Below are 121896 nucleotides of genomic sequence, written 5' to 3' on the forward strand. Positions count from 1 at the left end.
GAGCCCCGGGGTCCGGGCTCACCCCCCCCTTGTCCTCAGGCTTTCCAGAGGGAGCTGCGCTCGAAGCGGCCGGTGTACGAGGCCACGCTGCGCAGCGGGAGGGCCCTGCGGGAGAGAGCCCGGCTCCCCGAGGACCTGCAGCCGCTGGAGGAGCTGCTGGGGGAGCTGAAAGAGCGCTGGGACGTGCTGTGCAGCCGGGCTGCCGAGAGGTCAGGGCACCTGCCCCGTGCCGGAGGGTGGGGTGGGGTGGGATTGGGGTTGGGATGGGATTGGGGGTGGGATTGGGGATGGGATGGGATGGGATGGGATGGGATGGGATGGTGTAATAAGTGGCTCAGTCTTCAAAATAGGACTATAATCAAAGTTTACAATTTATTAAAGGAATAGAGGTAAGCAAACAGTGCTGGGTGCACTGGGAGTCTCTGCTCCACCAGGACGCACACCAGTTACATCAAGCAGCTGATTTTTGTGCTCCTAGGCTGATACATATTCATTACTACTTCAAAAAAAACAGGGTCATTATAATTAGTTTCTGGAATCCAAACCCTCCTACTGGAGCATGCGTATCAGTCTCCGGTGGTCCCTCTGGGGGTCTCTCGTGCTGAAGGCTCATAGTCTTCCTCCCTCTTGCCCTTCTCTTTTGTCCAATTTGGCTGTATGTCAGAGACTTGTGCAACATCCCCTGCTAGCTTTGTCTTTTAGTTGTTCTTCAGCTCTCCCCATCTCCTTCATCTCCTGGCCAGATAGCAGAGACTTGCATCGTGTCCCATGCAATAGTCGTAATAGTTAGCAGTTATTCTGAAACCCCCCAGATATCAGAGACTTCAAGGAAAAACCTACAAATACATTTCCCTTCAAGCTCTCTATTGACACGAATTGCTAAAGCATTCCTTTGCAAGATACAAAAATTATATACATTAACCACTCTGTTTTTCTTAGACTTGTGGTTATACAATCCCAGGCACTCAGGGCTGTGGTTGCTCCCCTGCAGGCAGCACAAGCTGGAGGAGGACCTGCTCTTCTCAGGCAAGTTCACGGACGCGCTGCAGGCTCTCATGGACTGGTTGTACCGCGCTGAGCCGCAGCTCAGTGAGGACGTGCCCGTCGGAGGGGACCGGGACCTGGTCAGTGACCTGATGGACAAGCATAAGGTGGGTGTCCTGGGCCGTGCAGGGGGCTGCCTGCTGCGTCCTGGCCCCGTGGGACCCCTGGGGAGGGACAGCCCCAGGGCAGCCCTGGGCTCAGCACCAGCCCTGCCCGCAGCCCTCCATCACGCCGAGCAGTGCTGGGGTGCCCCACGTGCCCCACGCACCCCACGTACCGTGCACCTGGGGCACTTGCACAGCCACTGGGACCCCCGTCAGCTCCCACTCCCTCCTGCTCTCTCCCCCTCAGGTCTTCCAGAAGGAGCTGGGCAAGCGAGCCAGCTGCATCAAGATGCTGAAGCGCTCGGTGCGGGACCTGACCCGCGGCAGCAGCAGCGTGGACTCCCAGTGGCTGCAGAAGCAGATGGAGGAGCTGAGCACGCGGTGGGACCTGGTCTGCAAGCTCTCCGTCTCCAAGCAGGCCCGGCTGGAGGCTGCGCTCCGGCAGGTGCGGGCGGTGACCGGGGGGCTGCGAGGTTCGGGGCTGCAGCTGGAGCCCCCCATGGGAAGGCTGCACACGTCTGTGCATTGCGGGGTGCTGCATGGGGTGCACAGCTGTGGGTGGCCGTGCTTTGTGGGGTGCTGTGGGGCTGTGGGTGGCCGTGCATTGCAGGGTGCTGTGTGGGGTGCTGGGCTGTGGGTGGCTGTGTCGCAAGGTGCTGCAGCAGGGTGCCAGGTTGGGTGCTGCAGGCACCTGCTGGAGGTGCACGTGTACGGAGGGCGCCTGTGCACGAGGCAGGGTGCTGCACGGGGTGTCCTTCTCAGAGGGGATGTACCAATGGGGGTCAGGGAAAGTTGTGTCCCGAGGAGTGTTTGGGGTGAAGATCTTCCCCGCTGTCCTGCTGTGGGGTCTCAGCGGGGCTGGGGCTGCACAGAAGCGGCTGTGCCGGGTGCCTCGTGGGCAGCTGGCCAGGGGCGGGGGGCTGCAGGGTGGGCACCGAGCAGGTCCCGGGCTGTCGTGGCAGGCAGAGGAGTTTCACACCCTGGTGCAGTCCTTCCTGGGGCGCCTGTCCGAGTCAGAGAAAACCCTCAAGTACGGCGTCTTCCCCGAGGAGGAGGCGGCTGTGCAGGAGTGCCAGAACCAGCTGCAGGTCAGTGCCAGCCCCCACCGCCAGGCACATCTCCGCTCTTGCTCCAGGATGTCCCATTGCTTGTCCCATTGGGGGTCTGGGGCCCCAAGCACCCCAAGGCATGGAGATTTGGGGCCCCAAGCACCCTACACCCTTTCCCTGCCTGGATGCCTGGCTGGATGGGAGCTGGTCCCAGCATCTCTGGGGTCTGCAGCGGGATGCGGGGGGCTGGGACCCCGCAGTACCACACTCTGTGTGCCCTCCCAGGAGCTGATGAAGTCCCTGCAGTGCCAGCAGCTGGAGCTGGAGTGCATCACCTCGCTGGGGGAGGAGATCCTCTCCACCAGCCACCCAGACTCCATCATCACCATCAAATCCTGGGTCACCGTCGCCAAGAGCCGCTTCCAGGAGGTGAGCTGCGTGCCCCGGCTCCGTCCGTCCCACCAGGGAGCAGCCACACAGCCCCACACAGCCCCCTACAGCCCCACACAGCCCCACACAGCCCCACACAGCCCCCCACCCCGGGGCCATGCAGGGGAGCACCCACGGTCTCTCCAACCCCATCGGGCCGGTGGCTCATTCCATGCGCATGAGAAAGCTTCCCCTGGTCCCTGGGGAGCAGAGGCTCGGGGATCCCCACCCAGATCCCGCTCCCCCAGGGGCTCCCTGCTCTGTGGATTTGCAGAGAAGAGCGTTCCCAGTGCTCCCCATGTTCCCAGTGCTCCCCGTTTCCAGTGCTCCCCGCTCCCATTCCTCCCGGTTCCCATTCCTCCCTGAACGGGTCTGTCTGGTTTGGCCGATCCCCGCACAAAGCCCTCAGTGAGCAGGGATCCGTGCATCTGATCTGAAGGTGCCCCAGGGTGTGGAGCAGCACGTCCCGTCCCGACACCTGCGGGGCTGCCCTCACCCGCAGCCCCGCTCACCCCAGATAGCGAGGATGCTGCAGGGGCAGTGAGCACGTCGGCAGCAGCACGGCCCTGGGTACAGGCACGTTTGGCCACCACCCGCAGGGATGTGCTGAGCAGTGGTGCTCAAAGCACTGGTGGCAACCCCAGGAGCTGCAAGGTCCCTGGCACATGAGGGGCAGAGCTGTCAGCACTGACCCAGCTGGCCCCACGGGCAGGGATAGGTCCCGGAGCATCCACATTCTTGCCCCATGCTCCCGCCCCGTGGCACGTAGGGTCCTGGAGCACTCGTGTCCCTGCCCAGTGCTCCTATCCTGTGGTCACTGGGGCAGCTGGACAGGGTTTTGTGCTCCTGCCCCACGGCAGGGCTGGGCCGTGGCTCCCCAGATGCAGACTTCACCCCCCCGCAGCAGTGAGCAGCTGGGGCTGCCGGCACAGTGCCACCACCGCGTGTCCGGCACCGCGCCACCGCCAGCCCTGGTGGCTCAGCCCCTGCCCCTTGCCGTAGGTGCTGAGCTGGGCGCAGCAGCAGGGTGAGAGGCTGCAGGCCCAGCGGGCCAGCCTGGCGGCCGAGCGGGAGGAGATGGCCCAGCTCGTCGACTGGATCACGGCCGCCGAGGAGGCGCTGAGCCTGCGGGACCAGGAGCCGCTGCCGGAGGAGGCTGAGCAGCTGGAGGAGCTCAATGCCCAGCACGCGGTGAGGGCCCTGCAGACAGCTCCCTGCCATGCCGGGGGCTCACCGTCCTCCCTGTACCCTCCTGGCACCGGTGGGAGTGCTCAGCCCCACTGAGGACCTTTGGGTGCATTTGTGGCTGCAGCTGGCACATGCACAATGCTGCGGCGCTCTGGGTGCATGCCTGAGCTGCTGCTTCCACTGAGAAGGATGCTGATGCAGGACTGTCCTGGGGCTGTTTGGTGGGTGGCCACGCTCTTGGCTTCAGCCCCGTGCTCCAGCTGTGCTGGCGGGTGGGGGGCACGCCTGGGGGACCCTCTGGCACGGCAGGTGGGCGCTCAGTGCCGGCCTCCTGTGGCAGGTGTTCATGGAAGAGCTGAACCGCAAGCAGCCTGACGTGGAGAAGGTCACCAAGAGCTGCAAGCAGAAGCTGGCCACTGAGCTGGGGCCACCAGCCGCCCGCAGACTGGCCACACGTAAGAGCCCCTTTGCCCCCACGCTGCGCCCCGGACCCCCGGCCGTGCCCTCACCCCTGCCTGTGCTGGCTGCAGGGCGCCGCAGCGTGGGGAAGGCGCAGGGCGCTCCGACGGTGCCACTTGGGGGGCTGGAGCCCCAGACGCCCCTCATGGCCCAGCTCCTGCACCGCTGGCAGCAGCTCTGGCTCCTGGCTCTGGACAGGCAGTACCGGCTGGAGACGGCCCTGCAGCGCCTGCGGGAGGTAGGGGCAGTGCTGCAGCCCTGGCTCGTGCCAGCAGCTCCCTCCCTGTGCACAGATGGGGATGGCCCCGGGGTCAGTGGAACAGCACAGGCAGAGCCAGGAGCCTTCCCTGACCCTGTCCCCACATGTCCCCATGGATAGGGGGTGACCCCAAGGGACCGGAGCCGGCCTCACTGGAGCCTGCAGCTCCCCAGTGCAACCCCGAGCTGGGGGTCCTGGGTCCCCTGCGCCCATCTTTAATGGGTCAGGGCTGGGAGCAAGCTGTTGGCACAGCATCAGGGCTGAGCCCCAGCGCGGGTGCTGAGGTGGGGACTGAGCGGCTTTCCTGCGGCCGTGCTAATTCCTCTGTGCCTCTCCGAGCTGGAGGAGTTCGCTCACTTCGACTTTGGGGTCTGGAGGAAGCGTTACATGCAGTGGATCAGCCAGATGAAGTCCCGGGTCCTGGATGTTTTCCGTGGCATCGACAGGGACCAGGATGGGCGCATCAGCCAGCGGGAGTTCATCGAGAGTGTCCTCTCCTCCAGTGAGTGTGCCCAGGACCCGTGGTGGGCTGGGACTGGCTCATGGGGCTGTGCCCCCTGGGATGGGGCAGTTTGGGAGTGGTGGGGGCAGGAGCTGACAGCCGGCCCCCCCCCGGGAGGAGGACCCAGGCTCAGTGCCAGCGCTGGCTGCGCTTGGTACCGGGGTGCGCAGGGCACAGCGGGGCTGAGGGTCCCCGTCCCTCCCCAGAGTTCCCCACCAACGTCCTGGAGATGAACGCCGTGGCGAGCATCTTTGACATGAACGGGGACGGCTTCATCGACTACTACGAATTTGTCAGCACCCTGCACCCCAACCGGGACCCGCTGCGCCGGACTGCGGATGCCGACCAGATCCAGGACGAGGTACGGCCAGGGGGCCGCGGTGGCACGAGGCTGGTGCCCGGCCATGGGCCTGACCCACGCGGGCTGTCTTCCAGGTGAACAGGCAGGTGGCCCAGTGCAACTGTGCCAAGCGCTTCCAGGTGGAGCAGATCAGCGCCAACAGGTACCGGGTAGGTGCCAGCCCCCCCCTGCTGCCCCCCGCTGCTGTCACCCCCCGGCCGGGGGTCCTGGGCTTGCTCTGACACCCACGCACAGCCTGCACCGTGCTGAGGTCCCCCAGCTCCACGGCCCCTGCTGTCAGAGCCTTTGCAGTGGCGCAGAGAGGGCACGGGAGAGCCCCCCATGTCCCATGGGATCCCTGTCCCCAGGGGGACGTGGGACACGGGTGGCTGCCCCCTTTCCCACGTGCCTATGGCAGCAGCACCCATTCTGCGCCCCAGCAAGGAGCTCCTTCCCCTGCCTGTCTGCGGGGAAAACCCAGCATCTGTGCTGATGGAGGGGGGACCTGGTGGGCTGGTGCCAGGCACCGCTGGGTGCTGGGTCCTGCCCTAGTGCCCAGCCCCCGGCCCAGCCAAACCCCTCCAGAGCTCGCCGTGCCCTCACACTTCTCTCCCCACAGTTTGGGGAGTCGCAGCAGCTGCGGATGGTGCGGATCCTGCGCAGCACCCTGATGGTGCGGGTTGGCGGGGGCTGGATTGCGCTGGATGAGTTCCTGGTGAAGAACGACCCCTGCAGAGGTGGGCACGGCCGTCCCCGCGCCCAGCCGGCGCCCCGCGGGTCTGTGCTGTGTGCTCTGGGGTCTCACCGCCTCTGCTGTCCCTCCCCAGTGAAGGGCAGGACCAACCTGAAGATCAACGAGAAGTACCTGTCCCCAGATGCCTTCGGGGCCACCGCGGCCAAGTGCGCGGGGAACCAGTCGGCCCCCTCCTCCAAAGTGCTGTCCCCCAGCCGCTCCAACTCCAGCCTCAGCCTCTACAGCAGCGCCTCAGCCCCCAGCAGCCCGCTGGCCAGGAAGGTAAGGGCTGGGGAGCCCCGAGCCCCCGTCCTAGCAGCGCTGACCCCCCCAACACTACTGCAGCCCCTGTGTCTCTTCCCTCCCCAGTCGGTGCTGCGGAGGACGCGCTCTGGGGACCGGTGCCCCCGCTCCCGGGGCTCCCTGCTGCCCGATGGGGCCGAGCTGCAGTTCACCGCGGCCGAGGAGAGCCCGGACGTGGCACCCCCAGGTGAGGGCTGTGCCAACGTGGGGTGGGGGGCTGTGGGGCTGCTGTGGGCTGGGCAGGCCTGGGGGAGCAGGGGGGTGAAGCGTGGGGAGCAGGAGCCGTCCGGGAGGTGGGGGTCAGGGTGGGGTCTGTCCCCCAGCCCCAGGAGCGAGGCAGCCGCTCCAGCCCTGCCCCTTCCTTTCAGAGCCGCCCGAGGGGTCCCCCCCAGAGCGCTGCAGCCCCTGCCGCTGAGCCCCCCCAGCCACCCGCCCTGCGCCCAGCACCCTTGGCCGGCCCCACTCAGGACTCTTCTCCCCGGAGGCCGCCCGCCACGGGGCTGAGGACGGCGAAGCTGCAGCCGTGCGCCCCACGGGTCTCCGGGCCGAGGGTGGCCGCCCTGCGCGCTCCGGTACCGCGCTGCGGCCCTGCGAGAGGGTGCCCACCGGCAAGGGCTGAGCTGTCTGTCCATCACTGACCCCAGCATATATGCAAGCGTCCCCCGACACACACCAAACCACCCCCAGGCTCTGGCTGGCACATCCCCCAGCCCCACCACCCCACCCGGCAAGGCGGGTGCCACAGTTGGAGCACCCGGGGCAGCTGCGGGCGGCCTGGATCATCGCGGTGCTGGGCTCCCCCAGGGCCCCGGTGGCCCCTGTGCCCTGGGGATGGCCCCCGCCTGTCTCCCCCAGGCTCCTGTTCTCTTAAGGCAGCTGCTGAGGCCCCGGGCATTTGGCACCACCCGGCAGGGAGCCTGCCCTCGCCGCCTGCCCGTGCCTGGTGAGAGGTGGGAGGTGGCAGGGTGCCGCAGCCGGGCGCCGGGGCCCCTCACCGGGTGCAGAGCCCCATTTCTGGTGCTAACCCTCACCCCGTGGGCCTGTGGTGTGTGCGCACCAGGCCCTGGCCACAGCTGTCCCCCGCCCCGGCAGGGCTGGGGCTGCCACCGGCGGGGGTCCCCGTGCCCCCATCCCGCCCGCAGCACCCCTCGGGTGGCGGGTCCCTGCCCTGCTGACGCATGTTCACCGCCACCCCGCTAACCGGACAGCAGTAGAGCTGAATGTAACCCTGGCCGGGGCACGGCCCTGCCAGCCACAATAAAGAGTAGATTTCTTTTTCTATAAGCACCCGGGGCTTGCTGCAGTCTGTCTGTCCGCTCACCCTGCTGCCTGTCCCTGCGCAGCAGCGCGGGGGGCAGTGCTCCCAGCCCCGTGCCACCGGCGGAGACGCGCAGCGCTGGGGCCGAGGCTGACAAGCCCGGGCTGCCACCGCGGGTGCCAGCAGGCGCCGTGCCACGTTACCTCCTTTCTGAGGAAAGCGTTGCTGGGGTTCCTGCTGTGCCCAGCACCTCTGCCCAGGGAGGGGGGCCAGGCCTGTGCTGTGCCCCACGCCCATGGCAGGCATCGCCGGGACATGCAGCATCGCCGTCCCCGTGTGCCCGCTGCCCTCCTCTGGCCCCACAGCCTCCAGACGCGAGGTCCCAGGCCAGCACGGCCCCGCAGTGGTGTTACTGGTCCGGCAGTGCCAGGGGAAGCTGGGATGGGGATTTGTCCTGCTTTAAACCAGGTTAAACCACAACAGGATGCATGGCTGCAGGACAGCCTGGGCCTGGGTCCTGAGGCACTGCTCACGGTGGAGATGTGGCTGTGACCCCGCAGGGACACCCTGTGTGGGGACTGTCCCCTGGTGTCACAGCGGCAGAGCCCTTCCCTGGCACCTCTCTGTGTTGGGAAATGAGTCCAAGACCCCCGTGACCCAAGGCAGCCACAGCCCTCTGCTGATCTTCCAGTGGGGTCTGGGATTTGCCTGTCCGCCTCCTCCCTTACCCTCATCCTGTTGGCTCTCATGGGATTCAGGGATTTAGTCCCACTTCTACACCACTGTCCCCTAAAACTGCCTCTGCACTCATTTTTCCTGAACAAAATACTTCTGCGTTGGACACCGCCAAAGGGGGACAGGTCTGGAAATGCACCAGTGCCCGTGCCCCATCCAGCCCACACGAAAGGGCCCCTGCAGCCCCCTGCCCATCACCGAGCCCCCCTGCGCCCCGCAGAGCAGAGCATCCACCAACGCACCCACATTGCTCCGCGCAGTGCTGCCGGCGTGGGCTGGGGCGGCCGACACGGATTGCACTGCACATTCCTCTGCCTGTGGAAATGGCATCCACCCCTCCCAGGCGGGGAACACACCCCGCACCACCGGCACCACCAGCCTGTGTCAGCCGCATCCAGGGCCCCAGGCACCGACTCTGGCTGGGACGCAAAGACAACAGGCGTGGGGCAGCGGGGGGAGCGCGTGTGGCCCCGCATTGCTCGTAGGGCTGGGCAGGCACCGGCACCCACAGAGGCCTGAGGAGCACAGGGACCCCCTGCTGCTGCGCCATCCTCGTGGCAGCACGGTGCCAAGGAGCTGACTGTCTCCTGCTGCCTGTCCTGCTGTGGGGGGAGCGTCACAGGGCTGCAAGCACATTGCCTTGCTTTGCTGCACGAGTGGTTCGTGGGGGCAGTGAGCCAGCGGGCAGCTGCCAAGTGCAGGGACACAGTGCTGGAGGCTCAGCCCCGGATGGGCAGCACGGCCGGGCACAGGCAGCTAAACCCCCGCATCCGAGCTGTCCCAGTGGAGCCCTCCGGCTGTGTGGGGCCCTGCTTGCGTGGTGGAACAGCCCTACCACCAGTGGGTCCCCACGGAGGGCCACGGGGATGCTGCCCTGCTCCCCAACCGCCCCGGTGCCTGCCCTGGCTGTGGGAACCCCAGGAGCAGGGGCCAGCCCCGTGTGCCTGCCCCGTGCACCCTGCACAGCCCCGGATGGAGCCACCTCACATCCCTGGGCCCCATCCTGATCCTGCAAAGCCAATGGCCAGGCACAGGGACAGAATGCCCCTGGGGCTGGAGGTAGTGGCATGCTGGGGACAGCAGCTGACAGGACAGCTTTTGGTGGCTTTGGTACTGCCGGGGTCAATGTCTGCATGCCAGCCCTGCTCCTGAGCTGGGGCCAGTGCATGTGCAAGCCCGCGTGTGCGCCACTTTCATGGGCACGTGTGTGTGATCCCCCCACTCTCACCTACCTGCACAAGGCAGTTTTCGTGTGTGTGAGTGCAGGTACCTGGCAGCAGAGCCACAGCAGATACCTCCTGGTGCTGAGCTCAGCGTCTGGCCTGAGCCCCGCCGCGTCCCAGCTGGGCACGGGCCAGCTCCTGCACACCTCGCCCCATCCCAGCCCGTCCCAGCTGCACTGCCCGTGCTGGTGTGCCCTTGTGGGGCCACGCTCCCTGCAGCTGGCCAGCACAGCCTGGCTGCCTCAGGAGAGGTGGCCCCGTGGGGCACACAGCGTGGTGCTGGCTGAGCACCTCCAGTGCTGCTCCCTTGCTGCAGCGCCCTCCCCGCGGTGCCCACCAGCCTGCCGTGGTGGTCTCCTTCAGCTATCCCCACCAGCTGAGGGGGTCCTGGCCACCCTGGGATCATTCCTGCACCGCTGAGCATCCGCATCCCCATGTGCACGCCTGTGGGCTGCCCATGAGCTTCCCGTTGCCCCCAGCAAGCCTCTCTCTGCAGCCCGTCTGGCTCAGCAGCCCGGGGAGCAGGGGATTCACTGCGGCTCCTGGGAGCGAACAGAATCCTCCAGACTGAGCCACAGCCGCCCATGGGCCGGGAGAGGTGCCCTGGCTGGTTTGAGCCCTTTTCTTTGTTAGCAGCTAAGATGTTTTGGTTAAGCCACAGACGGTTAGTTCAAATGCATACGCATGAATTGCAACCACACATTACTGCTAATTACCGTAACCAGATGCTTTCCCCTGTGTTTGGGCAGCGTGCCCAAAAAAGCAAAAGCAAAACATTGTCGGCAGGCGTAGCAGCAGAACAACCTAGCACAGCCCAGCACAGTTCCTCTTCAGGAAAGCAAGGGGATGATCCCCGGCAGCTGCCTGGCCCCTGGCAAGATGTGTCTTGCTGTCCTGGCCCCTGTGAACCGTTCCTGGCCCTGTTGCAGCCACGGGGCCATCCTTGCTCGCAGCTGAGGGCAGCACAGCCTTGGGGAGGCCGTGGATGGGTCCAGGACCCCACTAGAGGCCAGCGGGTCAGCCTCGCCTGCGGGAAGCTCTGCGGTGACGGCACCACTCCAACATGTTGGTGCTGATCCCTCTGCAGAGCCAAGCACTCATCACTGTTTGCCTTTGGATTAAGGCTCCCCGGCTCCTCCTGGGAGTGAAACCTCTGCAACAGTCACTGGCAATGCCCATGTGGCCATTGGAAACCCACACTGGTTTTCGGCACACAGCCTCCTCCCAGCGTACCACCGTAACAGGGAGCTGGCTGCTGGCCCTGCCAGGGGGAAACTGCATCCACTGCTGGTGCTGCCCCATTTGGACATCACCCTCAGCTGTGGGGCATCGCCTGCTGACGGCACCTGGGCCAGCCCCTCTCTTGGTGCCACAGTTCTGCTGCCCGGGGTGGGCCCGAGGGTGTTTGCAGTCCCGGAGCACTGGGCTCTGCACTGCTCAGGCAGCGGGCACGGAGCGGGTCCCTGCGTGGGCACACGGCTACACCGAGCATGGGGCTGTCTCCGCGTGGGGTGCAGCGCTGCTGCCACGGGGACCCACAGCAGGAGCCATCCCCATGTGCCTGCTGGACCACGCTGTGCCAGGAGCTCGCCCATCCAGCCCCGCGCCTGGATACCGGCAGCTCTCCAGACAACACACTCCTACACACCATAAACACCTTGCCCAAGCAGCACGTATCCGTCCTCCCCGGCACGGCGCAGGGCTGGCACCAGGACGGGGCTGCAGCATGACCCCGCAGCGCCCAGATCCCCAGAGGCCCCCCTACCCGTGCCTGGTGCCTGATTATTTTTGGGGCCCACCAAGCACCCGTGGCCCCGGTGATAGGAGCAGGGGAGCCCAGGGTGGAGATGGGGAGCAGGGTGTGGGGCTGGGAGCGGGGTCCGGGGAAAGGCGTGGGGCTGGTGACGGAGGCAGAGGAGGGGTGCGCAGGTGACTCAGGCAGCAGTAGGGTGGCTTGGGCATGTTTGGGGCAGTGCGGGCTCCACCTGCACATCCATGTCGGAAAACAGGATGAGGGCAAAGTTGGGGGGGCAGGAATGGGGGTCCCCCACTCCCTCCTCAGCTGCCTTGGTGCCAGCTGGGAGCTGGGGTCTGTCAGCCCTGCAGCTGCAGCCCAGGGTGTGGACGCATCGCAGTGGCCAACTGGGCAGGGGATGGACACACGGCAGGGGACGGACACACAGCATGCACGGGGTGATGGGGACAGCAGGGGCTGCCATAGGAGGGGAGCTGGGTGAGAGCTGCCACCCAGATGAGGTGCTGGGGCATTTTAGCATTCAGTGGGCGAGCTGCTGGGGTCAGGGGTGGTTATGGGGCTGCTGCGAGATGGGGAAAAGGAGGAGAGGCTGCTGGAGATGAGAGCAGCGCAGGCACAAAGGCCCTGTTGTCTCTCCCCATTTCTCCCTCCTCTTCCACAGAGGGCACTGCCCGAGCAGGTGGTTGCCTGTGGGACAGGACCACCGATGGGCATCGTGGCCAGCTGGGGACCCACATGCCCCTTGCCCTGCTCAGAGCATGGCCCACTCCTGCCCAAAGGGCACAGGGCAGGCTGCGGTGATGGGGCACAGGGACGCAGCCCAGCGGGGCCATGTGCAGCCAGACCACGGCAAGGGGGGCGTTGGGCATAGATGAAGCCGTGGGGAGGGCTGATCCATGAGCTTATGGCACAGGGCTGGGCTGGTGTGTCATCCCCAGGGGCGGGGAAGGGAAAGGTTTTAAGCGCGCTCCAGTCCCCGGCAGGAAGCAGCGGTGAAAGCAGCGGGACTGCGGGCACCTGCCGGGCGGACCCGTCCTGCGACCACCGTGGGCAGGTAGGAGAGGTCCGGAGCAGAGGGGCCCAGCTGGGTGCTGTGGGGCTGCGCCAGGAGCTGCGGCAGCCGGAGGCACTCGCGCAGGTCTCAGGCATGCGAGGAATGCGGCACTGCCTGCACTTGCACTGGGCAGCGGCCAGGTGACAGTGGGCATAGGGCAACAGCCGCACGGCGCTACGGCACGGCACCGCCAGCCCCCGAGCACAGCGGGAGGATGCTGACCCCTGCCCCTGGCATGCCCAGGAGTGGGTCAGGGTCAGGAACCTCCTGGGACGATGGCTCCTGGTTAAAGCTCCCGCTGCCCTGGGGCTCCAGCAGGCACGGCGAGGCTCGTAGGGGCGGCAGGTGCTGAGGATGGGGCAGGCGTTGGGGCGGTGCGTGGCAGGCATCGTGACACGGTGCCTGGTGAGGTGGGGGGGTAAGTGGGGCTGGGGCACCGCCCCACGTGGGCATGGTGTGACCCTGGGGGCTTGCTGCGGTGGAACCTGCTCCGGGCACCTGCACTAATGGTCACTGGCACCGCCAGGGACCACGTCCCCCGAGTCCCTCTCCAGATGGGCACTGCCCCAAAAGGGGTTCTGGGCTGCCCCCAGTCCTATTCAAAGCAAGGATCCCCCAAGCTCCCCTTCCTGTTCCTATTGCCCCTCTGTCGCTGCCCCAGCAAACTCCTCTGTTGCTCTCCCTCCCCCTGAAATGCCCCCAGTGTAAGCCCCTTCCACCCAGGGCCACCCCACAGCTCTCCCCACCGCCCTGCCGGGCTCCCACCCACAGCCCTGCTCCCTCCCCTCTGCTCTGGGGCCTCCCCCGGCAGGCACACCTCCTCCCCGAAACCAAGCCCCCCACCCTGCAAGTAAAACCAGTCCCTTCTCCCCATCTCTCCCTCTCCAGCTGGCGCCAGCCCTGTTTGTGCGGATGTGCAGGGGGCGTCCGTGGAGCACCCGGGCAGGCGTAGCTGGAATGCGCTGGGTGTGAGGCAAAGCCTCCCTGCCGTGACTCACGCTGGCGAGGGGGTTGTGCCGAGCGGCTCCAGGGGCACAAAGGGGATGCGCAGACCTGAGGTACCATCTAAGGCCATGGCTTGCGCCAGAGCCAGCGCGTTTCCTGACGCAGCCAGAAAGGTGCGGAGCGGCGAGTACCGCTGCCAGGGAGGCTGCCCACGCCAGGAGAGACTGTGGCCTCAGGGAGGGCTGCGGATGCCAGCGCCTGAAACGCAGCCAGGAATCGACCTGGCTTTGTAGGCAGAGCCAGTTACTAAAAGTTTCCATGGGGCTGACGCTTTCTGATTACTGGGAGAAGCGTCCTGCCTCCACCTGCACACCCGCTGCCTCCTCCCCGTGCTGCTCTGGGGACAGCCCCGAGGAGCAGCAGCCCCAGCTCTGCCCCAGGGGGTTTCTGCCCCAGCCCCTGACCCTGCTGGGAGCTGCCCTGCGGTGGGTGGCAGTGCCCAAATCCCCTCTGCACTCTGGTGCCGGTGTCTGCCTCTGACCAGAGACCTGCAGGGATCTGCGTGGGGCTCTGCGGACGCCGCAGCCGCACCAGCACTGCCCACCCCTGAGTGTGCGTGGCTGAGCTGAGTGCCTCCCCGTCTCCTGGCATCGCTGCCAGGAAAGGGCTGTGGGCCTGGAGAAGCTCTCACAACCCTGCACGGTTCCAGGAGTGTGCAGGCAAAGCAGGTGGTGAGGTGCTGCCAGCCCCTTTGCATTTTGAGTGTGCCCCTGGCACAGCGCACCAGCACGTAGGAACCCAGGGGACAGAGCAGAGGGCCCAGAGTGCAGGACAGAGCGACTGCCCCTCTCCCACCAAGCAGCAGCCCCCTCACCGTGCAGAGCCCCCCACGTCCCTGCTCCCCTGGCCCTGTCTGGCCCAGGACAGCCCTTCCCAGGGGCAGGAGCACCGACGGCCCGTCCCTCCTGCTGTCCCCACCTCTCAGCGCCACAGCTGGATGCAATCCCAAACCTGCAAACAGGCGGCACTGCCTGGGCAGATCCGAGCCCGTGCAGCAGTGCCTGCGATGACATCTCGGGCGGACGGAGCCTGCTGGGACCTTTCCTTTGGGGACGGAGCCTGGAGCACGGCCAGGAGCGAGGCAAAGGTGCTGGGGGAGCGGGAGGAGCTGGAGGGGGCACAGGGGCACAGAGCCGGGAGCGCAGAGCCTGTTGGAAGGGCACGGCACCCTGCTCTGCGCTCTTGCTGTGTTTACTCTGGTGGATGTGGGTCTGTGAGCTGAGGGCAGGATCCACTCCGTGGTGCTGAGATGCAGCCGGTCCTCACTGTCCCCGCTTGGTGCGACCGCTGCAGTGGGTGCACAGGGCACGGCTCCCCAGGGGCTGGCATGCCTTCCTCCCCACTGCTGCCTGCAAGGGTGCTGGGCCCCAGGGCACGGCTCCAGGAGCTGCCGTTCCCGTTCCCATTCCCTCTCCAGCTGTGTCCTCGCAGCCCAGAGCAGTGCAGCCCGCCAGCTCGGGCCAGAGGCTGTTGTCTGCCTGCTGCAGCGCTTTGTGCTCGGTCCCTCGCCGTGCCTCACCACAGCTCCCAGACCCCTGCAAAACCCCAGCCTAGCAAGAAATGATAGAATCATAGAATTATAGCATGGTTCGGGTTGGAAGGGACTTTAAAGGTCCTCTAGTTCCACCCCCCTGCCATGGGCAGGGACACCTCCCACGGGACCAGGTTGCTCAAAGCCCCATCCAGCCTGGCCTTGAGCACTTCCAGGGACATCCACAGCTTCTCCGGGCAACCGGTTCCACTGCCTCACCACCCTCTGAGTAAACAATTTCCTCCTAATGTCTAATCTAAAGTTCCTCTCTTTCAGTTTAAAACTGTTCCCCCTCATCCTGTCACTATCTGCCCGTGTGAAAGGTTGCTCTCCACACGCCCTCCAGCCCTCTGTTTTGCACAGCCTCCCGCTCCCTGCTGGCACGTTATTTGACTGTGTAATGGCTATATTGTGGTCAATCCCAGCGTGCCCAGCAGCTTTTCAAGTGTGCACGCAGGCTTGCAGGTTAATGTGCTCCCAGTGTGGCCTGCAGCACCCACCAGCTTCTCCTTGTGCTGCTTCCCTTCGCCCCGCTCACTCCTGCCCCCTCTGCCCACACCGTCTGTCCCCAGGCAGGGCAGACAGCCCACCCCACAGCACCAAAGGACCCCCGGGGTTCTGCTGGGGCTGCTCCAGCCCCTGCTGACCAGGCTGACCACCGGCCCCTGGCAGAGGCTGCAGCCGTTCGTGCTGCCTCAGGGCTTGCGTGTCCCATTGCCGCGTCCAGCAGCACCCCAATGAGCGCAGGTTCTCCTTGGGGCTCTTGCCCTGGCCTGGTGCTTCACCCCACACCAGCTGCCCTCCTGGCCTTTGAAGTGCCACACGAAACAGCTGCAAGCCCTGCTCAGACTGGTGACCAAATGCACATTACAGCTCGTGGGGGCTTTTCTCCTCTCAGGAGCTGGACCTGCCTCAGCCCAGTGCCCCACAGGCCCCACAGGTGGAGCCCCAGTCTCTCTTGCACATCAAGATGTCCCAGTGCATCCAGTATGGACCCGTGGTGTGCTTGTCTCTGGCAGGACTGGCTCTGCATGCCAGGGACAGGGACAAGCACGCTGCCTCAAATGTTCTCCACTTTTGGCTGTTACTTCCCACTGCCTGTGTGATATTTCTTTTCCCTTTTTCCCCAATTTAGCACACAAAGCATAAAAGAGTTGATTTCTTAGTGAGCTTCCCCATTCTCTCTCCCATCTCTGCAGAAAGCTGTGGAAGGAGCGCGCAGAGGAAGGATGGCGAGCAAGCCAGCAGTGAATGGCCACGCTGCCCCCATCTCTCACCAGGAAGATGTGCCAGGAACAAACCACTGCTGCCAGGGCACACTGCCTTGCAAACAGAAAGCAGCTGGTGGGGATGTGGCAGCAATGGATGCTGCTAGTGAGCCTTCAGAGGTACCTGGCAGCATTGCCGGAGTGTATGTAGAGGCTTTGAAGAAGATAATGAGCTTTTATGATGCCACCAGAGAGCATCTTCTGAGCTTGGATCCGGCGCTCTTTCTTCTGGAGGCCCAGGCAGCCATGGGCTTCATTGCTGACCCGGTGAAGAACAGGCATGTCTCCGTAGCAGAAGCTGTGCACCTGGGGTTGGTGGGGCTGGAGCTGAAGGAGAAGCTGCTCTCTGCAGAGAAAGCTGCCACTGGCTTTGTGGATCCCTACACAGAAGAGAAAATCTCCCTCTACCAGGCAATCCAGAAGGACCTGGTTGGGAGAGAGCAAGGAGCCCGGCTGCTAGAGGCCCAGATGGCAACCGGAGGCGTCATTGACCCAGCCACAGGCTGCCGGCTCCCAGCAGATGTTGCCTGTGAGAGGGGATATTTAGATGAAGAGATGAGGCAGCTCTTCTCTGACCCCAGCAACGAGGACAGCAAAGGGTTCCTCGACCCCAGTACTATGGAGAGGGTCACCTACGTGGAGCTTATAAAGAGGTGTGTTGCTGATCCAGCCTCAGGCTTCCTCCTCTTGCCCCTACAGATCACATTCGCAGGGCTAGGAGGAAGGGTGAGCAGCAGGGATCTGCTGGAGGCTGGCATCATCAGCTCTGACACGTTCAGAGGTCTTGAGGAGGGAAGAGTTTCTGCCCAGGAGGTAGCAGAGAGTGACTCTGTCCAGCAGTTCCTGCGTGGGACAAGGAGCATCGCTGGTGTTGTCCTGCCTTCCAGTGAGCGGAAAAGCCTTTACCAGGCCCTGAGAGAGCATCTCCTCCTGCCTGGCACTGCTCTAACACTCCTGCAAGTCCAGGCCTCCACTGGCAGCCTGACAGACCCCGTAAAGAACAAAACCTTCTCTGTTGATGAGGCTGTCAGGACTGGCCTCATCGGCCCAGAGCTTCATGAGAAACTGTCTTCAGCTGAGAGGACCATCACTGGGTACAGGGACCCCTACACTGGGGAAATGCTCTCCCTGTTCCAAGCCATCAGGAAGGCCTTCATCCCCAGGGACCACGGCATTTGCCTTCTGGAGGCTCAGATGGCTACAGGGGGCATCATTGCTCCGGGCCGGCACTTCCGTGTCCCCACAGAGACAGCTTGCAAGTGGGGATACTTGGATGAGACCACAAGACAGCTCCTCTCCAGTCCTGCTGATGAACTGAAAGGGTTCTTTGACCCCAACTCCAAGGAGAAGCTGACCTATGCAGACCTGCTAAAGCGATGTGTCACTGATCCCAACACAGGGCTCCTCCTGCTGCCACTTAGTGGAGACAGTGGAGAAGGACCCAAGGGAACCCCCGTCTTCTTTGACCACAAGACCCAAACGGCTCTGGAAAACACAAAGGTACCCATTACTTTAGGTAAATTCAAAGGAAAATCAGTGTCTCTCTGGAAACTCCTCTTCTCAGACTACATCCAGAGTGAGCAAAGAGCTGCTCTCACCCAGCAGTATCTTGCAGGGACGCTCTCTATGCAACAGTTGGCCAAGGCAGTCAGTGTCACCATTGAAGAAATGGCTTCCACTGCCAATGTCACCTTTGAAGGACTGAGGGGTCGCGTGACAGCTGACCAGCTCCTGAGCTCTGAAATCATCAACAAAGATTTGTTTAAGAAACTGAAGGAAGGAGAAACGTCAGCCAAAGAAGTTGTCAGCATGGACACCGTCAAGAAGTACCTGCAAGGGACGGGTAGCATTGCTGGGTTGCTGCTTCCTGACTCCCAGGAGAAGATGAGCATCTACCAGGCAAAGAGGAAAGGATTTTTACGGCCAGGAACATCACTGATCCTCCTGGAGGCACAGGCTGCCACCGGATTTATCATTGACCCAGCTGCCAACAAAAGCTATTCTGTAGATGAGGCTTTACAAGCAAATGTCATTGGTCCAGATGTTTATGACAAGCTACTGACTGCAGAGAAATCAGTCACTGGCTACAGAGATCCTTACTCAGGGACCAAGATCTCCCTCTTCCAGGCCATGAAGAAGGAGCTCATCGTCAAGGAGCACGCTATCCGCCTGCTCGAGGCACAGATTGCCACTGGAGGCATCATCGACCCTGTCAATAGCCACCGCATCCCCGTGGAGGTGGCCTACAAGCGGGGCTACTTCGACAAGAAGATGAATGTAATCCTTTCTGACCCCAGCGATGACACCAAGGGCTTCTTTGACCCCAACACGCACGAGAACCTCACCTACCTGCAGCTGAAAGAGAAGTGCATCACAGAGCCATCCACCGGGCTCTGCCTCCTTCCTCTGAACAGCAGGAAACGCCAGTTCATCGACGATGCCACCAGACAGCTGTTCAGGAACTCCTGGATGCCTGTCAGGTTTGGGCGCTTACGTGGGGAGAAGGTCTCTGTGTGGGACCTGCTGAACTCCGAGTACTTCAGCGAGGGGAGGCGCCGAGAGATCTTCAACCACTACCGGCTGAGGAAGCTCACCCTGGAGCAAATCCGGATCATGCTAGAGGAGGAAATCAAAAAATGGGCCCCCATCAAGTTCCCAGCCATGAGAGGCAGCATCAGCGCTTATCACCTGATGGAAACGGGCATCATTGACAGGGCCCTGTTTGAGAAGGTGTTGGAGGGATCCGTCACACCAGAGGAAGTCCTGCGCATGGACTCTGTCAGAAGATACCTCTATGGCTCTGGCAGCATCGGCGGGATTGTACTCCAGCCATCAAACCAGAGGATAAGCATTTATGAGGCCATGAAACAGAACATCATGGTACCTGGAGTAGCCCTACCACTCCTAGAGGCCCAGGCTGCCACAGGCTTTATCATTGACCCAGTGAACAACCAGAAACTCTGCGTGGATGACGCCGTCAAGGAAGGAGTCATTGGGCCAGAAGTCCATGAGAAGCTGCAGCAAGCAGAAGGGGCTGTGTCAGGCTATAAGGATCCTTTCACAGGCAAGAAGATACCTCTCTTCCAGGCTATGAAGAAGGGCCTGATCACTGACAAACAGGCCATGCAGCTGATGGAGGTGCAGATGGCTACAGGAGGCATCATTGACCCAACATGTGGCCACCATCTCCCCATAGAAGCTGCCCAAAAGAGAGGGTGCCTGGATGAGGACACAAGCAAGGCCCTTTCTAAGCCCAGTGACAACAACAGAGCCTTCTGTGTCCCAGACAGCAAAGAGACCGTGACCTACGCTGAGCTCATTGAGCGCTGCCAGAAGGACGAGATCTCTGGCTTCCACTTGCTGCCTCTACCACAGACAGCAGTTCCTGTCTACACAGATGAACAAATCCAACAGCTTTTCAAGGAAACTATGGTGAAGGAAAAAGGGGTCTCCCTCTGGGAGCTAATCCACTCTGGGTATTTCACTGACGAGCAGAGGAGTGACTTTGTGGAGAGGTTCCGTGCTAAGGAACTGTCACTGCAGCAGTTGGTAGCTCTTGTGCTCAGACTGGTAAGGGAGATGGAGATGAAAGCCTGCACCCACATCACCTTCCAGGGCTTGCAGGGAAGTGTCCCCGCAGTCTGGTTGCTGGAGGCTGGCATCATTACTGAGAAGATGTTTGAAGAACTAGCTCAGGGCATAAGAACTCCCGAGGAAGTGGCTGAAATGGAGAGTGTGAAGAGGTACTTGCAGGGCACAGGCAGCATAGCCGGGGTAATCATACAGGCATCCAAAAAGAAGATGAGTTTTTACAATGCCATGAAAAACAATCTCCTCCTCCCTGGGGCTGCTCTGAAGCTGCTGGAAGCTCAGGCAGCCACAGGGTACCTAACTGACCCAGCAACAAACCAGAGACTCAGCGTGAGGGATGCTGTGAGAGCAGCTGTTGTTGGTGAGGAGCTCACTGAGAAGCTTCTCCTAGCTGAGAGGGCAGTGACTGGCTACACAGACCCCTACACAGGGAGCTCCATCTCCCTGTGCCAGGCGGTCAGGAAAGAGCTCGTTCCTCTGGGTGAAGCCATTCCGTTGCTAGAGGCCCAGCTGGCCACAGGAGGAGTCATCGATCCTATTCACCATCATCACCTTCCACTCCAGGCTGCATACAGGTATGGCTTCTATGATGAAGACTTAAACCAAAACCTCACTCAGCTGAATGACAGCACCAAAATCTTTTTTGATCCAAATACAAAGGAGAACGTGACCTACCAGCAGCTGAAGGACAGGTGCATTTATGAGGCTGAGACAGGCCTCTGGTTCCTTCCCCTGTCGGAAAATGCAATGTTCTATGTGGATGAACAAACCATGGAGATGCTGAAATCTGTGACTGTCTGTGTCAACATAGGACGGTTCAAAGGACAGACAGTGTCAGTCTGGGACCTTCTCAACTCTGAATACATCTCAGACAGCAAAAGAAGAGAGCTGGTGCAAAAGTACAAAGATGAAAATACCGAAGTGCTGCATGAAATCATAATGATTGTCATGAAAATCATCAAAGAAACTGAGTTGCAGGGAAAGAAGTTTGCATTCAAAGGTCTGCGGAAAAGAGTGTCTGCCAGTGATCTCTTCCAATCTCAACTGATAGACAAAAAAACCCTTGATGAGCTCAACCAGGGGAAGAAAACAGTTAAAGAAGTCACTGAAATGGACTCTGTCCGCAGATACTTGGAGGGCAGCAATTTCATAGCAGGGGTCCTTATACAGCCAAGCAATGAGAAGATGAGCATCTACCAGGCCATGAGGAAGGGCATTCTGAGGCCGGGGACAGCACTGGTGTTGCTGGAGGCACAGGCTGCTACTGGCTACATCATTGACCCAGAGAAAAACAAGAAATTTTCAGTGGAGGAAGCATTTAAGGCAGGTCTAATTGGGTGTGAGATTTTTGAAAAGCTACTCTGTGCAGAAAGAGCTGTGACAGGCTACATTGACCCCTACACAAAAGCACCAATGTCCCTCTTTGAAGCCATGAACCAAGGACTAATAGTGAAGAGCCACGGCATCCGCCTGCTCGAGGCCCAGATCGCCACCGGCGGCATCATTGACCCCGTGCACAGCCACCGCCTCCCCGTGGAAGTGGCCTACAAGCGCGGCTACTTCGATGAGGAGATGAACCGGATCCTCTCCGACCCCAGCGATGACACCAAGGGCTTCTTCGACCCCAACACGCATGAGAACCTCACCTACATGCAGCTCCTGGAGAGATGTGTCCAAGATTCAGAGACTGGGTTGTACATGCTACAAGTTGTCCAAGAAGGGGGAAGGTACTTCTACATAGATGAATTGACAAAACAGGTTTTGCACTCAAAGCCCATTAAAGTGACAGTTGGAAAATTCAAGGACCAAACAGTTTCTGTCTGGGAAATTCTCTGTTCCCATTACATCTCTGAGCAGAAAAGGAAAGAACTAGTGAAGCAATATAAATGTAAAACACTAACTCTGGAAAACCTTATAGCTTTCATCCTCAAAACAATTGAGGATACGGAGCAAAAAGCAGAAGCCCTCAAGGTCAAAGGACTCCGAGGTGAGGTGTCAGTGTCAGAATTGTTTAACTCCGAGATAATTGACAAGAAGACACTGGATCAGCTGCAGGACGGAAGTCTCTCACTTCATAGCCTCATAAAGAAGGACACGGTAAAAAGGTACCTGGATGGCACCGGATGCATTGCAGGAGTTCTACTTCCATCAAGGAAAGAGACAATGAGTATCTACCAGGCCCTGAAGAGGGGCCTGCTCTCAGAGCAATGTGCACTGGGGCTGCTGGAGGCGCAGGCTGCCACCGGCTTCATTGTTGATCCACTGACAAATAAGAAGCTCTCCGTGGACGAGGCCGTCTTGGCAAAGTTGGTGGGCAGCGAGTTGCACGAGAAGCTCCTGTCAGCAGAGAAAGCCGTGACAGGATATGCAGATCCCCAGACAGGCACTAAAATATCCCTCTTCCAGGCCATAATGAGTAAGATAATAATCAAGGAGCACGGCATCCGCCTGCTTGAGGCCCAGATTGCCACTGGTGGCATCATCGACCCTGTGCACAGCCACCGCATCCCTGTGAATGTGGCATACCGGAGGGGCTACTTGGATGGTGATATGTTTCTCCTACTTTCTGATCCAGATCATGGCTGCAAAGGTTTCATAGATCCAAATACTCATGAGAAAATAAGTTACAGTCAGCTCCTGCAAAGATGTTCCAAAGACAGAGATACTGGACTGTACCTGCTGCAGGTCATGGAGAAGGAAGATGACTATTTCTACATTGATGAGCAAACAAAACAAGCCCTAATATCAACAAAGGTACAAGTGTCTGTTGGAAAATACAAAGGGAATGAATTATCACTCTGGGAACTTCTCTGTTCTGAGTATATCACAGAAGAGAAAAGAAAAGAACTGGTGAAAAAATATAAAGAGGAATCCCACCACATTATACAAAGAATCATTGAAACAATACTAAATATCATTAAAGAAAAAGAGGAGGACAGAAGTGATGTTTGGTTCCAAGGAATAAGACAACAAATTACAGCATCGGAACTTCTCAGTGCAGAGATAATCACAGAAGAAACTATGCAGAAACTCCAGGAAGGAAAAGAAACAGCACAAGAAATAGCGCAAATGGATAATGTGAGAAGATACCTTGAGGGAACTGGAAGCATTGCTGGTGTGCTTGTGCCGTCCAAGGCCAACCCGGCCAAGATGGAGAAGATGAGCATCTACCAGGCCATGTGGAAGGGCATCCTGAGGCCAGGGACAGCACTAGTGCTGCTAGAGGCACAGGCTGCCACAGGCTTCATCATAGACCCAGTCAAGAATAAAAAGATATCTGTGGATGAAGCTGTCACATCAGGACTGGTGGGCAGTGAATTACAGAAGAAACTTCTTTGTGCAGAAAAAGCTGTGACTGGCTACACACACCCCTGCACAGGACAGAAGATGTCACTCTTCCAGGCCATGAAGAAGGAGCTCATCGTCAAGGAGCACGGCATCCGCCTGCTCGAGGCCCAGATCGCCACCGGCGGCATCATCGACCCCGTGCACAGCCACCGCCTCCCTGTCGAAGCTGCCTACAAGCGCGGCTACTTTGACCAGGAGATGAACCAGATCCTCTCCGACCCCAGCGACGACACCAAGGGCTTCTTCGACCCCAACACGCACGAGAACCTCACCTACATGCAGCTCCTGCGCCGCTGCGTGCCCGACCCGGACACGGGGCTGCTCATGCTGCAGCTGATGGACAAGGGCTCGGTGCTCTACCAGCTGAGCGAGGACGCCCGCAAAGCCCTGCAGGCTGCCCGCACCACCGTCAGCGTGGGGCTCTTCCAGGGCCAGAGCGTCACCGTCTGGGAGCTCCTCTTCTCTCGCTACATCCCCGAGCACCGGCGCCAGGACCTCCTGCGCAAGTACAAGGCGGGGACGCTGGCCATCTCCGAGATGATCACCCTCCTCACCGCCATCATCACCGGGGCCGAGGGCCAGGGCCACGGCGCCGCCCTGGCCCGCAAGCCGACGCAGCGGGAGGCCCCGGCGCCAGCTGAGAACGGCGAGGCCGCGGGCTCCCGGCGGGAGCGCGAGCGCGAGCGGGAGCTGGAGCTGGAGCGGGAGCTGGAGCTGGAGCGGGCCCTGACGTCCCACAGCGTCGAGGTCTCGGCGGGCGGCTTCCACGGCAGGAAGGTCTCCCTGTGGGAGCTCCTCTTCTCCAAGTACGTCTGCGAGGCGAAGAGGCAGGAGCTGCTGGGGAAGGTGCGCGACGGCAGCCTGGCGCTGGACGAGCTGGCGAGGCTCCTCAGCGGCCTCATCCAGGAGGCGGTGGAGCAGAGCAGCAAGGTGAAATTCACGGGCCTCAGGCGGCAGGTGACCGCCTCGGACCTGCTGGACTCGGGCATCATCGACAAGGACACGCTGGCCGACCTGGTGCAGGGCTCCAAGACGGTGCAGCAGGTGACGGAAATGGCCTCCGTCAAGCGCTACCTGGACGGCACGGGCTGCATCGCCGGCGTGCTGGTGCCGTCCAAGGCCGACCCGGCCAAGATGGAGAAGATGAGCATCTACCAGGCCATGTGGAAGGGCATCCTGAGGCAGGGCACGGCCCTGGTGCTGCTGGAGGCGCAGGCTGCCACCGGCTTCCTCGTCGACCCGCTCAGCAACCAGAAGCTCTCCGTGGACGAGGCCGTGTCGTCCGGGCTGGTGGGCAGCGAGCTGCACGAGAAGCTGCTGTCGGCCGAGAGGGCCGTGACGGGCTACACCGACCCCTACAGCGGCGACCAGATCTCCCTCTTCCAGGCCATGAAGAAGGAGCTCATCGTCAAGGAGCACGGCATCCGCCTGCTCGAGGCCCAGATCGCCACCGGCGGCATCATCGACCCCGTGCACAGCCACCGCCTCCCCGTCGAAGCTGCCTACAAGCGCGGCTACTTTGACCAGGAGATGAACCAGATCCTCTCCGACCCCAGCGACGACACCAAGGGCTTCTTCGACCCCAACACGCACGAGAACCTCACCTACATGCAGCTCCTGCGCCGCTGCGTGCCCGACCCGGACACGGGGCTGCTCATGCTGCAGCTGATGGACAAGGGCTCGGTGCTCTACCAGCTGAGCGAGGACGCCCGCAAAGCCCTGCAGGCTGCCCGCACCACCGTCAGCGTGGGGCTCTTCCAGGGCCAGAGCGTCACCGTCTGGGAGCTCCTCTTCTCTCGCTACATCCCCGAGCACCGGCGCCAGGACCTCCTGCGCAAGTACAAGGCGGGGACGCTGGCCATCTCCGAGATGATCACCCTCCTCACCGCCATCATCACCGGGGCCGAGGGCCAGGGCCACGGCGCCGCCCTGGCCCGCAAGCCGACGCAGCGGGAGGCCCCGGCGCCAGCTGAGAACGGCGAGGCCGCGGGCTCCCGGCGGGAGCGCGAGCGCGAGCGGGAGCTGGAGCTGGAGCGGGAGCTGGAGCTGGAGCGGGCCCTGACGTCCCACAGCGTCGAGGTCTCGGCGGGCGGCTTCCACGGCAGGAAGGTCTCCCTGTGGGAGCTCCTCTTCTCCAAGTACGTCTGCGAGGCGAAGAGGCAGGAGCTGCTGGGGAAGGTGCGCGACGGCAGCCTGGCGCTGGACGAGCTGGCGAGGCTCCTCAGCGGCCTCATCCAGGAGGCGGTGGAGCAGAGCAGCAAGGTGAAATTCACGGGCCTCAGGCGGCAGGTGACCGCCTCGGACCTGCTGGACTCGGGCATCATCGACAAGGACACGCTGGCCGACCTGGTGCAGGGCTCCAAGACGGTGCAGCAGGTGACGGAAATGGCCTCCGTCAAGCGCTACCTGGACGGCACGGGCTGCATCGCCGGCGTGCTGGTGCCGTCCAAGGCCGACCCGGCCAAGATGGAGAAGATGAGCATCTACCAGGCCATGTGGAAGGGCATCCTGAGGCAGGGCACGGCCCTGGTGCTGCTGGAGGCGCAGGCTGCCACCGGCTTCCTCGTCGACCCGCTCAGCAACCAGAAGCTCTCCGTGGACGAGGCCGTGTCGTCCGGGCTGGTGGGCAGCGAGCTGCACGAGAAGCTGCTGTCGGCCGAGAGGGCCGTGACGGGCTACACCGACCCCTACAGCGGCGACCAGATCTCCCTCTTCCAGGCCATGAAGAAGGAGCTCATCGTCAAGGAGCACGGCATCCGCCTGCTCGAGGCCCAGATCGCCACCGGCGGCATCATCGACCCCGTGCACAGCCACCGCCTCCCCGTCGAAGCTGCCTACAAGCGCGGCTACTTTGACCAGGAGATGAACCAGATCCTCTCCGACCCCAGCGACGACACCAAGGGCTTCTTCGACCCCAACACGCACGAGAACCTCACCTACATGCAGCTCCTGCGCCGCTGCGTGCCCGACCCGGACACGGGGCTGCTCATGCTGCAGCTGATGGACAAGGGCTCGGTGCTCTACCAGCTGAGCGAGGACGCCCGCAAAGCCCTGCAGGCTGCCCGCACCACCGTCAGCGTGGGGCTCTTCCAGGGCCAGAGCGTCACCGTCTGGGAGCTCCTCTTCTCTCGCTACATCCCCGAGCACCGGCGCCAGGACCTCCTGCGCAAGTACAAGGCGGGGACGCTGGCCATCTCCGAGATGATCACCCTCCTCACCGCCATCATCACCGGGGCCGAGGGCCAGGGCCACGGCGCCGCCCTGGCCCGCAAGCCGACGCAGCGGGAGGCCCCGGCGCCGGCTGAGAACGGCGAGGCCGCGGGCTCCCGGCGGGAGCGCGAGCGCGAGCGGGAGCTGGAGCTGGAGCGGGCCCTGACGTCCCACAGCGTCGAGGTCTCGGCGGGCGGCTTCCACGGCAGGAAGGTCTCCCTGTGGGAGCTCCTCTTCTCCAAGTACGTCTGCGAGGCGAAGAGGCAGGAGCTGCTGGGGAAGGTGCGCGACGGCAGCCTGGCGCTGGACGAGCTGGCGAGGCTCCTCAGCGTCCTCATCCAGGAGGCGGTGGAGCAGAGCAGCAAGGTGAAATTCACGGGCCTCAGGCGGCAGGTGACCGCCTCGGACCTGCTGGACTCGGGCATCATCGACAAGGACACGCTGGCCGACCTGGTGCAGGGCTCCAAGACGGTGCAGCAGGTGACGGAAATGGCCTCCGTCAAGCGCTACCTGGACGGCACGGGCTGCATCGCCGGCGTGCTGGTGCCGTCCAAGGCCGACCCGGCCAAGATGGAGAAGATGAGCATCTACCAGGCCATGTGGAAGGGCATCCTGAGGCAGGGCACGGCCCTGGTGCTGCTGGAGGCGCAGGCTGCCACCGGCTTCCTCGTCGACCCGCTCAGCAACCAGAAGCTCTCCGTGGACGAGGCCGTGTCGTCCGGGCTGGTGGGCAGCGAGCTGCACGAGAAGCTGCTGTCGGCCGAGAGGGCCGTGACGGGCTACACCGACCCCTACAGCGGCGACCAGATCTCCCTCTTCCAGGCCATGAAGAAGGAGCTCATCGTCAAGGAGCACGGCATCCGCCTGCTCGAGGCCCAGATCGCCACCGGCGGCATCATCGACCCCGTGCACAGCCACCGCCTCCCCGTCGAAGCTGCCTACAAGCGCGGCTACTTTGACCAGGAGATGAACCAGATCCTCTCCGACCCCAGCGACGACACCAAGGGCTTCTTCGACCCCAACACGCACGAGAACCTCACCTACATGCAGCTCCTGCGCCGCTGCGTGCCCGACCCGGACACGGGGCTGCTCATGCTGCAGCTGATGGACAAGGGCTCGGTGCTCTACCAGCTGAGCGAGGACGCCCGCAAAGCCCTGCAGGCTGCCCGCACCACCGTCAGCGTGGGGCTCTTCCAGGGCCAGAGCGTCACCGTCTGGGAGCTCCTCTTCTCTCGCTACATCCCCGAGCACCGGCGCCAGGACCTCCTGCGCAAGTACAAGGCGGGGACGCTGGCCATCTCCGAGATGATCACCCTCCTCACCGCCATCATCACCGGGGCCGAGGGCCAGGGCCACGGCGCCGCCCTGGCCCGCAAGCCGACGCAGCGGGAGGCCCCGGCGCCGGCTGAGAACGGCGAGGCCGCGGGCTCCCGGCGGGAGCGCGAGCGCGAGCGGGAGCTGGAGCTGGAGCGGGCCCTGACGTCCCACAGCGTCGAGGTCTCGGCGGGCGGCTTCCACGGCAGGAAGGTCTCCCTGTGGGAGCTCCTCTTCTCCAAGTACGTCTGCGAGGCGAAGAGGCAGGAGCTGCTGGGGAAGGTGCGCGATGGCAGCCTGGCGCTGGACGAGCTGGCGAGGCTCCTCAGCGTCCTCATCCAGGAGGCGGTGGAGCAGAGCAGCAAGGTGAAATTCACGGGCCTCAGGCGGCAGGTGACCGCCTCGGACCTGCTGGACTCGGGCATCATCGACAAGGACACGCTGGCCGACCTGGTGCAGGGCTCCAAGACGGTGCAGCAGGTGACGGAAATGGCCTCCGTCAAGCGCTACCTGGACGGCACGGGCTGCATCGCCGGCGTGCTGGTGCCGTCCAAGGCCGACCCGGCCAAGATGGAGAAGATGAGCATCTACCAGGCCATGTGGAAGGGCATCCTGAGGCAGGGCACGGCCCTGGTGCTGCTGGAGGCGCAGGCTGCCACCGGCTTCCTCGTCGACCCGCTCAGCAACCAGAAGCTCTCCGTGGACGAGGCCGTGTCGTCCGGGCTGGTGGGCAGCGAGCTGCACGAGAAGCTGCTGTCGGCCGAGAGGGCCGTGACGGGCTACACCGACCCCTACAGCGGCGACCAGATCTCCCTCTTCCAGGCCATGAAGAAGGAGCTCATCGTCAAGGAGCACGGCATCCGCCTGCTCGAGGCCCAGATCGCCACCGGCGGCATCATCGACCCCGTGCACAGCCACCGCCTCCCCGTCGAAGCTGCCTACAAGCGCGGCTACTTTGACCAGGAGATGAACCAGATCCTCTCCGACCCCAGCGACGACACCAAGGGCTTCTTCGACCCCAACACGCACGAGAACCTCACCTACATGCAGCTCCTGCGCCGCTGCGTGCCCGACCCGGACACGGGGCTGCTCATGCTGCAGCTGATGGACAAGGGCTCGGTGCTCTACCAGCTGAGCGAGGACGCCCGCAAAGCCCTGCAGGCTGCCCGCACCACCGTCAGCGTGGGGCTCTTCCAGGGCCAGAGCGTCACCGTCTGGGAGCTCCTCTTCTCTCGCTACATCCCCGAGCACCGGCGCCAGGACCTCCTGCGCAAGTACAAGGCGGGGACGCTGGCCATCTCCGAGATGATCACCCTCCTCACCGCCATCATCACCGGGGCCGAGGGCCAGGGCCACGGCGCCGCCCTGGCCCGCAAGCCGACGCAGCGGGAGGCCCCGGCGCCGGCTGAGAACGGCGAGGCCGCGGGCTCCCGGCGGGAGCGCGAGCGCGAGCGCGAGCGCGAGCGGGAGCTGGAGCTGGAGCGGGCCCTGACGTCCCACAGCGTCGAGGTCTCGGCGGGCGGCTTCCACGGCAGGAAGGTCTCCCTGTGGGAGCTCCTCTTCTCCAAGTACGTCTGCGAGGCGAAGAGGCAGGAGCTGCTGGGGAAGGTGCGCGACGGCAGCCTGGCGCTGGACGAGCTGGCGAGGCTCCTCAGCGGCCTCATCCAGGAGGCGGTGGAGCAGAGCAGCAAGGTGAAATTCACGGGCCTCAGGCGGCAGGTGACCGCCTCGGACCTGCTGGACTCGGGCATCATCGACAAGGACACGCTGGCCGACCTGGTGCAGGGCTCCAAGACGGTGCAGCAGGTGACGGAAATGGCCTCCGTCAAGCGCTACCTGGACGGCACGGGCTGCATCGCCGGCGTGCTGGTGCCGTCCAAGGCCGACCCGGCCAAGATGGAGAAGATGAGCATCTACCAGGCCATGTGGAAGGGCATCCTGAGGCAGGGCACGGCCCTGGTGCTGCTGGAGGCGCAGGCTGCCACCGGCTTCCTCGTCGACCCGCTCAGCAACCAGAAGCTCTCCGTGGACGAGGCCGTGTCGTCCGGGCTGGTGGGCAGCGAGCTGCACGAGAAGCTGCTGTCGGCCGAGAGGGCCGTGACGGGCTACACCGACCCCTACAGCGGCGACCAGATCTCCCTCTTCCAGGCCATGAAGAAGGAGCTCATCGTCAAGGAGCACGGCATCCGCCTGCTCGAGGCCCAGATCGCCACCGGCGGCATCATCGACCCCGTGCACAGCCACCGCCTCCCCGTCGAAGCTGCCTACAAGCGCGGCTACTTTGACCAGGAGATGAACCAGATCCTCTCCGACCCCAGCGACGACACCAAGGGCTTCTTCGACCCCAACACGCACGAGAACCTCACCTACATGCAGCTCCTGCGCCGCTGCGTGCCCGACCCGGACACGGGGCTGCTCATGCTGCAGCTGATGGACAAGGGCTCGGTGCTCTACCAGCTGAGCGAGGACGCCCGCAAAGCCCTGCAGGCTGCCCGCACCACCGTCAGCGTGGGGCTCTTCCAGGGCCAGAGCGTCACCGTCTGGGAGCTCCTCTTCTCTCGCTACATCCCCGAGCACCGGCGCCAGGACCTCCTGCGCAAGTACAAGGCGGGGACGCTGGCCATCTCCGAGATGATCACCCTCCTCACCGCCATCATCACCGGGGCCGAGGGCCAGGGCCACGGCGCCGCCCTGGCCCGCAAGCCGACGCAGCGGGAGGCCCCGGCGCCGGCTGAGAACGGCGAGGCCGCGGGCTCCCGGCGGGAGCGCGAGCGCGAGCGCGAGCGGGAGCTGGAGCTGGAGCGGGCCCTGACGTCCCACAGCGTCGAGGTCTCGGCGGGCGGCTTCCACGGCAGGAAGGTCTCCCTGTGGGAGCTCCTCTTCTCCAAGTACGTCTGCGAGGCGAAGAGGCAGGAGCTGCTGGGGAAGGTGCGCGACGGCAGCCTGGCGCTGGACGAGCTGGCGAGGCTCCTCAGCGGCCTCATCCAGGAGGCGGTGGAGCAGAGCAGCAAGGTGAAATTCACGGGCCTCAGGCGGCAGGTGACCGCCTCGGACCTGCTGGACTCGGGCATCATCGACAAGGACACGCTGGCCGACCTGGTGCAGGGCTCCAAGACGGTGCAGCAGGTGACGGAAATGGCCTCCGTCAAGCGCTACCTGGACGGCACGGGCTGCATCGCCGGCGTGCTGGTGCCGTCCAAGGCCGACCCGGCCAAGATGGAGAAGATGAGCATCTACCAGGCCATGTGGAAGGGCATCCTGAGGCAGGGCACGGCCCTGGTGCTGCTGGAGGCGCAGGCTGCCACCGGCTTCCTCGTCGACCCGCTCAGCAACCAGAAGCTCTCCGTGGACGAGGCCGTGTCGTCCGGGCTGGTGGGCAGCGAGCTGCACGAGAAGCTGCTGTCGGCCGAGAGGGCCGTGACGGGCTACACCGACCCCTACAGCGGCGACCAGATCTCCCTCTTCCAGGCCATGAAGAAGGAGCTCATCGTCAAGGAGCACGGCATCCGCCTGCTCGAGGCCCAGATCGCCACCGGCGGCATCATCGACCCCGTGCACAGCCACCGCCTCCCCGTCGAAGCTGCCTACAAGCGCGGCTACTTTGACCAGGAGATGAACCAGATCCTCTCCGACCCCAGCGACGACACCAAGGGCTTCTTCGACCCCAACACGCACGAGAACCTCACCTACATGCAGCTCCTGCGCCGCTGCGTGCCCGACCCGGACACGGGGCTGCTCATGCTGCAGCTGATGGACAAGGGCTCGGTGCTCTACCAGCTGAGCGAGGACGCCCGCAAAGCCCTGCAGGCTGCCCGCACCACCGTCAGCGTGGGGCTCTTCCAGGGCCAGAGCGTCACCGTCTGGGAGCTCCTCTTCTCTCGCTACATCCCCGAGCACCGGCGCCAGGACCTCCTGCGCAAGTACAAGGCGGGGACGCTGGCCATCTCCGAGATGATCACCCTCCTCACCGCCATCATCACCGGGGCCAAGGGCCAGGGCCACGGCGCCGCCCTGGCCCGCAAGCCGACGCAGCGGGAGGCCCCGGCGCCGGCTGAGAACGGCGAGGCCGCGGGCTCCCGGCGGGAGCGCGAGCGCGAGCGCGAGCACGAGCGCGAGCGGGAGCTGGAGCTGGAGCGGGCCCTGACGTCCCACAGCGTCGAGGTCTCGGCGGGCGGCTTCCACGGCAGGAAGGTCTCCCTGTGGGAGCTCCTCTTCTCCAAGTACGTCTGCGAGGCGAAGAGGCAGGAGCTGCTGGGGAAGGTGCGCGACGGCAGCCTGGCGCTGGACGAGCTGGCGAGGCTCCTCAGCGGCCTCATCCAGGAGGCGGTGGAGCAGAGCAGCAAGGTGAAATTCACGGGCCTCAGGCGGCAGGTGACCGCCTCGGACCTGCTGGACTCGGGCATCATCGACAAGGACACGCTGGCCGACCTGGTGCAGGGCTCCAAGACGGTGCAGCAGGTGACGGAAATGGCCTCCGTCAAGCGCTACCTGGACGGCACGGGCTGCATCGCCGGCGTGCTGGTGCCGTCCAAGGCCGACCCGGCCAAGATGGAGAAGATGAGCATCTACCAGGCCATGTGGAAGGGCATCCTGAGGCAGGGCACGGCCCTGGTGCTGCTGGAGGCGCAGGCTGCCACCGGCTTCCTCGTCGACCCGCTCAGCAACCAGAAGCTCTCCGTGGACGAGGCCGTGTCGTCCGGGCTGGTGGGCAGCGAGCTGCACGAGAAGCTGCTGTCGGCCGAGAGGGCCGTGACGGGCTACACCGACCCCTACAGCGGCGACCAGATCTCCCTCTTCCAGGCCATGAAGAAGGAGCTCATCGTCAAGGAGCACGGCATCCGCCTGCTCGAGGCCCAGATCGCCACCGGCGGCATCATCGACCCCGTGCACAGCCACCGCCTCCCCGTCGAAGCTGCCTACAAGCGCGGCTACTTTGACCAGGAGATGAACCAGATCCTCTCCGACCCCAGCGACGACACCAAGGGCTTCTTCGACCCCAACACGCACGAGAACCTCACCTACATGCAGCTCCTGCGCCGCTGCGTGCCCGACCCGGACACGGGGCTGCTCATGCTGCAGCTGATGGACAAGGGCTCGGTGCTCTACCAGCTGAGCGAGGACGCCCGCAAAGCCCTGCAGGCTGCCCGCACCACCGTCAGCGTGGGGCTCTTCCAGGGCCAGAGCGTCACCGTCTGGGAGCTCCTCTTCTCTCGCTACATCCCCGAGCACCGGCGCCAGGACCTCCTGCGCAAGTACAAGGCGGGGACGCTGGCCATCTCCGAGATGATCACCCTCCTCACCGCCATCATCACCGGGGCCGAGGGCCAGGGCCACGGCGCCGCCCTGGCCCGCAAGCCGACGCAGCGGGAGGCCCCGGCGCCGGCTGAGAACGGCGAGGCCGCGGGCTCCCGGCGGGAGCGCGAGCGCGAGCGGGAGCTGGAGCTGGAGCGGGCCCTGACGTCCCACAGCGTCGAGGTCTCGGCGGGCGGCTTCCACGGCAGGAAGGTCTCCCTGTGGGAGCTCCTCTTCTCCAAGTACGTCTGCGAGGCGAAGAGGCAGGAGCTGCTGGGGAAGGTGCGCGACGGCAGCCTGGCGCTGGACGAGCTGGCGAGGCTCCTCAGCGTCCTCATCCAGGAGGCGGTGGAGCAGAGCAGCAAGGTGAAATTCACGGGCCTCAGGCGGCAGGTGACCGCCTCGGACCTGCTGGACTCGGGCATCATCGACAAGGACACGCTGGCCGACCTGGTGCAGGGCTCCAAGACGGTGCAGCAGGTGACGGAAATGGCCTCCGTCAAGCGCTACCTGGACGGCACGGGCTGCATCGCCGGCGTGCTGGTGCCGTCCAAGGCCGACCCGGCCAAGATGGAGAAGATGAGCATCTACCAGGCCATGTGGAAGGGCATCCTGAGGCAGGGCACGGCCCTGGTGCTGCTGGAGGCGCAGGCTGCCACCGGCTTCCTCGTCGACCCGCTCAGCAACCAGAAGCTCTCCGTGGACGAGGCCGTGTCGTCCGGGCTGGTGGGCAGCGAGCTGCACGAGAAGCTGCTGTCGGCCGAGAGGGCCGTGACGGGCTACACCGACCCCTACAGCGGCGACCAGATCTCCCTCTTCCAGGCCATGAAGAAGGAGCTCATCGTCAAGGAGCACGGCATCCGCCTGCTCGAGGCCCAGATCGCCACCGGCGGCATCATCGACCCCGTGCACAGCCACCGCCTCCCCGTCGAAGCTGCCTACAAGCGCGGCTACTTTGACCAGGAGATGAACCAGATCCTCTCCGACCCCAGCGACGACACCAAGGGCTTCTTCGACCCCAACACGCACGAGAACCTCACCTACATGCAGCTCCTGCGCCGCTGTGTTCTTGACCCAGACTCTAATCTTTATTTCCTTAATATTTTCTCTAATTAATCATAAAACCCTCTACTTTTTTTCCGTGTTATTTCATTGGTGATGAAGTTTTTCTTTGTTGGGACTTGTTTTGCTGCTGGCATTTTTTTCCTTTTTTTAAATATATTCTTTCTTCTTTTTTTATTATTTGTAGAGTATTTCCTTCTTCTCTTTCATGTTTTGTAATGTTTGTACAGCAGTTACGGTATTTACGTGACTCATCTGAGCATTACTTTATAGCTTTTTAATCCATTGTCTTCTATAATTTAACTGGAATTCATGAATCAGCCTGGCTTATGTCCAGTCATTTTGGTGCAAGATGTTGTACTTTTTCCTTTATATTTCTTTAGATATAAGGATGTCTTTGTATTTGGTGTAATGAGAAATGAAATTTTATTCATTCTTTCTTCTATATCTTTACATATGGGAAACATTTTTTTTTTAGAAGATCAATGTGACATTGCCATAGTTTTAGTTTTGCTTGCCTGCCTCCTGCATGGAGAACACGTTTCCATGTAGGCATCATGTCAGGCCAATGTTAAGTGTTACTGGGCTCGTATCCGTTATCTGTGTTTGCTGTTACTGCCTCAGTCCATCCAATATTTCTGGAGGGCTCTAAACCACATATACCCTTAACTGGGAGTGGTTTGGTCTCTCTCTGATGTGTACAATCAAATCACCCAAGTTTTTTGCTTTTCCTGCCTTCAGTTGTCCAGCTCTCCTGAGATCCTCTATAGAGAGTTGTTTTGTGGGATCCATGCAAGAGCTGAGAAACAGTAGCATATGTTGTCTTTCTGTACTTGTAGCCAACACTGTCCCTGTATGCAGCCAGCAGTAAGGGGAGCTGGTGGTACAGAAGCTGCTACCTCCAGCTGTTTCCTTCGGTACGTTTCTCATCTTCCTTTGCCATTCCATGTCCTGAGCTGACTTTTCCTCCCTTCAAATGCAGCCCACGTGCATGTTTCTGGAGTAGAGACAGCCTCTGGACCACTGTGCCATACAGTTCAGTACTGAATAATTCTACTACTGCTTAATAAAAGGAAACATATAAACCTTAGATTCATTGTCTTTGGCTATTTGCCTTAATTAACTCAGGTGCATCCTTAAAAAATCAAGTTCTCACCACGGTTTTTGTAGCTGATAGGTGAAAGAAAATGTAGATTAGCTGTGGAACTCCTTACCATAAACTGCTGCGTAGTCCAGAGAGTCGCATGGACTCAAAAAGTCATGGGACAAATTACTGGGAGTGGGCTATTAAATGCATGGAAATACTCAGTCCCAGGAGGTTCCTGAGCCACAGTTTACTTGGAGATGGGAGACACAATCAGGGAGGTATCAGTACGGGCTTGCACTGTTGTTACATGCTCAGTGTAGGCTCTGACACTGGACAAAGCTGGCTGCAGCATAGTGGAAATGCAGACCTGTGCTCTGGGCTGATTTAACTGCAATTGAACTTGCCACCACCTTAATTATGAGCACATCGAAACACAGGAAATGCTGCAATTTACTCGAAGTGACACACTGTCAAGGGGATATTTTATAGCTCAGCATGCCATGGGCTTGTTGGGAGGAGGCTCACCAGGAAGGCACTGTAATGCTGAAGTAGGAAGTGCAGAGGAACAGCAGAGGAGGGTGCTCATCAGGGAGAGCATAGAGCTAGATCAGACAAAATGATGATACAGACCAACACAGAGCCCTGAAATCCCCATGCAGGCTGACACTGCGGAACTGGGAGGGGGCAAGGTGAGCATCCAGACATCAGGGCCCCTCTGTGCCAGGACTGAGCTGGGTAAACAGTGTCTTCTGCAGGCAGAAGGGAGGGCAGACTCTGAGTGGAGACATAAAAGGGGCATAGAAATATAAATTACACACAGCAGGCAAGCAGGTAATGCATATTTACTATTTCCCCTAAGAACTGGGTTGTGAAGAAGCAGCAGGGAGATTTCTGCACACAGTCAAACTGTGGCAATTGCTGCTGGGGTAAGGAAATTGCTGCAAGAGCTGAGGAAAGGTAAGGCTCTGCAAGTCTGTGGCATGCCAAGGCGCCCTGCAGCCCCCACCAGAACTGGATCTTTGTGCCATCTCCACACACGCCCTCAGAAGACAACAGGAGCATGGGATGGGGACCTGGGCCACTCCATAAGCATGTATACCCCCACTGTGCCCAGGAGCCGCAGAGCAAAACCCTTATGCCAGGAAGCTGGGGAGTCAAAAGATAAGCAAGTTCTCTGGAAAGGTGTCAGGAAGCAGCGGCTGTACACTGCTGGCACCACCCCAACCACCCTGGGGATTATTGTCCTCCCTGCCCTGCCACAGGCCAGGTGGCCTGAAGCACCAGCGAAATGCTCGCTGATCCCCGTTTCCCAGGAATCACGTGTCTGGATGAAAGATGCTTCAGTTTCTTTCCCACAGAGTACACAGTTGTGCAACCGCTTATCTCCAAGCCAGAATAAAAAGGATTTTTGTCTTTTCTGTTTGCCTATGGTTGCTCCCTGTGCCCATCCCTTCAGTGCTGGGTTTGGCCGGTTCATTGCGGTTGTTAAAAGAGCACATAGAATCAGAGAATCTCCTAAGCTGGGAGGGATCCACAATGATCATTGAGTCCAGCTCCTGGCTCCACACAGAACCACCCAAAAATCAAACCACGTGCCCCAGGGCATTGTCTTCTTTAAAAGCGACAGGCTCAGTACCATGACCACGTCCCTGGGGGGCCTGTCCCAGTGCCCAATCACCCTCTCAGTAGCCTGTTCCTAACACCCAGCCTGACCCTCCCGTCACAGCTCCATGCCGTTCCCTTGGGTTCTGTTGTTGGTCACCAAAAGGAAAAGCTCAGCACCTGCCCCTCCACACCCCTCATGAGGAAGCTGCAGACCATTGTGAGGCCTCCCGTCAGCCTGCTCTTCTCTGGTCTCAACAAAACAAGGCACCTCAGCCACTCCTCATGTCTTACCCTCGAGACCCTTCACCATCTTCATAGCCCTCCTTTGGACGCTCTCTAATAGTTCTATGTCCTTATATTGTGGCACCCAAAACTGTATGCAGTACTCGTGGTGAGGTTGCACCAGCACTGAGTAGCGTGGGACAATTCTTTTGTATTCTTTCCTACATTGCTCAGCCCAGCTCCCTGGGGGTCCAGCACTGCCAGCTCACGTGGCTCTGCAGGTCCCACGCCAGCCCCACACCAGGCAGGAGAGCATGGGCGGCTCTGCGCCTCCAGGCACCTCTGCCGCAGGGAATCCTGGTGTGAGAGCTCCACACCGTGGGTCTGGTTTTCTTTGCTAATATTGTCCCCTGCTGCGTGCAGAGGCTGCCCGTGTGTGGTTGCAGCAGGAGGGCCCTGCCCTCTCCACGTCAGGCAGGAGGCTGTTGGCTGCTGGGTGTCACCCTCTGCCAGCATCTGGGGACTGCTGTGCACCAGCAGCGTTACATCCAGGGCTGCGTGGCTGCAGGGACCGGCGGGGAGGGAGTTGTGTCAGCACCTGAGCCCTGGCAGAGGAGGTTTCCCAAATCAAATGCTGCAGGAAAACAACATTCCCCAAACACCCCGTTGCCAAAGCTCTCTGATGTGGTTCGTGGCTGCTTCAGCCAAGGACACCTACACCTTCCGGCAGGCGAGGCCAGGCCACGGCTGTGATACCCGGGCCCAGGTGCCTCCACGCCAGGCTGCAGGGAAGCTGCAGGACCGGCCGGTGAGTCACGGAGCAGCGCGGTGCTGCACTGCGGGCACGGAGCATCCCATGGGGCTGCGTCCCGGCCTTGCTTTCCATAGAACTGCAGCGAGGGGCGCTTAGAGGTGGAGGCAGCAGATGCTGCGGTTTCAGGCACCACCTGAGCCCTGCACGCTCACATGGGTTTTCTTTACTTACCAGGCAGCTGTATACAATCAAATAGAGCTGGCTGCAGCTGTGTGGGGGACATGGCAATCCAGCGCCACATGCACAGATCCTGGCACGACACAAACTCTCCCCAGGTGGTGATGCTGTCACCTTCCTGCCCTGTCCCCAAGCACAGGATGTGCGGTGCCTCGAAGCCCCTCACTCTCCTCAGGCACAGAGGCACAGCGTACTGGGGGTGCCACAGCACGGCCAGGACTTGGCAGGCGGGATTGGGTCCCCCTGCCCAGGGCAGACCCCATCTGCAGCCACTGCTGCACTTTTCCCAGCTTCTCCCACAGCAGCTCGCATGCTGCCTGCCTGAGCCCCTGGCTGAAGGGAGGACAGCAGCCGTCTGTCAGGTGGGTGACAAGGAGGTGTTGTCTCCAAAGAGCCCAGAGTCCAGAGTGCGGTATATCCAGAAATGCTGGCTGGGTAATGGGCCTGTAGCGTGCAAGTGACAGCGCCCTGACGCCCAGGCAGCTCCAAGCTTCTAGTCAGGCTGTCTGGGAAGGGCGACTGCAGGTCAGTTAACACCCAGGCCTGAAGCCAAGCGAGAAGTCAGCATTCCTCTCAAGACAGCTTGAGCAGTTTCATCTCCATTCTCACAAACATCCAGCTCCTGGCACTACAGGCATGTGAAATGGGAAGTCACTGTATTTTGGCTTGTAAACCAAACTAGGAACTGCAGCCCGATCCAAAGCCTTGTGCTAATATGCAAATTACAAGAGGTACAGTGTCAGCTTGCAGCTGCCTTTCAGAAAAGTTAGATGGAATGGGTAAAACAATCGGCATTGCTCAGCAAGAACACTATTCCCAGATTATTTGTAGGTTGTGTTCTAGTGCTTTCACTTGCTAAAAGGTCCTATTGCTATTCACAGAATGTGCACTGCTAGGATAGACCGTGCCATCTGCCTCGCAATGGACCTACAGCAGCCACCACCCAGTGCAGGGGGTGTCCTGAAAGGCATCCTTGCTGAAATGTCTCCAGGACCAGGGGCAGACTGGGAACGGGCCTGAGGAACAGCTTCAGGAGAATGAGAAGCAGGCCCCGTGACATCAGTTTCACCTGGTAGGATGCTGGTGATGCTCCGAGGCAGCAGACAGAAAGACAGCAGCCTTCCTTCAAATCTCAAGGCTAATTACAAGCCCCAGGAGCAGGGGGGAGGGATGGAGGCAGGTCTGGAGACAGCACAGTTGTGCACACCTGGGCACTGGCTGCACAGTACTCCAGCCAGGCCCTGCATCCCCGTGCCTTTAACACACCCGTGCATGGCAGCTTTGGGAGTGGGGCTGAGGGAATTTAAGCTCAAGCCACAAAGACAATGCTGAAGGCCAGAAGGAACATGACTGTGTCTAACAGTGGGTAGCCAAAGCAGCAAGTGAACTAGATGGGACCGAGGTCTGGTATGCAGCACACATGCAGCCCCAACCAGGGGGAGCAGGGTTTCAGTTCTGCATCACAGGGGTTGGAATTTATGAAGGTGAGAGGCTCAGCATTGCCTGTGCTGTATTCCCTTTCCCTGGGAAAGGTGTGCAAGTGCCAGCGTCACCCATGGGATACAGGAACGTCTGCCTTGTGGGCACCCTTCCTCTTCAACAGCCCCTGGGGAAATACCTCTCTGGAGACAATACAAAATACAGCAGAGATCAGCTCACTTAACCCATCTTCAAACAGCCTTGGGTAGTGCCTTAGAACATGTCCTGGAAGAAATAAATTGCTTCAGGGTTGAAATGAAACAGTTTCATCATGTCTCAGAAACAGACTAGTAGTTAGGATAAAATACTCGGTCCTCATTCAGGGAAGAGTCATCCTGCTCCCTGCTAATGAGGGAACAAGCTGGGAACGGGGTCCCAGTGAGGCACCATCGTTTCCAAGAGATACAACTCTGTGTAAGCCACCTGGTACCTGTGACCAGGAGGTGACATTCAGGGCTGATTCACTGCATCTGATGCTTGTGTACACTGTAGGTCACCCAGCTGCCCTGGCAGCCAAGGTGGAGCAGGTCCATGCAGCCGGTGGTTGCTTTGTGGACACGTCCTACAGCAGATGTGTTCAAGTGGTCAGAGTAGTCATGCTCTGGACTTGGGTGAGTGTCCTGGCGTGCTCTCCATGGCTATAACGGGAGCCTGGGCTTCAGCTCCGCAGGAGGCGTCCACTGTGGCGAGATAAATCATAGCCTCTGTTCTGACAAATGCAAAGTAACACATCATCAAGGGAAGCCGCCAACTGCCAGCACTTCAGAGGTGTCTAAACAAGCTGGGCCAGCTCCAGATAGTGGCCTAGTGTCACTGGGACAGCTCAGGGGAGCACGCTGCATGGCTGCGGTCAGTGCTGAGTGGTGTCTGGGGAGTGCAGGAGGACCACAGAGCAGAGCAACTTAACATTGCCTGCTGGTACCCACCCAGCCAGGCTTGTGCATGGGGTCCTTGCTGCACAGAGCAGGATGCTGAGAGAGGAGAAATGGGATCCTCCTTCCTGGCACAGGCACCCTTTGCACCCCTTACACTCAGCTTGTGCCAAGGATGCAGCCCAGAACAAAGCCTTTCCTGTAGCCCATCTCAAACAGCTGAACCTTAAAACCTACAGAGAAATGCAGTTAGCAACATACTTGTGGCATCAGTAACTCTAGCCAACATAACGCAGGCTGAAAACAGATGTCAGGCAAGGAAGGGCTTCTGAGGGGTGAGTAAAGACGACGGAAACAGGTCCTGTGTCCACCTTCATCCCCAAGAGCAGAGGGACCTCCTGCCCAGGTGTGCTCCCCACAGCCAAACTGATCTCGGTGAGTCAGAGGGAAAATGCATTCGTGTGCTGATCATCCAGTCTGGCAAGCACCTACGCAGGTAGGAATGTGCACCCAAAGCAGGACAGCCAGGGAACGAAGGGCAGGGGCAGGCAACACCTCCTCCGCGCAGGGGCACCAACTCACACACACCCACACAGGGTCACACCAGCACACACGTGTGCAGCTGCATGTGCCAGCTCACACAGGCATAGATGCGTGAGCACGCGTGTGCTCTCCCTTGCACACGCACAGTTACATGTGCCAACACCGAGTTACTTGAGCACATACAGTCACACACATCAGAGGCACGGTCACACGTGCAGGTTTACGTGAGCACATATGCAGTCACAGGTGCCCACAGCCACAACCAGCACCTGAGCACGTACTCAGCTGCACAATTACACACCAGAACAACCCAACCAAAACCACCCTTGCGCTAGAAGTGGGCACTGGGTAAGCCTGTTCACCGGAGCTGTGGCTGTGGTCTGATGGGACATGGCCCAAACACGGGACTGCTTCAGCCCAACTCAGCCCAAAGCTGGCCAGAGCCAGCAGCCTGCCCTGCCAGCCAGCTGGAGTTCTCTGCAAGCAAGCAGTCAACCAGGCACCCTCAGCTCCTGGGGAGCCGCTGGCCAGGCATTGGGCTGGCTCCCCCTGCACACCAGGAGCATGAGGGTGATGGAGCACTGGAACAGGCTGCCCTGACAGGTTGTGGAGTCTTGCTCCACGGAGGTCTTCAAAACCCACCTGGACATGGTCCTAGGCAACCTGCTCTAGGTGGCCCTGCTTGAGCAGAGAGGATGGACCAGATGACCTCCAGAGGACCCTTCAAATTTCAACCATTCTGTGATTCTGAGAGCTTTCCATCCTGGAGCTGCTTTGGCCCTGGGAACTGGCCACCCAAATCCACCTGCTGCAAGGAGCTCCTGTGCCTGTATGGTCCAGTTCACAACCCCATCAGGGGACAGGCTCGATCTCTGTCCGCCACGGGAGCAGAGAGAGCCACAGGAGGTGGCTGCAGCTCCCTACCCCAGACAAAGGACTCAGCCAAGGCAGGCTGAACAAGCCCAGATGTGCAGAGACCTCCAAGGCATCTGGGACCCCAGGCAGAGCAGTCCCTGAGCAATCGTGCTGGGCACCTGTCAGGAGATGGTGGTGTCAGAGTCCAGAAGCTGCACCATGCCCCTGCATCCTCCATGGCCACATTCACCCAAGCTCCCACCACAGACGCACCCCACATCTTGCAGTGTAACCAGTCACTGTCCCCCTGCCCCAGACCCTGCCACCCCCGCTGGGCTCCCAGGACAGGGGCTGCTGTGACACTGCAAAGGCATCGTCTCACTGGGGTGGTCGGATGTATACTGGCTGGCTTGTAGCACAGGGCAGGGCTGGTGTGTCATCCCCAGGGGCGGGGAAGCGAAGGATTTAAATTAGGCACCTGCCTTGGCTGCTCATCCTGGCTGAGAGGCGGCGGGAGGAGGAGGAGGAGGACCGGAGCCTGCTGGTGAGCAAGCCGCTCTGGATTCGTGTCCAGCAGGTAGGACACAGCCTGTCCAGAGGGGGCACTGGGGCCACCACACAGCCTAGCACAACTCCTGCCTTGCATGCTCCATGTACATACTAGATGCCTGCAAGGGATGCGGAGACCTTGCCTCTACCCTAAAACCTACCATTCAGAGGGCAGCTGCTGAAACCCAGGGCTTGGTTGCACAGGAGGTCTCCAGGCATGAGGTGGGCCTTTCTAAGAAGGGACAAAGCGACAGAGCGGCTGGATGCCAGGGCTGAATGGAGCCACTGCTCCGTGCAACGCGTTTTGCATCCTCTGCGCTAGAGCTGAGCGGGTCAGGACTCTGGGACACGGGAGGGAGGCAGCCGGAGCCGTGGGACCTGCCCGAGCCCGCAGGAGACGGTGCCGACTGGCGTGGTGGGTCTCGGCTGGGAGCCCGGCAGCGGGAGCCCGCGAGGCGAGCACCGGGCTGGGGGCTGTGCCGACACGCTCACGCTCCCTGGGGTGCAGGCAGGGCTCGGGACCACGGCAGCGCCAGGCCACCCCTGCTCACCCCAGCTGGAAAACCTCTTCCACCGGGGCCTCTTGGGCTGGGCTGCTGTGACAGCTTGAAAGGACAGCCAGCTCCTGCCCCGGGAGCTGCGTGTGCAGCCAAGCCCCGGCATCAGGAGGCCTGATTAGAGACGAGCTAATGACAGCCTGCCGTTGGGCAATGTCTCTCCAGAATAGGGTGTTCACACGACATCTGTGTCCTATATAGGTGTCGCCTGCTCCAGGGCGTGACACCGGCACTCTGCCTTGCCCTGCACCGAGTGCCACCCGAGCAGGCGGCACAACGAGCCCACCACCCTGCGAGGGCTGCCTCAGTGGAGGCAAGAGAGTGAAAAGAAGCTGCTCTCTAGGGCCAGAGCCCCAAGGTGGGCCAGAGCACCCACATGAGAAAGGCAGGGGCTGGTCTGCAGCTGCTGGGATCCAGCTCTCTTGCAGCATGATCCATCTACACCTGCATCAATCCAATATTTAAATGTATCAAAAGCAATGACTCAGAGGCTTTTAGATCAGTTAGGTAAACAGTCAGGGAATTAAGCTGTGACCTTGATAATTAATGAGTTAAACATATCATTAACATCAGTCACTGTAGCTTTATGGGAGATGGGTGTTCCCAAAGAAATGTTTTGGGGTTTGTTTTTGCCATTTTTACAAGACTGTGGCCTCATCACCACATGATACTGGGGATGCTGAAAGTTTACAGGGCTTCCAGAAGAAACCAGGGGACTGCATGGCAGAGATCCCTCAAGAATTGCTAAGCAGACTCAAAAGGCATCCAGTTTATGAAATCCACTGTGCTAAAAGCAGTTAGAGATTACCACAGAAAACAAGTAAATGTTATATATATTGCCTCATTTTCACTCTTCCCCTGATGTCCACTTATAGCTCAAGATGGAAACGAGACCCTGGGCTACTCTGACCCTTGGTCAGACTCTGCATTGTTGTTCAGATGTCTGCTCAAGAGCACAGCCACCTTCCTCTAGCACATTTCAGACAGCATAACTGGTATCTTGGTTGGCAGTGCTGCTTTTATATCTGGGGGTACCCGCTAAACTGACTGTGACTCGTCACAGTAATTGCTAAGTACCTATATGAATGGGAGAAACCACTGCAAGCAGCCACTTACAGCAGGCTTCCTGAGGTATTGGCTCTTAGTCCACCACAACTCTGTAATTTCACATATATATGTAGATAGATATACATAATTTTATCTTCCGCTTTACCTACATAACAATTAGCTAAAACAAAGAATGACCATTCACTACCTCCTGAAGCACAGGGTCTAGGAGCTGCTAGTGAAAAGACTTTCCCTGCAAAGTATGATTAAATCACTGCTGTCATTACCTCGGGATGTTGCAGAGGCTGACACCAGACCCAGTCTCACAGCCACAACTGCACAGATCCATGGATGGAAGCCTGTGGTGGCTAGTAGAGGGTGGTCTGGGGCAAACACAGCCCATGCGGTCCCTGCATGCCAGAGGGTTAAGCCAGCAAGATCAGTCTTTACCATCGTGTTGTTCCTACAGTAGTTCCCCTAAATATCTGGAGACAGCACCCCTGCCCTGCTGTGGAGACAGCACGCAGCCAAACAAACCTTCCCATTGACCACGCCCTTGTCCCCAGGCACTGGAACTGGTTAGAATGGTCCCCAGAATGGTGTTTGGCATGGGCCACCCAGCCATCCCACAGATGATCCCCACGTGCAGTTAAACATTAATGTGGGCCACAGAGCAGTGTGAGCATGCCTGTGGCATCAGCACTCAGTTTTGGAAGAGAAAAACTGAGTGCTGAGGAAAAAAAAAAAATTTTTTTGGAGAAAAGCTGTAGTCAGTTTTTCTGAGTATGGGTACTGTTAGGGATAGGTACCAAGCTTTCTCATGACACTGCAGCATCTCAGTGCAAAGACATCCAGCTGCATGGAGATGTGTAGAGCCAGACACTGCAGCTGGGAGGTGCACAGCATGCTGTACAGCCAAACACAGGGCAAACACCCCAGCTGGGCTGTCACTACTGCTTCCAGAGAGTTATCGCCCGCTGTTTGAGTGGGAGCTCACCCTGAGACTGCTGCTGAGAAAGAGGGTCAGTAGCAACGCCCCAGTTCCTGCTTCCCGCTTCTCTCTGGATTCCTGCTGCTACATCCAGAGAGATGGCTTATCTTCATACACACCACGAGACCTGCTCAAGAACCTGTGTCTCACCAAGTCTTCTCTTTCTCTCTCCTCAGACAAACACAGTGTTCCACAGCAGCAGGACTGTTGCCCAGAGACAACATGAGTGGACCCCTTCAGAACAACGAGTCAAGCAACACAGGAAGCAACTTGATTGGAAGTGAACACATGGAGATGTGTGGTGGTGGGAGTAACTTCATAGCTGGTGTCTTCATCCAGGCCAAGAATAAGAAGATGAGCATCTATGAGGCCATGATGAGGGGGCTCCTGACGCCAGGTACGGCCCTGGTGCTGCTGGAGGCACAGGCTGCCTCAGGGTTCCTCACTGACCCCGTGAGGAATGCCAAGCTATCGGTGAAAGAGGCACTGACCGCAGGACTTATAGGCAGAGATTTTTATGAGAAGCTTCTGTCAGCAGAGGGAGCCGTGACAGGGTACACAGAGCCATACACAGGACACAAGATCTCCCTCTTCCAGGCCATGAAGAACGAGTTCATAGTCAAGGAGCACGCTATCCGCCTGCTCGAGGCCCAGATCGCCACCGGCGGCATCATCGACCCCATCAACAGACACCGCCTCCCTGTGGAGGTGGCCTACCAGCGAGGCTACTTTGACCAGGAGATGTGCCAGTTTCTTCTGAACCACAAGAATCAAACAAGAAGTTGTTTTGACCCCAACACGCATGAAAACCTCACTTATACACAGCTCCTCCGCCGCTGCGTGCCCGACCCGGACACGGGGCTGCTCATGCTCCAAGTGATGGACAAGGGCTCGGTGCTCTACCAGCTGAACAAGGACGCCCGCAAAGCCCTGCAGGCTGCCCGCACCACCGTCAGCGTGGGGCTCTTCCAGGGCCAGAGCGTCACCGTCTGGGAGCTCCTCTTCTCTCGCTACATCTCTGATCGCCAGAGAGAGGAGCTGCTGAGGAAATATAAGGTGGGGACAGTGACCATCCCCGAAATGATCGCCACTCTCACTGCCATCATCACCAAGGCAGAAACAGGAAACCGGGATCTGAGCTCATCCACAGTAACACCCAGCTGTGAGGTGGGATCACCACAACCAGTACAGGATACACACTCCCAGGATCAGCAGTTGAGAAAGTCATTAAAGTCTGCGACCATCTATGTCACTGCTGGTGAGTTCCAGGGACAAAATGTTTCCTTGCTGGACCTGCTCTTTTCCAAATACATCCCTCAAGGGAAGCGGCAGGAGCTGCTGGAGCTGTACAGAGCTGGCATACTGACCACAGAACAGGTGGCTACTGCCGTCACCACCACGATCAACAAGACAGAAACTGCCAATACCACACTTGCAGCGAATACCAGAAGTCCACAGAAGGTGGTGACAAGGGCAGAGGAAAATGGAGATGATGTTTCAGCACAAGATGCACAACTAGATAACGTCTTGAAGTCTACCACCATTGACATGCCAGCTGGTGAGTTCTCTGTGTGGGACCTGCTCTTCTCTGATTACATCTCTGAGGACAAAAGGCAGGAACTTCTGGAGCTCTACCATGGAAGGGTATTAACCCTGGAGAAGATGATAACTGTTGTCACCACCCTCATTAAGAAAAAAGAATCTACAGGCAGGAAATTCCTAATTGCAGTGAAGACTTCCAACAAAGACACTGTGCCAGTGGCAGGAGAGAAGGATGCTGTCTTCTCCAAAGAAGAACCATGGGAAACAGCCTTGAAAAACACAGTTGTTAACATGGAGGCTGGAGAGTTTCAGGGCCATAAGGTCTCTGTGTGGGACTTGCTCCACTCAAAGTATATCCCTGAGGAGAACAGAAAGGAGCTGCTAGAGCTGTACCAGGCAGGAGAGTTAACCCTTGAGCAGGTGAAAACTGTTGTCAGCACTATTGTAACCAAGGCAGAGGAAGCAAGAGCAGCGCAATTAGCACATGAGAGTAGTTCAAGGGCAGAGACAACAGTCACTGAAGCTGAGCACACCCACCACCTGCAAGAAGACAGGACCTGGGAAGAAACCCTGAAGTCCACCACAGTTGAGATGGCAGTGGATGAGTTCCAGGGGAGGCAAGTCTCTGTATGGGACCTGCTCTTCTCTGATTACATCTCTGAGGACAAAAGGCAGGAGCTTCTGGAGCTGTACTGTACTGGGACACTGGCCTTGGAGCAGATGATAACTGTTGTCACCACCCTCATTAAGAAAAAAAAATCTACAGGCAGGAAATTCCTAATTGCAGTGAAGACTTCCAACAAGGACACTGTGCCAGCGGCAGAAGAGAAGGATGCTGTCTCCTCCAAAGAAGAACCATGGGAAACTGCCTTGAAAAACACAGTTGTCGACATGGAGGCTGGAGAGTTTCAGGGCCATAAGGTCTCTGTGTGGGACTTGCTCCACTCAAAGTATATCCCTGAGGAGAACAGAAAGGAGCTGCTAGAGCTGTACCAGGCAGGAGAGTTAACCCTTGAGCAGGTGAAAACTGTTGTCAGCACTATTGTAACCAAGGCAGAGGAAGCAAGAGCAGCGCAATTAGCACATGAGAGTAGTTCAAGGGCAGAGACAACAGTCACTGAAGCTGAGCACACCCACCACCTGCAAGAGGACAGGACCTGGGAAGAAACCCTGAAGTCCACCACAGTTGAGATGGCAGTGGATGAGTTCCAGGGGAGGCAAGTCTCTGTGTGGGACCTGCTCTTCTCTGACTACATCTCTGAGGACAAAAGGCAGGAGCTTCTGGAGCTGTACTGTGCCGGAACACTCCCCATTCAGGAACTCATCAGCACCATCAGCAGCATTGCAATTGACAGCAAAGAAGGGAAACTTGCAACCCTTCCCCAGCAGACAGTGGATCTCCTCCAGACTGAGGGCTCCTACATTACATTTGGCCCATTCCAGGAGCAGAGGGTGTCAGTATGGGAGCTCCTCTCCACCAAGCAAGTCTCAGAGTACAAACGAGAGGCACATCTTGACACTTATGGCACAGGGGGGCTGACTGTGAACAAGATCACCATCACCACCACTGTCGTCACAGGCCCACAGGGAAAGAAGAGACACCACCAGGACCACTAGCACTACCTGCCCCAGAAGATAACTAAGCTCTACCTCCTATGGAAAATGCAACCTGAGCTCTTCTGAGAATTGGCTCTCCATGCAATACAGTTATGGACAGGAAAGAGTGGTGATGAACCTGTGTGTGGAACATGGTAGTCTCCTGGTTAAACTCTTTCCTGTCTCAACTACTACTTCACTCAGAATGTTTTTGCCCAGTGGAGCATTCCTGGGGGGAGGGGGGAGGGAGATTTTAGGGAGGGCAGGGGAGGGCTTGTGGCTGTCACTTCCTGCCAGACTCACGCGGGCACTGACAAAGGATAGGGAAATGTGGGGTCAGCACTCACAGCAGATGGATCAGAGACTGCCACCAATGGGATCAGGCAGAAACCACAAAGCAGGAGCTATGGGCAGCACAACTGGCAGCCCCAGAAGAGCTACAGAGGGACAGACCACCTCTGTATGGGATAGCTGGGACCCTGGCCCTGCTGAGGAGCAAGCAGTGCAGGCAGCACACATGGCTGCAGTCACCTGCAGGACATTTTGCATGCATTAACTTAAAGTGGGATTGGCTTCTGGTGCCAAGGCTCTGATGCCAGAAATGGTGAGCAGCTGCTGAGTGCACTTGCAGGAGCCCAGAGCTATCAGGGGCAAAGGGATGCCACAGGGAAGGGTGCTCCTGTGTGTGCCAGGGACACCCCGAGTCCCGGTGCCCTTGAAAGTCACTTGGGGAGGGAAAGCAGCTATGAGAGCATCCCCATGCTGCCTGGCACTGAGCTGAGCAGCCATGCACATGTGCAACACAGATGTGTGCTGCAAAGTGTATGCACTGAGCATGCATGCAGGTACCACAGAGCCATGTGTGCACAGCACCGCACACGGGGCTGGACCTGCCATGCCCTGGGGAGTCCAGCATTGTGTTCAGACATGGGGGGGTGAGGCACAGCCTGCAGCATGTGTCTGTGTTCGCGTGTGCATGTGTCAGCGTTACAGGTGTGTGTGTGTACACGTATGTGTACACGTCCCTGTTACACCGCTGTGTGTGGCACAGCTCTCGCCCACTGTCTGTGTGGATGTGACACTGCGTGTGACACCAGTGCTGCCCCCTGACGGCCTCAGCCGGGCCCTCATCCTGGGCCTCATCATGGGCCTTCTGCTGGGCCCCGCAGCCGGGACTCAGCTGGGTTGGGGCCTGAGTCAGGGCCCCTGGCCGCAAACCTGCAGCTGCCCCATGCCACTGTCCTGGGCTGCAGCTGCCCTTCACTGCTGCACCTGGTGTTGCCCTCGGCTATGTGGTGGCTTGGTATGGGGTATGCTCGGCTATGTCAGCCCCCCTGCCAGTGTGAAGCCATGAGGGGCATGGCTGTCTCTCAGCCTGCAGTCTGAAACCCCCAGCCCCATTCAGCCTGGGAATGCAGCTTCTCCCAGTGACAGACATGGGTTGGGCCAGCACTCCTGTACCATTCACCAGCTGACCCAGTCCAGGTCTCAAGATAGGGACCCCTAGCCTGGACCCCACACATCCCAAAGCCCCCCCCTCCCCAGAACCCCCAAGGCTCCCACAGACAAAGCCCCCTATAGCATGGGGATCCCATGGCCCCCACTGTCCAAACCCACAGCTCCAACCCTGACTTGGGCACCCAGGCCTTGGCCGGCCATCCCATGGGGTCTCATCACCACCCAGCAGGTCCCCGTAGTCCCCTGCTCAAGGTCCCCCTGCCTTGGGAGTGGGCATGGCATGGCCTCCCTGCTTTGCACCCCAGCACCAGAGCCATGCCTGGGCTCCCCAAAACTTCTGCCATCCACACAGGGCCACAGTGTTGGGGCCAAGGCGCTCCGCTGGGCTCTTGAACACACAGGGTTGGGTGCCCCAGCCCTGCCAGCCCTAACAGGAGATGGAGAGCAGCACCCAGTGTGCTGCACAGCCCTGCTCCACGCTGGAGCTCACACATTGCACCATGCTTGCTGCCTTCCCAGCTCTCTGCTCACAAAGGAGCAGTGAGGATGCAGGCCAGACCTTTAGCCAGAGCTCCCAGGGATGAGTCCCACCACTGAGGCACACACACGGGAGAGTGACACATTTGTGAGGCCTGTTCGGACCCTGAGAGTTACAGAGGCTGCCAGCAGGTTCAGCTGGCAGGTTCAGACACCTCACCAGGCACACTGTGCGTGCTGTGGATGGCACGTGCTTTAAGCCACCACAAGGAGCATCTGCAGGGAAAGTCGAAGGGGGGAATCCCCAATGTGCCCATCATGGCTGTGGGTGCCTCTGGAGAACACTCCTCATGTACAGAGCCCTGGAGCCATGTGAGAGCCACTCAAATGGGCTGTCCCCAGGGCTGGCCAAATGGCCTCATCCCAGCCACCCTCATAGTGCACGTGGATGGCAACACAAGCCCAGTGCACCACGCACAGCCTGCAGCTCCAGGACACAGCCCACAGGCTGGAGCATACATCTGTGCTGGGAAAGAACATGAAGATGCTGGTGGAGCTTCCCACGGCACTTCAGTCCCAGAGGCAAGGGAGCCAAGGGAGCCACTCCACCAGCAGAAGCTCACTAACAAAAAAGACTAATGCAGGGCTAACAGAAACATGCAGTGTCACAGGGACTTCCAGATATAAGCACCACTCCACAGAGGAAATAGAGTTGCTATAAATTACTAGGAAGGGAGCAGAGAACTGAACAACATCTCCTGAGGTGTTCTTTGTCACAGCTCATTGTCTCATATCATGAGAACGCAGAGAAGCACGAGAATGGTGAAACACAGGGAAGGAAAGAGGAAGAATTGAATAGTCTCCACAGTCTGGAAGAGATGACCAAGGTGGACAGCATAGTGGTTGGCGTAGGGGAGATGATTGTGTGTCTACCATCTTTTTCAACACAAGGACTAGGGCATATTGCAGAATCCAGCACAAAGACAGTTCAGGTCAAACACATATTTTTCTACACACTGGGCAGCTGAGCTGAGGGACTCCCTGCTGCAGGATGTCCTGGATGATAAAAGTTTATATTGATTCAAAGAACAATCAGAGTAAGCCATGGAGGAAAATCCATCAAGGGCTACTTAACAGCAAGCCAGATCTATGTCTCAGGAACTACCAGAGCCACAAACCCCTGGGGCACAAAAGGATGTACCAAAGAAGTGGCTGGTGTACGCTTGCCTTGCTCTTATGCTGCTGCTTCCTACATACCTGCTGTTGGCCAGTGCCAGGTTATGGAGTTGGAATGGTCCTCAGAGACCCTCTCTGTATTTCTGCTTCTGGCAGGGAGTTGGCACCAGTCTGTGCTACAGGCCCTGGTGTGGACCAAGCGGCCAGTTTGGTGCAGGCAAGCAGAGGACTGTGGGCAGGAGGACTTCTGAAAGGAGTCGGTGCCAGCTTCAGCCTGCCTGGGGAGCCAAGGCTGGGAGGGCTCCAGATGGCTTCCTGGGGCTCAGATTGCACTCCCACAGGAAGTGCTGAATTTCCAAAAAAGAAGCTGAAAGAAAACAGGACATTGTGTAAGGGAAAAGCTGCATACATTTGCATAGTTATAAGCTAGTTGCATAACTGAATGCATCTGAATAGTATCTGAATACTCTTTGGAAGCATGGGGGCAAGAGGGGAAAAGAAAGGGTCAGGCAGACTGTGTCTCCTGCCCAGTCCCTGTGGGAACATCGCACCACAGTGGATGCACTGGGTAACTTCTCTGTTTTGTGGAAGAAGGTGGGGGTTTAGTGTAAAAGCCCCCAGACATGCTCTGTTGGGATAGGAACAGGAAACTAGCAAGCCCATCAGTGTGCCCTCAAGCCAGGCCAAGCCACAGTCACAAGTGAGGAAGCAGGTAGAGTGCCCACAGCACAGACAGCTTTCCTTGTTGAGCGATGGTGTGCTCCCACCTGTGGTAGCCCCCATGACAATGCCCCCAGGTCTGGGACATAGCCAGGCTCATTGGCCCAGCTGGAGCACACCAAGCCACACAAACGAAGCCAATGTGGTCGGGAAGGTGCGCCTGGGTCAGCACGCCTGCTCCCTGTCATGCAGCAGTTTACCAAAGAAAACCTTTTGCAAAATCAGGAGGCATTCTATACCTCTGCTCTGGGAATTTGAACCAGTCTTTCACCCCCAGCAGCTTGAAGCCTCCTAGTTTTCAGCCAGTTTGGACTGATTTCTTCTTTATGCAAAACCCATCCATCAGTTTAAGCAGGTCTCCTCCTGCTCCAGTGTTTTTCACTGATAAAGCACCCTGAGCAATCTTATCAACCCTCAACATCTGTTTTGACAAGCTATCTAACTGAGCTGCTCCCAACTCCTCTCTGCATTCCCTCGGTCATCTCCGCTGCTCTTCTCTGCACCTTTTCTATAATGAATGAGTATTTTACAGCATGGCTGGTCAGCACTGGCTCATGGTCTGTAAATCTGGTTCTGTCCAACAGCATTGACACTGCCTTTTCTGGACATAGATCCCAGCAGAGTTAATGCACCAAGTCTTTGTGGCTGCATACATGGCAGTCTACATTCACCCCCATACTGCTGAATGCATGTTGGCCTTTTCTTCCTTAATCACTTCCAAATCCAGGATCCTAATTTATAGCACAAATGTTTGTCCAGTAAGTCCAGGGCATGACTTTGTGTTTTGTACCATTCCATTTCCTCTCATGACTATTAGTCCAGCCTTCAATGTCATCCATTGCTCCTGAAAGCTATTCCAGCCCTCTGCTCCACATTTCCACTATCTCACCTGTTAGCTAAACTCACTGACACGCACCTGATATTCTGTAATGAAGTCTTTGGTGAAAGTATTACATTTTTTGGCTCCTAGAGCCTATATTCCCCTTTCAGCACAATCCAATCTCCTGGTGGCAGATAGAACGCTGGCTGCGTCTACACCTATGCAGCAGCAAGGCTGCTGTGGGAGACAGAAGTTACTTTTTTGTTTTTGCTACTCTTCCAATCTGCTGATTTGTGCAATTATCTTGAATTTGTCTTAACAACACAAAGGGGGGTGAGGGGAAGCAACAAAGTTCCAGGGTGTCTCCACTTTTTTCTCCTACCCCAAAGATGACTGCCACATCATCTTCAAGCTCAGCTGAAAGGCTGTTATTTTCTCCGAACCAAAGTTTTAAAGTCAGAGAAAAAAAAGGAACAAAAGATAGCATTATGATGAAAGCCTAGCTTAATTTTCCACTTAACTGGTTCTGCTTCTTTTTCTTATAAAAGGTCAAAAAAGTGTTTAAAAGCTGTTGGAACAGGAAACCCACCAGTTATAATATGATAGCCCAAGCTGCACTTAACTCCTTAGTGCTGTAAGAGCAAGGACGGGGTCGCTTCCTCAAGTCCCCTGGGCTGGAGCCATCCCAGGTGCAGCAGGCACCGTCCTCCTCTCCCCACACAGGCTGTGCATGGGCAGGGTGGGGGGTTTGGACCAGCTGCAGGACCCTAGCACTGCATTGCAGCGACCCCCCATGCATTGCTGAGCACCCATGGGCTCTGCCTGTCCCTGCTCCCCTGAACCCACCGGCGTCCCCCAGGGACACCACCTCCGCGCAGGTGCAGGGGCAGAGCCCAGTGCCTGCCACACCTCAGGACAGGAGTTTCTGGGGGCGGGGGGACTGCAAGTCCTGGGGAGCAGTGGGGCTGCAGGGGGAGCCAAGCCAGGAGGGACCGAAAGGAATCGGCTGAGATTTACAAAAGGAAACCACAGGCTGAGGGGCAGGAAATTCCCTGGCAGCCAAACACAGGAGGCCAGGACGTGGAAACACTCGTGGCTGGGTCCAGCCCAGCCCTGCACAGCACAGTGTGTGCTGCTGCCCTGACCACGCTGTGCTCCCCTGAGCACCACTACCTGCAGCCAGGCCTCCCTCTTTGCAAAACAGGCCAGGAGTCAGGAAACCGTGATCGAGCCTCCTGCCAGGGCTCCCGAGCAACCCTGAGCCCTTCCAGATACCGCAGGAGCCTGCCAAGAAAGGGGGAGCAGGGAACAAGGTCTGACATAATCCAGGCGCCCTTTGTGTGCCGCCAGCTACAAGCAAAGAACAAAAGAAAGCCAGCCTTCTCTGGTCCAAGCAGCACCCTCGCTGGCTCTGACAGCTGGCCATCCCTGATAATGCTCCTCCAGTGCCCCCAGGGCTCTGTCCCCACCTCTGCCTCCTGTCCCTGCCCAACTCTGCTCCTTTTCGCCCCTTGCTGCCCCTCTGTGCCGCTCCCTCCCACCACCCCCAGTCAGACAGGGACGCCCCCTCCCCTCAGTGCCCCCTCAGTGCCCCACGGGGCCCAGTTCCCCCATGGCCCCCAGCCTGTCCTGAGCCCCGGGCAGTGCTCTCACATCTACAGGTGAGCGCATTGCTGCAGCCCCCCCACTGCAAGCAGCCCGTCCCTCTGCTTTCCCTGGCGCTGGCCTGGCTGCCATCACCTGCGTGCCCCACTCCCTCACAGACTCCCACAGAGACTCAAACCGTGCCGTTTTTAGCACTGGGCTAGCTGAGACCAGTTTCAGCAAGCGCCCTCATCCCACAGCACGCCCACACCGCGCCTGATCCTGCGGCCAGCTTCGTCCCTGTTTGTGCGGAGCGCTGCTGCGCACGCCGGCGCGCTTTCCGCTCGTGGAACCACATGTGGCCAAGCTGGGGACGTGTTCCCTGCACTGTGTGGGAGCTGCCAACGGGAACACAGGCACAGCTTGAAGGAACATAGCTTAGACACTAGGGAAGTCTGCAGCCCCTCCCCGAGCTCTCTGGCCTGAACTTTGCCCTGAGATGTTTGCAGAAGGATGCACCATCCCCAGGGTGACCACGGAGATGCTTTCAGCAGTAATAGCTGTAAGAAGTACAGGAAACTGCTCTGCCGTGCTCTCCGGAGGGGTCTGGTCCTGCAGCATTAAATGAATGCCAGCCTGCCCTCCTGTGAATTCACACATCTGAACTGCCTGCTGACAGCAGCAGGTCACACTCACATGTAGGCTGTGCGTCTGTGAAGGACAAGAGTGAGGAGCTGCAGAACAGGGGAGGTTACAGCCTTACGTATTAACTCAGTAAACACAAACACATTCCAGAGGAGCTCTTTGCTGGCCACATGTTTGCCCTGCAGAAACCACTAACAAATGTGCTGAAAGAAGGCAACGCAGCAGGGAAGATGTTTGTCAGCTTCCCAGAGTCAGTCTGGCACCTAGACTGAACCTTAAACCGTAACAAAGTGCAAGTTGCGCAAAAACACGTGACGTCATTACATCCCAGCCCAATCCATCAAATGTGGATAAAAATAGACACCAAGCCAAGAGGGGCCTCCTAGCAGGCAGGGAGGAAGGGAGACGTGGAGCTTCAGCCCAAACCTCAGCACCGCAGACACCAGCACACTGCAGGAGCCGGTGCTGCCCAGCCGAAGTGGGGAGGGATGGTCACAGCCGCACTGCGTCCCCTGGGCTCCCCTGCACATCTCAGATCCTTCAGAGAGCTCTGGAGAGGGAAGCATGCACACTAACCCCAAAGGGGTTCTAAAATCCCATCAGACTCCAGCAATTTAAAGTCAGAGCACACCCAAAATGATACACAAACACAGAATGGCTGAGGTTTGAAGGGGCCTTTGGAGGTCATCTTGTCCAACCTCCCTGCTCAAGGGGGACACGCATGTTAAATAAAGCAAGGAGCCCCTGCCAAGCTGCACATCACTTCATGATAAACCCCTCAGGACCACCATGCTGTAAAGCAGCTTTCAGATCCTATGCACTCTTCCAGCCACACCACGGTTAAAAGCGCAGCAGTGCAGTTCAAACCAGAGTCCTTGAGGCAGCAGCGTCCAGGACACCCGATTAAACTGAACAAGATCAGAAAGGAGGCCCAGTTCCACACTTCTGAGAACCCCCTTTCCAGTGACCAGTAGCTGCTACTGAGCAGAACTGGATCATTCTTTTGAGAGAGTGGAAAAGGAGAAATCACTCCAAGCAGCAAAGCAAAGGCTGCACCTTTACACCAGTTATCTCACTGATATCCCTAACCTCCCCAGCCAAGAGCCCCAGCGCAAATGGTGGCGCTGGAAGAGTCCCTGTCCTCACAACAACCAAGGAGGAGTTCATGGTGAGAGGGGCTGATGGCAGCTGCAGCCTTGTGACTTCAGGGCAGTCCTGCCAGCAGCCCTGCCTCCTGACTTTGTGCTGCAGGACGCAGGCAGACCTGCCCCAGACTGGGTCCAAGACTGCAAACTGGTGGTGGCACGAGGTGAGACAAAGCAGAGGATCAACTGGAGCAAGGCTGTGCAGAGGAAAAGGACCTGGAGGCGCTGGTTGATGCTCGCCTGAACACGAGCCTGCAGTGTGCCCAGGTGGCCAAGGAGGCCAACGGCATCCTGGCTTGTATCAGGAACAGTGCAGCCAGCAGGACCAGGGAGGTGATCGGTCCCCTGTGCTCAGCTCTGATGAGGCCACACCTCGAGTACAGTGTTCAGTTTTGGGTGCCTCACTTCAGGAAAGACATCAAGGCCCTGGAACACGTCCAGAGAAGGACTACGAAGCTGGTGAAGGGCCTGGAACACAAGTCCTGTGAGGAGCAGCTCAGGAAACTGAGGTTGTTTACCCCGGAGGGTCAGGGGAGACCTTATTGCTCTCTACAACTACCTGAAAGGAAGGTGTGGGGAGCTGGGGGTCGGCCTCTTCTTGCAGATAACCAGCGATAGGCCTAGAGGGAATGGCCTCAAGTTGTGGCAGGGGAGGTGTGGTGGTTTTACCATGCTGTTCTAGCTACAAGTACAGAGTACGGCACTGTATGGACTGCTGCCGGGAAAGTTAACATTCCAGCCAGACCCAGTACAGGAGGTTCAGGTGGGAAATGAGGAGACATCTCTTCTCAGAAAGAGCAGTCAGGCATTGGAATGAGTTGCCCAGGGAGGTGGTGGGGTCACCGTCCCTGGGGGTGTTCAAGGAAAGGTTGGATGTGGTGCCTGGGGACATGGTTTAGTGGGTGACATTGATGGTAGGGGGGTGGTTGGACCAGATGATCCTGGTGGTCTTTTCCAACCTTAATGATTGTGTGATTCTAAGGCCCAGCAGATGGACAGGGCAGCATGCCATGCACCATGGCATCCCTGACAGAAGGTAGCAGCAGCCAGCTCCCGGAGCTGTGCTGCAGAGCACCAGACCCCTGGCATGCAGAGACCCGCTCTCCAAGCACATGCACAGAGCAGAGCCCACCGGTCTCATGGAGGTGAGGGCCTCCGTCACACTTCAGCAGCACCCAGTGGGAGTGTTTGGCAGCAGAAACACGGGTCTGCTCTCCCCAGCACACCGTTGAGGGAGATGGATGCTTCAGGAGGGCACATTCAGTAGAGAAGTGTGGAGGCCACCAGAATGGACCAGGTTTCTCCTGCTTACTCTTTATGTGACAGGACAAGCAGCGAATGCAAGACTGTATGACTCATGCCTGAAAAGGGACAGGCAAGATAAATATGCTCCATTTTTTGTTATTCAGCAAGCAAAAAGGAAGCCATAGAAAGAAGATACAGAGGTTTACTATCATGTGGATGAGGCACTGAGGATGAGGGGCAGGGAAAGAGGCAGTGGGATGTAGGGCTGTTGTCGAGGCGGAGGTGAGAGATCAGTGATGACACGGGCACATTACTGCTCTGGGAACATCCACCAATTCACTATCACCTCTGCTCCTGTCTGGACATCACCTCCTTTCCTGTAACATCCCAAGGAAGCCGCAAGTGTCACATGCTGAAAATGCTGCACTCAAAATGACTGAGTTGGAATAGAGACATCCAGGATCCAGGCAATTCATGCTGCTGGAGGTAATTTGTATGCCTCAAAGGATCTTAAAGATTTCTCTATGACCTGCCTGTACACAAAGAGTGTGGCCAGTCCAGGGAGGCAGCCAAACCCAGCTAAGGACGTCTAGCACCTGCAGAAATGAAAACAGCAGAAGTCCTCAAAGAACATGTGAAAAGTGCTTCCCCCTCAGAAAACATGGAGCAGCAGACAGCATGAGAGCAACTCCCCTGGGTAAGACATAAATCCTGCATATCCCTGAATCCTATTTTTGCAAGTTGCTAATAGCTGATCCCAAGAGGAAGAGCACAGGAACCATTGTGGGGACTGAACAATATTTGGCTTTTGCAGAGTAGCAGCTTCTGACAAACTGCAGCTTAGAGCCCTCTTGAGCCAGAGGCTACATCTGCGTCTTTGTGTTTAATAGCCCTCAATCAATTTTTCTCCCACAAATTTGCCTAATGGCTTTTAAAATCCTTTTCTACCTTGGCCACTGTAAACACCCTGTGGCAATGAATTCCACAATGTTTCACCCACTAACATTCCCCCCAAGAAACACTCAGTAAAGAATTACTCCCATTCATTTGTTTTAAAACTCTTGCATAGCCTTTGTACTGGCCATCCCAAACACCAGTTTGTGCAACATGGTGAATAATCATTCCTGTGTGTGCTCTCTGTACCACTCGTGGTGCAGTCCATCTGCATATCCCCAGCTCAGCAGCTGCTTTGCAAACAGTATTTTGCTTCGTATGAAAATGAGTCCACGCTCTTGATACCCCTCCCTGTGTCACAAGAGTCTCTGCAGCAATTCACAGACAGCGTTAGAGCTGACTGTCCCAAACACTTTGGTGTCATTAGCAAACTCTGCCCACTTATTGTTCATCCCTTTTCTGGATTGTATGTGAACGTATTGAACAGCAATGCCTGGTGGTACCAAGTCTGCCTTATGTACCATTGTAAACACTCTGGCAATTAAACATTTGCATTCATCCAAACCTCTTAGGCAAATATTTCACCCTGGCACTTTGTTATGATTCCTATTATTGATTAGCTTCATAATCTGATCTTTTGCCACCTCATTTTGAGACAAATCCTCCAATTTTCCTCATGTAAAGAAAGGGTTCATCTGTGACCTCTTCTGTAGTAAATGCTACAATTTGCTGTTTTACTATAGTCCTATCCCTCCAGTGACCCCATTTAGACCCTCATCCTCCCCTGGCTCTACGTATCTTCTGCTCACATTCTTGCCTTCCATGTCTTTGAGCACCACTTTTTATCTTTGGCCAGTTATTTTTCAAAATCTCTTTCAGCCTGCATTTGATCCGTCTTCCTTGTTGTGGCAGAGTTTCTACTGGTAAAGGATATCTGTTGAAACCGGTAGATGAACTCCAGCACAGGTTATCCACCTAGCACTTACACTGAAACTGGTGGACAATTGGCAGATCTGCAACACAAAAACATCGTTCACAGAAAGGGGACGCACAGAGACAGACACCAATAGGAAAGGCTCCTGAGGCATGGTGTGTGGTTTTCATCTGGTTCCAGCCCTCTTATTCCCTGCCCTTGTGCTTATTCCCAGCTGAATTTTTCTCTTCCACTTTGGTAAGACCCAGTGACTTATTTACCCACAGGTCTGTTCTGGTAGGCACGGGTGTAACCAGTGTGTGCCTGGAGGTAGCCCTGGCCTGGGATGGTCTTCTGCAGTCCAGGAGGTGGTGACACAATCTGCCAGGTTTCACACAGGGCTGACACTGGTGGTGGACAGCTTTAGGGCTGGGATTTACCCATGTGGGCTCAGACAAGGGTCTGCCACGGGGAGCAAGCAGCAGCAGATCAGTCCCTTCTGAGTGCCCATGGCAGCACCACAGGGCTGGGAATGGTGGCACCAGTTTCCCTGTATGCATTCAGTGGTCAGAGCAGGACCTGGTGCACCCACACACTGAAACACCTCCCCTTCACTTATGCTGTGCTGCTTGGAGTGGGACTTTGCATGCACTGTCTGAGGCTAACAAAGCTCAGGATACCTGGTGTGCCACCAGTGCCTCCTCATCCAGCAGCTACACTCACCACAGTCCCTCCTGCTTAACCACACCAGCTAAAAAGGGCAACGGTCTGGGGTGAAGGAATGTTTCCCAAAACAGCAAGCAGGCACCAGTGTGGAACAAGCAGGGTGGAACAAATAATGAGCACGCTAAAAGAAACCAGAGACGGCCAGAAATAAAAGAAAAACAGTGAACGAGCCAGAAACTTTCCAGAGGAATGAAAACATCTGGAAGATTTCTTGCTTGGAGAGGCTGAAGTGCTTTCTCGGTGCACAGTGCCATGGGCGCCCAGCTGGGTGCTCCCGCGCGGGGTGCAGCACCCAGCACCCAGCACCGACCAGCGGCTGCCTGGGATGATGGCAAGATGGCAGCGTTCGGCTGCAGGAGAAAATCAAAGGGCTGCGAGGACCACGGGCACTCGGATCACAGAATCACAGAAGGGTTGAGGTGGGAAGGGACCCCCGGGTCCCCCCGGTCCTCCCTCATCACCAGGGCCCCCCGGCCGCTGCCCAGCCCCACGCCCGGGCGGCTTCCAGGAGCCCCCAGGAGGAGCCCCCAGCCCCCGCTCCCGGTGCCAGGGCTCCGGCACAGCACCGCTGCCCGGGGCTCAGGGGGAGCCTCCCGGGGGTCGGGTCCCGGGACACGGAGGGAGCGGTGGCGCTCCGGGGGCTGGCGGCCCCCCGGTGCCGGCGGGGCGGGCCGTGCGCGGCCGCACGTCCGGAGCGGGGCGGGACGAGCCCGGGACGGCCCCCGCTCGGCGGGGCGAGGGGGGTGCTGTCAGCCCGCGGCGGGGCTCCGCTCCTCTCCGCTCCGCTCCGCTCGGCTCGGCTCGGCTCGGCTCGGCGCGGGGATGGCGGTGCCGGAGCCGGACGCGCGGCTGGCGCAGGAGAAGGAGGAGGAGAGCGAGGAGGAGAGCGAGATCCTGGAGGAGAGCCCCTGCGGGCGCTGGCAGAAGCGCCGCGAGCAGGTGGGCGCCGGGCGCGGGGGCCGGGAGCCGCCGCCGGGCCCCGCGGGGCCCCGGGCTGTGCGGGGCGGCAGCGCTGCCCCCGGCCCCGCCGCATCCCGCATCCCGCAACCCGCCCCGGGCGCGGGCGGCGCTGCCGGGACCCGCTGGGCGCCCGCAGGTGCCCGCTGAGGGCGACGGCCGCGGCCGGGGGGCAGGAGCAGCCCCGCGGGGCAGCGAGGGACGGGGGCGGCCGGCGGCGCGGGGAGCGGGGCTGTGCGTGCCCCGGTGCGGGGAGCCCCGGTGCGGGGAGCCCCGGTGCGGGGAGCCCCGGTGCGGGGAGCCCCGGTGCGGGGAGCCGGGCCGTGCCCGGGGCAGCCGGGCGGTCCCGGGCGCGCAGCCCGCAGCGGAGGGCACTGGTGGCCGGGGGCAGGAGGCTGGGCGCCGCTGGAGCCGGCGGTGAGCCCCGTCCTGGAGGCTTTCGCTGGCCGTGCTCCTCGAGCCGTGCCCCGTGTCTCTGGTGCCGTGGCACGTCGGTAACCGGGAGTCTGGGGGCCGGGGAACTGTAGGAATGAGGACTTGCACTGCGGGGCATGGCGGGGATGGGGGATGGCCCCCGCGCTACTGCCCGCAGGGCTGGAGAGTCTGGTTCCTGCTCTCCAGAGAAGAGCTTTGGACCGTTGCAGCTCATCTGCCAGCCCAGGGGCCCAGCAGAGCCCTCCTGCAGTGCGCCCTGTGTTGTTCAGAGCTCCCATCATCACCCTTGACCTCTCTCCTCCAGACCTGTCCCCCAGGTCAGTGCAATGTCTCTCCCCCTGAAAGTGGAGCCTGAGTCTCCCTGCCTCTGTCAGGGCACCCAGGAATCAAAGAGATCAAAGTCAGTAGGTAAATCCTCACCCCAGGCAGAGGTGGGACAGCGATCACAGCTTCTAAAGGGCCCATCCCAGGCTAATCCTGTTCTTTATCTTCCCACTGCCTGCTAACAACCTTTCTGTAGTCCATTCAGTGCCCCACTTGGGCTGCAGGCTGTTCATGTTTTAGGCTGTCCCTCATCCCAGCCTGGGCTTTGCTGAAATGTTGATGATCTGCCTTTGTCGGTGCCACCAGCACCTGCCTTTCCTGTGTCGCTCTGTGCTTTCTGGCACTTCCACACCCACACATCACAGTTTGATCTCTCTTCCCCACTACCTCAACACCTCTGCCATGCATCAGAGCCTCGCAGGGGTACGTTCCACATGGCTAGTGCTGCAGCCTTATGCCCCAGCACGCATGCGGTGGTGCGTGTGCTGCGTTGTGGGTGCCAGGGCCTGACTCCACATTCAAAATCCCATGTTTTCTTTCCCACCTCACCCTTTGCTCTCCTGGGGTATCAGATCCCACCTGTGCACCACATCTGAGCCAGATGCATTTTTGCCTTCTGTCATTTCCCGTATCTTCTTTGGGACTGGCTTTGCTGGCACCCATCATCAGCCATCCATCCGACCACTGCACCCTGCACCCGGCAGGCGCTGAGCTCTGGCTGCTGGTGCAGGCGTTGCGGCACGTCCTCGGCCCCAGGCAGCTGCCACGTGCTGCCGGTGAGGCCTGGGGTGGCAATGGAGGAGCAGCCGGCAGACCCCGTGGTCTCTGCCAGGTGGCTCTGCGGGACAGCTGAAGGGCTGAGGAGAGCTGTCAGGAAAACAGATTTTTGGCTGAGAACACCCTGATGCTCCTGCGTTTAGACCTACAGGCACAAAATGACCTCCGCTGTGTGTTGGAAGTGAGCAATAGGGGGGAACCATTTGGGCTACGCTGGATAACTCCTGTAATTTAATGGCATCTGACCTGCAGTCACACTGTGTGTTTTCACAGAGTTCTTGGATGATGTGTGTTAATCTGTGACCCACCAAAACCATCCGAACACCCTACTTGTCCTTGGCATAGACATGGCTTGGAGGTCATTTCTTGGCTGAACAATTCCTGTCTATTTTGACCCAAAGGTGACATTTAATGGTGTATATTTTAGCATATAACTCCACAAGTGAGCTCTGAGCTCTCCAGAGCGGCATTACAGTGGCTGGAACTGGCCCCTGGAGGTTTGTCCCCTTGTGCAGTGCGTGGGAGAGGTGGAAACAAATGAGGTGCACAGCACCACCAGTGACATTTCCACACAGAAGTTTTGGTAATTGGTCACTGTGCTGTGCCACCCGTCTGTGGTGTTTCTAGATGGAGAGCTGGGAGGGGAGGACTGACCTTTTGTGGGTGTTGCAGGACAGCAGGGGGTGGCAGGAAAGCTCGTGTGTCTTGTGTGTCTCAGTGGTTTGAGAGGTGGCCACACATCAAAGAAATGAATTACAGTGCTGCCATCACCACATCTCCTGACGAGCAAGGGGCTCATCGCATCACATCTCCTGACTGTTCACCCATGGCAGAGCTGCATGCCTTGGGGAGGGGTGCGTTCAGGTGAGCGACCCGAGGAGAGCAGTCTGCTTAACAGGGACAGGGGCCATGAGCTGTAAAGCTGCCGCAACAAAAGCATGCATGAATTCAAACAGGGAAGTGGCAGCACTGCCTAACATTGCAAATGAAAGTGAAGGAAGTTTTGTGTAAGAGACTAGTTATTGCATATTCCTAGATGCTTCAGTTATGTACCAGGAAGAAAACAGTTTGCTATTTGTAAGCTGTTAGCTTCTAATGTAGATAAACAGCCATTCTGTTTAACATTCAGATTTCCATAAGCACATCGAGTATTTTTACCAAGAGGGATTTTCCCTCCTTATCCTGATAATTTAGTATAATTATTTTTTTTCCTTAACTTGTTTTTGCCGCAACAGTTGAGTCCTGTGTAGGACCCATGGTGCTGTGCTTGATCCAAGGTCCTGCTGTTGCAAGAAGGGGTCCAGAGGGGTGGGAGAGCGCAGACGTGCAGTCTGCAGCAGTGTCCAGAGCCTGGAAAGCTGAAGTGAGCAGGGGTGAGCGCCCTGCGTAGGCTTCTAATGCTTAAACCGTGGTGCCCTGTGGTGTAGGCTGAGAAGCTTGTTATGATGAATTCCTAGTGTGTATCTATTAATAACATGTACCCAAGGACTGCACCTTTGTTTTCACATGTAGCAGTTACAGCCATTCTCTGCAGCCCTACAGAGTGCGTTATTACACCCAGTTCAGGTACGGGTGCAACAGCCTGAACGTGCTGTGTGCGGTGCTGGTTCCTACCGCTGTGCTGGGTCTGGCCGTACACGCCAAAGAGGAGAATACTTCCCTGCACAACTTCCGTTGCCTGTTGATGATGCATATACTTATGATGCATATGAAGTCACAGCTTAGGAAATAGAAGCACTTAAAGTATTTTTGCAACTTATCTGGAGAAACAGTCACGTGAATCCTTCAGCGACTTCACATTCAGCATCAGCACAACCCATGTTCTGCCTCCTTCACTTCTCTCCCTGCTATTAGTGTGAAAGTACAGCGAAGGAATGCTGCTGCTGTAGACTTTTCCATTTAGGAAGATACGTTTTTTTCAGCATTGGTTTGATGACTTCATTTACTTTTTCCACCCGTCCTGTGGAGTAAGAGAAATACGGAAGATGAAACCTGATATACTGCTTTTTAAAAAGTTTTGCAAAACTTTTCCCATGCGGTGGGGTTCCTAGTCTGATTACAGTTTCCTGAGTAAGCTCTAGCACCATGTTGCTAAAAACAAATGTTTATGTATCCATGTCGCTTTGCATTTGCAAAACCTTTATCCCTTTGGAAAGGGGGCTGTTATGACCAGTAGACATTTGCTGACTCTGCTGTTCACGAGCACTGGTACCATGGCATTAATCGGTAATGTACCCCTGGTTCAGGCCGTTTCCAGCACCTTTCTCATCCATCTCTGCGGGTGTCCCAGATGGACAGTTCTGCCTCTGGTGCTCCACACAAGAGTGTCCAGGATCAAGTGTGCCCTGGGTTGCCTTCAGCATTCCTGACCCCTTCTTTTTGCACGTGAGCACATGCTTGCTCTGGCAGGGCCTTGCTGTCGTTCACAGGACCAAATGTTAGGTCCATTCTCTGCGTGTAACCCTGACATCACAAGCCCCGCATTCTGCTCTGCAGAGCTGGCAGCTCCAGTGCAGCTGCTCATTGCTAAAATAGGGCTGGTCGCAGTTTTGCTCTAAATAGCCTATTGCTCCCCTTTTGGTCACCTCGTTTAATAAAAGGGTTAATGACTGCATGTGTAATGATACAGAGCCCTTGAACTATGAGCTTTAACCAACTTCTAAAAGCAGCAGGAGGAAGGGGGGGAAAAAGAGAAACAGGAATAGAAAGAAAGAAAGAAAGAAAAGAAATACTTAAGCAGATTTTGAAGAAAATAAAGTGACTTGAGAAAAGCTGCAAGAGGGGGAGATGTTGAAATGTTGTTATAGCTTCCCCCAGACCTAAAACTGAAAACAACATATGGAGAAATAATCTAGGATTTAATACACTGAGGTGGAAGGGGCTTCCCCCTTTTTTGGGCATTCATGATGTTTGCAGTGAGGATAACCAGTTCTGTGATACATTGTTTGGAAAGCACCCAAGTATTTAATATTTGCCACCAGAGTTATTTTTAAAAGCTGCTTTGCTGCCAGCCCTCCCAGGAGACTAGGACTTGAAGTGTGCTTTGTTGTGAAGTGCTTTTCCAGAGCAGAGGGGATCAGCTGAAGGACTTAGCTCTTTCTTTTCATGCCATCTATTTTTTTCTTCCCCTTACTGTTTTTATGTCTTTTTGTTTTTGCTGTTTGTTTAGCTTTCCAGGATGAGTTTACTTGCAAACCTGCTGGCCTCAGCTGATCAGACAGGTTCATATCATCACAAGGCTTTGCTCTGGGCTCCACGTAGGAAGTGGAGCATCCCAAGTGGTTTCGGCTGAGGATATTAGAGTAATGAGGATATTAGAGCAAGATGAAGTTGTCTGAACTAAGGTGGCGTAAGTCACCAGTAGGTAAACTTAATGGGAAGCAGACAGTGAAGTCCTCTTCCCAGCATGTTTTCTGATAGTTTGGCAACAAACAAAACTTGGCATGCTAGATTTAGCGTCCTCGTCATCGCACTTCCAGTTTGTGTGGGCGATGAACGGGGAGACTGTTTCACCTTTTGCTTTGGGTCTGCTTTCCCTTGCTGCTTTCTCTGTTTCAAGGATCCTTTAATCCTTCGTGATCTTCCTGGTCACAACAATCCTCCGCCTTGTTCTCATTGCTGAGGAGGGTGGTGACTTAGCTGGGTGGTAAAGGTTAGTGCAGAAACTTGTCCTTTTTCGTGCAGTAACATGCTTTTTTATTTCTATCCATATACTCCACAAGAATGCCTATCTGTTTACAGCTCTTTGCTCCTGGGCTACTTGATTTGCTCCTTGCTAAGACACTATCTGTCTGTTCCAGCTTCTCACCATGTCACGAATGCATGCAGCTGCTCCTTCTTTGCTCAAACTAGACACCAAAGAGCTGTTAAAATTACCAGGATTCTCCATGTTCTGACCCCTTCCTGTTTTTACCAAGCTTTTTTTTTTTTTTTTTTTTCCATTTGCATGCAGATATTTTCATTTACAGTGGCCAGACATCTCATATGAACCTTGCTAGCTTTTACACCTTAAGTGTCCCTTGTCTACTTCCTTCTTTTTTCTCTGATGTAACCTGAGATCACACATGGTCCCAGAAGCTTTTTTATTTCACTTCTGGGAGGAGGCGTCCCATGGTCATGTTACAAAACCGGTTCAAAGATGGTCAAATGCTCATTGGTTTGCTCTTCCATTTCACAAGTTAGCACAATAAGCACATGAAAGGCAGTGTTTTAGCATTCCCCAAAGTGGTCATATTGGGATCAGAAGTGAGCTCGTTACCTTTCATGGAAATGGAATTATGGCATCCTGCATGTTCAGCCTGGGTTTGCTCTACACCATCACAGCAAGAGAGCAACTACTCTCTCCATGCAGTCTAGGGGGTAAATGACACCAAATTTCTGTTAATTGGGCTAATTTATACTGGTCACTGCTTGTGCCTGTCTTGTGAAGGGTGGCATCTTCAGGATGGGCTTGGATGGCCAGCTGGTGCTCTTTCCATGAGCACTGCAAGCCCACCCCTGGGCGCTTGCCCCAGGTTCAGGTGCGTGGGTGTGGGGGTACAGTGGCAGGCAGGGACACCGCATCTCCTGTCCTGGGGCACCTCCTCCAGCCACAGGCTCGCACATCCCCAGGGCTGCACAGCGCCCTGGGGTAAAGCAAACGGCCTCCCCTGTCACCAGCCCGGCGTCCATGCAGTGCCCGTCGTCTGCCCTAGTAGTAACAACATTTATGCCTGCAGAATCTTGCCTGGCTGTTATCTGGGCAGTGGAAAAATACACTTCTGTGCCACCTTCCCAGCAGTGGAAGGAGAGGTCAGGGATCTCAGGGTTTGTTCCAGCAGCCGCTGGGCGAGAGGGAAGGGCAGGAGTAGGTATGGGAGAAGGGAACGGTGCCCAGCCCTCCCACCTATGGGCAGCAGGGTCAGGCTGAGGAGATGCTGTGAATTCTGCTGGGGGAGGTTGCAGTTCTCAAGCTGGAGCCATCCTGCCACTGCTGACAGGAAGGGGACCTCGTGGGGATGGGGAGGGAGAGTTCATGGAAAGAGCTGCATGAAGTGGGTGCTCCTTCTGCCCTCGGACAGCAGGTCTCTGCTGCTGTCTGTTCTGCTGTATTGGCCACATGCCTGTTCTCCTCCCTCCATCTCTCCTGCCTGCAGTGGCGCTGGACACCTTTTTTTTTTTTTTTCTTTTTTTTTTTTTCCTGATTGATTGGTTGCATGCCACTTCTTGCCTTCTGCCCATAGCTCTGCTGCTTCTCTCTTCTTTGAGGTCCACCACTCCCCCAACACTGTCCAGAACAGGGACACCAGCACCTGCACCGCTTCACTCCATCATTACACAGAAGATATTAAACTGCAGCAGAGTTTGCCTTGACCTGTGCAAGCACCCCCAGCCCCATGCATGGCACTCCACCATCCCTGCTCAGCTGAGTCTCTGCGGTGGATAGTGCATTAGCTGTCTATCCACACTGGTCTGAACTAGTGCGAAGAATATGTTTTTGTAAGAGGTAGGATCAAATGCTTCACTGGAATCAAAATATTTTCCATCTCATGTGTTCCCTTCACCTGCTAATTGTGTAACATGATCACACAGAGAAAACAGGTTTATCTGGCAGCACAGATCCCTCGTCCTGCTCCTGCTCTGTCACAGGACACTAGGCTTGGTCTGTTGTTTTGCTGTGGACTGCAGATAGCAGGATGGGTGGATGTCACCCAGCTGCCTCTTTTGTCACAGCCTTTGGTGTACCTGCTGCCAGGTGAAATCGTGCAGCAGCACAGGCAGGCCTGGGAGATTGCTCCCTAATTGCTCAGGGCTGCTGCTCCTCCCTGCTCCCACACCAGGGACCAAAGGGCTGTTAGTGCTTGAAACAGGGCCCTAGAAGCAGAGCTCAGATCCACGCCACAGAGTCTCAGACCCCAGGCAGAGTGTTCTGAGCTCAGGATGATGGGGTTGTCAGCTGTTCACCCTAAGAATCACCAACACGTACAGCAGGGCCATGGATGAGCCTCCCTCATCTGCTGGGTGCAAGCTGCATGTGCACTGCTGCTCCCACTGGACCTGCACCAGCTTATGCTCCTCGTGCAGTCTGCCACCGCCAATTCTTCTTGTCCCTGCCCCTTGGTAAGCTAAGGGGAGCAGCACAGGTGTTAGTGTGGCTTCAGCTATCTAAGCTCTTTTTTTCCCTTTTTACATATTTTAAAAACATTATTTCTGTATTGCAACAGTCACCCCTACCCTACGTGTTACAGAGTGTGGGGTGCTGGAGAGAGGATTACATCCTCTGTCAGGGCCAGGGAACACAGGAGAACATCCCTGTGGTTTGGAAAGGCAAAGGGAGTCAGTCCAGCTTCAGGCTGGGAAGGGAGGCCCTGTAGAGACACAGTCCTCTGTCTCTGCTGCTTGCATGTGCTGCTCTGGGAGGACAGGCTCTGCGATCTGAGGTGTGTTCCTGAGCCTTAGCAGCACCTGTGTGCTAACTGCAACCTGAACAGAAGTCCCTTGAGAGCCCAGACACAGCCTTTGCTGTCACCCAGGCTAATGAGATCCTGGAGCAGAGGGGCAGGTTGGGGATTTACTCTGCAAAGCATTCTCCTGCGCACATTGTGTTCCCTGCTCAGCCTTGTGACCCCAGAAAATCCTGCAGGTTCCCAGTGCCAAAAGGGATAAAATGCTGTAGTGTCACGAGGAGTCAGGTAACCTGTGCCAGCTGTGAGCATCACCATCTTCATGCACTGCTAGTCCTTCTAGTGCTGCAATCAGGGGGTTCTGCTCCATGGCAGAGCAGTGCTGACACTGCTCCCCGGGCCATGAAGCACAGAGGCTGTGACCTGTGGCTCCAACAAATACCTGCAGTCATTGTGTCACCAGGGGGACACATGCTATCCTCCATGCTATCCTCCGCCTCCCACAGTAGTCAGGGAGTGCTGATCTAGATGGCATGAAGGGTGGATGGAGGACAGGGTTATGTTTCTGCCGAGGGATAGGGCCAGCATGTGCGGGTGTCTGGAAGGACACAGGAGACGAGCAGTCCCCTCTCCTCCAGGTGCTGTGTCCATGTCTTCTCCCTCTGCCAGAGCCACCCCAGAAGAGTAACAACCCGTCATGTCCTTCTGTTCTCCAAAACAGGCCTCTCCCAGTGGTAGCAGAAATGCCTGCCCATTGCTTTTCTGGCCTTCCTTGTTTAACCAGTGCTCTCCCGAGGCCCCGACACTATATCACTAAGCCTTCTGTTGACAGTTTCAGTCTCCATAATATGAAAAGCACAAAAGGGAGTGATATATTGTAAGATGCAATCTGATCTTTTGTAAACCTTCACTTACTTGTCCCCAGTGATCTCTCCAGGCAGGCCTCAGCTCCTGCCAAGGGCTTTCTGGAAGCAGCCTGAACAGGGAATTTTCCCAGTCTGGCTTTAGAGTTTTTGCCAGTTAGTCCAAATCCACGTGGTGTCCACAGAGCCCCTGAAAGGCTTGATATCAGATAATGACAGTAACCTTCAGCCAGCTCCTTTTGCCCTCAGTCACCTGTATGTTTACATGCAGCATTTATTTATTTATGCAGTCTGAGAGCTCAGCGTACAAGACAGCTGTTCAGTGTGTTTTTTTTTTTGTTGCCATTCAGCACAAGACTGAGTGTGTTCACATCCCTGTGCTGAGAGCTCACGTCAAGTTCTCGGTGTGGCCCAGGGGTGGGAGGCACCCATCAGCACCCACTTCATCAAGGGTGGGAACAGTGGGTATGCGGGTCTGGGGTCCTGCAGGCTGGGTCCCTCATTGCAACACAGAGAGGTGGGTAGAGGTGACACCAGAGCTTTTCAGCCCTAGCCGTGCCTTCGAGCCAGGCATCAGTAACCTCAACACAGTGCTGTGCAGCTCCTGCATGTCCTCATGGTGATGGAGAGGCTGTCAGGGCCATGCTCCCCAGCTGACATTTTGCTTGAGGCCTCATGGCCACTTGCTGGGTTCAGGACAGGATTTCTGTCAAGACCATGAGAGGATTTTTGAGCGGCATTGTTTGAGAGAGGCAGAAGAGCAGCTTCATGGAGTACTCAGACCAGTGGCCCCCTCATGGTTCATGGGTGCTTGCCCCCAGCCGCCCTCCCTCCCGGCAGAGCCTCCATTGAGACCTGCCTTGGCTCGGTGCTGGCTGGTCGTACTGGAGCCCAGGCAGGCTGTGGGGGCTTGCGGGAACGGCTGAAGCCGGCAAGGCCAGCTGGCCCCATCACTGGCTGTGCTGGGCTTTGTGCGAAGCACGTGGAGCTTGTGAGAAGAGAGAACAAATAATAGAGGTGCTTTGTGCCTCCGCAGCAGGAACTGGGCCACAAGCTGGCCGTCTGTTCCCTGCTAATGAGCTGGGGGTGCTGTGTGACCCTTCCGTGCCTGCACCCACAGCTGCCCCGTGCTGTAGCAGTCCAAGCCCCGGTGGTGGGACGCTGCGTGCTGGCCCCTGGCAGCAGCAGAACAATCCTGCTTTTCATCTGGCTGCGGCAGCTCTGCGCCGCCCCTGCCACATGCCAATGGGAGCGGGCAGCGCTGCCTCTGCCCAAGCTGCAGCAGCTGGCAGGGTGACCCCAACCCGCTGGAGAAGGAAAGGAAGATCAGGGGCTGGCAGGGTGACCCCAACCCGCTGGAGAAGGGAAGGAAGATCAGGGGCTGGCAGGGTGACTCCAACCCGCTGGAGAAGGAAAGGAAGATCAGGGGCTGGCAGGGTGACCCCAACCCGCTGGAGAAGGGAAGGAAGATCAGGGGCTGCAGGTGAGCTCCTGTGCAGCGGTGCTCATGGGGGAAGAGCAAGAGCAGTGACTGTGTGCAGCCAGCGCAGCCAGCAGTTCAGGATACAGCAGGCACCTTTCTGGGCAGGCGGGACCCTGGTCCTTGGTGAGGGTGTCCCCATGCTAATGAACCCTTACCAGAACTGGGTGCCTTTTGAACAGGTTTTCCGTGGGCTGGAGCTGGGCTCCCACTGTCCTGGGGATGGGCAATCTGGTGCTGGCCTCGAGGCAAGTTCAGCAGTGACCTGGCACAGGGGCAGGGCTGCTGCAGCTGTGTCTATGCTGGATGTGGCTCACAAAGGTGATGATGGCAGAGCTGCTCTCTGCAGGGCCCAGGGATGCAGCTCTGTGATCTTTGGGGATGGAAACTCATCAGACAGACCCCGGGGCATGAGGAAGTGACCCCGGTCACCTCAAGACATTAAAAGATGTCACAGCTTTGGTTTGTCTGCACCTTCCAGTTTGCCCCATCCATTGTGAGTGTCTGTGGTCATCAGCTGCAAGTGTGGGTTGCTCCCCAACATCTACTGGGATGTGGAGCCCATGTGGGGTCTGTGTGCAAGAGTGGTGCTGGCAGGTGGCTGCTGTGGCCAGCTTCTCTCTGGGCTGGAAGAGAGGAGAGGGGCTGTCCTGGCAGCTGCTCTGAATCACTGGCTCTGTCTTGCACACTTGTGTCCTAGAGGAGTGGTACTGGCTGCTCCGGGACCCGAGCTCCCAGGCAGGCAGGTCCTGAGGGCCAGGCAGGGCAGGCAGCAGGCTGGGGGTTTGCTCTGCTCCCTGTGTCCTGGGGAGAGCCTCCTATGGGCAAGGATCCTGCTCAGGAGCAGGATGCTGAAGTCCACCAACATCGAAGCAGCATGTTTCTCTGCACAGGGCTCCCAGTGGGGCTGGGAGCTGGGGGCAGGGCATGCTCCTCGGCAGTCTCACACTTTCCTGTGCCTTGCAGGTGAATCAGGGAAACATGCCGGGCATCCAGAGCACCTTCCTTGCCATGGACACAGAGGAGGGTGTGGAAGTGGTGTGGAATGAGCTGCTTTTCACTGACAAGAAGGCCTTTAAAGCGCACGAGGTGAGCCATCCCCTCCCACTGGAGAGTGTGCCCCCAGCCCCGTGTTTTCTCTGTACCCCAAAACCAGTTTTCCCTGTGACCTGGACCCAGCCTGCTTCTCAGTCCCAGCTTCCCTCACTCTCTGAGGTGTCCTGCCGAGTCCCAGGAGCTGCCACCTCACCTGTCCCCTCTTTGCCCATAGGAGAAGATCAAGACCATGTTTGAGCAGCTGGTGCTTGTGGATCACCCCAACATTGTGAAGCTTCACAAATACTGGCTGGATGTGAAGGACTCGAAGGCGCGGGTAAAGAGGACTTGGAGAGGGGGTGTCTGGGGGTGCCAGGCTGGAGGGATGCCGGTGGGATCCGACCCCCCTTCCTTCTCTGGGACACCGTGGCCAGAAGCCTGCTCTCAGCCTTATGCAGAGCCCCACTCAGGCTGTGTGCTGGTGCTGCCCATGGGCTGCACTCAGTGCTGGCTGTGCAGGGAGGCTGGAAAGCTGACACCTCTGTCCTCTCTCAGGTCATCTTCATCACAGAATATGTGTCCTCAGGGAGCCTGAAACAGTTCCTGAAGAAAACCAAGAAAAACCACAAGGCCATGAATGCCAGGGTAGGTTTTCTGAGAGCACATAGGAAGCGTCCCAGGTGAATTGGGTGGCTCTGTGCCTGCTGGGAGAGGATCTCTTACAATGCAGAGCGAGTGCATGTGGTCACTCCCTGAGTCACCCAGATGAGAGTTCTGGGGGCCCCATGCTGGACCTCAAAGCCCTCGCCTGCAATTTGAGCTCACTACCACACCAGTGCAGTTATGTACTCACAGAACTGGAACTTACTGTTGGTGCAAACTACGTGCACGTTCCCCATAACCACAGCTAGCTTTTGCCCCCTCTTGTGATGTTCCCTTCCATGCTCCCACCAGGGTTTTGGTGCCCTGGAGAGCTCTGTCTGATAAGGATTGCGGCACCCATGTTCTCAGCTCTGATGGTGTTCTTTGAACAGGGATTTGAGAGGAGACTGTTGGGGCTGGGACACTGCATGGGTCATCTTTGAGTAACAGTCCCTACAGGGCTAGTGGAGGGCTGATTTCCCCAGTTTCTGGTGATAGGTAGGACTGACCTTATGTGCTGCTGGGCTCTGATGTGTGCCCTGTCTGATGGAGAGCTCTGGTCTCTGCTCTAGGCCTGGAAGCGCTGGTGCACCCAGATCCTGTCTGCTCTCAGGTAAGCTCGCTGCCACCGGCCATCCTCCTTCTGGCTGGGCACCGGCAGCACACTCAGGACTGTGTACGTCCCCAGCTTCCTGCACTCCTGTGAGCCTCCCATCATCCACGGCAATCTCACCAGTGACACCATCTTCATCCAGCACAACGGGCTCATAAAGATTGGTTCAGGTAGGATGCTGCTGCTCGTGCAGCCCTGTGGCTCTGAGTGCTTATGGGGAGGATCAGCGGGAGGGAGGTGCCAGCTGAGGGAGACTCAGAGCCAGGGAGGCAGAGGGGCTGTGCAGGGTGTGATGAGGGGGTGCTGGCTGGGGAAGAGGTGAGAGCTGCAGGGTCCCTTGGGGGATCACCTGAGCATCACCCACATGTGCACCATCTGTGCAAAGTGTAGCATTACATTCTCTTCTGTTTGTGTCCTCTGCTCCACGCCTTCTTACGTACCTTCTTTGGGATCGACACTGACCGGCAGTTTGGCACAGGGTGTTTGCAAATGGTGAGTGTCCCTCTGCCACCTCTCCAGCCCGTCTGTCCCATCACCCATCACTGGGTGGACTTCATCACTGGGTGGGCTCCCCAGTGGGCCCTGGACACCTCTTGGCAGTGAGGACCTACAGCACCAAGGGGTGGTCCTGGGCTCTACAGGCAGGAGGGGAATTTCTGCTCCCACTGCAGGAGCAGGGGTCTCCTGGGAGACTGAGCGCCCCCCAGGTGGTCTGCTTGGTCTCTTTGTGAGCAGGGGCACACCCTGAAATCCCTTCTGCCCTGGAGCTCCCACCTGTGCTCCAGGTGCTCCTGGGGAACCAACTCGGAAGAGCCACGTCTCAGAGCATTTCTTGTTCCCCTTGCAGCCCTTCCAGACGACCTGCGAAGCCCCATCAGGATTGAGAGGGAAGAGCTGCGCAATTTGCATTTCTTTCCCCCGGAGTACGGCCGTGAGTCCCACTCTGTCTGCCAGGGGGTGCAGGCAGAGCAAGGCCCCGGGGGTTGGAGGGGTCTGTGCACAGCGTGGGCGCAGCGGGTTTGCTACAATACAGAGCTATTCAGTGCATTCATAACTAAAGCTCTCAGCCATGAGTCACAGAAGATCTTGTGACTGTGATAACATTGTAGGTAGAGTTTAGTGTTGATTAGTGCAGAGCTGTACATGGGGGAAAATCTTGTGCCTATACGGTAATGGACTGTGCATTAGCTATTACTGGTTAGGAACAAGGTTTCAGTATGACCACAGATTGCTCTCTGAAAAGGTTATGGCTCAGCAACACTCAAAAGCATGTAAAATTACAGGGACCAGGGAAAAAGGAAGGAGTAAGGAGTCTTTGTGCCATGTGCAAAATCAGTGTGATCCCCATCATGAACATTCTGGGGCAAATTTGAGGGGAGTAAATGGGAAAGTTTTGTGCAGGGTATCTGGGAGAAAAAGCATGCCAGGGGTAGGAGAAGCAGGCACGAGCAGAGGCGCAGGCAGAGTGAGGCTGGCTGGGCAGGGAGAGAGTGCAGTATGTGGGGAGGTGTCTGTAGGGCCAAGGCTTTGGGCACATTATTCCCAATGTGAGTGGGTGATGGCTTCTGCCTCTGGCATGATGTGCTTTTGGCTTGGTTTTGCAGAAAAGGCTGATGGGACTGCTGTGGACATCTTCTCCTTTGGGATGTGTGCACTGGAGGTACGGAGTAGGGCTGCTGCAGAGTCTGGGAATCTGCAGGGACTCCTGCTTGAGAGGTTTGCCCTTGTGGACCCTGCTGGCTGGCCTCGGGAGCTCCCCAAGAGGTCTCCCTGCCTTTCTGTGAGCTGGGGATCCCTTGAAGGGATGGAGACATCGCTTATGGGTGCAGCGAAACAGCCACTACTGCCATGGCCCAGCCCTGGGCACAGCAGAGAGCTTCACTTACCCCTCCTGTGCCCAGCTGGTGCACCTCAGCCGCCTCTGACGGTGTCTCTGCAGGCTGTGGCAGCCCCGGGAAGGGTCAGGGTGGAGGGCAGTGACGGGCTGTGCTGCTCCAGGGGGACATGTGCTGCCCTGCACAGCTTGTCCAGGCAGACTGTGGGGCTGTTGGTGCTCTCTGTGTTGCCCACCCCTCTGCACCGTGCCCAGAGAGCAGCACCCTGCATCTGCTCCCTGTGTGGGCAGCCCGGAGTGCTGGGGTGCAGAGAAACAGGCCCCAAGGGCAGAGCTGCCAGGGAGCCCTGAGAAATCTGGACCTTGTGGACAGAGGGGTGCCAGGGCCTGAGGCAGACCTGGCTGAGCTATGCGTCCTGCTGAGGGGCTCCACCGCTGCCACCCTGGCAGGGGGTGTCCCTTGGGAAGCCCTCAAGGACCGAGCCAGGGCTCGGCTGCCTGCAGACACAGCTGCGTTCCTCCTTCCCCAGATGGCAGTGTTGGAGATCCAGACCAATGGGGACACACGAGTCTCAGAGGAGGCAATCGTGCGGGCACGACATTCTCTGGACGATCCCAACATGCGGGTGAGTGCAGCTGGTTGGGCCTGGGGCTGCAGCCTGACCCACCAGAGAGGCTCAGGCGTCCCTCCTGGGGTCAACTCCCCCTCCTCGGACACCTCCTCTTGGCGGGCATCTGAACGACAGAGGCAGCCTGGTGCTCTCGTGCGCTCCAGGTGACAGTGGCACTTGGAAAGGGGCACAGACAGCAATCTCTTGGAAACCAGAGGGCAGCCAGTCTGGTGGGCTGAAGGGCACAGGAATTCCTCCCCCTGGGCAGGTCAGGATGGCAGGAAGGTCCCCACCCGTTTCCCAGTCCTGCCAAGTAGTGATGCTGTGTAAATTCCCAATAGGTGCCCATGTACACGCATGTGCCCACACACACGCATGCTGTACAGATGTGGTCAACTGAAAACAGGTCAGCAGAGACCGGGGAGTGCCGCATTCACGGCACCCACATAGATACAGACAGTGAATAGCTGCATTCTGCTTCTAAGGACCTACGCTGAGGGCGATACCTTTCGCAGGTCACTGCGGGGTCAGCCCTGTCCTACAGGTCTCCCTGTTACCAAGTGAGCCCTGAGGTCTCTCTGGTCTCTTGTTCCCCACCCCAAGCATTCATTTTACTTACCAGCTAGCCTGGCTTGATGTTCACTAGAGGATGTCATGCAAACTCATGCCGTGCATACTTATGCCATGCATTAGAGATTAGGAGGAAATTCTTCACTCAGAGGGTGATGAGGCACTGGAACAGGTTGCCCAGAGAGGTTGTGGATGCCCCATCCCTGGAGGTGTTTAAGACCAGGTTAGACGAGGCCCTGAGCAACCTGATGGCATCCCTGCCTATGGCAGGGGAGATGGATCTAGATGATCTTTGAGGTCAGAACTAGATGATCTTTGAGGTCCCTTCCAACCCAAGCCATTCTATGATTCTGTGATTCTATGATACTTAGGAACAGAGTTTAATAAGAAAACAAGACAGATTGAAGAGACCAGGTGCAGGGCTCAGCCAGAAAAGTGCACTGACCTGCAGCATGCATCTTTTACCCTCTCCACGTTCCTCCCTGATCCACTCAACCCCTCCCTTCCTCCTCCTTTGGCCTATCCCTGAAACATCCCATAAGTTTGTACATGCCCCACATTATCTCATTTGATCCCAGAATTCCCCCAGACATCCCAAAATAAATCTTGTCCCCCTTTACACGGCAGTCCCCTTGTTTGCACAGCGTCCCTGAGAGTTTCTTTTGCTGAGCCATTAGCACCAGGGGCAGACAGTGTCACTGCTGGTGGCCGTGGGTGGCTAGGCTGTGTGGGCACCCCCACAGACATCTCTCCTCTGGTCCTCTTTTTGTCTTTGTGTCTGTTCTGAGCAGCCCTAGCCAGATACCTGTACAGAAACAGCAAGGGACACTTGAAGGGGAAAGGCCCTAGAGTGCAGAAGAAGCATGTGTCATGCAAAGCTGAGGATCTTGCTTTTCTGCCATCAGGGAGCAGAAACGGGCAGACGCCTCCCTCCTCCCCTGCTGCTGTCAGGAATCCCTCCAGCTGGCTCCATCCACCCTTTCTCCAGACGCACCAGCATCTCTTTGGAGGGCTGCTGCTCTCAGAGCTGACCCTGGCTGGCTGCCACAATACACCCCTGCCTTTTCTCCTTACCTCTAGGCTTGCATTGCATACTCCTACCTGGATGAAAGCAAGCCAGGAGCAGAGGTCCTGCAGCTAGACTGTTGGTGGATAGCCAGCAGAATGCTGCCCACCTGCAGCACCCTCAGTATTGGTGCTGTGCTGCAGGAAGCAGCTGCTCACATCTGCTTCCCATGAGAGGCAGCCAGGGCTGGCAGTGATGCAGATGAAGCAGGACCACATCCTGCTTTGTCTCCAGTTTATGCCTTTTATTTGACCCTCAGGAATTCATTCTGTCATGCTTGACCCTCAACCCAGACAAGCGACCGACGGCTAACAGCCTGCTCTTCCACCGTGTGCTTTTTGAGGTCCATTCCCTTAAGCTGCTGGCAGCACATTGCTTCATCAACAACCAGTGTGAGTAACTGTGAGAGATCACTCTGCCCCATTCAAGCTTGTATGCCAGCCCCAACAGAGCCTGAAGAAAAAGGCAGTGACCCACAGACCTTCCCTGGGCACTATGCTGCAGGAACCCCATGTGCAGGACCTCCCAGCTGATGCCCTTTTCTGGCTTTGCCCTAGATCTGATGCCAGAGAATGTGGTGGAGGAGAAGATAAAGGAACTGGACCTGAACATGGTGATGGCAGAGATCCGGCGAGAGGGTCGGCCTGGAGCACAGTGGAGGTGAGAATTAGCAGGGTGATTTTGGAGCAGACAAAGGTTTGAGCCCAGGATTTTTATCCAGTGTGATGATCCTGGCATTGTGGTGTAGACTGTGCTGCTCTTCTCTCCTGCTTCCCCCAGTAATCTTCTTGTTCTGCTTCTCTTCCAGGTACTCAGAGGTTTCCTTCCTTGAACTTGACAAATTCTTAGAAGATGTCAGGTAGGTTGTGGGCATGTCCCCAGGATCCCATTACTCACCCCATTCTTTGGGCCTGTGCTCCTGTTGAGAAGTCTTCCTTCTCTCCAGAAGAGCACTTACATCTGAATTGCTTGTCCCCTACTCCCTACTAACTCTAGAGTGCAGTTTGAGAGGGTGGCAGTTGATCTGGGCGAGCCATGCAGGTGACCATGCTAAACCTTTGAAAGCACAGACAAACAAGCTGCAATATCTGGAAGCATTGCCTGGCACTGCGGTGGCTCCAGAAAGACAAATAGCCCTGACTGCAGACATGAAAGTGGTGCTGGTTGACCTGCAATGTGTACACCCAGCTTCCATCCATGGTGTCTCTCTGCCTTCTGCTCCCTGGACAACAGGGAGGCAGGGTCAGGGGCCTGTGCTGCAGCACATGTGGAGCATTGCCTTTTTAGGACAGTGCTTGGTCATTCCTTGGTCATTCTGTGACTCCCCGTGTGTGGGTGAGCAGAGCTGGGTTGCAGTGCCAGGTGAGGTGAGCTCAGAGGTCTGCCGCCTCCTCACTGTGCTACCTGCCTGTGCTACCTACCAGTGCTTCAGCCCCCCTGCTCTGGGCCATGACCCTCCCTGCAGACCTTCACCAGGGCTGTAAGAGGACAGGGCTCAGTTGTTTGTCCTCTCTCTGTGTCTGCACAGGAATGGGATTTATCCTCTGATGAACTTCGCTGTTTCCAGACCCCATGCCCTCCCACGCGCACTCTCCCAGCCCCAGGAGGACACTCAGAAAGCCAAGACCCCTACCCCAGAGCCCTTTGATGTGGAGACCAGAAAGGTAAGGTCAGATCCAGGTGGTGACAGTTCTCCACTAGGAGTAAGCATAACGTCTCCATTCCTGACACCTTACTGCAGGATCTCTCCTGTTAGCCACGCACTGAACTCTAGCTCAGGTGAGAGCTGTTCTTGGTGCATTGGCTGCCCCAGGGCTGCGACGCTCCTTCTGGCTGGAGCTGGTGATGTGCATTTCACCCGAGACCGTCTGGAGCAGCCCCATTGCTTCTGATTCTTTGGCTCTGCCTTCCTTCCTCACACATCCACAGGCAACTTGGTGGCACAGCATCTCCTGTGCCTTGTTGCTGCGGTTCAGGTTTGAAACCTCCTCCTCGTTTGATCAATTGATTATCAGTATCAAATTTGGTACTAACAGTATCTGAGAGCAACCGAGATGCCATCTGAGCTCAGGGCCTGTTCTGCCTGTCACTGCAGACGAGATTGCTTGACCTGACACTGAAGTCCCAGGCAGCAAGGTTGTTGCAAGTGGGTATATGGATCTCAGATGGGAGTGGAAGGGTGGAGGGCAAGGGAGGCCCAACACAACGCCAGGATGCTTTATGCAGCAGTGAAGCCTTCCAAAACCACGATGTAATCCCTTGCTGAACAGAGCACGTCAATGCTGCAGCATGGGACCGTGTGCTCTGAGGAAGATGGGGCTGATTGGAGGCATCCAGTAAAGAACAAAGCTGGAAAACTTGCCTTGTTAGAAAAGCCCAAGAACTGGCACTGTTTGGCTTAAGGAAGAGAAGACAGAGTGGAGATGGACTGAAGTATGCAAGTGATTGTCACAGCAAGAGAACAGGCACCTGTTCGTCACGTGGGGGACAGAACAGAGTATCACTGGTATAAACTGCGGGGAGGATGCTAGGAGGAGGTTTCTGATGGTGGTAAGAATGAATGGGCAGCTGGGAAGGGGCAAAGTCCCCGCTTGTGGAAATCTAGCTCAGGTCAGAAATGTTTTGGGAGAGGCCGAGGACAGGTGGGTCTGGTCTGGGGCAGGATTGTATCCTGATATCCCTTTCAGCCCTTATTTTTGGGGATTCTGTGGTGGCAGTGTACTTTTGCAGGCTTCTTTCATGATTTACTCTATTATTAATGTACTAGAGTCAGTTTCAGGTGCCAGGAATAGGATCTGCAAGATAATCTCTGTTTCCCAGGTTCTTGGATTTCACTCAGTGTCTCTGAATCAATGACTCTGTATCTATTTGTCTAATGGTTGTTTGCAGGAAGGGTGGGCAACATGGACTTGACAGCATTTTGAAATGACAAATCCACCACTTCTCTGAGGAGCAGGTTCCTGGGATTAATCACTGCTACCGAGGGAACTGTGTGTGCTTCATTTCCCATTGAGACCAGCCTGGACTTGGTTTCCAGTGCTGAGTCTTGTTCTGTCATGCAGTTATTCAAGTGGGAAGGGACATCAGTAATCTAACTGGGTCCCGAAAACCTCTGAGGATGGAGATTCCATAACCTTCTAACTTCCCCAGCCTCTCCTCCCAGCGTAAGTGCTCCAGCCCAGCCTCATTATGCTGGCACTCCATTGAACTTGCTCCACTTTATCAATGTAATTTGTCTATTGGAGGCTAAATATTGGGTCTACCCCTGGATGTAGACCCCTATGTAGACCCCCTGTGGCAGGGGGGTTGGAACTAGATGATCTTTAAGGTCCCTTCCAACCTGAGTCATTCTGTGTAATTAAACAAATGCTGAGCATAGGGGAATAATTCCTTCCCTCAGTATGCTTGCTGTGCCCATGGGGAGACAAGGTTGTTGGCTGCTGTCGTCAGGGCACGGCTTGAGCATGGCACTTCTTATCATGACTTCAGTCTCCTGAACTGCCAGCCATCTTTGAGATTAGGCAGAGGAACTCACAGGTCCGTATGCACCTCTGTTTTTCAAAATAATAATAATAACAACAACAATAACAAAACATTTTGGACCTGTTATTTCCCTGTACAGGTTATTTCCCTGTACTGACACTTTTAGGTCATTCATCATCAATCACCAATGGCACTATCTTTGTGTTGCCATGGATGGAACAAATGGAATTTCATACTTATATTGAATTAATGTTAAAAGTGCTATGGAGGACTGAACCTAGTTCTCATTCCTGCAAGGTTCTGTGAAATGCCTTCCTTCAAAAAGTATATCATCAGCAGTTTCTTCATAACATTCTGAGAATCAGCTTTCAGTGCACTTAAGTTATGCTTTATTCATAGTGTTCAGTGTTTATTTTTAGATTGAGTGCTGTGGTGCTCAGTTGGGTATGTTAGAGAAATGTAAATGTAAACCTAAGCATTTATGTCTTCTCCCCTCTCTGCATTTGTTATATACTTGTAATAGGTTATATGCTTTTTCACCTGGTGACTCAAGGAAAGTGCTGCAAGTATGTTATCTGTCTGACCAATGTGTTCAACAACTGTTTAAAAAACAAACAAACAAACACACAAACAAAACACGTAGTTTTTCCTCAAATTGACAAAGGAGTAGTGATCTCAAAGGCGCTAAGTTTCTACACATTTCATGAAAACTTGCAGCTGGGCAAACCTGCAAGTCCCAAACAAGCGTGGCTGCAGTGCAGACTCTGTTCTGGGAGGCAGCAGCAGGATGCCCAGCAAGCCCCCATGGACAGACCTGTGCCATGCCTGCTGCATCCCTTGTGCAGTTGTCAAGGTAGGGATTGTGCAGGAGGGGCTGCGGCACTGCATGGGAAGAAAAAGAGGGTTTATGACCTTTGGAAAAGAGGGCGGGCCACTCAGGAGGACTATAAGGATGTTGCGAGGCTACGCAGGAACAAAATTAGAAAGGCCAAAGCTCATCTGGAGCTCAATCTGGCTACTGCTGTTAAAAAAAGATAAAGAAATGTTTTTAAAAATAAAAAACACAAAAAGGAGGACTAAGGAGAATCTCCATCCTTTACTGGATATGGGGGGAAAATTTTGTGACAAGAGATGAGGAAAAGGCTGAGGTGCTTAATGCCTTCCTTGCCTCAGTCTTTAGCGGCAAGAGCAGTTGTTCTCTGGGTGCCCAGCGCCCTGAGCTGGTGGAAGGGGATGGGGAGCAGAAAGTGGCCCTCATAATCCATGAGGAAATGGTTGGTGACCTTCTACAGCACGTAGATGTATGCAAGTTGATGGGGCCAGATGGGATCCACCCGAGGGTACTGAGAGAACCGTTGGAAGTGCTGACCAAGCTGCTTTCCATCATTTATCAGCAGTCCTGGCTATCAGAGGAGGTCCTGCTTGACTAACCTGATCTCCTTCTGTGACAAAGTGACATGCTTGGTAGATGAGGGAAAGGCTGTGGATGTGGTCTACCTTGATGTCAGTAAGGCTTTTGACACTGTTTCCCATAGCATTCTCCTCAAGAAACTGGCTGCTCATGGCTTGGACTGGTGTACGCTTCATTGGGTTAGAAACTGGCTGGATAGCCGGGCCCAAAGAGTCGTGGTGAATGGAGTCAAGTCCAGTTGGAGGCCGGTCACTAGTGGCGTTCCCTAGGGCTCGGTGCTGGGGCTGGTCCTCTTTAATATCTTCATCGATGATCTGGATGAGGGGATCGAGTGCACCCTCAGTAAATTCACAGATGACACCAAGTTAGGTGCGTGTGTCGATCTGCTTGAGGGTAGGAAGGCTCTGCAGGAGGATCTGGATAGGCTGCACTGATGGGCTGAGGTCAACTGCACGAAGTTCAACAAGGCCAAGTGCCGGGTCCTGCACCTGGGGTGCAACAACCCCAAGCAGAGCTACAGGCTGGGAGATGAGTGGTTGGAGAGCTGCCAGGCAGAGAAGGACCTGGGAGTGATGGTGGATAGTCGGCTGAATATGAGCCAGCAGTGTGCTCAGGTGGCCAAGAAGGCCAACAGCATCCTGGCTTGTATAAGAAGCAGTGTGACCAGCAGGGCTAGGGAAGTGATCGTCCCCCTGTAATTGGCTCTGGTGAGGCCGCACCTCGAGTACTGTGTTCAGTTTTGGGCCCCTTGCTACAAGAAGGACATCGAGGTGCTAGAGTGTGTCCAGAGAAGGGCAACAAAGCTGGTGAGGGGTCTGGAGAGCAAGTCCTACGAGGAGCAGCTGAGGGAGCTGGGCTTGTTCAGCCTGGAGAAGAGGAGGCTCAGGGGCGACCTTCTCGCTCTCTATAGGTACCTCAAGGGAGGCTGTAGCAAGGTGGAGGTTGGTCTGTTCTCCCACATCCCTGGTGACAGGATGAGGGGGAACAGGTAAAGTTGCACCAGGGGAGGTTTGGGTTGGATATTAGGAAAAACTTCTTTACTGAAAAGGTTGTGAGGCATTGGAATGGGCTGCCCAAGAAAGTGGTGGAGTCACCATCCCTGGAGGTCTTTAAAAGACGCTTAGATGTAGAGCTTAGTGATATGGTTTAGTGGAGGACTTGTTAGTGTTAGGCCAGAGGTTGGACTGGGTGATCTTGGAGTCTCTTCCAAGATCTCTGTGATTTTATGGAGTAAACATCAGAACCTGGAGCTTATGCATGTGCGTGGAGAAAGCAGGGAAAGGCAACTGGATGGTGCAGAGTGCAGGCAACCAGGCTGCCTTTCTTCTTGAGAGTCTGATTTACCTCCTACTTTGCCAGAGGCAAAGCTGGCAAAAGCTGGCAAAAAAAAAAAAAAAAAAAAAAGCTGGCAAAGGCCAGCTTTTACCTGTCTTCCGTCTTTCTTAGGGATCATACTTTTGGCCCGCTGAAAAATTTGCTTTTAAATAGTTTTGCATTTCAGTCACATTTTTGCTCACATTTTTTTCTCCTAGAAAAATTCACTTTGAATCACCCTTAGTTCTCTGACAGTAGCTCTGAAAGTACTAATCCTGAATTTCAGAGCTAGTTTAACTGTGACAACCCTGCCAAAGAATCGGACAGCTCTGTCCTTATCGCATCCCTGGCAACTTCCCTTTATGCACTCCTGCAATAGGTGAGGTCAGCTGGCTGATCTGGCTAGAGATAGCTCTACCACGAAGAATTCATTTTTAGCAGCGTGGGTGAGCTGGTAACTTACCACCCAAGTACCTACCACCCCAGCTGTGCCAGCCCCAAGGGAGGGAATAAAGAGCTGGCAAGTAGAGCACAGGACTTCTGCTCTGCACTGTGACCAGAGCAGCTGAAATTAATGAGTGAACTTGATGCCACATGACGGGTTTGTGCTGCTGGTGCAGGCCCTTGGAGTTGTCTCCATCCAGGAGATGCTGCAGCACATTCAAGATCATGTGCTTTGTTACCATTCACAACAGTTAATTTAAACTGAAGTGAAAAAGTTTCTAGCCTCTTTAGGCTTCTTATGTGCACTGCAGTGTGATATTTCACCATTTCTTTATGGAAATACTCCTTTTAATTAGGTTATACCACTTGCACTGTGTTTCTTCTCACAGGAGAGTGTACAAACTACTACCTCATCTGTGTAGTGTGATTTAGCTGAGAAGAGATGTAAGAAGCAGAAGAGGTGAGAAAGAAGCAAGAGTGAGAAGAGATAAAAGAGGATGTTGATGACATGTGGATCATGCACACACTCACAGCTCAGCCCTCTCTAACAATAATCAGCGTCTGTGCTCCAAAACCAAATATGAGAGCTGTATTAAAACTGCAAAGACAGGCTAGAGGAGATGGTGATAAATAGAAATGTCCATTTTAGTGTGGTGTACAGCTACTCCTTTTAGTCTATGTGGTTTTTTTTGTTGTGGTCAGGTGGGTCAGGAGGTCAGGGTGAAATCCCACAGTGCTTCCATAAAGCACTGGTTTCTTTAGCATCCAAAATGGCATCTACTCTTCATTCCCTGTGTCTGTTAAGAACTATCTGAATGTTGCAGATTGTGAATAAAACTATTTAGGATGAGGTGTCTGTGGGATTGTTGGGCAAAGAAACGTGCATGGTGTCATTATTCTGCATCTGGACACTGAAGAAAGGCATTGATAAACTGGAACAAGTCCAATGGAGGGCCAGCAAAACAGTGCTGGGCTGGAGCATTGGTCCTGGGAGAAGAGGCTGGGGGAGCAGGGCTTGTTCTGCATAAAGGGAAGGCTTTGGAGCACCTAATGGCAACCTGCCCGTACCCGTGAGGGGATTGCTGAGAAGATGGAAGAAGCCATGCTCTGTGTAGGAGCCAAGCTCTCTGCAGAGGTGCACATTGGGAGAAGAGACAGATTGAAATGGGTACATTCTGGATGGATCCAAGGAACATTTTTTTCACGGTGAGGATGGTTAAACAGTGGATCGGGGCACATAGAGGTTATGGGATCTCCATCCTTGGAGGTTTTCAAAACTGAGTCAGGCAGGGCTTTTGGCAGCCTGGTCTGAATTCACTGTTAGTCTTGTTTTGTGTAGGGGGTTGGACTAGAGACCTCCTGGTGTCCCTTCCCACCTGGATGATTCTTTGATCATGAGTAAAGAGAGATGGAGAACAGGTGGCAGCGATGCACTCAGACATCATGAGCCTTCTGTTTGATGATATGTGGAAAATGCTGGGCAGCTCAGGGTAATTCAGTGCATAAACAAAGGAGCGCATGGCCAGTGTGCTGGCATAATTCTGTGTAAAGGAAAGGGCACCCACCTTGGGCACACAGTCATGTTGGCCAGTTCTTGGAAGAGAAAGAGATGGCCTGGAGATGATAAAGGTCAGAGGACAGCAAGTTTTCCAACTGAGAAGAGTGTTAAATGCCTGGAGATATTTGTTGTAGCAAGGAGTTGTAATAGAGGGGTACTGGGCAAGACAAAGGAATAAGCATATAACTCTCCTCTGAGCATAGGCCTGAAATCAAGGAATATATATGAAATCCTGTTAGAATCTGCTTGCAACATGGATGTTGATTCCTCACTAGGTTTCCCGTTTTCTGGATTGATGAATGGCATGCTGTCCCTCTTTCTTTTACCCAGACAAGATGACTTCTGGTGTGAACCATTTTGTTACTTCATAGGAACTCAAACATATTAATAAAAACCCATGTTTATTTAATGCATTTGAATGGTCTGTGATGTGATGCAGTCCTGGTTCCAAAAGAAACCCTGTATTTCACTTTAATAATACTCAGGATTTCAGTTTTGCACTTTTGTCTGATTTAAGAATTGGTCATCCCTCAAGGACATGAGCAAGTACAATACTAAAATGCAACCAAGAGTTTTGGCAGGATTCTAGGGGGAACCTACATGTATGCCTGAGAAATGAAGCAGAATAATTCATCCTGGCTGTAAAGCTATCCCACAGCTGCACCTTGCACAGGACTCCTCACTTACCCACCTCTCCACCAGCTGATGATGACAGTTTATAACTGGATTTTGGACTAAATTATGCCTCAGCTGCTCCACCTGGACAATTCCTAGAAATGTGGGTGGGGGAAAGATCAGGCTGGCAGTTGGAATTAGAGGTTTCAAATAGGATTTTGAGAGTCATGCTTGGAGAGCAGAAGCAAAGCAGACCTGGGGGAACTGAAGGGGCTGTGTCCAGGCTGATATTTCCTTTGCCCTCTTCTAGGTGGTGCAAATGCAATGTAACATGGAGCTGAATGAAGACAAGACCCAGTGGCATGTAAGTATTCAGCTCCACCAACTCCACACGAGGCACTGGGGCAAGACCTGCTCTCTGTACCCATCTCTGGCATCCAACTGTGACAAAGTTTGTTCTCAGCTAGTTTGCTGTGGTACCTGAAGAATGTACTCTTGTCTTTTTACAACAAAAGAAACCCAAAGAAGAATGAAGCCACCAGAGCCCCCTGGCTTCAGGACGGTAGTCCTTGATGTCTTTGTCTGGATACCTTTTAACTCTACTTCTTTCTAATTTAACAGTTGCAGCTAATCTGTGACTGCTTAGAGAACATTTCTGTAATACACTCAAAGTATCCCTCAAAGACATCCAACATGTTAGCAGTTACCAACACCCTCTCTGCTCACCCCTGCCAACAGCTTCTAGTGCTGATGGAAGAGCCAGCACTGTTGTCTCTTACAGAGAAACTGGTGTTTGTAAAGATCACTCTCTTCTTTCTGCAGCTCACTCTTCTGTTGATCTTGGAGGACAAATTGCATCGACAGTTGAGCTACGACTTGCTGCCCAGTAGGTTTACTTGTTTTTTGTGTATTGAATGCAGATTTATTGCCTGGTAGCCCTGGTGAGGTTTAGGCTCAGAGTATGTTAGTCACACACTGTGCTTAAAGTCAGTTTTTCTTTCCTTCTCATGCTGGGAAAGCAGAACCAACCATAATAAACATGTGGCCCCTGTTCTTATCCACTCTGGCATGTAGTACTAGCTTGCACTCTCAAGTACTGAACTTTGGCAGTCCAATGAGCAGCCATCAAGAGCATGCATTTAAGACTGAAATTTGGGACATGGAGTTCCAAGGGAAATACTACTGAGTGAGTGAATTCTACCCTCATTCCCCAGCGCTGGTGCAGTCTGTGATACCTTTCAAAGGAAAAGGTGACTTGTCCTCTAAGGGAGTCCTGTGGCTCTGGGGAAGGGTGCTTCTCCTTGGAGAAGGTCCAACAGAGCGGCTTCTTCCTAAAACATGCAGAAGTCCTATGGAAGCTGTGCAGCTAGAGCTCATTGACTGCCTTACAGCCAAAATTAAAATATAAAGCTTGGGAACTAATGCTTGGGAGTTGCTGCTTCACCAGCTCCTTGTGTTTTTCTGCCTACAGGTAGTGGCCTGCTTTCTTTTCATGCTGAGCCAAAACAAGCAAAAGATCTCAACGTGACACGTTGCCAATACTATTGTGCTTTGTGTGATCTGGGGCTGGAGCTTGTTCCTGACTGGTGCTTTGTTCTGCTTTAATTCCTTGCTCACTGCTGTACTTTATTTGCCCCAGGATTACTTAGAAATTACTTAGCCAGCCAGAAATAGGCTGCATATACCCCTGAAGCGTAATGAAGCATAATGCGGGTGTGCTGTGAGATTGAATAGGTGTGCTTTATGAGTAGAAGAGAAACTGAGGTGCATGAACGTTCATGTTCTCACTGTTCCTCCTCTCTGCAGCTGATAACTCCAAGGACTTAGCCACAGAGCTGGTGCATTATGGATTCATCCACGAGGTAAGCCTGCTTGCCATTCCTTGCCATCTCAGCTGTGCATGCACAGCACTGCCACAGCAGTCCCCAAATCCATACGACACCTCATGCTTCAGAGGAGTAGGAGCTCCTCCATTCCCTGCCTGGAAGCCAGGAGCAGTCACAATGCTCAGCCTGCAGCTCCATGCTGTGCTAATTCCCTTTGCAGTGAGTGACACTTTTTTTCCCCCCCTCCATACTTTGCCCATGCTGTTGGGCATGAAGGGTCAGCTGTATTGTGGTGGCAGGGTCACAACACTAATTACATCAACATTACACTGATTTTGAATGTGAAAACCAGAGTGATGGGAAAGGAAGTCAAGGCCACCTCCTGTCTCCCAGAGAAACTGCTCTGGTAGTCTGTGTTGTGCAGACAGCTGCTCTTACGTCCCTTTGCAAATTTCTGCCTGCCAGAAGTGACCTACCCCAACATTGCACCATTGCACTTCCAGGCTCTCCCTTGGTGTTTACAGACAGTTCCAAGTGAGAATGCAGAACTGCCCTGTCATTCCAACAGCATAATAGTCTCAAGGAAAGGCAGCATGGGGAGAATTAAAAATATATCTATTTTTATTTTGTATAAGTTAGGAATTCTGGGGCTGTAGGCAAAGTTTTGGAGAATTCCTCATTCTGGATGCTGACATTAGACAAGGAAGGGGTCAGCTTCACTGAATGAAAAATATATGTGAGTACACCTGAGAAAAAGTACATTTAGATTTTCTTCCTTTCTTCATCTGAGCATGGTGATTGTGCAGCTTGGCACTGAAACAGTGGGGTGCTTTCTCCTGTGCTCTGGAAAATACATGGCATTCGGGGCATTCTAGAACTGTAGAATATACTTCACTGGTCTGTGTTCCAGACTGCAAATTACCTTTCTCTTTCTTTCTCCTAGGAGATAATTTCCTTTTAAAGTGTCTTTCCCTCTCTAACGTCTTTTTAACTCCACAGGTAGTGACTACCTTTTCTCTCAGATGGTGTAACTGATATGTATCTTGCTAAACTGAGCAAGTGTCCTGAGCTTGTATTTAGCTTGGAAATATGCTGCTTGTTTCTAATCTGAAGGACTTGTGTACCCAAATGCTCATTTGCTTTTCCAGCTGTAAGAGTGGTTTGTCTAAAAGATACCATCTATGCCTTACAAATCTTGTCTTCAAAATCCAAGTTTTTTCTTAAAAGAAAGGTAGTAATTTAGCAACAATAGGGACAGGAGAGTGCCTCTAAGCAATGAGAAAACAGTCACCTTTTTTTTTTTTTTTTTGAGTAAGAATTTTGTGTTAGTTTCTGGCAGTTCCCAAAACCCTTTGTGACACAAGACGTGGGTGTTTTGCATCCTTTACACATCATTATGTATTTCAGTAATTCTTAATGAATAAACATTCTAATTGTGTTATAAAACAACTACTCCTGAATGTGTTAGAAAAAAAGATTTCTGTACAAAATAGTTGCCAAACCAACAAAAAGTGTTTTAAAAATTTTTAAAATTATTTTAATTAGCAATAAAAAACAAAAATTATTTTAATTAGCAATAAGGATACTGTAAAGCAATAAGGATACTATAAAAACAGCCATAGCAAATAACTTTAGATCCAGTGGTAAGTTAGTTAAGTTGAAATTAAACTAAACAAAAAAAGCTGGACCTGTTTTTTTCCTTCAGATTGGACACTCCAAAGAACTGACTTTTGCCTTTGTACAGCACCTGACACAATAAGGTTCCAGTCTTGGTTGGTCATTTGGTGTAATTCAGTAAATACAATAATTAGTAGTGCTATGTTCCAGAACTGCTTGTGAGTTGTTCTCTTCCCATATCAAACCTCAGATATAAAATCTGGTGACTTGAAATGGAATCATGTAAGGAAGGGATATACACAATCACATAAGGAAGGAGATATCCAAGGTACCAAGCCAAATTAATCTGTTGGCTTGCTTTTCCCCTTATTTTAGGACGACTGTGAAAAGCTGGCTAACTTCCTGGAAAATGCCTTCCACAAATACCGGTCTCCTCCCTTGTGAGTCACTTTGCTGCAGTCTGGGACAGCAGGGTCTCCTGTGCCACAGGGACAGGCAGCACACCAGACAAGAAGACTGCAGGGCTTCTGACCGAACCTCCTCCAGCGGGACCGACCAGACCACTCGCTCCAGACTGAATCTTTGCAGTCCATGAGAGGTGTATGCCTTAGCTGTGGCGTGGAAAGACAACAGCAAGTGGAGGAGTAACCAGCAAATACGGGATGGCCTGTGCACGTGTATGTGCTCTGGCCCCCAGTCATGAAGCAGTAAGCCAGAGGGAGTTGAGGCGTGAGGGAGTGCAGTAGCACTTCTTCAACCCCTTGCTGATGGTATTTGTGAAGATACAAAGCTGCTGCAAGACTTCCCCAAACTGATAAATTTGCCTCTGGGAATTATAAGCTTTTCTCACTGCAGGTCCCAAAGCTATTTTAATTTTTCCTCTTTGCCAGCTGGTGATACATGCAGAAGAGAGGAGAGGAGCAGGATTGGAAAGCTCTGGTGCAGTTTCCAATCTGCCACATTCTGTTCTTTATACCCAGTTATTCCTGTTCTGATTTCTCCAGCACAGATAAAACACTGTGATGCCTTGTAATTAGAATTGCACACTTTGGTGTAAGCTGAAGAGTGGACTTTGTGAGCTGGACTTGACATGGCAGGAGAAGATTCCAGAAATCCAAATCTACCAGCTGGATCCTAACATGTCAAAAACGTGGAAACGCCACTGGTGCTGAACAAACCCTTGTCATTCTCCTGTTTGTCTTAGGCCTTCCAAAATCTCGTGACATCTTAAGGGGGAAACCCCCGATGTCTCTTCCTCCCCAGTTTCTCCTTAGGTATTTGTAACTTCTGTCATTAGTGTGGAGAAAGGGGCAATCTTAGCTGCAGTGCATGTCAGGCTCAATTGGTGAAAATTGCAAACAGGAATTCTTTGTGTAGCAAGAGCTATGCAGTGCTGCTCCATGCCGTTCACGTTGTGCCGTGTGGTGCCAGCGGCCTCACGCTGTGCTGTGCTGCTGTGCTGTGCTGTGCCAGGTCCTCTGTGCCTGCATTACGCTTTGCGGTGTTGCACCAACTGTATTACACTGGGCAGGGTTTGCCATGCTACGATGCTACGCTGAGCTGTCAAATTGTGCTGTGTTTTCCCAGTTGTGCTGCGCTGTGCCAACTTTACAGAAACTGACAAATCAATAAAGCCATTGAAAGCAGCTTATCTCATCAGAGGAGCTGATCCACTGAGCAAAACACTCAATAATTTCTTAGTCACTCTTACAGTTAAGAGTAAAATAGCTTCCTTGTGTTCAACAGACTTACCCACAGAATCAAGTAAATCAGGTAGAGAAGGAATACAGTAGAAACATCATTCAGCTGCATGATTCAAAAATTGTTCCTTCTCCAGAACAAGCTTGCACTTGCCTTTGAAAACTGAGAATTCCTTCCTATACCAGTCACTTCATTTCCCTGATGAGCTCATCAGCTCTTCTTTAACACATTTCACCTGATTTAATTGTTTAACATTGTTACCTACCACTCAGTCTGAGTGATGGTTCCCCCTCCTACTGGCCATGATGTACTCAGCAGTTATGAGTTCATTAACCAGCTATTGTTGGATATTTTGAATACGTGACAGGCTGTAGACAGAGAATCACAGAAGAGCTGAGGTTGGCAGTGACCACTCGAGATCCCAGGAGGTCCCTTCCGCCCTCAGCAGTCTTCCAGCCCAAAGCCCCTTGCTCAAGCTGGATCACCCAGGAACATGTCCAGTCAGGTTGGAGTATCCCCATGGACAGAGACACCGCAGCTTCTCTCAGCAGCCTGTGCCAGTGTTCAGCCAGCCTCACTGAAGAAAAGTGTCTTCCTGTGTTCAAAGGGAATTTCCCATTTTCCAGTTTGGGCCCATTGTCTCTTGTCCTGACACTGGGATCTGCTGAGGAGGGCATGGCTCCAGCTTCTTCAGCCTCTAATCAGGCGTTTGTACACATTGAGCCTCTGCAAGCCTCCCCAGGCTGAGCAGCCCCCACTCTCCACCTCTCCTACAACAGATGCTTCAGTCCCTTCCCCATCTTGGTGACTCTGCACCAGACTCCCTCCAGTAAGTCCATCTCTTTCTTGTCACTGGGAGCCCAGCAGGGGGTTCAGCACTCCAGGTGTGGCCTCACCAGCACCGAGCAGAGGAAGGATCTTCCCTCAGCCAGCTGGCAAGGCTTTCCCTGGTGCAGCCCAGGATCCCATTGGGCTTCTCTGCTGTAAGAGCACATTGCAAGAGCACATTCTAGAACATGAGTCCTATGAGGAGCGGCTGAGGGAACTGGGGTTGTTTACCCTGGAGAAGAGGAGGCTCAGGGGTGACCTTATTGCTCTCTACACCTACCTGAGAGGTGTGGGTCTGCCTTTTCTCACAGATAACTGCCAATAGGCCTAGAGGGAATGGCCTCAAGTTGTGGCAGGGGAGCTTCAGGTGGGAAATGAGGAGACATTTCTCAGAAAGAGCAGTCAGGCACTGGGACAGGTTGCCCAGGGAGGTGGTGGAGTCATCGTCCCTGGGGGTGTTCAAGGACAGGTTGGACGTGGTGCTTGGGGACATGGTTTAGTGGTGACATTGGTGGTAGGGGGCTGGTTGGACCAGATGATCCTGGAGGGCTTTTCCAACCTTAATGATTGTGTGATTCTGTGACTGCTGGCTCACAGTCAGCTTGGTGTTCAGCACGATGGGCATGGCCTTCTTAGCAAAACTGGCCACCAGCACAAGAATGGAAATCCTGCCCTCGCATTTGCAAGTCAGACAAGAAAGGAGATGCGTCCTCAGACACAGCCGGGCAAGTCTCATCAGCTCATCAGTCCCATATGTTATAGATGTGAAACTGCACATCTTTTAGTACAGTATCTAGTCTTTAAAAATTGCATAATGTAGGAATCCACTGTGTCTCAATAATTAATGTTTTCCAGTGGTTAACGTCAGTCACTTAAATTCAGATTAGAAATATGTTTCACGTTTTTATGTCCAAATTCAGACATTGTACCTTTATCTGCTAGATAAAGGAACTTTTGCAGTGCAAGATTTATCATCATAAGAGTACTTAGATATTAAGTTATCCTTCAATGGCTTTTGGTGAGCTTTCCTGCTTTTAGCTTTCTAAATCTTTTTATCAGTCAGATTTCCAGAACCCGTAAACTTCTCAGAGCTTTTTCCATAACCTTCTGTCTGGTTTGTAGCACGGCCAGCAGGCCAGGTCATTCTCACGCCCCTTTAAATAACGAGGTGCAGCGCTAACAACACGTCTGTCCCTTGCTGAAGGCCTTCCTTTGGAGAACAGCCTCCTCTTGAGGCAGCGTCTTCCTGAGGCCCTTCTGGCGGCATTTCGGTCCCGTGACAGCACCACCTGCTCTGCTCCCGGCCTTTCCCGTGTATTTCAATTTGCACGGCAGAGCCGGGAGCCAGGGGAGCAGCGCGGAGCGGGGGCAGGGCTGGGCTCGGATCCCGACATGGGGCCGACAGCGCTCGGCGCTGCGGGACACCGAGGGCCCTCTGGGGACGGGCGGCGCTCGGCTCCCGGCGCCTCCGCGCGGTGTCCCGAGCAGCGCCAGTCCCGCTGCCGGAGGCACCAAGGAGCAGGGGCACCGCTGGTGCGCCAGGGCCTCACCGCCGGGCCCAGGACGCGGCCCGGGACCGTGACGGGACCGGGGCCGTGCCGGGCCCCCCATCCACCCCCGCCCCTCGGAACTCTCGCGAGACCTCCTCCCGCCGCTCGCCTCAGAGCGCTCGCGAGAGCTCGCCGCTCCGCGCGCGCCCTGAAGCTCTCGCGAGAGCGCCGCGCTCCCTGCCGACGGGGTGGACAAGATGGCGGCCACGACCACCATCTCCCTGGTGAGTGGCGGCGCCGCGCTGCGGGGCGGGCGGCACGGCCCGGCCCCGAGCCCTCGGGGGGCGCCGACCGTGCCGGCCTCCGCCGGGTGCGCCCGCGGCTCTCCCGGGCCGGCGGGGGCGGGCCGGGTGCCCTCGGTGCAGCCGGGCCTCCTTGCGGGCGGCCTCCCGCTCCCCGAGGCCGCCTTCCTCACGGGCCCGCCGCGCCTCGTGCTGGGCAGGGCGAGCGGCGCCCGGGTTGTGGCGGGGTTTGGGGTGGGGCCCGGGCTTTCCCCGTGCTGAGGTGCGCGCGGGCCGGCTTGTGTGATGGTTTCACGAACCTGCGTGTTTGACCAGGTCCAGGTAGGTGGTGGGGCTTATTAAGAGACTTTAATTAGGAATTTCTCTTCTGCAGAGCCGCGTAGTGTTCACCGCCGAGGTTAAAATGTGAGCTGTGGGTTACTTTTCTTGACTAAAGGGACGTGACGTCCGGTACCTGGCAGTTATTTTTATATTTGCTGTTGTTTATTTTATCCATTCATGAAATGATCCCACCGTTATCGACTTTCCTGAGAGTTCATTGTGCTTTCAGGTGGTTCTTTAGACTTCTGCTGAAGTGGCCACGAATGTTGTAAGACACCAGAGTAGTCTCATTTCAGAGACTGACTTGTTTTTTGTGCAAGTTAGTCGTAAATCGTAGAAATTAAGTAGTTCAGTAGGGCGTTATTCAGCATTCCTCATCCTAGTCCTTTTTATTCTTAGTGAAATACAGAGTAGCGTAAGGAATCGTGCAAAATGAAAGTAGGTAACCTCTTAGGTGTCAGGCTGCTAGGGAAGGAGACCTGTAGTACGATAATTGTGGATGCTGGGAAACTACAAAGCAGGTGGCCAGGCTCTCACGCTCCCTGCAGATATCATCTGCTGTTAAGGGGGCCAGAGGGACTACTGGTGTGACACAGCGGGATATTTCTTAATGGCTTTCTTTTCTACTCTCCCCTTTCAGGAACAAGCATACTGGCTTGCCAGAGTGCTGAATGCTTTTATTCATGATGGGTTCAATTTTGGTGGAATGAAGTTTATTTTGAACTTCAGAACTGTTAAACATCTTAAATAGAGCACTTGTTCTTGTCAGGTTCACGCATTGAGTTAAAGCACTTCCAAGTCATTTTTTTAATAATCCGTGTGTTTTTATGTGAGTTCTGTTCTGATCTTACTGGAAATAAACTGGATCTGAACATCCAGTGTCATGTGTTAGTTCATCAGGATTTGTGCATTGTGTGTTTTACCTTGTGCTTAAAAAAAAAAAACAAAAAAAAAAACAAAAACAAAAAAAAAAAACTGACACATGGTCCTAATGTTAATGGTCCTTAAAATGAAGAATTCAGATGTCCCAGCAATTGCTTTTTGTGTGATCACTGGCATCTTTTCTGCCATGTTCAGTGTTAGTGCCACTCTCTCCTGTATCTCCTGACCGTGCTGGAGAGAAGACAGGCTGCTCTGTGATATGAGCAGAAAGTTGCCCTAAAGGATCTTTAGTGCTTCTGCAGGGATTGCTCTTATCAGGACAGCTGCAATGCTTTCTTGTTGTTCAGGGACAATTTAAATCCTGATGGCTATCTAGAAAAGCTTGAGAATTAAGGACAAGGTAACTTCAATAAAGAGGAACCCAACACAGTTCTGGAGTTTGGTAAAACTTAGATTTTGTTTGCAGCTAATTTTCTGAATAAAACCATAGAACTGTTAAAGCTGTTGATTACAGTGAAAGATACGTATTGATATGCATGACAGATACGTACTACTGCATTTTCTTGCCCAGCGTGTTGTGACACACCCCGCTGCTCTCCTGGGTTACATCTGCCTGCTCCTGGTTCTGCTATCCGCAGCGTTACTGCAATACAGGCAGATTTCCGGCATGGCAGGCTCTCTTCCTCCTGACACCGTAGCTGCAACAACTTTTATTTTCCCTTCTTGATACTGTCCGCATGCCCAGTCAGTCAGGCTGAGCAGTGTGTGCGTGTCAGATGAGGGCGTGCAGCACCTAATGCCTCCTGTCCCCTTCTGGGGGACCGTAGAGTGGACTGTGTGCCCCACCTGTGGGGACAGCGGGCAATAAATGCAGAGTTCTTATAAAGGTGTAATCAATATTTAATGCAATTTTGGTTTAATTTATTCAGTAATTTAGTTGGTACCTTGTTGCAGTAGAAATGGAGTCACATGGTTATAACTGGTTAAATAATTAACATCTTGCTGAAGAAACTTGTATTTTAACCCATTTAGTGTCAGAAACATTTGGTGCCACTGCTTTTGGCAGCAGTACTGTGAGTGTTGCGTGTTGTAGCTTTGGTACTTGTTCTTGGTACGATTTCATTGTAAATGCTCCTTGAAAGCTCGGTGGTCTCCTCACCCACTGTGGTGGTAGTTGATAAACAGTGCTTGCAATTTTGGTACTTACCTGATTTTTTGACTTTGAGGGTTTTTTTTGCATCACTTCTATGTTTTTTCCTACAATCTTTTGGTACTCTTGATGTTCATTAAATACATAAACACCAAAAAATGGGTACTGCAATTCTCTGTTTGTCTCACCAGCTCCATTTATAAGGATAAAACCACAGCCACGTTATTGCTGAGTGTTCAAAAGTTTAATTAGACCTTTCTGCCATCACTCCGTATACTCATGCAATTGCTTACCTGTCATTCTTTTTTGCAGTCTAAAAACCACAGCTCTGCTAGATAATTGGTCCTTTCCTGTAGGAGGCATGCATGTTCTGTGTTGGGCAGTTCAGTGACAGCATGTTTTATCAGCCGAAATTAAGTTCACTTGGGTGTTCTGTGCAGTTCCGGAGCACTGATGTTGTTATTCCGGGATTCTCTGTTAACTGATTTGGGAAAAGTATATCTGTTTGTATTTTCGTGAGGCTAAGGCAAATTTCGTGTGAATACTGCTCGTCAAGGTGGTTAAACAGACCTGAGAACTAATTTTGGGGTGTGTTTGTGTGCAGTGACTGCCCGTTCTGCCTGGCACTACGCATTGTTGGAGCTTCTTCTGGGAGGGAGAGAGGAGCACCCAGCAGTGGGTCTTGTAGAACTTGCAGTGCAGGGGAACCCAGCGTGCATGTTGAAGCTACGTGCGAGCTCTACAGCTGCACTTAGCAGCTGAAGGACTTGGAATAGCGTAGTTCAGTTGGAAGGGACCTGCAGAGATCAGCCAGTCCAACTGCTTGAGCATGTCAGGGCTAACCAGAGTTAAAGCAAGTTACCGAGGGCATTGTACAAATGCCTCTGGGACATGGACAGGCGTGGGGCATTAACTGCCTCTAGGAAGGAAGCCTGTCCTAGGGTTCAACCACCCTCCCAATAAAGATTTTTTTCCTAATGTCCAGTCTGAACCTCCCCTAGCACAGCTCTGTTCCATTCCCTCACATTTTATCATCTGCTACCAGGGAGAAGAACCAACACCTCCCTCTCCATTTCAGCTCCTTGGGAAGCTGCAGGAAGCAATGAGGTTGCCTCTTAGCATTCTTTTCTCCAGACTAGACAACCCAAGTGTCCTCACAGGACATGCATTCCAGCCCTTTTACCGGCTTTGTTGCCCTCTTCTCCGTGGTGTTAAGGACCTTAGCAACCTTTTTATATTGTGGAACCCAGAAGTGCACACAACTTTTGAGGTGATGCCAATGCTGAATATAGTGGGACAATCATCTCTTTTGACCAGCTGGCTGCGCTGTGTCTATTGCATCCCAAAATGTGCTTTGCCCTCTTGGCTGCTGGAGCACTCAGCTGGCTCACATTGAGCCTGCTGTCACCAGCACCCCCACATCCCTTTCTGCACTGCTGCTCTCTGGCCACGTGTCTCCTTGTCCGGGCCTGTGCACCCAGGTGCAGAACCCAGCATTTTCTGTTGTTGAACTTCTTGCTGCTGCTGAATGACAAATTGTCAGCTTCATTGAACAATTGTTGATTTCTTGACAAGGAGGTGAGATGATGCTCAGGGAAAGCAGTGTTTCCTTTAGGAAAGGATGAGTGTATTGGCTTGTCTTACTGTCCTGTTTGTAGTCGAGAGAAATCAGATCGTGTGTGTCGTAATTCGCTTTAGCACTGTGTTGTAGATTGTCAGAAACTGCAGTTTGCTTCCTCTGAGAGCCAAATATTGAGATGCGTTGTGACTTCTGGGTTCCATGACAGGTACAGGACTGTGCAGAGCATTCTGCATGTGCAGGTAACATCCAGAAGGTATTTTTTTCTCAGTTCTGGTGGAACTGAGAATAGTTCTATCAAATGCAAGGCATCAGAAAGAATCTCTCAAATGAAAAAGCATCAGAAGGAATTGTTTGTTTTTTTTTGGGGGGGGGGTGGAGGGTGTAGTTCATTTATATGCGTTTTTAAGACTTTTCATGTTTTCCAAAGTTTTACTTCAGTAGAATTTGGTGCTCAGGGAGAACTGAATATGCTACTGGCAGCATTAGTGACATTTAATTGCCTTTTTCATCTAAAGGAAAGAGATGTTTAAACATGTTTATGTAAGCACTTTGGTCATGAGATGCTATAAAGGTGACATTTTGAAAGGTTTAAATATGCGCCCATTCTCTGTGTAGCGCATCTGGTAGCATTGACGAAAAACTTGTATGTGCCCTGTGCTCTCCCTGTCGGTAGCACATTTGTTGCACATGCTTACAGTAATGGAAACTAGCGCTGCTGCTGCTTCCCTCTGAGCGAAGTGGTCTAAATGTGGTGAAAAGTAGGAGTTACTAAAGTAGTTTGGGAATAGCAGAAAGTCACAGTGCAGAGAAAGACTTGGGAAGTTATGGAACTTAGAGCTGAATCTACAAGTTTAAATAGTAATTAGGGGCAAAATCCTTAAATGTTTTATGTACATGACGGAGGACTTCTTATTCGCCCACCAGGCTTATTTTTCAGAAAAATACTGCCTTTGCCAAGGCACTCAGCTGATGCTTCTTCCAACTTCACTGCTGGCATGGGGTGTTGCAGTACGAAAACGTTCAGGTGAATGCAGGTTCCCAAGCACTGGTGCAAATAATAGAGAAAGGAGTAAACTGATTATACTGGCCAGGTATTTCTAGGTGAAGCTTCTGTTTGTTAATGACTCCTAAAATATCATCAGTCCTTTTTCCACTTCTGTCTTATTTAATCTTTTGTGTTGTTTGCTTGTTATGGTTCCTAAAATAAACAAGATTCTGTATTTTTCTTTTTCTCTTGTGTGTGTTTATACTTCAGAGAAATTCTCAGCCATGTAATAAATTTCCAACGAATGTGCCTGAACTCTTGGAGTTCAAACCACCTTAAAGGGCCAAGCAACGCTCAGAAGCAATGTTCATAGCACCAGGTATACAGTTTCTATTTATTTCTATTTTAAAGGAAGCTCGCATTCTTCTGCTTCTGTTGTCAACTCATGCGTTTTTCTTGTTCCCTCCTGTTTTCATGTGTTTAAATAAGGCAGTTTTCAAGGTGGCCGGTGTTAGTATAAAGCACCAACAGTTACTCTTACATTGCTGCCTAGCAGATTCAAATTAATTGTGCCAAGCCTTTTCTCGTTAGTGGTATTACCCTAATGTGCCTGGAAAGAGAGAAGTGATAGTCTCAATTTACTGTGACTGGCGATAGAGATTGGGATCATTTTATATCATCTGTCACTTTTCAAATACTCTGGAGTAACAGAGAGGTTAGTAATCTTCCTTGAAGAAACTCTGTGTTAAAAGGTATGTGGTGGTAAGCTTTCATTACAGCTGTACCATTGATCGGGGTAGGCATGTGTATCTGTGTATCTTTTGGTCTCTTTTCAGTGGGATATTTGATGGCAAAGAGCTGGGAACCAACCAGTTAGGTAGTGTCTGGGTCTAGCTTCTTGAATACTCTCTTGACTTCTAGATCAATTTGTTGTCCTTAGTTTTGATTATTCCCTCTGTGCTGGAGGTTGGATGTTATCAACCAGTATTCAGAAGCTATGCCTTTTAGTGAGCTCAAATGTTAAAATTACATTAAATGTAGATATATGATAGTCTCTCCTTTATGAATCATACTAAAATGTGGTCACTGGAATAGCTTTTTCTGTTGTGAATTGTTAAACTCGATATGCCTTCCACTGTTTTGCTTGTCCCATATCTCATTACTCCTACATTGCAATCACTCAGTTTTTAAAAGCTGAGGGGAAACAGAAATAGCAGTAGAAAAGGTGCCTTCCCTAAGGAAACTCAGGAAGTTCCAGGAGGTGACTGTACGGTAACATACAGACAATGTAAAGAAATGGGAAAGGGCCCCTAGAGAGCTGGGTAGACTTTTTTTTTTTTTTTTTTTTAGCCAGTTAGTTAAGAAAAAGGATGACTATTAATTTTTTTTCAGTGTTCCACAATCAGAGTTAATCTCTGAGATGATACAGCCTTCCTGCATCAAACAGGTCACCATTACCTTACTGCTTTGCTGATTATTTTCAATTTGACTGTGTTGTCCATAGGTTCATGCCTGGTGCGCTGTGCCAATAAGCACAGAGTTGGAATCCACACAAAGGTCTCCCTGTTTTCTTCAAGGTTTCCTTGTTGGTTTGTTTGTTCTTTTTCCCTAGCTTTGGGACTACAACTGGACTATGCAATACTATCTTTCGATTAGTATTGTGTACTTGAGTTTCCCAGTTTGCAAGCACAAAATGGTTCCAACCATCTCTGTTTTGATTCATGTATCAGGTTGCACTTCGATTCTCTTCAGGACCTTGTGGGTTATTTAAAGCAGCTCTGAAGTTCAATCTATAGGAACCAGTGAAGTAACTGCAACTCTAGAACACTGCATTCAGATGCTTGTGGAACAGATTTTTACATTGGGAGGGTTTATTTGGCTTCTACTTCAGTGTTCATGGTTCCTTTAAAATGCTCTCAAACGCCTCATGGTAAACTTGAGACTGACACAAACAGAAGTTTGAACTGATCCTATAAAATAGAGATTAAGAATGATCTAGGCTGTATATCTCTGAACATCATCAAACTCATCCTGTGGTTTTGTTTGCTTTTAAGGGAGGTGAGATCCTACTCCTTGCCCTTAATAAAGAACACAGAAAGCATTGTAGCCTGGTAGGAGGCAGATGGGTTGCTGATGGACTTGAGACAAATGGGCTAATCTTGGAAAAACTGCAGTGAGTAAAGGATGTACTTAAATTTATGCTTTCTGCTATTATCTTAGGTTTTCCCCATGATAACTTATATACTGATATCATTTCACAGGCACAAGTCCGTTCAGCCTAACGTGTATCTGCTACTGAACAGATAAGGTTATTTATCCATTCTAGTATGTTAAGTGGTTGGCTGCGAACACTGAGTTGGGAGAGTGTCATCATTTAAAAGGATGATACAGACAGAACTCAGGTGAACAACAAAGGCAGGTGCAGATTCTGCTTCTTTAGGCCAAGAAGGCAGTCAGACTCTGGAATGGGTGCCTGCAGCAGGGGGACCATTGTGCTGTAGTCACACTCTTGGTTCTTCCTCTGTTGCAGTGATCCTGCAGAAAAGCAGTTCCCCTATGGGCAGTGTGTTCACTTGAAGCAGTGTTGGACCAGTTCTGTACAAGAAATGGGCAAGATTCTGTTGGGAAAACGAACACAGTTCATCTCGTCAGAAGAAATCTCTAGTCCAATAGGATGCTTCAGTTGCTGTCATTTTAGACTAGAATAAAATAGTTCCTGCTGGAAGGGACCGACAAAGATCACGTCCATCTCAGGCTACTTCATGGCCAACCTAAAGTTAAAACACATCATTAAGAACTTTATCTAAATGCCTTTTAAGCATGGTCAGGAATGGTGTATCAACTACCTCTAAGAAGCCTGTTCCAGTGACTTAACTGCCCTCTTGGCCAAGTAGTTTTTCCTGATGCTTAGTCTGAACCTCCCCTGGCTGTGAGCCATTAAGGTAAATGAATTGCCAGAGGATTTCAAGATAAAGAATGGCTAGGTAATGTGATGGCAAATGTGGCATTTAGTAAGTTAGAACATAAAAAGCAGTGTGTGTGTTAGGGAAAGCGAACTGACTGTATGTGCTGTAGCAGGTTGTAAGGTAGCCTTTTCCTGCATGCACTAATTAGGGTTTCCTTTCTTAAAAGGAATGTGACCTCATTTTGTACCTGGAGAGGAAAGTAAGTTTAGTTAATGAGCTGACTAAGCAGCATTTAGCATCAGGCATCCCCCACATCAGCTGTGGGAAAGGATTAGTGGCAGCCCTGCCTCAGGGGAGGAGTAGGTGCGGTCCCTCTAACATCTGGGAGGAGTGTCGGACGAGGGTGGTGGTGTAGAAGGTAATAAATACCATGGTCATGACTCCAGTGCATGAGCAACAGGAGCAAATGGGCCAAAAAATACAGCTGGGGATCACAGTCCTCATGGCAGGTACGTGGTGGTTGTGATATTTAAGGGTTGTCACATCTAAGCTTCTGTTCTTACAAGGGGAACTTGCAGTTACTGTAGACAAAGCAGGCAGCTTAGGAGGCCTTGAATTTTTTGGGGGGAGGAGGAGGGCTTATTTAACTCCTTTTTAGTGGGAGGACTAAAAAGATTGTTACCAGATTGAGTCTGTGCCTCTACAATGTCTTCTGAGAATGCATAAGGTATTTATTCTCTCACCTCTTCTGCTGTTTACTTCTTGAACTTGACATTGTTTTATTTCTAAATTTCAATGAAAATAACAAATTATTTCCCTATATTGAGAATACTGTGAATGTGCTTAAGCTTCACTTATATTCAGGTGGTATCTATCACTTATGGAAAGAATCTACCTGCTCAAAATATCTTACAGCTATTTTGTAGTTTTCTTCCCTGGCAAAAGCTGAACATTCTGCTTTTATCAGTAAATAAAACAAATCAGAAAATGTAAGTGAAAAACAGGACCGTCAATGCAGTTGTGTTTCTGGAGGAAACGGCTAACTGGCCTGTGCTGTACTGTTACAGACACAGTGAGGGAACTGTGCTGGTGTTGTCTTGAGCAGTCAGGTGTACAGCACAAGGCCCTCCTCACTGAGGTGTGTGCTCAGACCTGAAGCACTCTGCTATCACGAAGCTTAGCTGACAGTTCTGTCGTCTCATGCTGAGAGTTGTAGCAGCAGCTTGTCTGTTCAGGAACGTGTGTTCGCCTTTGCCTCGTGGTAGGGTAAAGAAGATGCAATGAAATGTGCAGTTTGTGTGCAGACGTGATGCAGGATCTTCTGCTTCCGAAAAACTGCGTTTTTCCTGCCTGAGGCATTGGCTGTATACTAGAATAGCTTTTTGTTGTTCTCTGTTTTGGTGTTATATTAGTAGGCTCTTGATGTTCCAGTGAATTGTGTGGTGTTTTTTCTTTTTTTTTTTTTTTTTTTTCCTGGAGAAGATCAGTGGTCTTTAAAAAGCATTTGTGCCTGCAGGAAAACTCACTAGTGAGTGCTGTGAGCCAATGTTCTGTTTTGAATGGATGGGAACCAAATGAGCAGGAATACTTGCTGTTCTTCTGCTAAGATGCCAACTACTTTGGTACTATTTTTTTCCCCATGTGACAGCTTTGTTGCCGTGTCAGGAAAGCTGTTCTTGTTTTGCTGTCTGAATGGGTCTGATCCTTTTTAATTTTTTTGGTTTGTTCTTGTTAGAGAGTGTTTAGTGTTCTTGTTTATTTTCTTTTTAACTGGAGAACTGAGATATATCTTAACAGGCTTTTATTGATAACCTCACCTTTATGTTGACTATCAATTATGTGACTGTGTTTGGGCTGCTAAAGAATAATTCCTTAAGGATACAAGTTGGTAGATGCTTACCAGAAAGACACAAGCTGTTGAATCACTTCAACCAAACCCAGTTTTATGTATATACTTCAGAGAACTTAGTGGTACTTAACGTGGTAGGAATAATTGAGCAGTTATTTCACAGGAAGGAACTTCAGTGTAAAGCAGAAGCATGAGGCAAAGAAGTCAGTAGAGTACCTAAGACCCAAAGAAGGCTAAGGTTTGTTAGTTGCGTGTACATCTATGAAATCACACAAAAAATTAGCCCAGTGGCCCAGAAGCTTCTTTCTAGGTCTGCTCTAATGTTGGGTTTGGATATCTGCATGTGCAGGTAATATGCATCATACCGGGTATGGGAATGTTTTTTGTGACTCAGTACCTAGAACAGTGTGTGAAACTGGAAAACTTTAAGAGAAAATTTAAAAAGAGAACTTGAGAAATCAGGGGTAACAAACTGGTATGGGAAGAGATGGAACAAGAATATACAGTTACATCTGATAGAATTTAACTACTGGGATGTAGGATGGAGATAATATAAGCGAAGGCTTATATTTATTGCATTTTTCTTCACTGAACATTTGTTAAGGGAACTCTAGGTTAAGTATCCAACCTGTTCATCAATTTATACAGTTGGTGGAATAGCTCTCCCATGGGAAGTGGCTATAATATTAAAGAACAGTTTTTCACGAGTTAATAATAGTTGGCTAAAAAGTCTTCCTAAGACTGTGACAAGTGTGTTGAGTTTCTGGGAATGAAGAAATGGGTCAGATTTGTGAGAATGGCTTTTCCATGAGTGTGTTTCTGTTTCCTTAGGGTACAGAGTCCATTAAGATGGAAAATGGACAAAGCACAGCAGCTAAGCTGGGGCTTCCTCCCCTCACACCAGAACAGCAGGAAGCTCTCCAGAAAGTGAGTATACTTGACATGAACTTACATCTTAGCATTCTTTTTTGGTTGGTTGGTTCTTTTTTTTCTTTTTTTTTTTGAAACTTACATTTTTTCCTGATGTTATTAAAAAAAAAAAAAAAAAATCACCTGTCAAGATTACATATGGGATAATGACTGTGCTCTGTGTGGATTCGCATCTTCAAAATTGTGCCCAAGAACTGTGTCTTGGTTTGGAGTTTATAGATGCTTTTTGGGGAGCACAACATGGAATTCCCTTTTGTGGTAGGGGGAGTGCTTTTCCTTTAAAAACAAACAAAAACCAAAACAAACAAAAAAATTATAAGTAATCATAACAACTTAAGAACATATTGTAATTCTGAGACAATATGCAACTGCCATAAAGTTACCGTGAAGAGCAGACTGTACACCACAAGAAAAAGGTTTCTGATGTGCTCCAGCTGATATTTTATTCTGTCCACACACCACATTACAAAGTCTGTTTTTCCCTTATGCACCTTTCCATGTAAAGAGACCCTGTAGCATGTGGCAAGTATTTTCAACCCCACTTGAGTCAATGTGTCTCAATCTAGATAAAATTTCAGACCAGCTCTGATTTTTGGTTGTTGGTCCTGTTTTGTACAGCCAGGGGGGAGGTTACTTCCGACTTCTGGCCCACTTTGCTGGTGAGAGTGGTGCCTGGCTTGCTGAGGAGAGCAGAACTGGGAAAAGAGGGGGAAGGAAACAAAACCAGGGAATGTGGGAACTGTGGGATAGGTGTCTTATGTATTCAGTTGAGGCAAGTATAGCATTGTTCTGGGTAGGCTTCATGTGAATGTTCCCGTAATGCTGAAGCTGCTTGTGTGTGTGTTTGGCTCACAGTGTGAAACGGCCTCGTTTCCTCTGGCTTCTCCATAGCTGACAGATGTAAATCCCCTTGTCCGTTTCCAGGTTTCTGAAGCACACGTCTCAAAGCCACGGTTTAGAGCCTACTGTTCCCTGGCACCTCCCAAACACGTACAGCCATGGAAAGCAGGTGCCTGAGGGGTTGGCTGAATGTGTTTGTACCCTCCGCTGGGAACAGGCACGTGCGGGTATTAGGTTTCCCTTGACAAAGAGCCTCATGTTAACTCCACTGGGTGTAAAGCTCAGGCTTTGTCAAATTTGTAGAAGACTGAACAAAAAAAAGACAACTCAGCCTTGTGTCCTCAGGCTAGGAATTGGAGAAAGAGAGCTGGAGCATTTTAGTGAGCAAGAGCAGTGGTTCCTCCAAATATGAATAGTCCAAATACAATAAAGAAAGGGAGGGGTAGTGCACAGTAAAGAGACTGGGCATGGGGATTAGGAGCCCCCTTCCCTTTTGTAGAACCTCTTTGTCCAGATGTTCTCTGAGTGGAAAGGACTTGAAGGAGGCTATCTGTCCTGCCCTCATCCCAGCAGGTAAGGTGCTCTGGTGGGATCTAAGGGGCAGAGGGAGGAAGAGGGGAAATGCTGAGTGTGTAGTGCATGCTGCTTTCCTAACGTTGTGCCTGCTGCAGATTGAGTCCATCCAATCCTCTGCTCGAGCGTTATGCTGTATTTCAGGGCTCGCAACTCCAAGATGCAGACCAAGGCATTAGTAAGCTGTTTGCCGCCAGCTAATGTTCAGTGCCTTAGAGCTTAGGGCTGGAGCATCAGAAAGCACCATTGGCAGCCAGTTGTGTGGTTCTGGGGAGCTATGGTGTGAAGTCAAACATCATTCCCTGTTCCGCGGTATCAGGCTGTGACTACAAAGTCTGTATTTCTTCCTAGGCAAAGAAGTATGCGATGGAGCAGAGTATCAAGAGTGTGCTGGTGAAGCAAACCATCGCCCACCAGCAACAGCAACTCACCAACCTGCAGGTGAGAGACCTTCTGAGATGCTCTTTCTGTCTTACTCTCCCCAACAAGGTGGAGTTCTTTTTGCACTTAGAACCAGAGCACAGCCCTGAGGCCTGCCCGGAGCCAGGTGAAAGCACTTCTGTTTCCACAGTGAAATTAAAGTAAACAGTCTTGAGCCCTCTAAAGAAATGCCCTTTACTCACCTGTACAAATTGCCCCCGGAGTTTTTTCTCCTGCTGGGGAGAAATTTTCTCACCTGTTGGCTGTCTAAATGTTTCTCGAATCACCAGAAGCCAAAGAATTTGCTGTAGGTTTCACCTTCAAATTACATTTAAGGTGGTGCCTACGGTTACTGTATATCCTTGCCCTATCTCTTCTGCTTGATGGGAGGGTGCCCCTCTCCCTCATGTTACCAACAGTGCAGACCCATTTCCGTCCCCTTCACCCAGGTGCCCTGCCAGCCTCACTGAGAAGTTCAGTTGGCTGCTCTTGTTAATGCTGGAAGGCCTGTGTACGGGGAGAACCCTTAATAGCCATTTAAATCTCCCTTCCTTTGGAGATTTCTTGAACAGATATCACTGCCTCCTATTCAAAGTTAGGAATCCCAAAATAACAGCTTTGGGGTCTTGGATATTTTTAATGAAGTGTCACTGTGGATGTGCTTGCCACGTTAAGCAGCTCTGGCCTTTCAGGGCTGTGCATGTTTCTGAGTGGCTGATCTAGTTGAGGGGCTCCTTTTTAAATGCTGGGGGTGAATCAACGACAGTGGTTGCAGAGGTTACTATTGCCTTGAGTCCCCCCTGGGAGAAGACCCTGCTTCCTGAGGCAGTGGCAGCAGCACAACTCCACCCTGACCTGGTGGGACTGGAATCTGCAGGGTCCCAGCGCTGGACAGTCCTTGGGACCAGGCAGTGAGGGGCAAGGAAGGAGAGGCCTCTCTCGCAGGTTCCCTGTGCCGCCGCTCTGCTTGAGTTTTTACAAACAGCCGTAGTATGCTCAGCTCCAACAGACTGAACTCTGTCTTTACTGTCTTTCAGATGGCAGCAGTGACAATGGGCTTTGGAGATCCTCTCTCACCTTTACAATCGGTCAATAGACATATTCACTTCTTCTTGGGCACTTTGTCTTAGTCAGGGCCTAGAGTGGGGAAGTATGTAGTGGTAATACAATGCTCTTAATTCAACCCAGCACAACCCTCCCACATACCCACCTGTTATGGACAAGCACAACAAGCAGAGGCAAAGTGTAAACTCCCCAGAGGAACATCCTGGGCTGGGTGCAGTCTGCTGTGACACTGGCAGTCGGGGTCCTGGAGTCAGTTGGCAAAGAAAGCTTTAGATTTCGAACAGTACTGAACACACCTGTGAAATTGTGGGAGCTGCATTTCTAGGGATGCTACAGTTCTGAGGTCCTGACCTAAAACTAACTGCCAAGGTAACTCACAAATGGGCAATTTCTTATGAAGCGAACTCACGGCACCAGAGGCCTGGCAGCTATGGTGCTGGGGAAGATGGGGGCACTACAGGCTTGCAGAACATATTGTAGCCCAGGTTGTAAGACTGCTCTTACTGTGCATGTTTCCAGACTAGGTGAATATGTCATGTTTCAAGTAAAGTTTAAAAACAAACAAACAAACAAAAAAAAAGCAGGATGGAAGTAACAGAACTGCAGAACTATTCAGAGAACCCGTGTGGTCCTTTAGTGATGGAGTTTCTAATCGGCTATCACAAAGAGCTTAATTATATGATCCACGATTCTATGATTACCTGGGATTATCAATTCCCTCCTTTTTCCAGAGATGTTGAACAATGGCCACTGCAGAAAGTGTCCTATAACCTCCACTCTGCATGCAAAGGTTCATTTACAAGTATTTTCCCATCTTGCTAAAATGCAATGTTGAGTTGGTAAAATGCAACTGGAGGCCTGTCCTCCAAAATGAAAGCTGCACTAAATCTAAAAACACCTGTTTTCCCTCCTATAACACTGTCACGGTAGGTAGCATGTCAGCAGGGGGGCCAAAATAAAATCTATGGGTATATGTAAGTTTGGATTGGAATAGAAACCTATCTCAACGTCAATTTTTGCACAGGTGGTTTCTGAACCCTTGTGCCCAAGAAACTTCTACCAGTCAATGTAGATGCATACTTAATAATATTAACAGCACCAATTTTGCTTTAAAAAAAAACCTTACAGCTCGTATTCACAGCTGGGCAATAGATGAAAAGCACATACTGATAATGTAACGGGAAATGTTTAATTTCTCACTAGCCTCAGGGGCATAGTTAATATTGTGAATCCTTTCCCTAAGACTGTAGACAATTGGAGGCTACTGCTGATGGGACAGAATGTAGGAGTCTTCTGAACCATTCAGCTGTGCTACAGTTGAGTATAGTTTTGGTACTCATTTCTCAGCAAATGCTTTATCCCAAAGCCCATCAGGAATATAGGAAATGCAAACAGGCCTGTGTACAACACGTTTTCCTGTTGACAAGAATCATCAATTCCTACATGGAGGAAGTGCAGTCTGAACTTCCTACTGCAGTATTTTAGTGCCTGTGATTAAAGCTTCCTGTCTACCTAATCCGCTAAGAATTACAGCTCAAGATTCCCATGTCAGTTCAGCAACATGAGCACAATTTCCTGGCGTTGTTATATTAAAATTGGAGCTAGTGGTGATGTTTTTGCATTGCCTCTTTCATTTAAAGCACCATTCCAGTACGATGTTTTGGCTTGTCCTTAAAATAACCTTCATAAGTACTTATCAGCAATATTTCATACGTACAAATATTAGCTGTTGCCTTTCCAATGAAGACTGCAGATACCTTAAGCTCCATTTCGTACACCGAGTAAAAGGGCCAGTGGCCAGCAAAAATGATTTAATATAGTTAGTGAAAGCAATAAAATTCCTATTCATGAGTTCCTGACACTTAGTCCTGTGCTTAGTTCGCAGGTGTATATTACATCACGTCCCCTAAATTGACGCTGATTCCTGTTAGTGATCCGTATATGCCTGTAGTCAGTGTGGTCTCCCTAAATTTTGCCTTTGTAGCTCCAGATTTCTAATATGTTCCAGATGTAACATAACAGTCTTCTTAGCTCTGCCTCACCTATTTCATTAGAATCTATGCAGCAGTGTAAGATGTGGATATCCTCCCGTAACGGTTGCTGCCATGGGAGGGGACAAATGCCATTTTTCTTGCCGCTGTTGCATTGATAACTGAAAAGAAGGAAATGTCCTGTTTGCATATATAGGCTTCAGAAGGTGGGAGTTACCTCTGCCTGGTGCAAGGCTGCAGTGTCTTGTCCAAGAGCACTCCTAGTAAAACACTAAATCTTTGTCACAGTCTGTGTCACCACGGGTGAGGCACTTCACTCAGACACTTGGGTTAGAATGGTGATGGCTCTGAACCTGTAAATGGATGCACTACACAGATTGAGGGGCTACTGATCACTGGCTTTCATGCACCAGAGCTGTGAAGGTGTTGGAGAACCTGGGAGACAACAAGTCAGCTGTCCTGCGTGTACACGTGCCATAGTCCTCCCAGTCACAGCATTGCAGAGATATTGAAAAGCAACTTGTTTTTAACTGTGTGAAATATTAAACCCAGTCAAGAGGCGAGTTTAATACACTTCAGGAGCAGCAGTATGGGGTGAGAACCATTCCTGTTTATAGTATCCCTGTTCTATGGAATAATAGGAGTTGAACCTTTACAGTTCGTTTCCTCCTATGGTCAATGTCACTTAATGTGTTACGAGGGAGAAGGATTTCTTCAGGTACTGTTCATGTCCACAATCCTTTGACTATCACAGATGAATTGCAGTCCCTTCTGTTTTGCCATGTGACATCCCCAGACACGTCAGAGCTCATTGTGCTCATGCTTGTTGCAGCACTCCGAAGGTGGGTCTCTTGTAAAGGCCTCGATTACAGACCCCCTTGAGCAGTGGTGGTGGGGAAGGCGCAGTTTCCAGCATTCCCTACTTTCATGCCAAGCACTGTAGTGCTGGGAAGGGAGAAAGGCATCAAGCTTAACGCTGCATTTGCCTGCTCTGCAACAGTCCGTAGCCCTTACTGCCGTATGTTTGTTCCATCTGTTCCATGCAGAACAGGAACGAAGCCCTGTGCGCATCTCCAGTGCGCTGTAATTCAGTCTTGCTGATCATAGGGAGCTAGCTGCCTGTACAGAGCCTTCATTTCTGCCTTGGTCCCAAGACGTGCTGATAGGATATGCTGGCCAAACCTGTGATTTTAGTAGGCAGCATCTTCCAAAATAATGTTTATTAGTAGTAGCAATTTTGGAATTGTAATATGGGTGAAAAATAATTGAAGGATACTGCTTTTTTGGATACCTGCTTTAAGAAATTTCTGGATTTGTCTTGCAAACAGGTTTTCAGGCATACTTAGGAGAAAATAGCACAGAGACCTTCTCTGCACCGAAACTGATAAGGGCGGAGTCTTTGGGGGCTGCACCACTATCTGAGCCAGTAACAACAGGCAGTGATAAGTACTAGCACCACACACTTAACTAAGAAGTTTCATTTAACCATGTGATTTTTATTTTTTATTTTCATGTTTGCTTTGCTTTTGAAATGTGTGGTGGAAGTGGTGCCTAGTACTGGATCCTGTACTGCCTGGGGTGGGTGGAGGGGAGGAGGTGGTGTGTGATGCTTGAGGGGGTGGGGAGGAGGTACCCAATTCCAGATCCTTTGCTGCCTGGGAGGATGGGGTGGGGGAGGGAGTGAGTAGGTGGTGCCCGATACTGGATCTCTTGCTGCCCCTTGTGGGAGGGAATGGGAGGGATTGCTGATAGTGCCTAGAATTGAGACCTTTGCTGCCTGGAGGGGGAAGCTGTCCTAGAATGAAGTTATTTCCTCCTCCTGCAAGTGTTGCTGGAGATGCGATCATGCTGGGGAGGGTTAGACCTTACCAATGGGGTTGGAGTTAAGGCTCCTGAAGTGGCAGACCCCATCAAAGATTTGACTGCCCCAGGAGTGAGCTGTACTGCTTATCCGCTCCAGCAGTCTGTGCATTGAGCAGGAAAATACTTCTTTATTACTACGTGTGCCAGGCTGTGCTGCAGCCCAGTGAGGAGCTACCTGCTGTTGGGTCATAGCTCCTGGGAGGGAAGGAGGAAGGGAAGGAGGTCCTGACATCCATAACCACCCCCTGATCTAACCAGACAGTTCTTCTTTCCAATACAGATGGCAGCTCAGAGGCAGCGCGCCTTGGCCATCATGTGTCGTGTTTATGTGGGCTCCATATACTATGAACTTGGAGAAGATACCATTCGCCAGGCCTTTGCCCCATTTGGACCCATAAAAAGCATTGATATGTCCTGGGACTCGGTTACGATGAAACATAAGGTTGGTTAACAGGCCTTAAGTGATGTTTTTATTCTCTCCAAGGCTTTTGTGAATATATCCAGGAGAAGAAGGAATGTTTGTCATAGACAGAAGGCTGCTTTAGCATTTGATTTTAAGAAATTGTTTTTATCTGCTCGCTCTGCTTATTTTTGCAGTATTCTGTACTGGGAACCATATGTGCATGGGTATGGTGTGCACAAAAGATGCTAAACAGCTAGCAGTCCTATATGCAGTAGCCTTTCTCTGCTAGGCCTCTAGGTATGAGAGATTCTGAAAACAGTAGCCTTGAAGGAAAAGACTTCTCAGACCACAATAGTCAGAATCCAGTATGTGGGAATTCTTGGCTGCATTAGCAGGCACTGGTGTTGACAAGATGTGACTGGTACAATTCAACAGGAGTATTCCTTCTGTCCTAGGGTTTTGCTTTTGTGGAATATGAGGTGCCAGAAGCTGCTCAACTGGCCCTGGAGCAGATGAATTCTGTCATGTTGGGAGGAAGAAATATAAAGGTGAGTAACAGGCATGCCCTGAAAATTCCTAGTTCTCTTTACTTCGAATAAAGATTTTGATGCCTAGAAATGCTTCCCTTAGCACTGTAGCATGGAAGATAACCTGAAGCCTGTTCCCTGATAAATCTTCATTTTCAACCTGCTGAGTATATAGTGTCTGTTGGTCCCTCGCTCTCTGAGGAGAACCGCCCAGCATGCTAATAAAGTCAAGAAACTTGTTCTTATCAGCTGGCAGTTCCCCCTCACACACACATAGTATGGAAATTACTTAAGCACAAAACAAAGATGATTCATGATACTTTGTGTTCTTCATATGCTGTGCCTGTGGATGGTAGATAAGTAGCATCAGGCGCTTTTTTTGCCTGTCAGTAGCATGAGGAATTTTAAGTATCTTGCCATACAAAAAGGAGGCGTTCAGCACAAGCTGAAAAGAACAAAGGTTTGTAGCTGTGTGTTTTCAGGCAATAAGTAGGAGATGATCTCTGAAAGGTGGAATTTTGGAGACTGAAATCTGGGGAGAAAGCTGGCATTTCCTGCAAAGTGTTTTATGTCCTGCATTTATCTCTGATGCATTTCTGCAGTGTTAGGGGTTTAGGAGCCTTCAAAATAAGGTTATAGAAACGTGTTTTGCTTTCAGCATTGTTTTTGCTTCTTGGAAGTTGGTCTTTGGCAGGTTAGGGAAGATAAACACTTAGCTAGGAGGAAGGGGGAAGGAGGGGGACAGAGTCAGTCCAGGCTCCCAGTACTTCTAGAATCACAAAGCAGGTTGTGTCCCAGCTGTTGCCCTTTGTTAATTTTGACCTTATGAGGGGTTATGTGGTTTGCACAGGAAGTCAAGTGGTTGAGTGCTTACCTACTATATGTCTTGGCAAGTCATGCTGTTGCTCTTCAGACTGTTTAATGGACTGTTTCCTGTTCTCTGCAGGTGGGGAGACCTAGTAATATAGGTCAGGCACAGCCAATTATAGACCAGCTAGCAGAAGAGGCACGGGCTTTCAACCGCATCTATGTGGCCTCTGTTCATCAGGACCTTTCAGATGATGACATCAAGAGTGTGTTTGAGGCCTTTGGAAAGATCAAATCCTGCACGCTAGCCAGAGATCCCACGACGGGAAAACACAAAGGCTATGGTTTCATTGGTAAAATGTCTATCTGATACTTGTTCTGGGATAAGGAAGGTAGTTGGGATCATCCTCATTGTTTTTTACTCTAGTGGAAGAGTTACTTCAAACAATGCGATAGAGATAAATTTGTATTTAGAAGTCTGATTAGTAGCCAGATACTTTTACTCACCATTTATGGGGGTTGAGAGATTATGCTATGCTTGCTGTTCTCAACAGTGCTTATGTGATCAGAGGAGTGAGATGAGCAAGCTAAGCACTGAGGGGTTGCTTTTTTAAACAAATATAAATCATAATTGTGCAGTAAGAGTTGAATTTAGGAGTAAAAAGGGTCACTTGCAAATATTCCTCCTTCTCATTGTAGAATATGAGAAAGCACAGTCTTCTCAAGATGCAGTTTCCTCTATGAACCTCTTTGACCTTGGGGGTCAGTATCTCCGAGTTGGTAAAGCTGTGACTCCTCCAATGCCGCTCCTGACACCTGCTACACCAGGGGGATTACCTCCAGCAGCAGCTGTTGCTGCAGCGGCTGCGACAGCAAAGATTACAGCACAGGTAAGACATAAGTTGCTGTGACTGAAAGAAGTGGATGTTTATTGTCACCCTGCTAAAAACAGGCATGCAAACTGTTCCAACCAGTTGTATTCTGTAGTTTGAGTGAAGGCTTCAAGCCTAGATTGTACTCTTTCCAGGACTTCACATGTAGAAGCTTACCCAGGACACACTTGTGCAAATCTGATACACCAGCATTTGGAATGGAGTCTGGCCCGCCTGAGCAGAACTTTTATTTTTTAAATAACAGGATAAATTGGAGAGGATTCCTTGTTGGTAGGCATACAAACAATTATGGATGTGGTTATGACAGAGGCTAAAAGAATGCCTTAAAATATTATGTGAATAGTCAGACAGCAGTGGGGGCAGTAACAGTTGCATGAGCAACACTGCTGTTGAAAAGACTGCCTGTATAGTAAGCTGAAAGTTGGTCCATCATGGCTTTAAGCTGTCCAGAAAGCAGGAAATACAGTGGGTTCAGCAGAATTGGATGTCAATGCAGGAGTCTAGCAGTTCTCAAACTTAGTTTGCTCAAAATAATAGAAGCTCCTGGTTATAACCTGTAAGTGTTGATGGAGGAAAATTGCCTTTCAAAGTAACCTGCATACCTGTGCCAGTATTCTTTGCCTTGGGGGACAGGATCTCTTCCTGCATCCCTGCTGCCCAAGAAGGAAACAAGTTCTAGCACTGTTCAGTTCTTGGATGCTCTGGAGCCAGAAGAAAAAAAATAAAAAATAAACCTGCTGAGGTGTCCAGCTTATACCTGGTACTAATATTTGTTTGAATCACAAGGTACAGGTAAAAATAGGGGGAGGAGGAAGCTGCTATTTGCGTGAAACTCCAAAGTGGTTTGCATGTCCCAAGTAGTAAGGTCACTACAATCTGGAAACATCTGCATTTGACTAAGGAGGCAAGCTGAGGTATGGCTACGTTTTGGATCAAAATCACCTTAAGGAAGAACTATTAACTCTTCTGTTTAGTAGAGATCTCTTACAGATCTGTATAAATTTTATCATTTCTTTCTGTAAAATGTGGCAGGATTTGCTACTTTGAGGAAAACTTTAGGAAAATCTTAAATTCTGTATATAGAATAATGGTTTTGAAGGACTTCAGAGATACTCAGCAGTCTTGTTCCCTTTACTTAGACATTGTAGAGACTTAGATTACCTGTCTGATTTGCCATGATGGTAGTTTTAGATAACTAGAGAAAAAAGTAATAATTAAAAGGTTAAAGTTTTTTTTTTTTTTTTTTTAAAAAAAAAAAAAAAAAAAGGCATCTGTAGGTTATGCCCCCAGTACAGTTCCTGTATGGAACATCTTATTGTTAGTAAGAACATGGGCCAATGTAGTCTGTAAGGGCTTTAGTTTCATATATTTTTTGTGATTCAGATAAGTTAATCAGTAAACTCAGTGGGATTGAAGAAATCATGGGCGTGAGAGGGAAACTTTCAAGTACGAGATGCAACTTCAGATCTGAAATGCAACTGCAGTTTGGAATTCACGTGCAAGTCAGAGAAGGAGGAAGCGTTTCCACACTTAAACTTTTTTACACAGTAAAAAAAAAAAAAAAGTCAGTCTTGCAACAGAAAATAAGAAACTAAAGTTATTAGAGAAAGTTTCTTTGTCTATTTAAGAAAAAAGTGATGCAGCTAACTACCAGAGTAGTCAACATTATGGTAGTCTTACTGCAGCACTGAATGCTTACATAAGTATTCTGCCCCTGCGTTAGAATCATAAGGCAAACTGGCTAATGCTACACATGGAATTACTGCAACCTTGGTGGGTTTGTATCCACCAAGAGTTTATCACATGTGGTTGTACACTTAAGTTTCGTGTTTTTTTGTAATTAGTCTGTCAAGTCAGGCTATTGTTGTATGACTGAAGAATAGCAAATACGATACTTGGGTTTAAGGTAGGATACAAAACTGATATCTGTGGACTTTCTTCTGACACCAGTGGTAGGGAAAGATTGAATACAAGCTTTAAAGGAAGAACAAACAGCTACGTGATGCATTTAGATGTTTTAGGAAAACATCAAATGAACATAACTAACTTTGTTAAGACTACTGTTGCACTTAATTAGAAAAATATTTACTACATATTCTATGAACAATTCAGAAGTTAGTAGAGACCCATATGCGTCTAAGACCAAGGCTACTATAATTAACATCAAGGAGCATAACCAGGTGAGAAGACATGCTAGTGCTGTGCTAGAAGTTGCTTACACTTCACTTTCTTGGTGAAGTTACTTATAAATTGTTCTTGATTTATCTCTATACGCAAAAATATTAGCAATCATATTGTAGGCGTTGGGAAAAGAGTACTAATGAAATTAGTTGGTAACACGGAGATGAGAAGCATTGTTAATGTAGAGGAGAATTGAGTATCAGAGAAGACTGCAGTAAGAAACATGGACAGCATTTACCAGCTGAGTACGAAATGTGACATTTAAGGATCAAAACCCCAGAATTTTTGCTCTGATATGTCAGGGCTTATATGATCCCCATGAAAACAGAAAGAGAAGGATCTGAATAACTACATTATGAGTTCAATAGCCTGGAAAACAACCAAAACAAAAGGGATCCTAGGATATATTACGTGTGTTATTTTTGTTAGCTTTATGGAAATGTTTTCGTCTAGTTAAGTGATATGGTTGAATTCTGCTCATCTAGAGTGAGATGAGAATGATGTTCCTTTATACCTGCTATAATCCAAATAAACATAGTTATTCAGGGAAATGGAAAACGTGATATGCAGGAAAAACTAGAGAAAGTGACTTGGTGTAACTGTAGGAAAAAAAGCTGCAAAGTGTATCCAATTTTTGCTCATGTACGGTCCATATGGAGACATGCAGGCAATGGGAGAAGAGGTTCAGACAATATGGACAACAGAACAGAGTTAAAAATGCCTTAGTTATCAAGGCTGAAAGTTTGAAGAAGAGCTTCATCAAAGGCAGTGGGTTGATATGCTTAAGTGGATCACATCCCTTAGCATTATTGAAAAGCTTTATTTGTGTAGTACTATTAAACAGTACCTTTTTCTCAATTGCTTTAAGCAGTTGGTTGAGGAGCTCTTAAGGTCTTCTAGAGCATCAGCAGGTGGAAGCAAGTAGAGATTCCTCCTGTCCTGGAATTGCATGCATTTTGCAGATCCTGTACTGAATTCCTTGATGTTTTTCATTCAATAATCTGCCTAGCAGCTTGAGAGGATAGGTGAAATTTGAGCACTTCTCTTCCAATTCTTGACATCTCATAGCTTCCACATTTCTGTGGGTGGCATAGATTTTTGCTTGTTTGTTTTTTTATAGTAGCCTTGGGGAGCTGTCATCCTCAGAATCTATATACCTAGTATTTTCTTAAGTGTGACAAGGGCTGAGCCTCAGTTGAACATACCCATAACATGACTTCTTGATGCAGAATTAGTGCTTTTTTTTTTTTTTTTCTTGTAGGAAGCAGTGGCAGGAGCTGCAGTTCTTGGCACTTTGGCTACTCCTGGGCTAGTATCTCCAGCACTGACTCTTGCCCAGCCATTAGGGGCATTGCCACAGGCTGTAATGGCAGCACAGGCACCAGGAGTCATTACAGGTATGTTTACTCCTCATTTTGTCAGCTGTGTAACTGTTACAGTGCACGGTTCTTTACAGCTTGGGTCACGATTAAGGAGAATTTGAAGCTGAAATCCTCTTCCCTCCCTGACTTTGTCAGGAGCTGTTACTGTACAGCATAGCAGGAGTTTTTGATATATAATAGATACAACAGGTACATGAGATTCACAGCAGTGTGTGCATAGTACCCTGAATGAAACTCTGGGTGTGTATAGTTGTTACCCCATGCAAAGACCTGTACTCTGTCTCACTTCTGGGCATATGATGAATATGATGAATATATTGAGTGCATATATCCCATATTGTTGACCAAGTTGCTGTGTATGCCTCCCTGCTTGTTGTTTGTGTAGAGCCAATAAAACCCTGTAGTTTCTTTGATCTTCTTTATTACTGATTGGTGTGTATTCGAATGTTGCAGAACACCAGTTCTTTTCTTTATGCTACAGAGTTTGTACTCTTACAGGTGTAACCCCTGCCCGACCTCCGATTCCTGTCACTATCCCCCAAGTGGGAGTTGTGAATCCTATCCTGGCCAGTCCCCCAGCACTGGGCCTGATGGAGGTCAAAAAGGAAAAGGAAGAGGAGGAGGTATTCCAGGAGTCAGAGAGGCCAGAGATGCTAAGTGAACAGGAACACATGAGCATATCTGGCAGCAGTGCCCGTCATATGGTGATGCAGAAATTGCTTCGTAAACAAGAGGTGAGTGTAATGTGGCTACCCTGAGCTGGTTCCAGTTATCAGCAAATGGGCTAACTAGTTTTAGGTCTATCTTAATGTGGTGTAGCTCTGCAGCTTTATACTTGGTAAACTGATTCTGAAATGCCATGACCACTAAACTGTGATGTTGGGTAGAGCCATCAGTGGGAAGAAAGAATGTGGTAGAGTTGGGCCTCTAACATGCAAAAACATACAGAGGCTGCACAGAGAGGTTGTGTAGTCTATCCGTGGAGATATTCAAAAGCTACGTAGGCATGGTCCTGGGCAACCTACTCAAGGTTGCCTTGCTTGAGAACTAGGTTTGGATCAGGTGATCCTGATCATCTATCTTAAATCATCTGTTATTCTGTGATAAAGAGAAGTGCTTTGTTATAAAAAGGTTTAGTGGGGGATATGTACAAAAGGTGTGTTGCAGGCACTCTGAAAAGCTCGTGTTGTTACGCTGTGGTTGATGCTTTAACTAAAGTACCTGGTCAGCCATTAAATGTCAGGGGTCTGAAAAAAAGTTAAACTTCCTACTGTATTCAGACATAAGGAACAATCTTAAAAAAAAAACTCTTGAAGGTAACAAAGTAAAAAAAAAAAAAAAATGACTGGATAGCAACAGCACAAGAAAAGTGAGATAGTTCGAGTTATCTGCACTACAAAGATGTGTCTAAAGAGCTTGCTAGGTTGTTTGTTTGTTTGTATTTAACTTTAGTGTCTTAATTCTATTAATGCACTTTTATTGTTCCTTCTCTCTGCAGTCCACTGTGATGGTGCTTCGCAACATGGTGGATCCAAAGGACATTGATGATGACCTAGAGGGAGAAGTGACAGAAGAGTGTGGCAAATTTGGGGCTGTAAACAGGGTCATCATCTACCAGGAGAAGCAGGGAGAAGAGGAGGATGCTGAGATCATTGTCAAGATCTTTGTGGAGTTCTCCATGGCCTCAGAGACACACAAAGCCATTCAGGCTTTGAATGGGCGCTGGTTTGCAGGAAGAAAGGTGGTGGCAGAGGTGTATGACCAGGAGAGATTTGATAACAGTGACCTGTCAGCATGAACTCTACTTGGAGGACTTCACCCCTACCCCTTCTGCCTGTCTGTTTTTTTAGCCATGTGTAAAGAATGCTCCAGGGTGAGCGCAGATCTCTGTGATGTACTTGTAGTTTGGATAAAAGCGCAAAGAAAGCTAGTGTGTGTTCTTGTGTGTGTTAAAGGGGCTAATAACCTGCCAACCGATCTGGCATGAGTTGTAGCCTCATCAACATAGAAGAGTGGGGCCAGAGCCTGAAGAGAGGTTGCTGTTTTTGCTCCTGCCTTACGCTGCAGTCACTTCAAAAACACTCAGGTCAAGATCCCACTGCACCTTTGAGGGACTGGGATAGCAATTTTCTTCAAAGATGGGCTATAAATGGTTGAATGGAGGAGGGAGTCCCTAGGTGTACTATAAAAGCACTCAAGGGTGCTGCTGAAATACTTCAACAACACTAGAGGAGAGCTTGGGCAGTTCTGGCAGGGAGTCTTCCTGCTGAGGACTTGCATCTTGAGCTTGGGCTTCTGGGAGCCCAAACATGGAGCAGAGTCCAGAAAGTGAACCAGTTGGGTCTTTTGGCGTATTCACATCCTGTGTATTCTGATATTGTAGTTTGCACTTCACAGTTTTGTTGATGCATCAGTTACCCTAACTGATCCTTCCTAAATGTGCCAAAATATTTCCATCGAGTCAGGCTGAGGCATCACAGCCGGGATGAGAGTGGGAGTAGTGTTGATCTGCAGCACCTAAAGTGTATTTAATAAATAAATCTAGTCCTTGTATTATGGACAGCGATATAGAACATATGCCTTGCCTGAAAGAAAAGTTTGCTATTGAGGACCCATGTTTTTTGTAATATTTACAGAGCCTGAATGCATTTTTTTTTTATGTTCTTTGTTTAATGAGCAGGAACAGAATTAGCTTGTATTAATGATTCTAAATACTCTAAACAAGTAATGGTCTATGACATTGTTTGTTGTGCAAAACTGCTAGAGACAGCACAGATTCAAATGAAATATTTATTTTAATTTAGAAATTCAAATAACAGAAGAATGATCTAAAAGGAACTTCAGAATGGAGGTCTGAGTTGAGCCTGCTGCTGCTGCAAGCCGCCTCTAAGCTTAGAGACACTTATTTTTTGTATTTTGTTTCAAACACTCAAACTTCTGTAATAGGTTAGAAATCTGTATTTGCAGTCTAACTGTATTTACAATTAACTTGTTAACTTGTTTTGTTTTAATATGTCTGTTAGCGTAAATAACCTTTCTTTCCTGGTAACAGCAAGCCTGTCTTTTTTAACCTTTGGTAGCCAAAGTATCTTGGGTTCAGCTTTGTTTTTTCCTCATCATCTGACTTAACAATCCTTCTTTGCGCTTCTTTAACTTGAGTTTCTGTTTCTCAGAAGTAGTTGATTTGAGTTCTTCTAATAGATTCCAGATGAGCCCTTCCTAGGGCATAGCATAGTGGCATTCTTCTTTTTCTTACCTGTTCTGGAAATGCTTCATGCCATGTAATCTGTGATCCCATTGAGTTCTTTAACAGCCACAGCATACTGGTAGTTCATAATTTCCCCTGTTTTGGTAATGCACTACAGCTTTTCTGCTGCATTTGTCTAATACAGAAGAAAGTTCACCATTTTCAACTTGTTCCCGTGTTACCACTGTTCTGTCTCTTCTATTTTCTGATACTTGTTCCTGTTCTGTTGACTAGATTTAGGAGTATAAGGCAACACCGGGAGCTTCATTTTGTTGTTGATAGCTCCAAAAGAGAAAGAAGGGGGAAACAAAAAAGATAAAACTAGATGCAAGGAGAAAGCACAGACTTAAGGATGACTGCCTAAGCTTTTTTTTTTTTGTGTGTGTTTGTGTGATCAATCTTATCTGGCTGACAAGATATTTTACAAGTTTATATTAAGAAAAGTAACTTCAGATTAACTTGACAGGTGTCTGACAAAAGGTCAGGTGTCATACAACATTAATTAAAATGCTACAGTGTGAGGTAAACACTGACTACAAATAAATAAAACAGATTTTGAAATAAGAAAGTAAATTAAAAAAATAACAAAGGGCTTTTTCCCTCGGATCCCATAGAAATCTGATTTAGGTCAAATATATACATCCTTAATGATTTAGGATTTTGAAACAGACGTAGGTATGTCTATTTAACGGGATTACAGGTCATGATGATGTTAGGGTTGGTATAAGAGGATATAATCTGCTTCGATCTGTATTTTAAATGTAAAGTGGTGTATTCCCCAGTAAGGAATGGGGGATTCTGACTTGAGAAGCTGAAACGCAGAAAAGAGTGAAGACTAGGAATAATCCCTCATCATTCCATCATATATGATGCTTTAGAGATGCCTGTGCAAGCACCAACTCCCAATTAATTGTGTATTTTTCCAGCTACCTTATTTCCTGCCATGCTTTCTCAGCAAATTGGAAAAAGCTGTACATGTCTTCAGGTGCGGCATGGATTTAGTAGAGGAGATGAAAGAAAGGGTACCTCTGCATCAGCCTGTGTAGTCAGGCTTTAACCTCTCGCTGTATTTCTGTTCTTAAACAGTTGTGATCTGAACAGCTTTCTGACAAGGAATCTAAATT

At 53.2% G+C, this 121896-nt stretch overlaps 4 protein-coding genes and 1 long non-coding RNA gene across 8 annotated transcripts in view; 4 read left to right on the forward strand and 1 right to left on the reverse strand.

The window, feature by feature from the left end:
* The window catches only part of LOC309875744 (microtubule-actin cross-linking factor 1, isoforms 6/7-like), a gene marked incomplete at its 5' end in the record, with an annotated part of 28610 nt that extends 20979 nt beyond the window's left edge, over positions 1–7631 (forward strand). Inside the window, 15 exons of the mRNA XM_082755417.1 lie at positions 40–209; positions 992–1151; positions 1396–1593; positions 2111–2236; positions 2483–2626; positions 3629–3817; positions 4155–4269; positions 4345–4511; positions 4872–5034; positions 5241–5395; positions 5470–5544; positions 5994–6111; positions 6202–6389; positions 6477–6597; positions 6779–7631. Coding sequence (XP_082611543.1) covers positions 40–209; positions 992–1151; positions 1396–1593; positions 2111–2236; positions 2483–2626; positions 3629–3817; positions 4155–4269; positions 4345–4511; positions 4872–5034; positions 5241–5395; positions 5470–5544; positions 5994–6111; positions 6202–6389; positions 6477–6597; positions 6779–6825 — 2136 coding nt within the window. The 3' untranslated portion in view covers positions 6826–7631. The remainder of the gene's footprint in view (positions 1–39; positions 210–991; positions 1152–1395; positions 1594–2110; positions 2237–2482; positions 2627–3628; positions 3818–4154; positions 4270–4344; positions 4512–4871; positions 5035–5240; positions 5396–5469; positions 5545–5993; positions 6112–6201; positions 6390–6476; positions 6598–6778) is intronic.
* An 8683-nt stretch (positions 7632–16314) lies between these two features.
* Positions 16315–35138, forward strand: EPPK1 (epiplakin 1). Its single transcript, XM_082754488.1, has one exon. It carries the CDS (start codon positions 16334–16336, stop codon positions 34109–34111), a length of 17778 nt encoding a protein of 5925 aa, XP_082610614.1. The 5' UTR covers positions 16315–16333; the 3' UTR covers positions 34112–35138.
* Positions 35139–35906: 768 nt separating this feature from the next.
* Positions 35907–52162, reverse strand: LOC309875275. The gene is made up of 3 exons (XR_014317009.1): positions 52064–52162; positions 51186–51471; positions 35907–35918 (listed from the first exon to the last, which is right to left on the reverse strand). It is a non-coding gene; the product is annotated as an uncharacterized lncRNA (long non-coding RNA).
* Positions 52163–60555: 8393 nt separating this feature from the next.
* NRBP2 (nuclear receptor binding protein 2) lies at positions 60556–93750 on the forward strand. The gene is made up of 18 exons (XM_082755053.1): positions 60556–60735; positions 71982–72104; positions 72286–72387; positions 72606–72695; positions 73265–73305; positions 73381–73475; positions 73774–73797; positions 74153–74236; positions 74910–74965; positions 75670–75765; positions 77646–77778; positions 77944–78046; positions 78195–78245; positions 78915–79050; positions 86522–86575; positions 87034–87097; positions 88018–88073; positions 90030–93750. Exons 1-18 carry the CDS (start codon positions 60619–60621, stop codon positions 90096–90098), a joined length of 1494 nt encoding a protein of 497 aa, XP_082611179.1. The 5' UTR covers positions 60556–60618; the 3' UTR covers positions 90099–93750.
* A 148-nt stretch (positions 93751–93898) lies between these two features.
* PUF60 (poly(U) binding splicing factor 60) lies at positions 93899–119455 on the forward strand. 4 transcript variants are annotated; one of them, XM_082753660.1, is made up of 11 exons: positions 93899–93957; positions 104482–104577; positions 106345–106434; positions 107451–107501; positions 111613–111774; positions 112191–112283; positions 113209–113422; positions 113769–113959; positions 117405–117540; positions 118024–118259; positions 119024–119455. In XM_082753660.1, the coding sequence occupies exons 1-11, from the start codon at positions 93931–93933 to the stop codon at positions 119321–119323; spliced, it is 1596 nt and encodes a 531-aa protein (XP_082609786.1). In that variant the 5' UTR covers positions 93899–93930; the 3' UTR covers positions 119324–119455. The 4 variants fall into 4 exon arrangements, with proteins under 4 accessions (XP_082609786.1, XP_082609785.1, XP_082609787.1 ...); XM_082753659.1 differs by lacking the exon at positions 93899–93957 and adding an exon at positions 94275–94296; XM_082753662.1 differs by lacking the exon at positions 93899–93957 and adding an exon at positions 99170–99274.
* The last annotated feature ends 2441 nt before the right edge of the window (positions 119456–121896 follow it).

This window comes from Aythya marila, assembly GCF_965140915.1.
Source record: "Aythya marila genome assembly, chromosome: 2".
Classification (NCBI taxonomy): domain Eukaryota; kingdom Metazoa; phylum Chordata; class Aves; order Anseriformes; family Anatidae; genus Aythya; species Aythya marila.

Bases quoted from the DNA above. Each gene is read 5' to 3' on its own strand.
- EPPK1 (XM_082754488.1), top strand. From the start codon at position 16,334: ATGGATGCTGCTAGTGAGCCTTCAGAGGTACCTGGCAGCATTGCCGGA.
- NRBP2 (XM_082755053.1), top strand. From the start codon at position 60,619: ATGGCGGTGCCGGAGCCGGACGCGCGGCTGGCGCAGGAGAAGGAGGAG. The intron at 77,779-77,943 runs GTGAGTAACTGT...GCTTTGCCCTAG, and splicing joins TTGCTTCATCAACAACCAGT to ATCTGATGCCAGAGAATGTG. The intron at 88,074-90,029 runs GTAAGCCTGCTT...CCCTTATTTTAG, and splicing joins ATTATGGATTCATCCACGAG to GACGACTGTGAAAAGCTGGC.
- PUF60 (XM_082753660.1), top strand. From the start codon at position 93,931: ATGGCGGCCACGACCACCATCTCCCTG. The intron at 112,284-113,208 runs GTGAGTAACAGG...TGTTCTCTGCAG, and splicing joins TGGGAGGAAGAAATATAAAG to GTGGGGAGACCTAGTAATAT. The intron at 118,260-119,023 runs GTGAGTGTAATG...TTCTCTCTGCAG, and splicing joins AATTGCTTCGTAAACAAGAG to TCCACTGTGATGGTGCTTCG.